The sequence below is a fragment of the Ceratotherium simum genome, chromosome 17 (genome assembly GCF_057802395.1).
Source record: "Ceratotherium simum simum isolate JZ-2026a chromosome 17, ASM5780239v1, whole genome shotgun sequence".
Classification (NCBI taxonomy): Eukaryota; Metazoa; Chordata; class Mammalia; order Perissodactyla; family Rhinocerotidae; genus Ceratotherium; species Ceratotherium simum.
Genome location: NC_141916.1, coordinates 31,890,445 through 32,034,623, shown reverse-complemented (window position 1 = coordinate 32,034,623; position 144,179 = coordinate 31,890,445). Strand labels below are relative to the sequence as shown.

The window sequence follows — 144,179 nt, the reverse complement described above, 5'->3', positions numbered from 1 at the left end:
TTACGAATATAATTTTAGGGATGTAGGAAACTGCAGCAGGTAAAAAGAACAAACGTAAGATGTCCCAAGTGCGGAACTATGGACCTTCACTTCAAAACAAGAGGAGCAGACCAGTGTGGCCCCTGCTGAGAAGAACAGCCCCATTTCCTGATAGGGAAAAAATTCTATTTTAAAAGTAAAGATGGGTAGTAATTAGTATTTGGGTGGTGAACATGATGTAATCTATGCAGAAACAGAAGTATAATGATGTACACCTGAAATTTATACAATGTTATAAACCAATGTTACTGTAATAAACAAAAAATTTAAAAAAAAAGGTAAAGAAAGTTTTTGCAGACCTGAAGAGATTTTAGAAATATCTCTTTGAAAATATACTTATAAATATAACTTTTACCAAACTAATAAATGCTCGTTGAGAAAAAATTACAAATAGAGAAAAACCACCCGAAAATAAAATTATCTGTAGTCTCAAAGCCAAGGAGAAATGCTGTTAATATTTTATTATGTGTCTTTACTGACTTTTTCTGTGTACATACACATTTTTACCACAATAATTATAGTGATGATAATTACTAATAATTATTGAGCATTTAACAATCTCAAGTGTGTTAGATGCATTACCTTAGTTAAACCCCAAACAACGTTATTAGGTAGTTTCTATTATTTGATCTATTTTACATATGGTGGAATTGAGGCACAGAGAGGTAAAGTAATTTGCTTAGAGTACACAGCTGGAAAATGCCAGAACTATGATTTGAACACTGGGAGCCTGACACCAGAGACCACGCTCTCATGGTGTAAATACTATTTGGAAATCTGATTATTCTCTTAAACTTATTTTGAACATCTTCCCATGTCACTAGAAATTATATATGTACGTCATTTTAGAACAACTGTGTAGGATTTATTTACAAGCATGTATCATAATTTATTTTTCCAATGCCCTGCTACAGGATATCCAACTATTTCAACTTGGAAAATATAAATAATTCATCATGTACATCCTGAAGCTAAATCTTTGCTCATCTACTTAATGACTAGGTTAGAACAGGGTTAAATTGCTAGTAGACCTTATATTTACAACTTGTTATTTCTTAGAGACCCATATTTTTCTTAGATTAAGAGAATCTCGATCTTGTTTTTTAGGAGTGTAGACCAGTGTCATGTTGGGGAACGTTTCCCTCCCACGGCTTCTCCCTTTCTCTGATGCTCTGTTTGCCTGTGGGGACCTGTGCGATGCTGGTGAAAGAGACAGGCATCACGGTGTTCAGAGTGTGCTTGGTCATGATCTCTTTTCCCTACCCCAAAGCAAGAGGAACTCTAAGTTATTTTCCTGTTTTGATATCAAGTAGCAGGAAGATGTACAGAGAAATTTTCTTAAAACACTGATTTTCAAATTTTCATTAAAAGTATAATAACAGAACGTTTTTTCAAATGCAATCTCATAGGAGACCCCATCATAATAAATAATATTTATTTTACTAGAATATATTTATTTTATAAACTCAAACTTTTAACATTTACTTATAAAATAGCTTTTTTGGTGAACAAAAAATTTGGAAATGAAAAATACCTATTAGCTGCAAACTAATAGCTGTATCCAGTTTATTTCAGTTTTTGTTTTGGTTGCACAGTACTGAGAAAACCCTTGATTCACATAGGTAAGAATTTGAAGAAGTTTTTTATAGCTTACCCTGAATTTCTGAATAGTCTTCAGTTAAACAGATCCAGACACTTGAAAAAAGATTAAATAAAAAATTTTGGTTTCAGAGACCTGTCCTTAAACATAAATAACAAGCGCTTGCATTACTTATTACAGAAATAATAGTAGAAAGACCCAAACATTTATAATAATCACAACTATTTATAATAAAATATTATCAAAATATATGTTAATTAGCTTGATTGTGGTGATCACTTCACAATGTACATGTATATCTAAACATCAAGTTATTATACCTTAAATATATATAATTATTTGTCAATTGTACCTCAATAAAGCAGAAAAAATATTACCAAAATGCATCATACTAATTTATTTGGTTACTGCAAAACTAACTAGGCTTCTGGTAATATCAGCATTTGCGGAGTAGATGTGTCTAATTTTTGCCTGTCATTTGAGTCTGGCACATGTATGCTGCGGGAGTACACAGCATGTATGTTGTGGAGTATACTTGCCTGATTAACTTTACATGGGCTGACATGGACAAGGCTGAGATGCAAAAAGACAGAGCCAGAACTCTCCCTTCCTCAGCAGGGAAACTTTTTCATTTTGAGTTTACATGAGGACACTGAGGTTCATTGAGTTTAAGTGACTTAAATTAGACAGTGGCACTGTAGGAGTGAACCTCTGTCATTACACTTTGAGTCCTGGGCTCATTATACCTCTTTACGGCTTCTCCATGTTGTTCCTGCCACTTATTGACTGATCATTTGTGGTGGTCGACTCGGGGCCTGTGTGGCCCCCTCTCTGAGTACCCCTTAAACTGCTAGCTCCAGAGTGAGCAGCCTCCTGAGCGTAGTTATCGGGGAGCCTTGCCTGGGTCCGCAGGTGTTGCTAACAGCTGGGTTGCACAAGCCCTAAGTAGAGAGGAGAAAAGAAAGAGGTGACGGGAAAGAGAATTTGGAGCTGGTCGCACTGATGGGAGCAGTGAGCTAGGATCATGTGGACAGGCAAGGATGATGCCCCAGGGCTACCTAGACTGGTGCTGCTGGCTCCCAAGAGATGGATATGGCTCCAAGACTTTTTTTGTGGTAATTCGGTATCAACATTGGGTGTAACCATGTCTTTCAAAGATCCATCCTGTATCCTGTGTGATTTGGCTCCAGAGAAGTGATCACAGAAGGAAAGCTCTCATGTTTGTCACATGCCATAATCACATGGATACATTTTATAGCTGAAGATATACTCATGAGGAGAAGCCACTCATCCTTTGCCCTAAGCTCTTTTTCCTCATTCCCAGACCCTTGCTCCCTCTCCGGGTGCAACATCTGACCTATCTTTTCTTCACGGCCCTCTTAGACCCTCCTACTCCTTTCCGGGGGAGCCCTGGGCAGGTACTTCTGGGATGACTAGAAGGCAGTGAGGCACATTGTTGTTAACATCAAAGACACCAGTCATTAAGCCTGTTACAGCTAATGACACCAGTAATGAAGCCTATTAGCATTCCACAAACCACACAGGAAGATCAGTTGATACTTTTTAGTCACGTGTTATATTCAAATAACCTTTTTTAATAGCCTATTTTCGTTTTTAAAAATTAAGCTTATGCATTTTTACCTGTAGGTTATTAATGATAAGAATAGCTAAGGCACGTTCAAAGTTTAAGCACATCCTGCAATTTTCTTCCTCTATTAAATCCATAAATAGCAGCCATTTGACACACAGACTTTTAAGTTTTTAATGGCAATAATTATAAGGCCTTATCTCTTTTGAACTTTTCCTTTTTTGCAGCTAATTTATTCTCCTGCTTTGTCAGATGAAGAAATTTATCTGAAAAAAAAAATAACTGTTGGTTGGTTTTTTTTTTTTTTAATTTCCTATGTCTTTATTCTCCTTGACATGAAGATGACAGAAGTGCTATTGAGTGGCAACAAGCTGGGACGAGCTGTTCCATTCTCATCACCTTCCTGCCTGGGCATGTGATCCTAGGAGACTAATATCCTGGCGCTCTGTCATCTCTGTGTAAATCCCAGAGGGTGAAACAGGCAAGGAACCCCGTTTTCACTTTGACCCAAGCTCATGCCAACCACACATTTGACTGCAAAGACCTAATGGTGCCCTGAAAGCCACTAGTCAGAGGACCTCCTCTTGGCTTACATGAGAATGCCTTTCCTCTCTTTCCTCTCAACCAATGGGAGTAGTTGCACTGCCCGCCTTGCTTTTTAGAGAGTGACCTATCAACCCCCCTTGCTTCCCACTCTTTCTTGCATCCACCTTGTCTCTACCTGCTAACTCCTTTCCACTTTGCCTCACTGACAGCAAAACGATATGACAACTGACTACAGATGTGTTCTCTCATTTGGTGCAGTCCAGAGCTATTTTAATGTCCCCATTGAAGTCTTGTCTCCTCTGGTCTCAGAATTCTCCAGCCCACTGTTACTCCTTTCTCTCCCCTTCATCCTGTCACTGTGGAGCCAGGTCTTCCTCAAAGGGAGTAATTGTCTTTTTTGTTCTCTGCATGATCCTTCTTGACTTTCTTCATAATAAACTAGCAGAAGTTCTGTGGAAGGAATAATACTACTGATATGCAGCTTAGAAGGCCCATAACTCATAGCTTCAAATTCTATGCTTTTCAAAACATTTAACACTGACACCCAGCAACTCTGCATATGTGGAAGCATTCATTCATTCAATATGTATCTTGTGTGTCTGGTACTCTGTTAGGCATTAGGGATAAAGCCAAATACAAGGCAGATATGATTCTTGCCCTCAAAGAGCTTATAGTCTGATGGGGGAGGCAGGCACCACATAGTAGTTACAGTATAATTGATTACACCTGTGGTAAGTACTACAAAGGGAAAGTTCAGACTACCATGAAAGTATATGACAGGAGACTGGCCAATAACAGTTAATGATTCTTGAGTGCTGACCACCCAAGCTCATGACAACCCTGTGAGGCTGTTACTATTTTCATTTTACAGAGGGGGAAACTGAGGCTTAAAGAATAACCAGCCCAAAGAGAAGCAGCTAATGAGGAGGGATGGAGCCAGGATTTGTACCCACGTTTGTGTGACTCTAAAGACTTTGTTGCTAACCTGTGTGCACTCCCGCCTCCCATGGAAGGTACTCAGGACAAGAGTCAGGAGACCTCCTAGTGCATCTGCTGTCAAGGCCTGGGCTTACATTTGCACCATGAAACAGTTCTGCCAGATCAAGTTTTCTTAGTGTTTGGTGGGTCGTGGGCTCCGGGCATGGGCAGTCACAAACTCTTAGATATTCCTCTCATAGAGAGGTGGGGTCTATGTTTCCTCCCAGTGAATCTAGACCAATAGAACATGACAGGAGTTTCACTGTGTTCGTTTCTATGCCCAGATGTTAAGAGATTGGCAGCTTCCACTTTGTGTCTCTTGGAATGCTCGTTCTGAGGAAAGTCGAACACCAGGTAAGAAGTCAGACCACCCTGAGACCACCATACTGTGAGGAAGTACAGGCTATCTGTGTGGAAAGGCTGTGTTGAGAGAGATACAAGCCAACCTTAGCTGTTACAGCCGTCACGGTCCAGGCACCAAGAAGAGTGGAGCAACCATTTTGGTTATTCCAGGCCCACCAGGTTCAACAAGGAGAAAAGTTGAGGAAACAAGTCAACAGCCAGAACCAAGACCAGGCATGTACAGCATGTACAGCTATTTGAGCCACTCCAGCTGAAGCTCCAGTCATCATGGGATGAACACAAGTCATTCCCTCTGTGCCCTGCCTGAATTCCTGACTCAGAATAGTGGGCCTGATAAAATGGTTGGTGTATTATTCCACTAGCTTTGGGGGTGGTTTGTTACACAGCAGACCGTTTGAGAATCTAATGTAAGCACTAGACCCTCCTCCCAAAATGATGCATGTACATACACAAAATTTTACACAGAATCTTAGTGTCCACACAGCCCCCAATTTATCTGCTGATTCTAGACAAGGTGCCTTGTCACTGGACAATTTCTGAGGCCTTCAGTTTTATGATTCAGCCCATAGGAAAATAAAACAAAAGCAAAAACAAATGCTAACTTCACTTCAACCAGTGAAATTTATTCCTAAACTAAATTCAGGCTGCAAGAACAAAGTGGGATTTCTTTACCAAGCATCTTCTTTCTGGGGGGACATTTTTAATGAAAGTTCGTTTTCTTTTCCTTTTTTAGAAAGTTATGATTTAATGCCTCACACAAGGTAGAAAAAAAAGCTCATAGATACAGAGAATATATTGTTGGTTATCAGAGGTGGGAAGTGGGTGGTGGATGAAATGAGTGAAGGGTGTCAAAAGGTACAAATTTCCAGTTATAAAATAAATGAGTCCTGGGGACGTAATGTATAGCATGGTGACTATAGTTAATAATACTGTATTGAATATTTGAAAGTTGCTAAGGGAGTAGATCTTAAAAGTTCTCATCACAAGGAAAAAACGTTTTTTTGTAACTATGTATGTAGGTGACAGATGTTAATTAGACTTACTATGGTGATCGTTTCACAATATATACAAACACAGGATCATTATGCTGTACAACTGAAACTGACATAATGTTATATGTAAATATATATCAATAATATTATACCTCATTGATAAAATAAAATAAAAAATAAATTATACCTCAATAATGAAATAAAATAAAATAATTTTTTTTAATTACGATATAATGCCTAAAACAAAGTAAAGTACAAAGAAAAACATAGTGAAAGTCTGTGTTCCCACCTCCCAGCTCTGCCAACTCTTGGCAGTGTAATATATCTACCTCATTTTTTAAAAAAATTATAGATATATTTGAAATCTCCTGTAACACTTCCTACATCAGTCTCCTTCCCCTCAGAAGTAATGATGATCCTGAATTTGCTGTTTATCATTCCTATGCATATTTTATTACTATTACTTTGTAAGTATATAACCATAAATAACAAATGGCATTGTTTGACTTATTTTCATGTTAGCACTGTATTTATCATTGTGTAGTTTACTTCTTTTCCTTTTCAACATTAGGTTTTTGAGGTTTACCCTTATTGATACACAGAGTCAAATTTCATTAATTTTAACTGTTGTATAATATTTCATCTCCACAATTTGTTTTTCCATTCTCCCATAAGTTATTTAGGTTATTTCCATGTTTTTCTATTACAAACTATGTTATAACAGTGCACAGTGTCTATGTGCGTGTAGATGAGAGTCTCTCTCAGCTATGTACCTAGAAGTGGATTTGCGTGGAAAACCCATGCCCACTGTACCATATCCAGAGAAACTGCTCTTCAGAATAGATGTGGCAATCCACAGTCATACCAGCAGTAAGGCCACTTTGTTCCACATCCTCACCAAAATTCAATAGCATCAGAGTTTTTAACTTTTGTTAATATGATAGGTATGAAGTTAATGCTTAGATTGACCCAAGAAAAAAATGTATTCATAGTTCAGTGTGTGGTTCTGCTGTAAACAATATTTACAATGATCACAATAATTTAATACTAAATACTGATCTAATCAAAAATTATAAGAGAATTTTAAGTATAGGAAGAAATGTGTGTGTGTGTGTGTGTATGGGTGATGTTGGTAGTGGTGGTGGAAGTGGTGATGGTGGTGATGATGGTGGTGGGGGAAGTGGTGATGGTGGTGGTGGTGGTGGTAATGTCATTTAAGAGCGATTGAGTCATGTTTTCACAGTAGGAAGTAAATACAATAATATATAAAATTTAAAAATCAGAAAACTGTTGTATGATCATGTTATTTAGAAACATGAATGCAAACACCTAAAAAAATGACAGTATGGAGATTTCTCAAAAAATTAAAAATAGAACTACCATATGATCCAGCAATTCCACTTCTGGGTTATATCTGAAGGAAACAGAAACACTGATTCAAAAGGATATGTGCTCCCCCATGTTCATTGCAGCATTATTTATAATAGCCAAGACATGGAAGCAACCTAAGTGTCCATCGATGGATGAATGGATAAAGAAAATGTGATATATATATACATATACAATGGAATAGTATTCAGCCATAAAAAAGAAGGATATCTTATCATTTGTGACAACATGAAAGGAACTTGAGGGCTTATGCTAAGTGGAATAAGTCAGACAGAGAAAGAGAAATACATGATCTCACTTACATGTGGAATCTAAAAAAAAAACTACAACAACAAAAAAACTCATAGATACAGAAAACAGATTGGTGGTTGCCAGAGGCGGGGGGTGGGGGATGGATGAAATGCATGAAGGGAGTCAAAAGGTGCAAACTTTCGGTTATAAAATAAATAAATCATGGGGATATAATGTCCAGCATGGTGACTATGGTTAATAATACTGTATTGTATATTTGAAAGTTTCTGAGAGTAGATCTTAAAAGTTCTCATCATAAGAAAAATAATTCGTAACTGTGTGGTGATGGATGTTAACTAGACTTCTTGTGTTGATCATTTCACAATATATACAAACATCAAACAAATCATTATGTTGTACGCCTGAAACTAGTATAATGTTATATGTCGATTATATCTCAATAACAATTTTTTTAATTTTAAAAAAATGCTAAAAGATGAGAATGGTTGCTTCCAGGAGCAGGACTAGCACGTGGGACAGTGTACTGCTATTCCTTCTTGCAAGCCTTGTCCTTCCATTTGACTTTGCTTTCCTTCAATTCCATGTGTAATCATTGCTGATGGGACCCTCCATCAGCACAGCCCACAGAAGCCTGGGAACCCCCAGCCCTCCTCACTGCCAGCACACCTTCTTTGAGAATCAAGCACAAAAAGACTTGAGACATCTGCCACTTCCCATTGCCCCCAGACCATGCTCATAGATTCTCCGTGTCCCCACGTGCTGTGTGGTCTGTGAAGAGGTACTGGGCTGGGCTCCTCGTCCATGTGTGTTTTCAACTTTCAGCATCACCCAATGGAGAAGCAAAGTGCTGAGATGGTTCTTCGTGACCTCTCCCTCTCTCTCCAATTTTTCCCTCCCTCCTTCCTTCCTTCTTTCCCTCCATCTTTGCCTTATATTCGATCAGATTTGAAAAAGGAGTAGCTGGAGAAGTAAGCAGAAGCCATGCTGTCTGCTAATTTGGAAGCAGGTGGTCAGGTGTGGGTCTGTGAAGCCTCAATTAAGAAGAGCAAACATTTTGTTGCTTCCCTGATGGAAGAGCCTCAGGCTTCAGAGAGCAGGGGCCCTCGGTTTTCTGGGGGAGGAGAGGGCTCTACCCTCCCCCTGCTGTCTCTCTCCGCTCTTTGTGTGTGATAGGAATATATTACAGCACAAGTATGGGAGGAAGCCCAAGGGACTCCGCTCTCAGAAATGTTTTGAAGAGGCAGGAATATGCGTGGGATTTTCCAAAGCCTTGATAATTTTGTTGTCTTCTTTGACCCGAAGACAGCTATGAAGATTGACATAGATTTACAAGCACAGGTGCTCACTAAATTAAGCTGCTTCTAATGGGCAAGTAAGAATTTTAATAAATAAGGAAATTTTACTTACAGCATTAGTACTTTACCACTTCAACTTATATCTTCTGTTCAGTCTCAGAAAACTATCTTTTTTTAGGACCTTTGTTCCTAATCATTCCTCCTTTATTTCCCTCCATTTATTAAAGAATTCGTTGTTTCATCGACAAATATTTACTGAGCATCTACCATGTGCCTGGCATGTTCCAGGCACCAGGGATGTCCTGGTGAATAAGGAAGACAAAGTCATTACTGTTGCGTAGCTTCCCTTCTAGTAGAGTAAGACAAACACTAAATAACCAACAATGAGGGAACAATGTCAGCTCTATGAAGAGTGAAACAGGCTGTGTTGGAGAGGGATGGGTTGTACTCCCTGAGCAGGTGAGGTCTGAGCTGAGACCTGGATGAGGGGAGGACCAGCCCTGCAAGGGTCTGTCACAGGGCCCCAGTGTTGAGGGTAATGAGCAAGTGGGGAACAGTAGGGATGAGTTCAGGGGTTGAGCATGGCTCTGATAATGCAGGGCCATTTTGGCTGTGGAGGCAAGTTTGGGTTTTATTCTGAGTAGAATGGGGAGACTTGGTAGTTTGTATTTTAACAACTTTAAAAAAGTATGGTGACATCACTGAATGTGCTTTAAAGATCACTCTGACTGCCATGTGACAAATTCGCTTTGGGGGGTGGAATGAAGCAGGGAACCCAGTTAGGAGGCTGTTACACTGTCAAGTGAGACATGAAAGGATCTTGAGCTAAGGTGGTAATGATGACAATGAAGGGCTGTGGACAGTTAGGGGTATATTTTGGATATAGAGTCCACAGGACCTGCTAACGGATGGGATGAGGGAGGACAGGGAGAATCAGGAATCCCAAGGTTTCTGACCTGAACAACTGGGTGGATGGGGAAGCTCCTTATTGAGATAGAAAGACTGGAGGAGGGATTTGCTGGGGGTAGGGGCTCTGGGGAGGATATAGTCACAGGAAGGTGTGAGATCCCTGAGGGACAGAGAAAAGGGGTTCATTCCTTTCTTTAGAAGGGTGATGGAGGAGATAAATGAGGAATTAGGAGAGTGTTGGTGGCTGTCAGTGTGGTGATTTCAGCGGAATGGTGGGACAGAAGTCAGACTTCAAGGGGACAGTGAACCCCAAGAGCAGGGACCATGTCAGTGTGTGGTCACAGCTGTATCCCTGGTGCCTGGCACAGGGCCTGGCAAACGGTAGGTGCTCCTCAAATATTTGTGAAATGAATAAACGAATGAGTGGGAGGTAAGGCGGTGTTGGAACTGAGTGAAGAACACTTTCAGTGAGTTTGGCAATGAAGACATGGGGAGAAGGAGGATACAGCTGGAGCAGTGAAAGATTTTATATTTGTTTTTAATGTAATGGACAAAGGATTCCTGAGAGTGGTTATAGTCATAGAGTAGAAAAATCTCGAGAGAGTACTGATGAAAGATGCTGGACCAGGAAGGATGACTGAGGGAAGGAGGTCCTAGAGGAGGCAGGACAGAAAAGGAGGAGGAGGAGGGAGAGGAAGAGGAGGAGCCTTGCTGCAGGATCTCTCATAGCCCACCAGTCAACAATATTTACTGAATACTGGTTACACGTCAGGCATCATTCCAGGCGTCGGGGTATATGACAAGAAACAAAACAAAACTCTGCCCTCATGAGACTTAGTTGTTTGTAATCATGAGCTTTTACTTAAAATAGACTCACTTTCTATCTTTTGCAGATGAAATATTGGTTAGATTTTCACACAATGAATCTAAAAATCTTTCTTGTAATTCCCTTGCAGAGAAGCATGTCAATCAAGTTACTTAGACAGGGTTGGGTTTAGAGCACAGTTTCACGTTTGGCACCAAAGTGAAATCACAAAGTATTTAAAATTCAGGGGATTTAAGGATGCATATAAATATTTTGACCAGCACTGTTAGAATGGGCTACTAAACTCTTGTGTTGTGTTAATATTTTATTTTCGTAGACCTTGTGTTTCGTTATTTTTCTCCAAAGTAGAAAACACTGTATAAATTATCCTTACATTATGTAATCTCTTAAGGTACAATATTAAAGTTTTATTCCACACGTACGGTGCTAGAGAGGCAAAATGTGTTTCAGATCATCATTAAAAACCTCATCCCAGTTTTGAGAAAAACTTGATGAGCCAGTGAAGTGAGGTTTGCAGGTGACAGAAAAAAAGAATCTGTGATTAAATTATGTATTATAAATAAATAACAATGTTCTCTTCAGAACAAAGTTGTTGTTGTTCCCCACTTTCCCCATTTCAAACACCTTTCCTTGGGACTGAATTCAGGTGAGTAGCTCCTAGCTTCATTCAGCTGCTCCCTGTCAAAAATGAAATAACTGAATGAACAAAGTGTGAAGTTATAATGAGTCTACACAGAATATACAGCCACCAGTGAAAGTGATGTTTGTGCAATCATGTTTGCTTAACAGATTAATCTCTTCACTTTAAAGTCTCTTGATGAAGGTTTAAGCCTAGTTAATAAGTGCATGTTCTTAACTCACAGCACAAACAATGTCATGAAATGGGATTTAACTTCAGATTTTTGAAAGAGTTCATTTTTTTTCAGTTTCCCTTTATGACACTTCTAGTTTCTTCCACTTCCTTCCATTCATCCTCATATGAATTTTCTCTCTTTAAAATTGTGCTAGGAGCCAGCGCTGATGGCCTAGTGGTTAAAGTTTGGCACATTCCACTTTGGTGGCCCAGGTTTGGTTCCCAGGCACGGAACCACACCACTCGTCTGTCAGTAGCTGTGCTGTGGCAGCAGCTCACATAGATGGACTAGAAGGACTTACAACTAGAACATGCAACTATGTAATGGGGCTGTGGGGAGGGGAAAAAAACGTGCTGGGACGTTTGCTCATGGAAGGTAGTAATATTCCCGTCTTTAGTTACAGACCTTATGATGAACGTCAAGACCATCATGGTTTAACTTGGTGAAGCAGAAAGATGGCGATGGTGGGCACTAAGGGAGCAGTAACTTTGCCACAGCATTTGGTAACTAGCATAAACCAAACCAACCAACAAAATTATTGTACTATCATTTATTTTTTATGTATTTGAACTCTGCAACTAGGCGTATATGTATTTAGAACCATCATATCTTCTTGATGAATTAATCATTCATCATTATGGCATCCCCTCTTTATCCACCGTAATATCCCTTGTTCAGAAGTCCAATTAGTCTGATATTGATATAGCCACTACAGCTATCTTTTGATTAGTATTTGCATGGTATATTTTCCATACTCTTAATTTATCTATGTCTTTATATTTAAAAAGTGGGTTTCCTTTAATGTGCGAGACCTATGTAACAGGGCCTTGCTTTTCTTCACCCAGTCTGACAAACTTTGTCCTTTCATTGAAGTGTTCAGACCATTAATGTAATTATAAATATGTCAGCATTTAAATCTGCCATCTTGCTAGTTGTTTTCTATTTGTCCCACTTATTCTTTTTCCTTTCTCTCCCCTTTTCTTGCCTCCTTTGGATTTATTGGATTATTTTTTATGATTCTATTTTATCTCTCCTATTGGCTTATTAGTTACACTTTTTATTTATTTGGTTGCTCTAGGGTTTACATTACACATCGTGAACTCACCACCGTTCACTTTCAAATAATATTATGGCACTTCCTATGTTGTGTAAGAATCTACCATAGCGTTCTTCCATTTCCCTCTCTCTTGTCCTTGGTGCTACTGTTCTCATTCATTTTACTTCAACATGTTTTATGAAACACATGATGCCTTTTTGAGGATTTTTACCTCAGACAATCATCCTTTAAGGAGATTAAAATCAACAAAAATGTTTTTCATATTTACCCACATTTTTTCTTTTTCCCATGCTCTTTATTTCTTTGTGGAGATACAAATTTCTATCTTGTATCATATTCCTTCTGCCTGAAGAACTTTCTTAACATTTCTTCTTGTGCAGATCTGCTGGCAATTAATTCTCTCGGCTTTTGTTCGTCTGGAAAAATCTTCATTTCACCCTCATTTTGAAAGGTATTTTCACTGGATACAGAATTCTGACAACTGACGTTTTTCCTTTCAGTTCTTTAAAGATATGACTCCGTTGTCTTCTGTTTGCCTAATTTCTGACAAGAAATATGTTCCACTTTCTATCTCTGTGTCTCTGTAGGAAAGTTTCTTTTTCTTTGGCTACTGTCAACATTTTCCCTTTATCTTTGGGTTCCAGCAATTTGACTATGATGTGCCTCAGTGGATTTTTCTTGGCATTTATACTACTTTGGCTGTCTGAACTTGGATCCGTGGTTTGTTGCCTTTTGTTATTTTGAATATCATTTCTTCAAATAATTCTTCTGTCTTGTTTTATACTTCTTGTCCTTCTGGGACTCTAAGTACACATGTGTGAGGTCACAATAAGCTGTTATTGTCCTACATCTCTCAAATATGTTCTTTTTATTCCACTTCTTTTTTCCCTTTGTGATTGAGTTTGGATCATTTCTATTGACCTATCTTCAAGTTCACTGATTCTTTCCTTTGCTATGTCTAGTCTGCTGATAAGCCTGTAGGAGGAATTCTTCATCTCTAGTATATAAATTTTTAGTTTCTAGAATTTCTATTTGATTCTTTTTTATTATTTCCATCACTCTGCTGAAATTTTCCATTTGTGTATTCACCTTGTCCAGCTTTTCCACTAAAGCCTTTAACACATTAATCAGAGTTATTTTAAAGTCCCTTTGTGATAATGCTGACATGTGGGTCATTTTGGAGTCTGAATCTGGGTCTGCTAACTGATTTATCACTTAATAATGTGTCTTTTTTTTTCTTTTTGGTGTGTCATAATTTTCATTGAATTAACAGATACTATATGTAAAAAACCAGTACAGACAGAGTTAAATACAATCCCATTTTAAAATGGGCAAACTACTTTTTCTATCAGGCTTTAGTGGTTATTAGTAGTTGAGCTGGAGGAGGTTGTTGTTGTTGTGTCATTGTTACTATGGTTACCTTCAGCTCACCACAGTCTTCAAATCAGCCCATTATGGGCTGCTCCTACTTTGTGCTTAGATTGAAGCCTGGATTGCCTGAGGTTTGTTGTTTTTGTTCTCTGTTTTCCCAGTGTTCCTATTCTGCTCTCAGCTATCAACAGGCCCTGCATGCTGGCTTCCGTGACTGCCTGCATGGAGAATGGCTTGTTTCACATTTTGTTCCTCCCCCAGCAGGCGATTGTTATTGCTTGTTATTTGGTGGAGGCTTGTGGTGAGGGTAAGTGGGGTTTCTTGGTTCTCTGGATACAGCCTCGGAATTAGGAAGGCCTTATTTTCCTGAATTTTAGCGACGGGGCTTTCTTAATGTTCCAGACTTCCCCCCATAATATTCCATGCCCATCGTCCCCCCTCCCCTGCAGCCTTGGTCTGAGGGGAGGTTTTTAGGGGGAGCTCTTGAATGGGAATAGGTTCCTGCCCGTCTCCCACTGGTAGCAGACCTCTGCTTTCTGTCAGGCCTCAAGCAGCTGTCCCACCACTCCCTCAGCTGGGGAGAGCTCTTGCTGCTAGCCCTCCTTCTGCTGCAGCAGAAATTGAGGGCTGAAACCTCAGTTGAGAAAAGCAAACATTTTGCTGCTTCCCTGGTAGAAGAGCCCCAGGCATCGGAGAACAGGCGCCCTCAGTTTTCTGGGGGAGGAGAGCGCTCTACCTTCCCCCTGCTGTCTCTCCCTGCTCTTTGTGTGTGACAAGAATTTACTACAGCACAAGTATGGGAAGAAGCCCAGGGGACTTTGCCTCTCAGAAATGTTTGGAAGAGGCAAACAAATGCTTTTGATTACAGAATTTTCTGAAGGCTTTATGGTCATTTTTTTTCCTTTAACCTGACCCAACTGAATATTAACATAGACTTATCAGCAGAGGCACTCCCTAAATGAGGCTGCCTCTAAAAGAGCTCAAGTCACTGGACAAATACAATCTTTAATAGACCTGGAAATTTTGTTTATACTATTGGTACTTTAACACTTCAAGTTACTTCTGTGCAGTCCCAGAAACTCCCTGTTTTCATGGTCTTTGTTTCCAATTATTTTTGCCTTTGCTTGTTTCTTGGATCTTGCCCCATTCATTCATTCAGTCATTCATTTATTCATTCATTCATCAGTAAATATTTATTGAGCATCTACCATGTACCTGCCATGTTCCAGGCACCAGGGATGTCCTGGTGAATAAGGAAGACAAGGTCTTTGCCCCTGTGTAGCTTCCCTTCCAGTAGAGGAAGACAGATACTAAATAACCAACAATGAGGGAACAATGTCAGTGCTATAAAGAGAGTGAAACAGGATGTGATGGAGAGGAATAGGTCAGCCTCCCTGAGCAGGTGACGTCTGAGCTGGGACCTAAATGAGGTGAGGACCAGCCTTGCAAGGACCTATCATAGAGTCCCAGGCTTGGGGGTAATGAGCAGGTGGGGAATAGTAGGGGTGAGTTCAGACGATAAGCAGGGTCCAGGTAATGTAGGGCCATTTTGGTTGTGAAAGCAAGTTTGGGTTTTATTCTGAGTGGAATGGAGAGACTTTGGAATTTTTTGGTTTGTTTGTTTTGTTGTTTTGTTTTTCATGGTGTGGGAGTGACACAATCAAGTTTGCTCTTCTAAATAGTTCAGTTTGGCTTCTGTGAAGCAGGGAACCCAGTTAGGAGGCTGTTACTGTTGAGTGAGATGTGAAAGTATCTTGAGCTAAGGTGGTAATGATGGCAATGAAGGGTTATGGACAGTTAGGGTATATTTTGGATACAGAATCAACAAGACCTGCTAATGGATGGGATGAGGGAAGAGAGGGAGAATCAAAGATTCTTAATTTTCTGGCTTGAATAACTGGGTGGATGGGGAAACTCTTTATTCAGATAGACTAGTGAAGGGATTTGCTGGGAGTAGGAGTTTAGGAAAGGATATAGTCACAGGAAGATGTGAGACCCCTGAGGGAGAGAGGAAAGGTATTCCTTCATTCATTTAGATGGGCAATAGAGGAGATATGTGAGGAATTAGGAGAGTGTTGGTGACTGTCAGTGTGGTGATTTCAGCAGAATGGTGGGACAGAAGTCAGACTTCAAGGGGACAGTGAACCCTGAGAGCAGGGACCATGTCAGTGTGTGGTCACAGCTGTATTTTGGTGCCTGGCACAGTGCCTGGCAAATGGTAGGTGCTCAGATATTTGTGAAACGAATAAATGAATGAGTGGGGGGTAAGATAGTGTTGGAACTGAGTGAAGAACACTTTCAGCAAGTTTGGCGATGAAGACACAGGGAGAAGTAATGTGCTAACTGGCAGAGAGAGCAAATTTTAATTTTTTTATGAACTTAATGGATAAGGGAGACTTGAATTTGTAGTCATAGGAGAGATAACTGTAGAGAAGAGAGATGAAAAAGCTGGTCCATGAAGGGATAATTGATGGCATGAGGTTTTTCCACAGGGGAAAGGAAGTTGACACCTGCGTCGCATCTATTAGGTACCAGGAAGTAGGCTAGCATATTATATCCCTTATCTTACTCAACCATCACAATAGCCCTTTAAGGTAAAGTTGCCAGATAAAATACAGGACACCCAGTTAAATTTTAATCTCAGATAACAAAAAGAAATTTATTATAAGTATGTCGCACGCAGTAATTTTAGTATTAGTATGCCCCATATAATATTTGGGACATATGTATATTTTTTAAAAAGTATTCAATGTTGATCCAAAATTCAAATTTAACTGGGTCTTCTATATTTTTATGTGTTAAATCTGTCAACCCCACTTTGGAGTAGATAATACAATTGCCATTTTTCCTGAAGGAAACTGAGGTTCTGATAGATGGAATAACATTGCTCACCTTCACAAAGTTATTAGTAAGTAGTAGTCAGGGTTGGAACCCAGCCCGTCTGGCTCCTTGAGCCTGTGCTTTTCCCATTTGCCGAGCCATGGCAGATTGGAGTCAAGTCCCCGGCAAAGGCTCAGCTCAGTGAGTTGGCCCTTTCCCACTTGTACGTGTGCCTGGTCTCCCGTTAAACTCTCAAGGGTGGGGAGCCTCTTGAGATCACTTTTGTGTCTGCTAAAATCACCATTTACTAAATGATTCCTGATGGACTTCTAGGTGGGACATTTTTGCTAATACATTGAGATGAATGACAAACATGAATAATTTGTTAATCTCCAAGCGCTGGGCTAATTAGGAGAGTGAGCCTGAGTAGACAGCATGCCGCAGCCCTGCTGAAGTGGGCTAGTGTTTACCCAGCTGACATGTTGGAGTGAGGACAGCATCTTTCCCTCTTTTGAAAAGAAAGTTGAATTTTTTTCTTTTATGTGGAAATGTATTTAGTATTAAAATTATTGGAGAAAACTATGCTTGTATTTTTGGAATAGGACATGGGTTAGATAAGCTGAATAAAACTTCTAAGAGGTGATATAGTCTAGGACTTAAGAACTCTGCTGTCAGAGGGACTGGGGTTTGAATGTTGCTCCACAATATATATGATATTGGGCACGTTATTTAACATTTCCTAGTCTCTTATTTTCTGTTCTCAAAAATGGGGATGTTGAGGGGGACTCCCGGCAGTGTAACAGTTAAGTTCCCGCACTGCACTGCGGCAGCCCAGGGTTCACAGCTTCGGCTCCCGGACATGGACTTACGCACCGCTCACCAAGCCATGCTGTGTTGGTGTCTCATATAAAGTAGAGGAAGATGGGCACAGATGTTAGCCCAGGGCCAATCTTCCTCAGCAAAAAGAGGAAGGTTGGCAACGGATGTTAGCTCAGGGCTGGTCTTCCTCATAAAAAAATAAATGGAGATGATGATGACAATAACACCTTCCCTACAGAGTGTGAGGACTAAATGTGACAGTATGTGTCAAAAACACAGAAGTAACTATCATCTTCATCACTGTCAGCCCAGCACCAGCAGCATGATTACTATTCCTGAGTGTGCTTCTGTTTGTAAATCATGGTGTATCCGCATTTTACAAGCTGGGAATAAGGTTATGTGAGAATTTTGTTGTTATTTAATTTTGAGAGCTGTTTGTGACAAATTACTTCACATGAATTGTACTGCGGGCATTGGTACAAGGCTGAAGCAAATCTGCCAACAAATCTGAAACAAATCACCAAATTTCCTTTTAGTAAGGAAAAAAATCTTTTCCTACTAAATACCACCTCCTTAGTAGCCTGGATTTATATGCCACTCAGTGATTGTCTCAAAGGAGAAAATTCTTAATACCTTAGGGAAATATTGGCCTGAGGATATTATACAGCTCTGTCCTACAATCAGACAAAATTTAAATTGATATTGCCTTTTCACTATATTACTCCACATTATTCACTCTTTCCTCATCCTTCCCAAAACAATAATTCATGCCCATAGCTTTTCCCTCTCACATTAGAAAGCTCAGTGCATTCTACATGAAATATTACTTTCATTTTATATTTCTAATGAATATAATATATATTCATATATAAATATATATAATTATATGATATACAAATTACATTATATATCTTATATTATGTAATTTATATACAATATATGAATATATAATCATTATATATAATATGTTACATATATTATATTCACTATATATATAGACTCTTGACTGATTTCATTTCCACTTGATATTGACTGAAATACTCACTAAGGACAATTTTTGACTCGGAATTTGTGGACATTCCCTCTCTTCTCTTTTCTGCAGTAGCCCACCCTGCAGGGTCTGTCACACTCAGTCACTTATTCAGTAAATATATGTTGAGCATCTACCACATGCTGAGCTCTAGTCTTGGTCCTGGGGGTACCGCAGACCACAGCACAAAACCCTGCCCTCATGGAATGTAGCTGGTGATCACGATGTCTTTGCTCAAAGTTTTCTACATTTAGTGGATGAGGCGTGGCTTAGATCGTCACTCAGTGGATCTTTAAAATCTTTCTTGTAATTGTCTTTGCATAGGCAAGTAGATCAAGAAATTAAGACAGGTTTGGGAGTAGAGAACAGTTCCATGTTGGGCATTAAATTAAACCACGAGGTATTTAAAATTCAGGGTATTTAAGGAGGCGTATAAATATTATGACCTTCACTGCTGGAATGATTAACCAATCTTTTAAGTGTCATTTTAATGTTCCATTTTCAAAGACCTTGCGTTGCACTCTCATCTCACAAAGTAAAAATCACTGCAAAATATTCCCTCTTGTTCAAAGTCCTAAGATGGACTTCGGAGCTTGGCGTTACATACACTCAGCTCTGTGAGTAGACCGAATCATCACAACCAACAACAAATTGGTTTTGAGAGAAACTTGCTGAGCTTTTGCACACCTTTCCTGTTGCTTGATCTCAGGCCATTCTCAGTCTCATTCAGCTGCTGCCTTGGAGGAAGCGAACAAATGAACCAAGTGTGGAGCAAGTGGAACTAGCGATTACAAAATGACGTTTGTGGGTTCATATATGTCTAATGAATACCCGCACCCCCATTTCATCATCTACTGCTAAGTAATAAGCCATCTCAGAACTTAGTGCTGTAAAGCAACCATTTTATTAGACTCATGGGTTCTGTGGGTCAGGAATTCAGAAAGGGCACAGTGAGGAAGGCTCCTCTCTGCTCCATTATCTGTGTGTGACTTGTATGGCTAGAGGAGACCTGAGGAGCTGGACCTAGAGGATCCACTTCCAAGATAGCTTCTTCATTCCCATGTTCAGCACTGGGGCGAGGATGCTGAAGGACAGGCTCAACGGGTTTGTCAAGCTGAATGCCTACATGTGGTCTTTCTGGTGTTGCATTATAGGACAGCCAGACTTCTCTCATAGTGGCTCAAGACTCCAGGAGCCAATATTCCCAGTAAACAAAGTGGCAGCTGCGGCTCAGAAGTCCCACAGCACCACCTCAGCTGTACTGCATTGGTTGAAGTGGCCACAAGCTCACGGAAATTCAAGGGAAATAGACAGATACCTCACCTCTCAATGGAAAGTGCATCAAAGACATTCCAGCCATGTTTTAAAACCTCCACATCCCATCATTTTAAATATCTTGATGAAAATTTAAGCCTAATGAATGAATAGATGTCAAAGGAGGACTTGGCTGATTATTTACATATTTTTCTTAATCAGATCACACATCATGAAAGCGGATGTAATTTAATATTTTATTTTAAAGGTTATTTCCAATTTTTGTAAGAGTTCTTTTCTCCACACTTCCTCCTTGAATTTTCTTTGTTTGGTGATGTGCTAAGCCACATATTATAATGGAATTCTTCCTCTTCTTGGGTGATAGAAATACTTTGTTCTGTTGATGATGGCTACAATAAGACTGTTGCAACTTTACTCAGTGGAGTTAGGAAACTGATGATGCTGGGCCCTGAGGGGACAGTAACTTCCAAGCAGTGTTTGGTACTAAACCAACTATCATAATTCCTGTAAAACCGTTTGTTATTAAAACAATTTCATATCAGTTTACACTAATGATCCCATCAACTGAATACACTTCGAATTTCTTCATGCCCTTTTCTGATTTTCAGTTCCATATGCATCCAAAGCTGTTACATCATTTACAAAATATATATATTTTAAATATAGTGAAATGAAAATAGCTTCTGCTAACAGTTAGTACCCTTGATGTTACTGGATAACAGACATACTTAGTGCATGTTAAGGCCTTGCAGAGGGAGGTGAGTAAACAAAATATTTTACTGGGAAGGGTGTCCAGATGACCCTATTTTGTGATAGATGAGACAGAAATGGTGGGGACTGTTGTAAAAATTTTTTTAACTGTTTGTATTAGTCTAGTGTTGCTAGTTTCCTTAATTATGGTCTGTGCTCCTTGGAGGAGAGCCATGAGGGAACAGGGTTTTTTCCTACAGAGCTCTCCTGGCTTGAATGTTCTTTAAGTCAATTGATTTATCCAAGTTGGATTCTCAATTTCCTGTGTAGAGGCTTCATAGAAATACACAGATTACCAGAAAATTATTCCTTTTTGAAGCTAAAGAGCTTGAGGGAGGTTTTTGGTTTTTGGTTTTTTAAATCATTAGTTTTTCCTAACCATTAGTGGAGATTGTTATTCTTTCTGAACCAGACCCCAGAGTATGCGGTAAAAGAGAAATTACCTTGATGTGTTCATCTGAAAGCTCACTGAAAACTGCTGTGGTGTTTGAACTGAGCTCAACTTTAAAATGGATTGTTAAAATAAAATGCTTCTTGGCCCCTTCTAGAACTTAGCACTAAGAACTTCTTCCAAATAAATCACCTGCTAAGGATGCAACATTTTAATTTTAATTTCTGGATAGCAGTTGGTAGAGTCCCTAGCTGCTGATGTCCCTGGATCATTTTGCTTAATGTTGATTGAGAACAGTGCTTGGCAGTCTTCACTCCCCATATGAATTTCACTTAGTGGATGAGAAGTTCTTTCCTCTCTCAAAATATACCAGAGGTTCTCAAAGTACGCTCCAACCGACCCCCCTTGGGGGGTCTCCAGGATTCTTCCAGTTGGTCCACAGGGTCAAAACTATTTTCATTGTAATACTAAGATGTTATCTGCCTTTTCACTACATTGACATTTGCACTGATTGCGCAAAGGCTGTGGTGGTTAAAACTGCTGTCCCCTTAGCCCAGATCAAGGCAGTGGCACCAAACTGCACCAGCAGTCACTGTATTTCTTCACTGCCAGGTACTCGCAGCCCCTGAGGAAGCAGTAGAAATTGACTTTATTAAATCTTCACCCCTTGAGTAAATTTCTTCTTAACATTCTGTATGATGAAATGGGATGTACACACAAAACACTTCTGCTTCATGCTGTAGGGGAAGAGGGAGAATCCCCCTCTGCCCTTTCCCTTAAGGTTCTTATGGCTGGCCAAATAATTAACAAGACAGGTTAGCAGGAGAAAATATTACCAAGTTTAATAACATGTATACATGGGAGAAACTCAGAAATGAGCAGCTCATCCTTCTCTCTAGGCTGCTTGCTTAAGCATTGTAGCTAAAGGCAAGGAAGGTATTAGGGGTGGGTAGTGGTTTGGGATTTCAGAGGGGAAGAAGACAATTCACATGGAGATAGAAATGCAAATGTTTGTCTGACAACTCTTTTCAGGGCCACCTATAGAGAACGCAGCCAGGGAGAGACAGATTTTTGATAAGAGGAGCTTGGTGTCTTTCCTATTGTAACATCTATTTTACATTATATTACAGCCATCATGATAATAACTCCTTCCTGAAACAGATCTTTTATTTTAAATTCTTTAGGCAGTTTGGGAGGGGAAACTCAAATGTTCTTCCTGAGTTTTCTGAGTCTTTATTGTCTTCAGCTTGAAATAATCCACATACCAGAGTGGTGCATCTTGGGGCGGCCTGCCCTGAGCACCATCAATACCAAAGTAAGATGGTTGTCTTCAAGAAAAGCATTTGTGTGATCAAGTGGGTTACAAGCTGAACTAGCGGCTTTTTTTAGGGACTACCCTTTTCATTCAAAAGAAGGACTGACAGACAAACTACATTTTTTTAGATTTGAGTATTTGGAAGATATTTTCTTGTAAACGAATGAGGTAAGCCATCACTTCAAGGAAAATAACTGGTAGTATTTGTTGCCAAAGGTAAAAATTAATTTCAAGTGAAAGTCAGAGTTTTGGAAAATTTATATCTGTACCTTGAGCTTCCTACTACATACAGTCTTTTCTGATGATATAGGTTGGATATTAATGAATATGATTTTTTATATCCCATAATGAAATGGGTCATTATTTGGAATATCTGCATATCTTAGTGAACCAATAATTTACAAATGACCAATGCATGATGTAACAAAATCATACATTGGTAAGAGATCCATTGAAAGTGTAAGTTAGACCAATTATTTTAATGTAACAGGACACTAAATGTTCATTTGACAAGGTTTCAGAGTCCAAATTGCAACTAACCTTTAAAAAACAACCACTTATCCAGTCTTGGTATAGTATCAAAGAAGAATATCCACAATTGTCCAAAACAGCCAATAAAATACTCCTCCCTTTTTCATCTACATATCTATGTGAGGCTGGGTTTTCTTATATACTTTAACCAAAACAACATATCACAACAGACTGAATGCAGAAACAGCTATGAGAATCCAGTTGTCTTCTCTTAAGCCAGATAGTAAAGAGATTTGCAAAACAATGGCACTTGCTCACTAAATTTTTTTGTTTTGTTCTGGAAAAAACATTTATTATGAAAATATTTATGTTAACGTGTAATGGGTGCATTATTATTTTTAAATGAATTAATAAATATTTTTAATTTCCCTGTTTAAATTTCTAATACAGCAAACATTGATATATATGAGACACAAGAATGAACACTCTTTAGGGCCTCAATAATTTTTAAGAACATAAAGGGGACTGAGCAAAAAGTTTGAGAACTGCTGGTGTAGACTAATCTGATTTCCAATTGGATGCACAGGGGCATATGTTGAAAGAGAAACATATCAGCGTGTGAATATTTCCCATTGGCAGGCAATTCAGCTACTATCATAAGTGACCCTTGACATAGCATCTCATGCCTCATTTTTTGTGTTCTTCCATCCACTAAACAGTCACCATATGGAATTCTCAACCCCTGGCCTGAGTAACTGTGATGTCAAGACCACCAAGCTTCTCTCATTTCTTTTGCAGACTGCAACTAGAGCTCTTAGGCCAAATTTGGGGAATTTACGTTGTAGTTATTTGCTTTGTAGTTAACGCTGCTGATGTTCAGATTTGGATTTCCTTTTCTTTTCTCTTTTTCTCTTCCTTCCGTCTCTTTCTCTTCTTTCCATTTTTTGTTCATGTCTTTATTTTTCTTTTCTTTGTTTTTTAATGTGGTTCTCTGAGAGGTTGTGAAGATTATAATAGAAATAGATCATTTTTATATTGTAAGCACAAAGTGGATATATTAATATTTCTTTCCAGAGAACATCCTTCTATACCAGAGAGTAAACCTTGTGATCTCAAACAAATTGGTGAAAACACCAGTTTGTAGCTCTGAAAATTATATAACCTATGGTTTGAACACTGAGTGGTACTATTCCTTGTACAATGCATGTGACCATAAAATATACGTGCTTGAAAGTTTAAAATAAATCATTAAGAATTTGGAAGACCATTTTGTCCAGCATAGAGAAAACAAGATTGGACAAATATAAATAATTTAGAAATTACTTTACAATCTAGTAGCAAATATCATGATCATAATTATCATCATTATTACCATTATGATCATCATCATAGCTGCCATATATAAAAGGAAATTTTTGAGTCATAGCAGTCCATGCATGGAAGACGGCAAAACTAATGTTCTGTTGCATCTCAGCTGGTTCTAACAAGCTAAAGCTGATGAAGAACCATGAGTTTTGAGTGACTTAGGATGCCACAGCTTTATTGATTCCAACCAAAAATTCTCCTGATCTATGAACATTGGGACTTGTTTTAACCAATCTCATACAGACCTATGAACTCATTCCTGTCTATCCAGATGGCTAGTTTTATTCTTATGTAGAATAACACCATGAATACACACACACACACACCCTCTCCCACTTTCTAGCTCTTGAATATTTATAAGATTGAGTTGATTTCATTTAAAATACCCTTTTTAATATATTTAGAGTTCCGATGATAAATAAGCATCTATTAAATAAACAATTGGGTTAAAAACCAAAAAATGACATAAATGTAATTTATTAAACTTTAGATAGACGAGCTTTATAACCATGTAGGAAGATGTGTTTCTTGTGTGTCAATATTTTTCACATCTGTGCAATTCATGGTCATCATTATTTATACATGTTAGAAAATGTATGTTGTTTTTGAAATCACCCTAAGCAGCAGTTTCCATGAGAGAACTGACATTAGAGATGTCTTTTTAAAGATTTAATCTCCATATATATAGGTGAAGTATTTAAAGGGAATGTAAGTATAGATTTTTAAGAAATGGAGGCATTTAATATCACACACAAACACACACAAAACACCAGTCTTAGCTGGATGGAGGGAAGGATCAATGTTTGGTTCTTACATTAAGGGCTGCACATACCCTTTGTACCTAATGAATAACCAATATATTTCAGTTATTGATCAGTAGAATGTTATGTATCTGACAGTTACATCTTTATCATAGATTTTTATTTTTTGTACTTTGCATTTGACATATTTAGGTAATCTTTCCTCATGACTGACTATGAAAGGATTACAAACTATACTAAAATTATGATGGATAAATATTTTTGGTGAAAGAAAAAGTTGTTTATTTGTCTTGATAACAGTAATTTTGGTTTTCAGTAAAGTCAATAAGATATTATGTATTTTTCCCCAATGAAGATTGTTTCTATCCCATGATACTTTACTAAATCATGTCATTTACAACTCTAGAAGACAGGCAAATGCTTCAGAGAGCTAAGTCCTTGTTTAAGCAGAGGATACAGGTGTCATCACGGTTGATGACTAAAAGAATAGACTATCTTGAAATTAGAGCATGCACCAATGTTTCTTAATTCTGTTTCTGAAAAGTCTGAACATTGTCAAACCACTGATTTGTTTTGTTCTTTTGAAGCTAGTAACGTAGAGGATAGGTATTTCCGAGTGCTAAAGGCAATACAAGGTGGAGAAAAGAGCAGTGGCTTTGTGGTCGGAAAACCTGGGTTCCACGTGATTCCCCCCGGATCCTGGCTCTCTGTGGGACTTTGGGCCAGTTATTATACACTTCTTGATCTCCATGTTTCTCACCTATAAAGTGAAGGTGGGTCACTTGCTGGATACTTTCCACAGTCTGTTCTATCCCCGAAATTCTGTAAAACTGAACTGCCATTTTTCTCCTTTTTTACACACTCTAGTTTCAATGGCACGTGTATAGTTGGAGGTTGTGTGGAGAGCTGGGCCTTGGGAAGGTCTCCTTTCTCTGAGCCAACACATTCCTGGAGCTCTTGGATTGAATACAAGAAGTAATATTTTTACATTGATATTAAATTCAACCAAATTAGACACCATAATGGGAGAGACTCTCGTGGTGCTTAAATAAACTGTGGAGATTGTTTTGCAAATGAGCTTTTTGGCGTTTTCTATTCTCCCTCTACAATCTGAATTCCTGTCTATGTATAAGTCTTTGAAACAAGTCAAATATATTGACTGAAAATTTTGAAACAAAGAAAAAGCAGATTAAATTCCGCACTTTGTATAATTTGCCTTCACTGTCATAGATTTAACAAAGCTGAGCATTTATAAAGTGAGAATCTGTTGACTCTTAAAAAGCAGCTTATGGATTCATTTATTTAATAGACATACATTGATCACTCACCCCGGAAATCTGGGCAATTTCACAAGATTGGCTTCTCCTCCCCAGGCCTCACCTCCTATATTCGACCCATCCCTAGCTGAGCAGCCCCGGGGTGCAGACAGCAGCTCTCTTAGGCCTGCGGGGTTGGCTGGTGTCCTGAGACTGCACTGTGTTTTCCAGAGCTGTGTTAGATGAACCAGAACGCAGTGTATGGTTTCTCTTCCAGTTGGGCCCATACTTGGTAACTCAGTCAGGCCGTGGAGTCCTGGGTCTAGGTAGGTCTGCATATGAAGACTTCTTTGGTCTTGCAAAAAACTAAAGTGATTACGATGGAATTCATCTCCCGCCATAGTCAACCTGTTGTTCTGATTCAGATGTACTTCCTCCAGACATCACTTACATGTTTATACACATGCACACTCTGAGAATGTATTAGTACATAGAGGGAGAGGGATAACATTTTGAGTTTGAATATTAGGTTTTTTAAAATGGGACCTTATAAAGTATGGACTCTGAGAATGATGTGTTAATGTAGGTTTATCAATTGTAACAAATGTACCACTCTGGAGGAGATGTTGATAATGGGGGAGTCTGTACACATGTGGGGGCAGAGGGTATATGGGAAATCTCTGTACCTTCCACTCAATTTTGCTGTAGACTTAAAATTGCTCTAAAAAATTAAGTCTATAAAAAACAATGGGACCTTGTATGTTGTTAACATCACCACAACCCTTTGCGCCTGGAAGTCCTTTCCTGTGTATTTCTGATGACCTTGAAATGTTATGCAAAGAAGACAAAATCTGCTTGCACATAATCGGCTGTTGTGAAATAGCAGATTAAATGAACGTCTTTATAAAAATGACAAAAACCTTTATACTAGAGCATTTGCCTCCACAGGGCATTCACCTAATTATGAACTGGGAATAAATAATATTTTTATAGTATCTTGACATTTACCTGGGTGCATTGTTTTATAAACAACATTACTCACTCACAGTCTTTCAGTTCTGCCTTTATTACATGGTGATCTTATAATTCTAAATGAGAAATTTCCACATTAGGAACTCAGCATATTTACCATCAAGTTTTATAAAGATTCTTAGGTTGTCACTGGATAATAAAAAAATGACATTTTAAATTTTATCTCACACTCTGCGGTTTACCCTGCTATATTCTTTTTTGTTCACTTTTTTACTAAATTTTGTGTTAAATATTAAGTGGACAAGAAAGAATTTTAGTAGAACGTATATGAAGTTTAAAGAACGACAAAAAAATGAACCTTTGTACTGGATGCTGTTCCCCCATCTTATTCCCTTTTCAAACTCTGGACATCTGGACTGCTTCTAGTTCTAGCTATTACGAATAAAGTTGCTAGGAATATTCTTGTACAAGATTTTGATAGATAATAAGTGTTTTAATATCCTTCTCTGCTAATTCTAACATCTGAGTCAGTTCTGGGTTGCTTTTCGTTGACTGATTAGTCTCCTCTTTATGGGTGTGTTTTCTTGCCTCTTTGCAGACCTGCTAATCCTGATTGGATGCCAGATATTATGAATGTTACCTTGTTGGGTGATGGAAATTTTTGTATTCCTATTGCTTTTCTTGAGCTTTGTTCTGCTGTGTAGTTAAGTTACTTGAAACGGTTTTCTCCTTTTGGGTCTTATTTTTATGGTTCGTTGGGTAGGTCTAGAACAGTGCTTTCTTGTTGGTAGCACCTTGAGTCACTACTCCTAGTGACCCTGTGTACAGCAGAGCAGAACCCTGCCCTGTCTTTTTGCACCATCCTCTCACCTTCAGGTGCTCTATCAGACAATGCTCTGCTGCTATTCATAGGGATTTCATGGCCAATTTTTTGGAAGTGGGTGGCCAGGTCCTTCTTCCTAGTCTGGAAGCTCCACTGAAACCTGTTCACCATGGGTGACTTGGCTGGTATTTGAAATACCCGTGGCATAACTTTCAGCATCATAGCAACATTCAGCTGCCACCGTATGACAGCCAACAGACGTGTGGTGTGGGTGCCTGACTGGGAAATGAACCCCAGCCACTGTGGAATCTTAACCGCTAAATCACCAAGGCTGGCTGGATCAGTCCCTAGTCTAAGCTAATTATTCATCTCTACCAAGGCCAGATCTGCCTGAAAACTTTACCCAAGGTCTCGTGATTTGAGTTTTTCCAGTCTGGCTGGTGCGAATGGGCATTATTCCCAGTCCTTCATGAGAACCAGTCACTGTTCCCTCTAATTCTTTGATGGTTTTTTCCTGAATCTCCCAAATCTTGAGTAGTTTCCTCATACACTTGCTGAATATTTGCAAAGGCCCTCCGTAGATCTCCAGGTTCTCTCTCTGTTCAACTCACTCCTCTCTGGTACTCTGCCCTGTAAACTCTAGCTGCCTTGGTCTCCCTGGGTTCTCAGCTCCATCTCCTCAGCTCAGTGAGTTTACCTCAGTTTCCCCTCCCTGCACCACAGCCTAGAAATTCTTGTTTGTTTCCCATCTCTCAAAGGTCACTGCCCTTCATTACCTGATGTCCAATGTCTTCAAAACTCTTGTTTAAGTATTTTGTCTTTGAGGGGGTTGTTTCAGGTGGAAGGTAAATCTGTCCCCTGTTACTCCACTTTGACCAGATAGAACCACTATTTTGTACCTTTGTCTAGCACTCTGGGAGGATTTTACCCTCCTGGGTGTGAGGTCATTGTTAAATTCAGGATACATGAGAAGTTTGCCTTTCTTTAAAAAGTAGGAGAAGTGGCTAATGGGGGGAAGGGGTGGAAAGAGAACCAGAATGACACCTGGATGCCACCACTCCTCAGGCTTGTCAAGGGTGAGGAACATTTCCAAGGGTTCTCTATTCTCTCTGTCTGAATCAGGAAAATATTCTGCCCAACATCTGCCTGCATCAGCTTTTGTTCTGGTCCCCACTGAGGTTTTGAGGGTTTGGCGACGGTCCATTAGTTAAGAAGAAGAAATAAGGTTGGAAAGAAAATAATTCTTGTTAAAGCTAGGCACATGTTGGGAGTTAAACTTTTTCTTGAGAGGTTAACCTGTCTGAATACCTGAATGTTGTAATGAGTGTCTTTATGGAAAAGTGGCTTTCACAGCCCGCAATAGTATTGGCGGTGGTTCCACTTGATGTAAGATGAATGGTCTGAAATGAGCAGGCTGGTTAATTGGGGGATTCTCTTCCAGGTCAGATTTGTTCAAGGAGAAGTTCATGTTCTGTTGGAGAGTGGTGACCTCTCACGAAAAGCCTCCCAGACACAAGCCGGCTGAGACAGGATTGCTTTGTAATGTGACTCTAAGAGCATTTTGCTGAACGCATGCACAATTCCAACAGCTCTTTAAAGTTTTGCCTCCAGGCCCCAAATCCCTGAATATCTCCCACGTCTGCTCCAACTATTCAATCCTCCTCACTTCATTATAGCAATGTTAGAAATATGATGCCATTTGCAGTTTACAGCTTGAGTTAAACCAATGACACTAAGATCCTAGAGCAATGCATTTAAATTCTTGCTATTAGAACATGAAGGATAATGCAGAGTAGTTTTGGTAAGTTTGAGAGAAAAGAAAGCATAGTGCTAATGCAGCATTTAGAATTCATAGAAACTTGTTTTTCTTTAATAAATCCTTTATAATCTCCCCTTCTAACTCATGACATGAAACTAGCTACTTCCTTATTTTGTAAGATATTTACATTTTATATTTCTTCCTCTGAAAATAATCTTCTAGGGGTTCAGGTAGGTTTTGCCAAGGACATTTGAGGTCTAGGTTAATGGCGTACACTGGGCATCAGCATCATTTGGTTTCTCAGTCATGTGGTTCCTGAGACACCCCTGAAACAGGAGTGCGGTCCGAATGGCTGCAGAGAAAGAGCAGCCTGTAGACTAATTGGCGTGCGGCGGGGAGCCTGAGCAGCCAAAGTGACTTACAAGGGATCCTCTGTGTCCTGACAGGCCTGGAGATTTTCTGCAAACTCTGGCCAAGTGGTGCAAGCTGCATTTGGAGTAGCTCACACTAGAAACCAGTTAGCAGTGTGATAGCTGTTTGATTAAAGAATGAACATTGCTCAGTAGAAATGAAGGAAACAAATGAGAAAAATAGAAATCGACTATAAATTCCATTTGCTTCTCTGAAGAGGGGAAAAGAATATCATTGAACACTATACCAGTAAGAGGTCTTTCCTGTTTGCTGCATGCATATCAGAATTACCTCCCTTTGGCTCCTCATATCCTACTATTGACCCTTCTTTTAGCAACTTAATCTTTATATCTGTACAAGGGGACTTGCCCTCGTGCTGTGGGTTATCTATCTTTCTTCACATCATCTCTTCATATACATAATGATGATGCAGCATTTTATACTTTAAATATATTTTATGCTTATGTACATTATATCATTGCCAGCCCTGGAGGTCTAGTGGTTAAGATTCAGCACTATGAATTCAGCATCATGCTACCGGTATTTCAAATACCGCAGGGTCACCAAAGTGACTCCAAAGTCCCTACTCTTAAAATGACATACTAAAATCTGAAACTTTTCTGCAAATATTGAAACTTATTTTATTCCTTCATACCTCCAATTTCTGCTTGTTATAGATGGTGTAGAAATATTTATTCTGTTATGTACTGAAAAAAGAAATAAACGTTAATTTAAAAATCTTTTCTTCCTGTATTCCAACACTTTTATATACTCTTTCCAATTAATTTCTCTCTCAGTTGCAGAAGTAGGCTGAAAGAATATGCTTTTGGCACAAACAGCCATTTGTCTTATTTCCATGTTTCTGTTTACAACAAAAAGAATCTTAGCTCATTCACTCAGGGGAAAATCAAGATGGAGTTTTGTTGGGATGTTACTACTGATTTACAATGCTGATGTGATTGTATCCAAATATCCAAACATCTTGGATCTGACTTTAGAGACAATTTCTCCTATTATGCATCTCCCGGGAAACATGTTAGTCTAAGGCTCAAGAGAGTACATTCTGGATTTTGTTTGACTTTTGAATTTTTTTCACATGAAGCATACCTTGTCTTTGGAAATTATTGAACAAAACTAAGTATTTCAGAGGACTGCCATACTCAGCGAGCAGGAGCTCTGTTTGGGAAGTTCCACTGTAGTTCTAACTCTAAGCAGGCATTATGAGTAAATGCTTTCAGATCAGGGGTCATTGGCTCAAGGTCCATGGCCTTTAGCAAGTCCCGTTTCAATTGTCTACAACATTTGTTTATCAGAATTCCAGAAGGGTTCGTAAAATGTTATGAGCCACTGCTTTCGATGACTTCTAAAGTCACTGCCAACAAGATCATTTGCTTCTATAACTTTCATTCCTTACTAATTTTCTCTATATTTCATATACATCTATTAGTTAAAAAATGAATTAAATTTGTGGGGCCTTTCTTGTAGTTTAAGTCTTCGTCTTTACTCAATTATTTTAAAATCCCTACTGGGCTAGGCACTGTACCAAACAAAGCAAAGACTATGTCCTCTCAGATTAAACAGGTCACTTCATGTACATCGCTCTGGCATCACGTATTTTTCCACTATAACGTGCATCACACTTTGCAGTTATGAACAAGCAAATGCCATGGGTTTCAGATCTCAGCTTGTTTCTAAGTGCAGCAGGGATAGGAGAAGAAATACAACATGATCTCCGCCCTCAGTATAGAAAGAGGATCATTCCTGAAACCACTCAATTAAGAACTGTGAGAGATGAAGAGGAGGAAGGGAGGGTGGGCAGCGGGGAAGGAAGGCTTCTCAGTGGAGACCTGATGTGGGGAAGGATTTGCATGGTACTGGCACAAAAACAGACATGCAGATCAATGGAGTAGAATCGAAAGCCCAGATATAAACCCACACATCTATGGACAGCTAATTTTTGACAATGGAGCCAAGAATATACAATGGAGAAAGGAAAGTCTCTTCAATGAAAGGTGTTGGGAAAACTGGACAACCACATGCAAAAGAATGAAAGTAGACCATTATCTTACACCATACGCAAAAATTGACTCAAAATGGATTAAAGATTTGAACATAAGACCTGAAACCATAAAACTTCTAGAAGAAAACATAGGCAGTATGCTCTTCGACATTGGCCTTAGCAACATATTTTCAAGTACCATGTCTGACCAGACAAGGGAAACAATAGAAAAAATAAAATGGTATTACATTAAACTAAAAAGCTTCTGTACAGCGAAGGAAACCATCAACAAAACGAAAAGACAACCTAACAACTGGGAGAAGGTATTTGCAAACCATATATCTGATAAGGGATTAATATCCAAAATACACAAAGAACTCATACATCTCAACAACAAAGAAACTAACAACCTTATTAAATAATGGGCAAAAGATCTGAACAGACATTTCTCCAAAGATGATATAAATAAGGCGAACAGGCACATGAAAAGATGTTCAACATCATTAACTACCAGGGAAATGTAAATCAAAACTACAATGAGATATCACCTCACTTCTGTCAGAATGGCTATAATTAACAAGACAGGAAACAAGTGTTGGAGAAGATGTAGAGAGAAGGGAACTCTCATACATTTCTGGTGGGAGTGCAAACAGGTGCAGCCACTATGGAAAACAGTGTGGAGATTCCTTGAAAAATTAAGACTAGAACTACTATATGATCCAACTATTTCACTGCTGGGTGTTTATCCAAAGAACATGAAAACATGAATGCATAAAGATACATGCACTATGTATGTTCATTGCAGCATTATTCACAATAGCCAAGACTTGGAAGCAACCTAAGTGCCCAGCGAGGGACGAATGGACAAAGAAAATGCAGTATATATACAATGGGATACTACTCAGCCATGAGAAACGATGAAATCCAGCCATTTCTGAAAACCTGGATGGACCTTGAAGGTATCACGCTAAGTGAAATAAGTCATAGGGAGAAGGTCAAATACCGTACAATCTCACTCATAAGTAGAAGATAAAAACAACAGCAAACAATCACATAGAGACAGAGATTGGATTGGTGGTTACCAGAAGGGAAGGGAGGAAGGAGGAGGGCGAAAGGGATAATTAGGCACATGTGTGGTGATGGATGGTAATTAGTCTTTGGGTGGTGAACATGATGTAATCCATACAGAATCGAAATATAATGATGTACACCTGAAATTTACATAATGTTTTAAACCAATGTTACTGCAATAAAAAAATTAAATTAAAATAAATTCAGACTTACACAATATTGATTTGTATGAAGAGTTAAATCTCTTTGGAAAAATTGTTCTGCCAGAATCATCAGCTGTAGATGTACTAAAATTTGTATTTTGAAATAATTTATTAGAAAATTACCCTAATGATCCCATGGCCTATAAAATACTCTTAATAGTTGCATCAGGAAAATAATCCTTTCAAAATTAAAAATTATCAAAAATTGTGATCTTGAATATTCTAAGAGTGACATCACTTTCAATTATATGAATTCAAAATGAAGTTGTTAATAGTACAACAAATTAATAAGTGAATTTTCAGAAAATCCATCCATAAGAAAACTCTGTGATCAATCAAGATATCATATTAATAAAGTATTATTATATTTGCATTGTATACAAATATAACACCAAAAATAATATTTTTATTTGTTTACTTTTTCCTTTGTGTCACAATTACCCATGTTTATAAGTAATAAAATATTTTTAAAGACAAAACTTTACACTTTAACTGCTCTTTTTCCCTGCATTTTGAACACAGATGCTCGCATTTTTATTTTGCACTGCCTGTTACATAGCTGCCCTACATGTTTCCTCTCTGTTTGCATAACCTCTAATAATGTCACTCACCACTTTTGTTTGACTTGTCTGCTCACTGAGGAGGCCAGATGATCTTTACAGTGTCTCCAAAGTGACTTGAGTTTAATTTTTCCATTTTAACACTAGGATGTTAATTGAGATGATCAGAAGACAAATTTCCAGATCCACCATGTGCTATTAGTACATTTGATCTATCTTCCCAAAACAGGATTGAACAAGAAAGTGATAGTCAATAGATAGAGCATGATTTATGATATGCTGGTGAGTGGGAAGAGGACAGTGGAATTAGGTAGAGGTGGTGCAAACCTCTAATTGACGTAACATGTCCCTACCCAACAAGGGTGCTAGTTATAGAACAGACCCAACCCACCATATCCATATAGAAGGAAAGGATTTTGTAAATGAAAGAAGCATAAAGATCCTTTGGCTCTTAGCAGGTAACTTTCTCATATAAAACAAGCAAGAGCTGCTAATGTTTTTTTGCAGAGCATAAGTTTTCATATGTGCTATCACAGGCATATTTCTGGAACAAGGAAATATTTTAGCTTTCTGCTATTTCTTAGCTGGAAAACAGAGCAATGAGTATATTTTTGCATGTAAAGAATTCTGAATTATTTTTAATTCTCCTGACAAAGATGAAGGTTTGAATTTATAGAGCCACACAATTTCATTAAGTGCCAGTTGATGGATGCCAATTCTCCCATGGTCTTATCTTCCCCCTTCTTTTCCTGTTAGGAAGCCTCTTTACTCTTGCTAGGCTAAACAATGAAAATTCATGACTAACTCATTTAAGCTGAATTTCCAGTTTTCAATGCTATCTATTCTAATTTGTTAGCAAGACATTTCTTCCCATTAGTAGAATTCATAGAAGAAAATTGGTGAATAATTCATTTTGGTTTTGCCGTTGCTTTAAAAAAGAGAGAGAGACCTGGCAGGGCAGGTTTCAACAGATTAATGAGCTTCTGAAATTTTAGCAGAACTAAACAAAATTATTATTTGAAAAGTGATACACAAGTCAATGAGTTAAAAATAAATATTTCAGTTACTGATAAAGCTGGCTGTACTAGCATCTTCCTCCCAAATCAAATGGCTTCCTTTCTGCTTAAAAAAAAAAAAAAAGGTTACAATGCTATGCCAGCTTTCCAAGTAGTCTATAAACAGTTTATTAGCAATATTAATATGAATTCAAATGAACGAGAAAGTAGGGGATGTCTACCAGTTTTTATTTAGGATGGATATATTTTAAAAGGGGACACCACTTTGGGTAATCATGACCCTATAGCATTAAGGAAATCCCTTTTAGTTCTATTTTTATTTTCTTTGTTTTTGAACCTATTTGGTTTGCAAAAGCAGCTGTTTAAAAACTCACAATGGGGCCGGCCCCGTGGCTTAGCGGTTAAGTGCGCACGCTCTGCTGCTGGCGGCCCTGGTTCGGATCCTGGGCGCGCACCGACGTACCGCTTCTCCAGCCGTGCTGAGGCCGCGTCCCACATACAGCAACTAGAAGGATGTGCAGCTATGACATACAACTATCTACTGGGACTCTGGGGGGAAAATAAATAAATAAATAAAATTATTAAATAAATAAATAAAAATAAAATAAAAACTCACAATGCATATATTTTTATTTAAAATATCTATCCAAATAATTCCATTGAGATTGTAACTTTTTAAAAAATATTATTCTTTCTATTCACCTTTTTCAATAAGACAATGCAAATTTAGAATGCAAAAAGAGGCTGAGGACAGCACACAGGCCAAGGCCAAAAAGAGAACTTGAAATTAAAATGAATAATGTTGCACATAGCTGCAAATACTCCATGGTTCAAGCTGCGGCTAGATGGAAAATAAGAAAATGTTTCTGTTCCAATTTTGCTTTCCATTTCCCCGAATTTTTTAAAAGAGTGCTTATTATGGATAACATCCAATCTGTACAGAGGTAGAGAGAACAGCACAATGAACCCCATGTACCCAGCACGCAGCTTCAACAATCATCAACACGTGTCCAGCCCTGTTTCATCTATATTCAACCATCCCACCTCACTCCCACAGGATTATTTTGAAGCAAATGTCAGACGTCATATCATTTTAAAAGTATATATGTTAGTACGTATTTCTAAAAGACAAGAACTTTTTTTAAAAAGTATAACCTAGGGGCCTGCCCTGTGGCCTAGTAGTTAAGTTCAGCAGTCTACGCTTCAGTGGCCTGGGTTTGGTTTCCAGAAGCGGACCTACACCACTTGTCAGCTGTGTGTCATGCTGTGGTGGTGACCCACATACAAAATAGAGGAGGATTGGCACAGATGTTAGTTCAGGGACAATCATCCTCAAGCAAAAAGAGGAAGCTTGGCAGCAGATGTTAGCTCTGGATGAATCTTCCTCAGCAAAAAAAAATATATATATATAACCTCCATACAATTATTACACTTAACAAAATGAACTGATTCCTTAACATCATCATATATCCAATCAATGTTTAAATTGCTCTGATAATCATCTTGTAAATGCTTTTTAATAGTTGTTTTGTTTCAAATCAAGATCTAAACAAAATCAGCACATTTAATTTGCTTAAGATGTCTTTTAAGTCATTTTAAATCTATAGTGCCCCTTGCTTCTTTTTCTTTTTCCTTGTAATGCATCCATTGATGAAGCTGGGTCATTTGTTCTGTAGTTCACCACATTCTGGATTTTGCTGATTGTGTCTCTGGGTTATCAATCTACTTGTACTTTTGTTTTCTGTCTTTTCTGTAAACTGGTAGCTAGACCTAGAGGCTTCATCAGATCAGCCTCTGATCGTTTTTTTGGCATGAATACTTCACAGATGGTTTTTTGTACTTCCATTAGGAGACTGTCTGGTTTTCTGCTGTGTGGTACTAAAATTGATGAGTTGGTTCTGGTGTTGTCAGCCTGATCAATCTCCATCAGCTTTTGACCTAGTATTTTTAGCAGCTGTTGCTGATGGTTGCCCTAGATCCAGTATTTCAAGAGGAGGAGGTTGTAACTTTTCAAAACAAGTTTTAAGAGCCAGGGTGAGGGTGTGATGAGGGACAAAGCTGTGCCATCTTCCTGCAAAATTTGATCAGCACCAGAGTCTTCACTAATTTGGTGGGTACATAGCATCGGCCTGGACACCGTACGCAGGCAAGCCTTACTACTGGAGGATGCAAAGGTAACCCAGGCCCAAGGCCAAAAGGGAAAAAGCAACAGTCAAGCTTTCAGCACACACTGCACTATTTGTACTTTAACATTTGTAGAGGAAAGAATAGTGACACACCACTGAAATATGCGCATCCTCACTTTCACTTCTTTCATCCCACTTACCCACTGAAGCTTAAGATTAGGGGGAATGAATAATCCCTCTCCTTGACCCTCAGTCCCATCACTGCTGAAGATGTTCCATTGCCAACCTTGGGGGGCTAGGAGGAGAGGGCAGAGATCAGGCGGGTGGAGCTGGGAAGGGTGTTCCAGACCGATAGCTACTGGTACATTCTGTTCAACTGGACATTAGTTGCCAAAATCTTTTTTTTTTTTTTTTTTTTGTGAGGAAGACCAGCCCTGAGCTAACATCCAATGCCAATCCTCCCCTTTTTGCTGAAGAAGATTGGCCCTGGACTAACATCTGTGCCCATTTTCCTCTACTTTATATGGGACACTGCCACAGCATGGCTTGACAAGTGGTGCATCGGTGCTCACCTGGGATCTGAACCTGCAAACCCTGGGCTGCCAAAGCAGAGTGCACGCACTTAACTGCTGCGCCACCGGGCCAGCCCACCAAAATCTTTTTTTAACTGACCAATATATAACCTATAAGAGAACCAAACTCAATGGCATCATGAAATCTTGGGGATGGATATGAATTATTAGAATTTAACCTTTGCTCATAGTTTGGCATGACTGCTATATTGTAATTGATCTGTAGGAGCAAACGTAATGGAGCATTAGACTGGTATCACAGTAAGAGTTTTCCTTGACTCTCTCCCAACTAATTAAGGCGAGTGCTACATCCCTACAGGTGGTCATCTCAGTCAGTTAAATATGAACATTCATAATGGCATTAGACCCCACACATAGATGAGCCTTGTCTTTCCCCATAGTGTTCTTGGTAATGTGATGAATGAGTGAAAACTTCCTCCTTGGAAGGTCATTAGCCATTTGTGTGTGTGTGGAATTTGTTTCAAAGACTCTTTGAGGTAGCATGGGAAAACCAAGAAAGCATTCCAGTTGGGTTAATAGAAAGATTTAGCCCCTCTGTGGTAGCTTTCATTTTGAAAATTCCTTGCAAACATTAACTAATCCATCTGGCAATCCTTGGAGGCCAGTTACACTCTCTACATTTTGTTCTTTCAGAGTTTAGAGAAAGAGATTTGGCTTCTATCTCATGTTTGTGTGCCCTGGTCTCTCTCTTTTCCTGCTTTGTTTATACACTGGAAGGCTTCAGAAGTCAGATTTTCCTGCTAATTAGTAACCTCTCAAGGCAGAGAAAACTATTTTTTCTGTGTAGTGATTAGTTACTAAGGACATGATCTTGAGGGCTCTGACTCTGGGACAATAAACAGTGAAAGTAAACATTGATGAAAATAGAAGCCCTGTTCTGTGGGCATTTTTTTTTTCTGTAATAAAAATGAACAATGGATGAGATGTAAGCAAAAATGTCAATACAGTAATTACAACTCTGTTGACTTAGAATGTTTTCCAAGTGACATATGGACTATATTGGTAATAAGAGTTTCTTTGAAGTGATTTTATAGCACCAGCTATGTCCTTAAATTTTTGAAAGAGTATATAAGTACAGTTGATTACTAAGGGCAAAAAACTTTTATTGAATGAGCAAGCATACACACAGAGATATACAGAGTGTTCAAAGGATGATACAAAACATTTCTTTTATTTTCTCCTTGAGTTTACTCTCAGTTGTACCTAATCCACCTCGAATGATAAGCAAGGGGAGTCTGTCCTCTTTTGTCTCCCTTTTCCTTCCTCCCGCATTCGCTCAGTATGGATTGAGTGCTTAAAATGGACTACACACTTTTCCAGTTGACGGGACTAGAGCACTAAACAAAAGAAAGAACCTGCCCTTACTGAGCTTACAGTTGAAATAATAAATAAATATAAATATTTGTGTATATATGTATATTTATATTAGGTACACATATAATATATGCATTTATTTATGTAAATATTAATTTATTTTTTACATATATTTACGTAATGCATGAATCTGTGTCAGGCGGTGATAGTCCTGTGAAGAGGTAAGGGAAGACCTCAAAAATAAGATGATATTTGAGCAGTGAGAGAAAGGAAGTAAAGGAGTGTGTCGTTTGGCTATTTAGGGAAGAATAACTCAGGCAGAGAAAAAGCAAGTGCCAAGGCTCTGAGGCAGGAAAGAGCTGAAATGTTCAAAGAACAGCAAGGAGGCTGGCAGCGTGGGCCAGAGGTAGAGTCACATACAATGACATCAGAAAGATAAGGCAGTGTGTGTGTGTTTATGTGTACAGGATCAAGCCTCCATCTTTTTAAGCCTCACTTACTGTCCCCTCTCCTGCCATGTTTCTTCTTCCACTTGGCCTCTGATTCTGTTGACAATCAAATGGTTGTGTCCAGTTTTCTTCTTGATGGAGCCAGGCCATGGATGGTGAGGGACAAAACTAGAGAGAAAAAATTCAGGTTCTTTAGATGCTTCTGCGTGTGTTTGCAGGGGGTGAGGATTAATGGGAAAAAAATAGACTTCTAGTCAATAAAGAGCATACAAGACATACAAACCTTTCTTTTACTAATATCACCTCCTCTTAATGCCTAGTGTTTGTGCATTTTTATGCTTACAATCTTTGTCTCTTCTCCACCTTACCAAACACCTTCTTCTGCCATCCTACCTTGATATGAGTCAGGGAGGTGATGGGGCGGTGGAATATTCTATCCTGCTACAATTATCATCAATATTTCATTTCTTCACTTATATTAAACTACAACTTATAAAGTTACAGAGTAAGACATATAATAAATAAAACAGCAATTAAAATAAAATATCAGGTGCATTATCTTCCCCTTCTCTAAACTCCACCCTCCAGGTGCCAGAACAGAACATTTGTTCTGGTACATTTTTACACTTGCTGAAAAGAAACACTGTATGTTTGAGAAATAAGTTACATTAGACATTGTTTCAAGTTGCAGAATATTTCGGGCCACTTGAACACCAAGTCGCAGAATAAGCATAGGCAGATGATGCAGAGCATAGACTTTTTCACTTGCCAAAGTTTTGTCCAGAGTTGAGGAGCAGAGTCAAGATTCAGAATTCACTGTTACGTTATGCTATGGAAATAACTACAAGACGAAGTTAGGGATTGATTCTAGTTTTCTATTTTTTCACCACCTCAGAAACTTTGAGTTGAGTGATAGCTTATTATTGGCCAGAAAAAATATCTCAGTTTAGGGGCCTGCCCTGAGACTTAGTGGTTTAGTTTCTCATGCTCCACTTCAGCAGCCCTGGTTCAGTTCCCAGGCACAGACCTACGCCAGTCGTTGGCAGCCATGCTGTGGTGGTGTCCCACATACAAAATAGAGGAAGATGGGCACAGATGTTAGCTCGGGGCAAATCTTCCTTAAGCAAAAAGAGGAAGATTGACAACGGATGTTAGCTCAGGGCAAATCTTCCTCAGCAGAAACAATGTCTCAGTTTGTACTTCAGAGGAATTGTGGCCCTTATTACTTGTGAGAACATGAATACTACAGAATTTGGTCCATCCTGTGCCTTTCCATCATCTCCTACTATCACACCCTGCATGTGCTAAGGCTGGATTTAATCTTACGGGATGCAGAGATCAATTTAGAAATTCAGTACTGAACCAAATCCTTTGTCAATAATGATTTTAAAATGATTTTTAAATGAACTAATTTGCTCTCAACATTTGTGATTAGGATAATCACTCTGTTGGAATGTATGTACAGTAGAGATAAAGGGTATTTAAGCGGTGAAGGCTGATTATTCCATTTTCTTCTATGAATAGTTAAATGTTTATACACCAGGAGGACCATAGACTGAAAATGTACTTGGGTTTTCCTTTGTGACTCTTGCAGATTCAAGCTGGACTAGGTATGTTGGTTTGCAAGAAATAGAGACATAAATCAGAAAAAAACCCAGTCTAATTTGATTGTTTAAGAGAATTAGTGCCATTGGATCTATTTTTTTATAGTTCTCTATTTCCAAAGTCTTCTAATGTGGTTTCCCTGCATAACGAGACACATCACTGAATTTTATTTATGAGCTTTTTTATTTTATTTATTACTCATAAGTAAATTTTATTTATTTATGAGTAATAAATTTTATTTATTTATGAATACCAAATAAATTTTTCCGGTATTATTTAGTTTTTAATTACAATCTCACAGGGTATCTTGAGACTTGGGGTTATTTTTATTATCATTTTACAATCATGTGGGTACTTGTAAATGGAGAACCTTGGGTGGCGTTGAGGGTAGGAGTGACCTGATTCACCTAATAATGACAACAACGAGATATCCTTTGTTCATGGATATGAAGCAGTGGAATCCCCACAGCAGGGCAATTTGAAGGCTTTTTTTTTTCCTAGTGGAGGTGACCACCTGTCCCAATGTATCCACACATCCGTTCATCCTTTCCTACATCAGTCCCTTCATAACCAACACAAATCATAGGCCACAGCTCTAGGACCTGGAAAACAAGCCAAATTTTCAGGTCTACACGAGGACAAATCTGCAGCCTGGCCAATGGAGGTGATCATCAGTGATAACTTGGTGAAAATGGAGAGGTTGGGTGGGGTGAGGTGGGGCTAATGCAACTCCTCACCTTGAGAGGTGGCTGTATTTATCTCAGGGATGAGATACCTGTTCTCAGCCTTGCTCTTGACTAACCTCCATGCTCATTCATATCCTGCCCTCCCCACATCAACCTGCTCACCAAAAGAGCACACAGATATCTGACAGAAAAACAGAGATTGTCAAACAAACCTCTCTCCCAAAACACTTACATCCCAACAAGAAAGGAAAAATAGAATGTGGGCCACTCTTAGTTATTTATTGCTGTATAACAAATTACTACAAACTTAGCAGGTTAAAACAACCCAGGTTTATTATCTGACAGTTTCTATAGCTTAGGAGTCCAGGCACAGCTTAGCTGGGTCCTCTACAAGGCTACAATCAAGATGTTGGCCAGGGCTGGGTTCTCAACTGGAGGCTTGACTGGGGATGGATCCACTTCCAAACTCATTCAGTTCTTGGCAGAATTCATCTTCTTGTAGCTGTAAGGCTGAGCTCCCTGGCTTCTTGCTGCCTATCAGCCAGGGGTTACTTCTAGCTCCTATAGGAACTGTAGTGCACAGTTGCTTGCTAAATGGTCCTCTCGAGAGGCTCCCTCACAACTTGCAGCTTACTTCTTCAAAGCCAGCAAGGGAGAAAGTCTCTAGCATCAGTTTGCTAGCAAAATGAAGACTTATATAACATGTTGTAATCACAGGAGTGATTACATCACCTTTGCCTAATGGCTACAAACATGTTCACCCCCCATCAAGGGGAGGGGATTGCACAAACACATGAACAATAGGAGACAGGAATCATAGGGCCACCTTAAATCCTGTCTACCACATTACTGTGAAATGATTATTTGCTCATTATACCTCATTCCAAATAGGTTATGGATTCAATTACGGATATACAGTGCAATACAGCAGATCATTGCACTGACATAGATATACACAATAAACTGAAGAGTAAACTGGAAGGAATTTTGCATCTATCTGAGCCATATTTAAGGTCAGGTGATTTATGAGGCATATAGATCACTTGGGAATACTTTTGCCAACTCCAGAAAAAAGCAATCATGATATTTAGGGGAATAAGCATCATTAGTTGATCATTATCTTAATAAATAAGTATAGAAGAGATCTGTGAGAATTCATCTTCAGCTTAGTCCAGGATGTCTTGGTAATTTGCAGTACTCATTCCCCTTATGTTTGCATGAACCATAATGAAATTTGCCCCAAAGTCTTTGGATATTTTTAATTGGAAACGATGGTCGTGTGGGTAATGGCCCAGCTGTTTCACTGCCTGGTACAAAGCCATGTCTACAATAGGTGCTCAGTAACAGTTGAATGAAATGAGTGAGAGAAGAAAGAAGTGAGTCCATGAGTTTTGGCTGCTTGTATCTCAGCCTTCCTGCCATTTAGCATAGAAAGCTGTGCAGAGGAGGCTGTGGTGATTGAAACAACTCATCTCCGGTGAGGATTTCATCTGGTTTGTCACTCTGAAGTCTCCAGAGAGGGACCCTCAGAGCCAATTAATACTAATTACCCACCTGGGTGGTGACTGTGACTTCTGCTTCAGTTCCTTTAGAAGTGAGGGTTGGATGGAATTTAGGCAAAAGAAAAACTGGGAGGGGTAATTTTCCAAGGAATGCAAAAGGACATTTTGTGGACAAAGGTGAGGAGTCAGGTGAGAAGGGCAGAAACCCAACCTGAGTATCTGCGAGTCGGGAAGCCAGGCCATCCTTTAAGCTGTGCTGAGTGGAGCTCAGATGCAGAGCTTGGGAAAGTGCCAGCAAAGTTTTCTGCAAGCGCTCCTTAGTTATCTGAAGGCTCCTGGACACATTCATCATGATCTTCCCTCCCATAAACGGCCCCTTACAGTTCTCTGCAGAGTGATTCATGGTCAGGGTGAAAATCATAGGAAATTGCCTTCACACAAAAAATCTGCTCTCTGGCTCCAAACAGTCAATAACTCCCTAGCCCCAGGAGACACACTTTTTTCTCCTACTCTTAGTCATTTTTTTAGTGATTTGTCTGGTCGTATACTGTATATGTTATCTCAGAGACTCTGCTGCAGTCTTCGACTTTGAGACTGTTAAGCAGATTTTCACTCAACATTCCTGTGAGCTTCCTTGCAAATCACTCTCGTTCTCCTTCTAAAGGCTACCTTTGAATGATTAGTAGAATTTAACTGTTTCTTCTTTTTCCTTCTATTTTTTGGGGAGCGAATACATACTTCCTAAGAAAGTTCTAGAAATCTCCCATCCATCTAATTCAAACATTTCTTGATGTTATCACTTCACAGTTGGGTTTCCTCAAGAGGCTCTGCGTGGCCCTGTGGGGGGTATTCAGGTCCTGAGGTCACTCTGGGATGGAAGGATCAGAGGTGAGGAGCAGGGGCAACATCCGGGATGTAGGGGCAGAGTCAGTGGAGTCCACAGGAAGATGATGGAGAAAGAAGGGGATGGAATTGTGGGGTTGGATGTGTCAGGAAGTGGGAGCAATGTGAACAAACCCTGGGAGTGACTCAAGGGAGGAGAATTTGTATGAATCACAAAGAGTTGCACAGTCTCACTTGACATCAGAAGGCATTCTTAAAAATAAAATTTTTAAAAAACTAGAAACTTTAAAGAATCTATGAACTTATAGGAATTTTTTTTAACTTGGCAAAGAAGATTTAACTGATATCCATTCACTTGGGTCTCTGTCCTTCATCCATGCCTCTGTTTGTACCTCCATCTACCACAAGGCCCCCGACTTGTTTCTTCTAGTCTTCTCATCCCAGTGAGATGTTTAACTTTGGGAAAGTCATTTCATCTCTAAAGGTTCCTGTATCCTCAGCTATAAAATGAGGGGATTAGATCATTGCTGGCTAAGGTCACTTCTAGTTCTTCAGTAAATTGATTTTATCATGGCTAGTGTCCCCTGTCAGATCCCCAGAATGATGGTGTGGATTTCACACCTACTCATTCTCTGATGAGCCCGGGAGCCGGTCCACTCTGTGTTGGAGGCAGCCCACGTGTGCACATGGAGGAGCGCTGCCGCAAGTTCCAGATCAAGAGTCTTGAGTCTGGGACAAGTGGAGGCTGTGGAGTGATTAACACTGACCTGAGTGTGAGGCCAGGCTCTGCCATTCACCAGCTCTGAGCTCACCTCGTTCAGCCTTGTTCCTGCACCATAGTGTAGGGTCATTGTGATATTGAACCACGGCAGGCCACAGGAGACACTCAGCACAGTGGCGCATATGCGAAGCATCGAGCATCTGTCAGCTGTTGTCACGGTCTTTGTCATCATCATCGTCATCACCATCATCAAGAAATTGTCACAGCATAAGTCCAGAGGCATAATAAGTCTCCTGTCTCCATTTTGTAGGAATAACCAGACTCTTTAAAAGACTTAAAAAAAGACAAAGAAAAAAATTGACTGCCTTTTTTGAGTCTCTATTTTTCAAGGTCCAGGCGTGTTTCCGTGATCAGAATCTATGTCTGATGCTACTGCCGCTTATGAAAATTAATCATCCCCCCTCCCCACCTCCCTTCATCCTTGACTTCAGGTGATGGGGAGCTTGTTTAAATTCTTGTCATAAGAGCTAATGGTAGTAACATACTTTCAGGTTTTTAACGCATGCACATAGTTTGGGAAGTCAGTATGTTCAAATGTAACAGAAGAGAAGAATCAGAACATAAAACTACTCCATTTGTTAAAACTGAATATTCATTAAAGGAAGCAAAGAATGGGAAAATTCAGTGACTTATAAACAAGCATTACAGTTATCACTAAGCAGGCAAGCTACAGAAGGAAAACATTAGAGATCTTTTTAAAGGAGATTGGAAATTTAGCAAAAATAAGCTGGAAATAAATAAATCACCTTCTTTTGTTGTTGTTCACAAAACCCCTTCCTACTGTTGCTTGATTTCTCCATCCTTCTACACGGTGGTGGTTGGAACAAAATAGACACTAGAAATGCAACTTTTTATGGTGGCCATCTGAAAGTCAAAGGCCCTTGAGCAAAGTCTTTCTCAAGGCATTCCTTTTTGTCAATTATTAATATATAACCTGTGAAGTTATTCTCCTTGTCCCGAGTGGAATTTTACACAAATCCCTCTTCCTGAGATTATGTTTAATACTAAGTCCATTGTACCTGGAACACTGTAACTGGTTGTCTTTTGACATAGGTCTGACAGAGTTTTTCACATCATTTAATAACTTAACTTTTTAAATTTGCCTTCACAAGATAAATATATTTTCAAGAATCAAAGTATTTAATTAACAAAATGACTTACTAAACCTGCTTCTCACATGTTTATTCTTGTCCCTTAAAGAATCTCTAAATTGGAAAAATTGGATAATTGTGTTATGGAAAGAGTAGAGATCACCAACAGCTTTATTTCTTTTTTTTGATTTAAATGTTTTTATTTTTACTCCTTGTGATTCTGACCAAGATTTCATAATCTGTATTATTAGCTCAGTGTGCCAAAAATAATTGCTACTTTTTAAATGGTAAAGTCAGTTTTAACCTGAAAGATACTTAATGCTCCATACTCTTACAAAAGGAACTCATTACCATTTAGTCACCGTATTTCTGAATTTCTGAAAATTGTTATAAAGGTCAAAAGTCATTTTTATATTCTGAATCCATCCTGTCCTTCTTATTTCTGTTCAGAACATGGAATTCTGTTTAAAGGAACACACTCTTTTCTATCCTAAGAAATAATGGAAAACACAATTAAGGATAAAAGCAGCTAAAGCAAGTTCACTACATGCAAAGCCTGTTGGAAATTGCCTAATGCATTGGAGACTGACATGGCTAACGTCAAATTCTTAGTGTGTTTCTATTTAGCCCTAAATGTGCTACCTAAAGCGCCTGTAAAAGTGAGGCAAACATGATGGACACAACATCCTGAGGGAGAAAACACTACCAACAATAAACCAAGTAAAAAGCAGTTGCCTATTATATAGGGGGGAAAATGAGGGCTATGCTTTATCTCTGAATCTTTAGATAAACTATATAATTTTTGTATGTGTTACTTTTCACACTTGGAAATTTTGATGATGACATGGTCTTCTACCTCTCTTTCTGAAATGTTATGAGAAAGAATTAGATGGTATATGTAAGGGACCTGAGGGCGTTCAGAAACAAAGGTGTAATGGAACTGCATCTCTCCCTGAATACCAGCTGCATCTCACTCATCAAAACTGCACTGCGGTCTTCTGCACAGCCTGTCCCCTCACCACAGTCTTCTCCTTCTTGGTGATGGAAAAGCCATACGACCAGTTGCTCAGGACAAAATGTTTGACAGCTGTCTTTCTCTCAACCATTATATCCAATCCATCACTAAATATTTTCCGATCTGCCATGAAAATATATCCACTTCTCACTGTCACCCTGGTCCTAGTCGCCATGCTTTCTACCACCTTACCTCTTTGCTTCTAACCTTGCATTTTCTCCCCACTCTATTCTTAGAACAGCAGCCAGAATAACACATTAGACATGTGTTAGACACATCACTCTTTTGCTCAAAATCTTCCAGCAGCTTCCCATTTTACTCTGAGTAAAAACTTAGGACGGCAATCAAGATCCGACATGGTCTGAGCCCGATTTGCCCAACTGTTACCTCTCCCGCCACCTCTGACCTCCTCCTCGCTTGCTCAGCACCAGCTACGCGGTCCTCCTTGCCTCTCCTTGAAGACAGTGGGCACCGTGCTGCCTAGAACCTTTGCCTGGGCCTCTGAGGCCAGGAACACGCTGCCCCAGGGTTCCTCCCTCAAGTCTTTACTGAATTATCCTCTTCCCACTGAGGCCTCCCCCAGCACTCTGTGTAAAATTGCAGCCAACCCCCACCCACCCTGAAGCCCCGCATTCCTGGCACCCCTTGTCATGCTCTATCCTTCTTTTTTCCTGTAATACTTATACATTTTTAACTACTACATAATTTACTAATTTGTTTGTCATATCTCTTGACCCCACTCCCCATCCCAGTTAGAATGTTAGCTTCATGGAGGTAGGGAAGTCTCCTTTGTTTGGCTCATTGATATATCCCAGGGACCATAGAATAGTGTCTGGCACATACGACACACTGCATCCAAATTTGTGAATGAGAGGATGATGAGTGGCCCTGGTTACTAAGAGAACCACTGCCAGGAATGGGGAAGAGGATTTTTAAGAGTACTCACACAAGGTAATTAAGGGGATTTTGTCTAATTATGATACTTAGCGTGGTCTTACTTGGAATGTAGTTTTATTTGTTCATCTCTACATCAATTTTGAAGTCTTTGGGTGCAGAGTAATATTGTATTCATCTTTTTGCCCAACAGTCCTTTGCATATAGTGGGTGTTTGCTGAATGCTTATTGAAACAAGGTTTATGGAAATGAAACAAAACAAAATTGAACAAACTTACCTTGCCTTGCACTTTGTATACATATTTATACATATATATTTAGTCAAATTTAAAAGATAAATATGTATATGTCTCCTAGATATATTTACACAAATCAATTATACTTGATCAGTAAAAATTTTCAGAAGAAACAAAAACCGAAAAAGAGAAGAGAGAGTAACAACTTATAGAGTAGGTAAATTTCTGGCTATTTCCTTCAATAAGCATAGTCCCAGAAGAGAGCAGAGGATGAGAGGGGTGAATTTGTCCTTCTGTCAGGCAATGGCAGTTCCTATGAGCCCTCATGGTGTGAGAATCTTGCTGTGGTAAATGAGATTCTAGTGTTTCAAGATATGCATTTTTCATACAACGTGACATCCTTACATGAGTCTTACTTTATCTAGTGCTCAATCAAAGAAATAGCCATTCATCCCAGTTCTGAAGAATGGTTTCTCTGGGTTTGGCTTCTTCAAAGATGTATTCTTCAACATGGAGCCTTTCTAAAGGATTTTCAAGAGTAATCTTGACTATGCATGATTTTTGCTTTATTTGCTGACCATAGAACCTAATCCTCATGTGACCCTACAGTAGTCTCTAAGCACCATGGTATTCCAAGTAGAGCCACAAAGATGGTTATTCCTTGTTGGAGATTAAATCCTAAGATATATTTAACAAATTGGACTCACTGGTGTTGCAGCAGAGGAAGTAGATGGACATTGTAATAAGGTTCTCTAAATGAATAATGATTTCTTACGATGAAAATGGTGATCTGCTGCTCTCATCTCTGCTTAGGAGAGAAGAGCAGGAAATGGGTTTAAAATATCGCAAGAAGGATGTATTTCAGACACAAGAAAGATTTGCCAGATACTGAGATGGTTTCTTGAGAGAGGTTTTGTGTGGAAACTTTTCTTTTTAACCTCATTCTGTCTGGGGTAGTTTATCACCAGCATTTTTCAAAGAGTGTTCTAGCATTATGCAGGATGCAAGAGGGTTTACTCAAAATAGGGATTCTGTCATCAAATAAATTTCAGATTATTGGAGAAGTGTTGATTTAGACATATGAAGGTGGGTGGATAAATTGTACAGACCTGTAATGGCCCCTTCAGTGTACTATCTAAAAATTGTCTAACTTATCTTATCCCTTCTCTCAAGAATAACACCAGCCATACAAATCTTCACAGAGTTATCCTTTAATAGTACCACCTAAGCAAGGATTTCTTTGGAATTTTTTACTTTAAAGTTATAGAGAGTTTCTAACCAGGCAACAGTAAGTGTAAGAGATCTTGCAAGGAAAGCCATCTGCTCACCTTATTGACTGTTGATTAAAAAAGAGACACAAAAGTAAAAAGGAAGGACAAAAGCACAGAATGAGGCTTTATATCATCTGTGTGACAGTTTACTTTAAAAATGCATCAGTGTCAACATGTTGCCTGAGTGTAAGGTTAACTTTAATGAACACTCTAGGGGTAGGTAGTTGGCTTTTAAAGGACTCTACTCAGGAGTCCATGCTCTTGAGGGGCCTCCACGTGCTCTTTCAATATTGCTGTCAAAATCCATACCAAAGGCTTATTCTTCAGGATGAGGGCTGTTAGAAAATAGTTTTATGCTGGTGAAATAAGTGGTGGCCAATATAGGCGGTTGGCTAGGAAGGTTGTACAGGTACCATCACCATTAAATGAAAAAGGTCTAAGATTGGCAAGCCCAGCAGACTTAAGGAGCTAGAACCTGGGCTCTGTTTGGTCCCATGTCCCCACACTTCGTGAAGGCTCTGAGCCCAACCTGACTAGGAGGTGGGCTGCCCTGCCTCAGAGTATTCTTACATTGTCCTCGGGGCGAGCTTTCCATGCGAGGTTGTATAGGAGAGCCTCAAGACAGTGGGGACTTCCCTGAGCCTACAAGGGTAGATGGTGGAAAATTCTTTTTATACTTGCATGCTAATAAGTGTTTGTACTTCCAGCTGCATTTTATCCAAGACTTGCTGTAGTGTTACATCCCATCTGGCTCTAAACACCAGGCACCACCAGTGTTTACAGAGGACCTGGCAATCTTTAAGCTGCCAAATTGGCTCTGGTTAATTTCCAACATCAGGACTCTGGTATTTGGTATTAAAAAGTGACCCAATGAGAGGAACATTTTTAATGTCAGCCTTCCTGGAATCACTAGAAAATTCTAGTCATTCAAATCTTCACAATTCCTTTTGACATTAGTAACTTTGGCCAGTGGATTCTAATCATCTATACACAGATACTATATATAGACAGACATAAGACTTTATTTAACAAGGGCTTTTTTGGGTAACAATTTAATGCCAAATGTTGATGGAAAACCAGTTTTACTGCTTGCTTTTAGCCAAACACATTTTTTTCTACATCTTGAAGGAATTTTCTAGAAAAAAGTAACTCCCAATTAGTGATCATTGAGCTGAGTTCTTGCTGTGCCTTTACCACATTTTCAAGCTTCGTGTGGATCATATAAAGTTTCCTCTTTCTTGGATACACTTTAAATATTTGGGGTGATACCATTTGATGGAAAGCAATCCCTTTATGGATGTGTCTTCCATGTCTTGATGCATGTGTATGTGAACGTCTGCTGAGCTCATAGAAGTACAGATATTTGGTGCCATTTTTAAACACAAGGCTTCTTTTTCTACCTATTGATAAATTTTATTAGTCAATTACAATTGCCCTTTTAAATGATGGAGGTAGGCTGTTTGAATATACATTCAATTATGGGGGAAGTGGACTGTATGGGGGAAGTGGAAGTGAGTTATCTGTAAAAGTAGCATTTTATACACCTCTTAAAAAGCAAAATAATCCATCACACTTTTATCACCATATGTCTCAGAAGTAGGAAATTGGGTCCTGTTCAAAGAGATGCAACATATTTTGGTTATAGAAGATACTTAGCACTGCTTAAATGCAGCATGGATAACAGAAATCATATCTACTATTAACAGGAGCTCCTCCAGAAGCTGTTTTGCAAGTAAATCTTTCTCTTCTTTTTAGCTGCTAAAATAGAAGCTTACTGGATTTATTGTTACTTTCATATGTCATAAAGTAAGCCAGAAATTTCTCACCATGTTTGTTTGATAAAGTATGATGAACATTTGATTACCTTCAGGAAATGCAGCTCTAAAATACTTGGATCATTACTAAGTGAGGGAAATTGTACATTATATTCGGTTTCTTTTCCTTATTGATTTCAGATTACAGAGCAAAGGTACCATCTTCCAGGTGACGATCAATAGGAAGTGGTAGAAGAATGAGATATTATGTCTCATAATTTTATAAATACACTGATTTTAATCTGCCTTCATCTGTCTATCATTGGTGCCTCTTGGCGGAGAAAGTTTGGCCTTGGAAAAGCAAGTTTTACTTTGGCTGGGAGAAGACTGAGGTGTATAAATCCACTTTTGTCTCCCAGGTATTTAGTTTCTTCATTTAAATTTTTTGTGTGTGTGAGGAATACTGGCTCTGAGCTAACATCCGTTGCCAATCCTCCTCTTTTCGCTGAGGAAGATTAGCTCTGAGCTAACACCTGTGCCCATTTTCCTCTATTTTGTATATGGGGACGCCACCACAACATGGCTTGATGAGTGGTGCATTTGTCTGCGCCAGGGATTCGAACCTGCAAACTCCAGGCCACCAAACAGAGTGTGCGAACTTAACAACTTCGCCACGGGGCTGGGCCCCTGAGTTTCTTCACTTAAATTTTATCAATGAATTTTAGAGCTTATGAAAGTCATAAAATGAATCACCGGCTGGAGCAGGGTAGAGTGTGGCAGCCATGCCGTTGAGGTCCTGAAACAACTATTTTCTGTCCCAGTCAGCTTTGTCCTGTTGCTTTCAGAGGAAAGAAAAAGCAAAATGAGTCATCTGTTCATGTCTGCATTTGAGATAACAATGTGGCCTGTGCTCGTGTCATGGGAGATTTGTCCTGAACCCCTCTGCAGCATGGCATTGTGCCAGTTTAATCCCAAATCAGAGACACAGCTGAATAGAAAATCATTAGGAAAGACGACAGAAGTGATTCAGCTTCTCAGAAGCAGCTTTTAACTTTTCTTAACTTAAGACGGCCCCCAGACTCTCTTGTCTACGTTGCGGTCTGTCTGTGTACGTGTCTGAGTCTGTCTGTATCTGTGTGGTCTCCCTGTTTCATCAGCTGTGCCCCGTGCTCTGGAAGCTGAGCTAGGAGTGAAGAGCTTCCAGGTTACACTTCGGCCCCAGAGCTGGAATTCATCTGCGGTAATCGACAGCATTGAGGAAAACTGCTGCTGTTCCGTGAGCCGCTTGGGCAGACGCGTGTCTGTGCCAATGGCAGCTGAGAGACTCTCTGGGCCTACATCGGTCACCTTGAAGACACTTACAGTGGTGTTAAGAGAAGGTATTTACCTCTTTACAGCTCAGGAGGAGACTTTTCTGCGTCCTCTCAAGCCAGAAAATGAAAAGCAAGCCCAGTAATAGCTGCCATGGGGAGTATATTAATATCTCACCTCTTGTTTGCACAAGTTTGCTAGGAGATAGGATAGGTCAGCTCTCCACACCTTTATTTTAAACTGATCATCCAGTTAAAGCACAAAAAAGTCATTCTCCTGAAGTCACACAGTTGATCATAGGTAGAATGATGTATGCTGTTAGTAGCTGTATTATTAGGTACTTTAATTCCAATCTCTATTTCCTTTCCTCATGTAATTAGGAATAAGTCAATTTCCATTGGACTCTTTTCCTAAAAACGAACTAGTCCCTTTGGAAATTAAAGCACTTCCTTTGGAAAATGTCCCAAAAGTCCATCTTTTTAGTCTCTTGGTCTTTCTGAGTTTCATCTAAACCTATTGGGCTGAAAAAAGCTATACATTGTTTAGCAAATTTTGTCATATCTGTGATCCCCAAGATCCAAAATTGGGCTGTCCTCCCAGTTTTTCTTGTCCTAGAAAATTTAGCTGTGTCCTAGTGAAAAAATGTTTTTCCAACTTCCCAATTTTCTGCTTGGCATATTCACTTGTATTTTGAAGAAATATCTTCTTAAATATTTTAAATCTGAGCTGATTGAAGAGGAGGAAGGATCAATAGTAGTATGGACAATTAAAGTTTAGCTTAAAGAATCATTTGTGAATTTTGTTTTCAAAACTATCTTCATGGAAATTGGACAGTTTGCCCTATCTTAGGTGGGATATTTTTCAAATAAAGAGAAACACAAGCTTGCTTCTTGCCTTTTCAGATCTGCACTCCCCACTAGAAATAGGGAGCGGTGGCCTCCACTGCTCCCCCACCCCCCATGGCCTCATATCAGAGGGTAACAATTTGGATAACACCAACTTTCCGAGCTAGAGGAACCTTTGGATCCCAGTCCCACTGGGCTGAGCTCTGAGCTCTAAGCCTCACTTGTCTCATTTTATAGTTGAAGCACCTTGAAGATGGAAAGGCAGATGTGCCTGCCCAAGGTGACCAATGGTGTATTAGTGGCAGGGGCGTGACTTGAGTCTGTACGGCTGTTCCTGATCTGAGGCTTTACTTTCCACGCATGAGGAACCTCCTCATTGCCTCTAGGTAAAGGTCAACTGCACAGCATGTCATAGAAGACCTTCATGATCTGTCTCCTGCCCACATGTCTAGTCTTATTTTCTGCCATTCTTCCCTTGCACTTCACACTCTAGAAGGACGGAATGGCTCTTAATTACACTGTGTGGCATTGGACACCTACCTGCCTTATACATTCTGTACCTTCTGCCTGGAAATGTTTCTGGAACATTCTGGAACCCCTCCCTCAATGTTTTCTGCCTTATAAGCATTCACTCATTTTTCACATCCAGATTGTCACCTCCACAGGATGCCCTTTCTACCCATTCCCCTTCTCCCACCCAATTTTCTTTCTTGCTCAGAATATTTATTCATTTATTGATTTATTCAACAAATATTTCTGCGCACCCACTAAGTACCAGGCACTGAGCTAAGCACAAAGTATGCACAGTGAGCACAATTGACCAGCTCCTTGCCTTCATGGAGCTTACAGTCTAGTGGAGACGTTACAGACTGTAAGCACATAGATAAATATGCAATTACAACTGGGATGATTGCCATGGAGGGAATAGAGGCTGTGCTTGGAGCCTGAAGAACCCATCCCCGTGTCCCCAGTAGCAGTGAGTGCCTTGGGGATCCTGCCCACTGCAGGGGCTCAGAGAATGAGGAGGGAGGCAGGCTCAGGAGTTGGGCATCTGCTGTCACCTGACACCTGCTTTCTCCCAACCTAGTGGCTGCTGAAGAGCTCAGCATTCTGTTGAGCAAAGGACATACACGTATGGTCACCATAGTGAGGAAGCAGCCTTTGGTCAGGCAAGAAGGGGTGATATTGGGGGTGTGAAGGCAATGCCTCTTTCAGATCCCCAGCTAGGCTGTTCTCTGATAACCTCGATGAGGGGCAGGGAGGAAGCTCATTGGATAACACATGATCCAGGACTATGATTAATGGCCTGGTGTAAGTGCTGTTAATACCTGCACTCGTCTTAGTTCTTAGGATTAATTAATAGGGTGTATTACATGGAAAGTTCTCTATGGTTTTCTTTTTAAACATTTTTTAAAAGAAAAAACAACATCATGCATTAAATACAGTAAAGTCTATTTTAAATAGGCCTCCCTTCAAATGTATCTTATTACATACACACATTGAAATGCAAACTATTTTTATGGTGTCCATTATAACATATTATTAGTAATAAACAGAATTTTTTCCTGGTATTTATAAATGACAGAAAAACTTCACAAATTAATATATACAATATCAGAGAAAGGCGCTTTCTCAGTTTAACGAATTGTAATGATTTCTGATTCAAAAAAACCTCATGGAACAAACACTTGCTTACTGGTTTAATTTGAGAGGTGCTAAGAAACTCCTTGCTCAAATGATTCCCCTCATTGGTGCTCCAAATTTTACCATTCTCATTTAATTTCCTTCATGCTAAGCTGTGCTTCTCCTGGTAGGCTTTGTGTGTGGGTTTGTTTTTTTTTCCAATGCGTTCTATTTCTGAAAGAACAATAATTCTCCAGGATGCCTTAGTGAGCTTGATTCTCTCCAGCTGCTTTGCTCCCTGGAAACGAGTTCCCTGGGGGGACAGGGATTCTGAAAGGAGCCAGACCAAGAAGCAGTGTTGCTATAGGGCCGCCCGGAACAAAGAGTAATGGTCCCTGATCGTGTTGTACAATTATCAGATGTTTCTGGGTGGCAAACGTGTGTCAGGGGGACGTGTGAATATTTTGATGTGCCAGAGGTTTTAGCCTGAGGGCTTTCTCTGATGAATTCAGCACACTGATCAAAAGGTTTACATTGGTCTAATTTAGTCGTTCTTCAATGAGAACTTAAAAATGAAAGAGATGCTTAAATGCTGCCGGAAGTGGAATTAAACCAAAATTAATTAGTCCTTCATTATTGTATTTTTCAGAGACTGCAGCACAAGGAAGTTTTAGTGGGCTTGTTGTTCCTGGTTTTCCCGTTCATTCCAGCCAGCAATCTCTTCTTCAGGGTGGGTTTTGTGGTGGCCAAGAGAGTCCTTTACATGCCTAGGTAATTATTGCTCACGATTTCCTCTTCACGAGACCTGTCCTCTGTCACCAGCATTGATAGTTCCAGAGGGACAGTCCTTGGCGTGTATAACAGTTAGATCCTTTTGGAGCTAAGGTGTTTATTACCTCAGCTCTAAAGACAGCCACAGAGAAGTCTGGAGGAGATCAAGTTTGCACTTTCACTCTAGTTTGCAATGGCTTACCTCCAGGTGAAAGCTCAACAGTTAAATGTGAAATATTGACTGGAGTATATTCAGGATTTTAGCAGCAGTCATTTACCACAATATCTATGTTTTATTAAACATAATGATAGTAATTTTCTAGAAATATTTAATTTGCATAAATTCATTATGTTAAGTAGCATGATTGTAATTAACTTCTTCCTGTCTCCTTCTTTCTTTCTTTACCTCTTTTTTTTGTATTTAATTTAAAAATGGGAAATATGTTAAATGAGTAGTCTGGGGGATCAGAATTGGGCACCCCAAAATGTGTCTCTTTGGCTTGATCATTTTTAACAAAAGACTCTGAAAGAAACTTGGACCTTCCCCCTAACTGCCTAAAAGAATTTAAGGTAGATAGAAGGCCTGTTCCAGGAAGGAGCTATCACCATAGATAACTATAGTGTAATGTAAAATTGGTGATATTTTAAAATAGGTGATATTCTGTGATAGACAGAAGGGCCTGAGCAGGCCCATTTTTATCAAAGTTCTGTCTCTTGGTTCACATTGCCTACATATGGCCCAGCAAACATTTGTTTAACAAATATTTACATTTCCATCTCCATGTAAATTGCCTTCCTCCCCTTTGAAGCCCCAGACCACTACCCCCAACATTCTCCTCTGTCTTTAGCTGAAAATGGTATTTAAGGTGGCGGCTTCTGACATTCTGGCAAGTTAACTCAGTTTTATTTAGTTTCTCCCATGTATACATGTTATTAAACTTTGTTTGATTTTCTCCTGTTATTCTGTTTCATGTCAATTTAATTCTTAGACCTGAGGGTAGAGGAAAGACCTGAGGGCAGAGGAATTTCCTTCCTCCCCTACAGTTGATTTCAGGTGGAGTACACACTAAAAAAATAGTAAGTATGCAGGGAAATATGTTAATTAGCTTGACTGTACTAACCATTTCACTATGTATATGTATATTAAATCATCATGGTTTATATCTTTAAATATATACAATTTTTATTTAAAAATAGATAAATGAAATTTTTTTGATTTTTAATAATTAAAATAAAAATGGGAATAATCTTAAGAAATCTGCTGCTGAGAAAAAATTAGTTTAAAAATTATAAAGGGCAGGCATTCAGACGTGAGAGATTATATAATGCACTTATCTCTGACTATTTGAACTGTGCTAAATCTTGTGTGTTCTCTTGTCTTATTCAAATGTGAGCATTCCAAGGCCATGTCTCTTTTCATATGCCTGGAAATGACCCTGAATCAAGGAATGGAGTCTTTATTCTGCCAATTATTAGTCATGTGTCCTGAAGCAGGACGCGAATCTTTTTTGGGCCAAGTTTTCTCATTTTTCAGAATCAGGGCATTTTATTAAATAATCTCTGAAGTTATCTCATTTTAGAAATGATATATAAAAATGACTATTTTCTGAAAGTCAGTTATCATAAACCAAACTATTATAAACAAATCATTATTTTTTATGATTTTGAGCTAGCAATGAAAGTGATCAAAATCATATATTTCAGTCAGAAATGAATTTCAAAATTGTGGATCACCTGGGCCGGCCCCGTGGCTTAGCGGTTAAGTGCACGTGCTCCGCTGCTGGCGGCCCGGGCTGGGATCCCGGGCGCACACCGACGCACCGCTTCTCCGGCCATGCTGATGCCGCGTCCCACATACAGCAACTAGAAGGATGTGCAGCTATGACATACAACAATCTACTGGGGCTTTGGAGGGAAAAAATAAATAAATAAAATTTAAAAAAAAAAATTGTGGCTCACCTAAGAACCAAGTACTTAATAGCTTTCCTGAGACATTTCAAGATCTTGTTTTCAATTGACTAGGGGAGCAGTCAGCTCATTACGTGCTTTAGAAGGCTTCAGCACAATTTGAGAAGCAGCTTATCGCTCAGTAAATACTATTTGATAAGAATAAAAATAGGTCAATAATTCTAGGTATTCTATGTGTGCCTTCTGCTCTCCCTCTGTTCTAGTTTCAAAGGTACCCAAATACACCTTCCTCTCAATTGCACTTTGAAATCTGGATAAAGAGAGGGGGACTGGCTATTTAGTATCCACTACCTGCTTAGCACTACGGAGTTCTAGGGTCAGAATTTCATCAGCAAAATATATAGGAATAATATTTTATTCTGATGACAAGTGCCAGTTTTATGGGTGTCCTTTTTGAACTGGCAGGCATGTTTATGGCTTAAATTGATCTATCATAAATTTTTTGCCCTCTTATTTCTATCCAGAAGGAGACATATAATTTTATGGCTCTTTTTTTTTGTGTTTCAGTCACATTTCAAATGACTAAAATTTCTTACAATTAAAGAAGTTGAAATAGTTAATGAGAGATGTCAAAATAAGTAATAGATTCTAATCATTCATGCTCATGCCAGAATAAGATAACTTATTCACTTTAGTACTAAAGAGCAAATCCCAAGCTAGTAGAAAACTTGAATGGGTTGGAATGGGGAAAAAGTAGACAGAATTAGCAAAGGCTGAAATGATATGTGTGATAGAACTTGTTAGAATACCTGAGAATACAGATGGAAAAATTGGATAAATAATCTGGGAAAGAGAGGAAAAACTAAAAATGGCTGTAAATTTTAAAAGAGATGCTCTTTATACTGTACAGTCCCTAAACTTACAGATACTTGAGACATGAGGAATTCGAAAAGAGTGACCTTCTGTTCTTTTCTAATGCAAATAAAAATTTCAAATCATATCTATCAGTATAAAATGAAATTTTTAACCAAACAAGAATCTCAGTAAAAATGAAGCTTTGTATTTATTTCTTGAGATACGATGTGAGGAATATTACATACAATATGTGGGATCTATTCTGATGCAGTATCTCCATGTGAATCTCTGATGCTTCAGAGTCGCTAAAGAAGAGAGATGCTTGAGGCTGAGTCTAGTTGTTGCCAATGTTATTATCATCAACAGGGGAGGCATTTTATGTTATCAGAAACTTAATTTAGGAAATGTAGTCAAAAGAACACTGAACTAGCTGGTAACTTTGGAAAATCATTGAAATTTGCCACATTACCACTTTCTGGTCTGTCAAATGAGAGAGTTGGCTTTCCTCAATGACTTCCAAATGTTGGTTGAAGGAACACTGTGGACTGTTAGTCCATGACAATTTTTACTGATCTGTGGCCACACGGGAAGTAAAAGAAGGCAGTGTGATGAGTTTTTCATAAAGCTAAATCTACTGTTTTTAAATTCTGAGACTACTTCTGTTCTACTTTATTACTGTTAGAATGTCCTTTCATTTATGAAATGATAATAAAGGCAGATGGTAATTTTATTTATTAACATCCCTACTTGGCAAAATTAAAAGTATTAATAATTATTAATTATTAATATTCTTACTTGACAACCCTCTGACAGTCCTCCCAGTGTTTTTCAAAAATCTAAAATTCCAGTGCCACTAGATTGCATGATTTCTAAGATTTCACCTACCTCTAGAGTTCAATTGTTTTGTGATTCGAAGTAATGTTGTAGAGAATATGTGGGGACTGGGTGAGGTTGAACCATCTGATGAGAGACAAGTCACTACAGGTTTTTAGGAGTCTGGACCACAGAAATCGTAGAGAGCCCAGGAACCAGGCACAGCCTTGATGCTCTGTTTGACCATCGGATAGAATTAATACACTAGAGAAGCAGGAAAAGCAAGATGGGCTTGTCAAAGAACCATTCTACTAAAACACTAGTAAATAAATCAGCATACAGCGTTCACAGTTTCTGAGATCAAGGGCACCTGGGCATGCCTGACCATATAGACATCCAGTGGCTCCTGGTCCTGAATCTGTTTGTCAGGCATTCTTGTCACGGCCACCTGAAACACAAGAACAAATCTCTATCTTCATGAGAGGAGAATTGTTTTATAAGAAAGACAAGAGGAAAAGAAAAACAAATTTTTTTTAAGTCAAGTATACAATTTTGCTGTCCGTCAGGATATAGAAAGTCACAAGAGACTGTCAATCATGCTCTAACAACAACAACAAAAACAGACCAGATAAGCCACAAAATCATAGTTTTTCTAAATCAATCAGAGTGCTGAGGATGCAAAGAAACCTAAGTGACCTAAACTCCAGAAAGTGAAAATCCCTTTATAAGCAAGAAAAGGCCCCGGGCCATTCTTGTCCCTGGTGGTGCAGTGGAGGAAGGACAAAGGACCTGCCATAGACTAAGGTTTAGGAGAAATCAGCTAAAATTTTAACAAACACTTAGCAGCTACTTGTAGGCTGGCATTACAGATTATATTTCCAAGGAGCCGAAGCCACAGATGAATCTATACCCATTCCCCAGTTCTTTGTCATGCGTCTTCACCTGATGGTGGAGAAAGTACAGACAGCTGAGAAAAATCGATTGAGGATATTCCATATGGTGCAGGAGAGCTGACAAAACCTCCCTTTCTCCCCCAGGCATTCCAGACTTTCAGAAGGCAAGGACTAAGAGAGAGGCAGGAGAGCCCAGTAAGAACCCTCACAAGGATTTCCTGCAGAATGTGATCTCCCTGGGTGCAGAAAACCTGGGGCTGGCCTGGAGATCAAAGCAAACCCCCCGACTATGTAGAGAGCTGATATCCAGGCTCTAGAGCAGAGAGAGCTCCTACAGTCTGGAAAGCTGGCTGTTTGGACGTAAAGCACAAGGATTAATTCTGGGATTTTGTGCGAGCTCACACCCAAAGTGTGCGGGAACAAAGTCCTGACCCTGCTCTCAAAATATTTGAAACTAGCCATGAACTGAGTAAAACTAAAGCTGCCCGAAAGCCTGGACTCAGGTTAACAACAGATCAGATTGGCTCATCTCCTCAATTAGCAGCCTGATGTAGGAAGGACCCTGCTTTCTATGGAGGCAAATATTATTTACCTCAGTCTCTACTATTCTATTACACAAAATGTCTAACATAAAATTAAAAATCATGGGACACACAAAGAAGAAAGAAATGTAGCCTGTGGTCAAAACAGAAAATAGTCAATAGAAGCAGAAAGAGAGGTGATGGTAGTGTCAGACCAGAATTTTAAAATGATTGTAATAAAAATACCAAAAGATGTAGTGGAAAGAGAGTAAAATAAATGTGAAGAGATGGACAATTTCAGTAAACATAGAAACTGTAAAAAAGAACCAAATTGAAATGGTAGAAATAAGATATACAATAACAGAAAAGAAGAATTTATTGGACAGGTTTTACAGCAGACTGGACTCAGCAGAGGACAGAATGAATAAATTTGAAGACAGGTCAATATGTACTTTCTAAACTGAAACACCAAGAGCAAAAAAGAGTGGGGAAGAAAAAAGTACTGTGATATTTGCACCAATATCAGACAATCTAACATATGTGTAATTGGAGTTCCAGAAAAACAGAAGAGAGAAAGGGACAAAGAAATATTTGTAAAGATAGTGGCAGAGAATTTTCCAAAATGTATTAAATATACTATCTCAAATATTAAAAAGTTCAATAAAAAAAAAATGATGCCAGAACAGCTAAATATCCTTATTGAACAAAATGAACTTTGACCCTCGTCTCACTCCTTACACAAAAATTTATTAAAGATATAGAACTAGATGTAAAACCTAGAACCATAAAGATCCTAAAAGAAAACATCAGAGATATCTTCTCCATCACGAGGTTTCTTGGTCAAGACACAAAAGTACCAACCATAAAGAAAAAAATTTTAAATTGGACCTCATCTGAGCTAAATTTTTCTCACCAAATGTCACCTGAAGAAAATAAACATGTGATCCACAGACTGGGAAAGCTGTGTATATCTGACAAATGATTATAACCATTATGTATAATGAACTACGAATCAATAATAAAAAATGAACTGTTTGTTTGAATAAGTGGGTAAAAGATTTAAATGGACAATTCACAGTAGAAGTTATATGAATGCCCTCTGAGTAAATGAAAAGTTCTGTATTAGTTATCAGAGAAATGGCAATTAAAAAAATTATCATTTCTTACCTACTAGAATGGCTAAAATTTAAAGAGAAAAACTGACATCACCAAATGTTGACAAGAAAGCCGAGCAATGGAATGCTCATACATCACTGGTAGAAATTTAAAATAGTGCAGTCACTCTGGAAAACTGTTTGGCAGTTTTTTAAAAATTAAATGTGCATTTACCCTATGACCCAACAATTCTACCCCTAGCTATTTTACTCAATAAAAATGAAAACACATGTCCATAAAAAGATTTTGTACAAGAAAGTTCATAGCAGTCTTATTCTTAATAGCACAAAAGTGGGAAAAGCCCAGGTATCCATGAATAGGAGAATGGATAAACATTGTAGTACATCCATACAACGAAATACTACTCAGTAATAAAAAGAAGCAAACTGGGGCTGGCCCGTGGCGTAGCGGTTAAGTGTGGGCGCTCGGCTGTTGGCGGCCCAGGTTCGGATCCTGGGCGTGCACTGAGCACCGCTTATCAGGCCATGCTGTGGCGGCATCCCAAGTAAAGGTAGAGGAAGATGGGCATGGATGTTAGCTCAGGGCCAGTCTTCCCCAGCAAAAAGAGGAGGATTGGCATTGATGTTAGATCAGGGCTGATCTTCCTCATAAAATAAAAGACATAACTAAAAAGAAGCAAACTACTGATACATCAGAAATGCAGAAGAATCTCAGAAACATTACACTGAGTTAAAGAAGACAGACACAAATAATACACACTGAATAACCATTTATTGCTTCTAAGAAGAGCTAAAACTGATCTTAAGTAAAAGAAGTCAGAAAGTAGTTGTCTCTGAGGCAAAGAACAAGGGAGAATTGCTTGAAAATTGGTATGATAGAACTTTCTAGGTTTATATTAATGCTTATATTTTGGTTTTGGTGGTACTTACATGGGTATTTCTTTGTTTTGTTTTTGTTTTTGGTAAGGAAGACAGGCCCTGAGCTAACATCTGTGCCAAGCTTCCTCTACATTGTATATGTGACGTCACCACAGCGTGGCTCAGTGAGAGGCATGTAAGTCAGCGCCCACGATCAGAACCCGAGAACCCCAGGCCGCCGAAACAGAGTGTGCCACCTTAACCACTATGCCACCAGGCCAGCCCCTTACATTTTAATTGACAAATTCCATTAAATTGAATTCTTAAGATCTATGTATTTAATTGTATGAAAATAATATCTCAATTAAAAATAATTTTGGGAAAACCAAAAAAAGCTGTCCTTCACTGGACAATACGCTGGACAATGTTTTGCTAGGGAATAGTAAAGTGAGGATCTATGAAATCTGAAGTGAATCAGAGAAGGAAATAATGTAGAAAGATAAAGTTTTTATCAAACACTATCCATGTTTTATTATGCATGTCAGTAGGGGGAAAACAGCAGGAAAATATCAATGTTTGGAAGATGAAAAGAAGGAGACCATTTGGCACAGAAACGTGTTACTCTAGTTACCTATTTCTGTATAAAAAAATTACCACAGAAAGCTTAAAAAGAAAGCTTTAAAAAGAAAACAACATTAATTATGTCAGTTTCTGGAGGTCAGAAATCTGGCTTAGCTGGTGGTTCTGGCTCAGGGTCTCTGATGAGGTTGCAGTCAGGCTGTTTTGTGTAACTCCGTTCAGTTGAAGGCTTGACTGGGGCTGGAGAATCAGCTTCCAAGAAGGCTCACTCACATGGCTATTGGCTGTAGTCATCGGTTCCTTGCAATGTGGGCCTGTCCACGGAGCCTCCAAGACACGGCAGCTGGCTTCCCTCAAGACTAAGTGATCCAAGAGAGCAAGGCAGGAGCCACAATGTTTTTTATATCCTAGCTCAGAAGTGCAATACAAAGGATGAGTTCAAAGCAGAGGTAGAGTCTCTCTGCAAGTTTGTTTACCTACCTTTTGGGCTAAGAAATAGATTAAAATTCTAGTTTAGAACATCATGAGGTAAGGATGGAAATATCTGACTTCAGTGTTTGTCTCTTTGCTCTTGCTGTGCCGGCATGAACTGTTTCATCCAGCCCTTTGAGACCTTAACTCAGAAGAGGGTTTGAGAAGCTAGACCTTGTCCAGTGAGGGCTGCTTTCGAGGGCAGTGCCCAGATAGGGAAGGTTCCGGGGTTGCACTAGACTTGGTGACTGCTGTCAGTCACCAAGACATCATGGAGGTGAGTGCTGTGTGAAGGTCATGACCAGGACGGGAAGCAGAAGGACTTTGCTGGGACTCAACTGAATGTGTTATAAAACTAGAGATTGTAGATCATGGACAAACGTAACACAGAACAGAGCAGTGGAGAGAATGAAGTGAGCTGAGAGGAGGTCGAGGTGCTCATGAGCTGAAGATCAACTGGCCAGTCTGTGACATGGCCCAGGGCATGAGATGAGGACAAATTGTAACATTTGTTTACCGGACTGGAATCAAGATCTTCAAGTTACCAAACCATGTTAGGCATAAAAGATAATTATATATGTCCATTAAGTCCCACATTGTGAATAACAAATGTCATTGTAATTTTTGGAGTTAAAAGAAAAATTTGAAGAGTCTATGATGAATTCGAATGAGCCTAAATGAGAATAACATACGTAACATTTTTAGAACGTGTGCTGTGTATTCTTAAGGTATTGTTTTAGTCTACTCATGCAAATGAGGTGACAGATGAGCCTAAGTTAAAGGAAAGCAAAGCAGAGAAGCGCCTTCCTCTCACTCTCCTTCCTCCTTCTCCTTTGTTTCTACAAAACTCTTCTTTCTTTGCTAACATCTTTTGCTTTCAGCCATTAACAAAGCTGCTTTGGCAGGTTAGAGTTCTGGAACGCTCCAGAGAAGAGCGTCATGAAATGTGCTTCCCTAGATGGATGAGAGAGGCTAAAAAGTAGATAACACACACCCAGCAGTCCTAAAGCTGACTGTGGCTTTAGTCTGAGGCTGTGAATGGATCTCTGAATTGATATTCAGTTTCTCTTCCCTTGCGTTTCCTTGTCACCACTGGTGAATGTCATTTCTTTTTCCATTGGAATCTGCAAAACAGATACATTTCAAACCAGAGATTTCTTACACAAACTAGGAATTTTTAAAACACAAAGACATACAAATTATATATATAAATATATAATAGTATTAATATATATACACATATGTATACCCATATATAGATATACATAGGTATACCCATACATATGTGTGTACATATACTAATAATTGAGCTTACTCTATATGATGCTTTGTTCTTGGGAAAATTATGTGTATATCAAAACTTTTTGAAGTAAATAATATCTCACAGGGGAGTTAGTATTTTAAGAATATTTTCAGAGAATTTTCTTATAAAGCAAATGATTGCCCTCTGAGTTAGACAGTTTCCGTAAATCTGAACTTCCATAAATGGGGTTTGCTTTAAGTGTATTTACAGATCTAATCCCATGTTTCATTGACAACTTAGCTGATCATATCTGAGATGCATATCTACACACCTGACTGTATGCTTGAAGACACTACACCTTACAGTTCACAGAGGGGGTCACGTGAATTATTTCAAGTGTTCAACCGACAGCTCTATAAGATAGGTGCGACTTGAAACGCTATGTCCTTTTAATAAAGAAACAAAGGATCAGAAGAAATTTTTACAATGTTATAAACCAATCTTACTGCAATAAACAAATAAAAATACAAAAAAAAAAAAAAAAAAACAAAGGATCAGAGGGTTTAAATGACCTGCCTGTGGCCACAGAGCTCATAAGAGACAAATAAGAACCCAGGTCACCTAACTCCCTATTCTAAGCTATTTATTCTCCACTGTATTTCATTTTTCTATGTTTAACCTGCAACAGTAAACTCCGACTAGAAGATTTTTTTATTTGAATTGTGGTAAAATATTTGTCACATAAAATTTACACTTTACCACCTTAACCATTTTAAGTGTACACTTCAGTGGCATTAAGTACATTCACATTGTTTTGCTACCATCACCCCTGTCCACAGATCTCTTTTCATCTTGTAAAACTGAAACATTGTACCCACTACAAACAATAACTCCTCATTCTTCCCTTCCCTGGCTCCTGGCAACCACCATTCTACTTTCTGTCTTTATGAGTTTAACTACTCTAGTTACCCCATATAAGTGGAGTCATACAGTATTTGACTTTTTTGTGACTAACATTTCATTTAGCATAATGTCATCTAGATTCATCCATGTTGTAGCATGTGTCAGAATTTCCTTCCCTTTTAAGGATAAATAATATTCTGTTATATGTATATACCACGATTGGTCCGTTTATCTTTCAGTGGACATTTGGGTTGCTTCCACCTTTTGGCTATTGTGAATAATGCTGTTATGAACATCGGTATACAAATGTCTCTTCAAGACCCTGCTTTCAATTCTTTTGGGTATATACCCAGAAATGGAATTGCTGGATCACATGAGAATTCTATTTTTAATTTTTTTAGGAACCATCATAGTTTTCCATAGAGTCTACACTATTTCCCATGCCCATCAACAGTGCATAAGGGTTCCAATTTATGCACATCCTTGCCAACACTTGTTATTTTTTGGTTTTTGATAGTAGCCATCCTAATGGGTATGAGGTGGTAGAAGCTTTCTTTTAATAACAATTTTATTGAGATATAATCCACATGCCATACAATTCACCCATTTAAAGTATACAAAGTGACATAGGTGAAGATAGTCAAAAAGGTACATGCATACGTAAAGTGTACAAAGCCATGACTTTTAGTATATTCACAGAATTATGCAACTATCACCACTGTCTAATTGCAGAACACTTTCATCATCCCACAAAGAAGCTCCATATCCATTAGCAGTCATTCTGCATTTACCCTCCACCACCCCCAGCCCCAGGCAATCACTAATCTACTTTCCATCTCTATAGATTTGCCTATTCTGAACATTTCATATAAAATGCAGTCTCTTATAACTGGCTTCTTTCACTTAGCAGCATGTTTTCAAGGTTCCTTCATGCTATAGCATGTATCAATATTTCATTCCCTTTTGTGCCTGAGTAATATTCCATTGTATGGATATATCACGTTTATTTGATCCATCCATCAGTTGCTGGACATTTGGGTTTTTTCCATTTTGGGGGAATGCTACTATGAACATTCATGTACAAGTTTTTGTATGCACATGCTTTCATTTCTCTTGGATGTTTACCTCACAGCAGAATTCCACGGGGTTTTATGCTAACTCTGTTTAACGTTTTGAGAAACTGAACTGGAACATTTTTGATCCACTGCGCTTTATAGTACCCTAGTGTCCTTAAAAAATTAATACACTTCCAGTAGACTGGATTGCAGACAATCATCTACCCCCTACCTATAATACATAAATACTTTAATAATTCTCTGCTTCAGAAAATAAACATCCAACAGCAAAATTATGATAGCTTTGTGATGGTTAATTTTATACGTCAACTTGACTGGCTCAAGAGATGCCCAGATATCTGGTTAAACATTATTTCTGGGTGAGTCTGTTAGGGTGTTTCCAGACAAGATTAGCATTTGAATTGGTAGACTGAGCAAAGCAGATGCCTGTCCCAGTGTGGGTGGAGATCATCCAATCCGTTGAGGGCCTGAAGGAAACAAAAAGTGGAGGAAGGTTGAATTCTCACTCTGCCTGACTGTAGAGCTGGGACATCAGTCTTCTGCACTGGGACTGAGACTTACGCCATCAGCTTCCCTGATTCTCAGGCCTTCAGGCTTAGACTAGAACTGCACCACCAGCTTTCCTGGGTCTCCAGCTTGCAAATAGTACATAACGGGACTTCTCAGCCTCTATAATCATGTGAGCCAATTCCTTATAATAAATATCTCTCTCTCTCTCTCTCTATATATATATATATAAACATATATATATTTATTTATATATGCTATCTTTATATATGTATCTTGTTGGCTCTGTTTCTCTGGAGTGACTAAACAAGTATTATTTTATATTTTACATTATCGTTGTTTATTGAGCATTATCAATACTCCAGATGTTGTCATCAATGCAACAATTACACTAGATAATTACTATTATTATCTCCACCCACTAGATGAGAAAATTAAGATCTAAAACAATAGAGAACCAATAGAGATATAATGTGAGCCACACTCACAATTACTCATCATATCATGTAGATCATTTTAAATTTTCTAGTAATCAAAAATAAAAAGAAACAAGTGAAATTAATTTTAATATGTATTTTATTTAACCTAAAGTTCCAAAATAATCATTTCAGCATGGAGTCAATATTTTTGCAAAACTACTAATGAGATGTTTTATATTATTTTGTTCATACTTTATCTTTAAAATGTAATGTTGCAGGAGCTGGCCTGGTGGCATAGTGGTTAAGTGCGCGGGCTCCAATGTGGTGGCCCAGAGTTTGCAGGTTTGGATCCCAGGTGCACACTGAAGCATCATTTGTCAAGCCATGCTGTGGCGGCGTCCCATATAAAGTAGAGGAAGATGGGCATGGATGTTAACCCAGGGCCAGTCTTCCTCAGCAAAAAAAAGAGGAGGATTGGCAACAGATGTTAGCTCAGGGCTAATTTTCCTCACACAGACAAAAAACGTAATGTTGCATTTTATAGTTAGAACATGTCTTAATTCAGAACGACAGTTCAAGTGCTCAATAGTCACAGGTGGCTAGTGACTGATGTGTTAGACAACACAGATATAGATACTTAAATAATTTGTCTTTCTCACACAAAAGCCTGAACTCTTGCTCATAACTAGGCTATATTGCTTCTCATACCTAGAGATATCATATAATTTTTAGAGCTGATGGGAAATCAATGAGATGAGAGGAGTTACCTCATATTAAAAGGTAAATTAGAACCTAGATAGTTTCTCAGAAGGTAAAATGAATGACCTTGCTCTCCAGGTTGCTTCATGAATATGCTAAGGATAGTTCAGGAAAAAATACATAGCTATATGGGTCTGCCTGTGTTGGCGGTGGCACAAGTGGTTAAGTGCTCGTGCTCCGCTGTGGTGGCCCGGGGTTCGCTGGTTCGGATCCCAGGCGGGCATCGACGCACTGCTTGTTAAGCCGTGCTGTGGTGGCGTCCCATATAAAGTGGAGCAAGATGGGCATGGATGTTAGCTCAGGGCCAATCTTCCTCAGCAAAAAGAGGAGGACTGATATCAGATGATAGCTCAGTGCTCAACTTCCTCAGAAAAAAAAAAAAATGCACAGCTATATATCTATATCTCTCTATACTGAATTTAAAGAAGCTCTTGAGACCCAGCCTACAGCATAGGGAGCTAGAAAAATGCTTGATAGATGATTTTAGAAATTTTTGGAATATGAAGAAGCTCTGAATTGCAGTTATACACAATCTTCTGGAAATGTTTCTATCCATCAGATCTTTGGATAAAGAAATCACAAGGGTCTGCTTTGTCTTGGCTCACAGAAGCCAGCAGCTTCCAGGTTGGGTCTGACCCAAGGAGTCTCCACTGCACAGAAGTCACTGTTCCCCTGATCCTTCCATGCTGCAGCCTTGAACACCTGCCTGGTTCAGCATTCTAGAGCTTTACTCTTTAACTATTTCAGACCAACTCCATGAGGCCCAAATAAGAGCTTATCATCCAGTGATTTGTCAAGTGCATGTAAATGTAGGAGCTCAACAGATCAGAATCAAGTAAGTTAGAGATGTTTTTGGTCTAGACTCTTTAAATTTAAGTAAATTTAAAGTAGATTTCAGTAAATCTGAAACTTGCTTTTAAAATTTTAGGTTGCTTAGTCCAACTTTTTAAAACAAGTTTCAAGTGATGGAGTGTCAGGTCAGCCCTTCAATAGAAGCCTCGAAACTTGCAGATAAATTGAAGCATGGTTTTGATGATTGAGAAGAAGGAGGAGGAGAAGGAGGAGGAACAGCTTGCTCTTTTCTTTCTTTTTCCTCCTTCCTTCTTTCCTTCCTTCTTTCCTTCCTTCCTGCCTTTCTTTCACCAGCAAACTTGGTACATACAGTTCTTGGTAAAATATATGGAGGCTTTGGGGCCAGTACTAGGTCAACTGGTTCAAATGCAAGAAATAGTCAATCAGGCGCGTCCTTGCAGGTGCTGCTGTACCAGAGCCCTCAAAACTGCAGCCTTAAGAAACTCGGTCAAAAATCTTCTATGCCCTTATCCTTATACTAAATTGTTGCTACTTTTTATAAGAACTTTAGAGACTTGGAGGAAAAAACTATTTCCTCAGAGCACAGTTACTTTGTGAATAGTTAATATCTATTACACTGTATCTTATTTGTTTCCTTGTCTTTAGCCCTTGTATTAGTTTCCTAGGGTTACTGCAACAAAGTATCACAAATTGGGCAGCTTAAAACAACAGAAATTTATTCTTTCTGTTGTTCTGGAGGCCAGAATTCTGAAATCAAGGTGTCAGCAGGGCGGTGCTCCCTCCAAAGGCTCTAGGGGAGAATCCTTCCCTACTTCTTCCAGCTTCTGGTGGCTCCAGGGGTTCCTTGGTTTGTGGCTACATAGCACCAACCTCTGCCTCTATATTGACATGACCTTCGCCTCTTCTCTCCATTTCTCTACTCTGTATGTTTCTTATAAGGACACTTGTCATTGGATTTAGAACTCACCTAGATAATCCAGGATGATCTCAGCTCGAGATCCTTACCTTAATTACATCTGCAAAGACCCTTTTTCCAAATAAGTTCACAGTCACAGGATACATGGATGCATTTTTTGGGTGCCACCCTTCATCCCCCCAGCAAATCCCAATTCCTTGAGGCATAGAGTCACATGGGTTCACTGGTACCTGACATATAACTTGACACTTTATTTCTAAATGCAGTGGCATTTTATTATAATATGAGAAACCTTGGTTCTGTTCATAGGGGAGGAAAAATTTTCTTTTTCCTCTACCCATCTTAGGTTCATTGGCTGGGGCTCTGAAAATTAGATTGACAAAAGACAGATGAACAAGAGAAAAACAAACAAGTTTTTTAATACATGCATCACATGTATGTATGGGGACACTCAGTGATGAGTAACTCAAAGGAGTGGTTAGAACTTGAGCTTATATAGCATCTTAGCAAATGACAGTAAGTTTATAGAGAAGTGACAAGACAAAGGAAAAGGACTTCAAGCTTCTAGAGGCAGCAGATTGTGGGAAGGCAAATATATGGGTCAATATCTACTAATGGTAGATAAAGGTGGTAAGGTTTGTATGTAGATCCTTCCAGTGCGATCTCCAGGCTGATAAGGGTCTAGAGTTGTCTCCGTGATTAACTTCTGTCCTTCCTGGTTGAGAAAGGAGGGGGGACACCCTTACAAATTTATGTCCTGCTTTTAGGCACATAGGGTGAAGGCAGAGAGCTGTCTTTGTATCTGCTTCTTCTCAATTGGCTTCTCCTGAAAATACTCTTTATGCCACAGTGGCATATTTTGGGATGGCATATTCTGCTACCCTTCATGTTGATAACAAAACTATAAAAATTTGCAAAACACGTCAGTCACACTTTTCTCTGATGAACGGTTTTGGAATAACACCGTGAATACATTTGCCCAGGCCCCCATAGGAGCTACAGGTGTGAACCCTTCTGCCCAGAGGCTGAATTTCTTTCTAGCTTCTCACTCTGCTTTGAAAACAGTTGTGACCTGCGCATATCGAAAAGTCACTTCATAGAACTCTTCTATTTCAGAATTTTAGCCTACCCTACCCAAACCAAATCAGTTACTTTTGGTTTTTTAGAATGTTATTATTCAAAGCACAAAAGATACAAGTTTACCTAAAATTTTGAATTTTTTTACAAAAACAATGGTAAGATTGTGTCTCTCACCTATCATTATTGTTATTTATGTGTACGCACAGCAAGTTGCTATGAACTTATTTACATGTTAAAAAGGCACAATTTCATTCTTTGTAATAGAAAAGAGGTTCTCTTTGCTGTATGTAATTAAAATAAAAAGTGAATTCATAGTAAACACAGTAAAATAGTTGTCTCAAAATTTGAAAATTGTCATCTTTGTAAATTGATGTGAATTAGAATGGGAAATACTGTCTTGTCACATCACTTAAAAGCTACCGAGAGTGGTTAGCAAAAGTATACTCTTTACGTATAGACTAAACAAAGTTTTAAAAGTTTAAAAAGCAGTTTTCAAGCTTTGCTAAAGTGTGTTGATTTGCATTTCCTGATAAATTCCCTTCGATCATGCATCATAAAAGTGGAAGGGAAAGATGTCTTTGGTTGTTATCGGCACTGCGTGCTGTGCAGCCTGTGAAAAAAAATCACATTCATAATTGGAGATATCAACAACCTGGGAATGAGAGATTGTTTCAGTGTGAGAGGGATTACTCCATCCTCTGAGACAGCCGTGGTGCTCCTCAAATATGCCTTGAGAACACATCTTAAGTGTGTCTTCTTCATACTGAGCTAAACTTGAGTTTGGCTTTTGATTCTCCAGGTTATAGTTTTGTCAGGTATCAGTAGTTTGCACTGGCTCCTTTGTAAAGGTCTCTGGTCGGCAGCCCAGATTTTTCAGCAGAACCGGAGCAAGCTGGCCTCTACTTTCATCTTCGAGAAGGCCAGAAAAACACATGGTCTCTCATTCGCTTGATTTACCACTTTCAGAAAGAGGACTTACCCTGCCCCGGTCAATGGAGTGAGGGCACTTCTCAGAACACCCTGGCACAGCCCTGGCTGTTGCAGTCTGCATTAAAGCAGATGTAGAAAATGAACTCTTGTAGTGGAGAAGATCTTAATCTCTGAGATATTTGTATCAGATTTTTAAGTAATGTGATACTTGCCAAGAAATTTTCAAACCTTTGTAGGGTCATTTTATACAGGCTATCACTAATTTAAACTATATCTCAATACAGTGGCTTTTGAAAAAATTACCTGGATTTTATTTTATTCAGATGCCTGTGTGGACACATTAATTGGAAGGGAATGGTGTTCTCTTTCCTTTGGGTTTTAGCATCGCTTTAGGGGCAGGACTCAAGTCAGATCACCCCATCAGACTCCACTGGCAGGCAAGTTATTTCACCCTCATCTGCAAAAGGGGATGATACTGGTACTTACTTCATAGAGTTTTGATGAGGACTCTAATTCTAAATTAGATAATATGTGCATGTCCTGAGGCCTATGCGTTTGAGGTTCTCTGGCCCTCCTCCATCAATACTTTTCCCGTTGGAGTGAGAAATCTGAGACAGGCGAGGGGCCGAGGGATGTGGTCATTTGAAGCCCATGTTCCCACTTCCTAGACCAAGTTCTGTTCACTCAGCACGCCAGAACTCTGGCCCATGTGGCCCTGAGCCCACCTCCAGAGCCTATGCAAGCCTTGTTCCTGCATTCTTCCTCCTGGGAGCTGACCAGTGAACGTGTCTACACCTGAGAAAGGACCAAGGAGCAGCTGTTGGCCAGCGTGTGGAGGAAGCTTGGACATGTGGCAGTGTGGACCCTGCTGGTGCTGCATAGAGCAGTGAGTGGGCTGGGGCTACCCTCTCCTGCAACGCCAGCCACAGCCCTACACAGGACTCCAAGAAATCTGAGGATTCAAAATTCAAGCATGGCCTTCTGAGTTATTTTGAAGATACAGTTTTCAAGATTGGAGGATAAAATGTGTTATTTAATAGTATTTAATAATTTGTTCACTTGATTTATAACTTGTAAATATTTAGACATAGGGTATGTGGCCTCCATTCATACTCTTGCCCCAGGTCCTGCAAATATCAGGGACAGGCTCATATGAAGAACATGCTGGGCACTTAGTCGGGATTCAGTAAACATGACCTATCATCTTCATCGTTATTATTATTATATGTCATCATTATTCTTGTCTTCTGCCTCTTAAGGCAACATGGCCATTCCTCTGGAATGACTGGAAGATCAGCTGTCTCGTTTCCCCCTGCTCTTCTGGGTGCTGGCTGTATTTCCTGCAAGAAGGCGGTAAGCTACTCTTGAGAGTTAATGAACAGAGTATTTAGAAGGAAGCAAGGGAAACAGTGTGAGGATTCCTGGGCTCAGTCAAACCCCCAAATCAAGAGAGCATAATGACTAAGTCCTTTATGGGCTCCAAAGCCTGAAATTCCTGGATGCAAATCTTTACTCTGCCCTTTATTAGCAGTGTGACCTTGGCCGAGTTACTTCATGTTTCTTCTCTTCAATGTCTTCACCAGTAAAAATAATAGCATTAAAAATATTGACTTTAAATATATTTTATGTCACGTGTATTTTAATACAATAAAAGAAGAAAAAAACATTGACTTACATTGTTGAGGATGAACCAAAATAATATACTGAAAGTCCTTGGTGCTTGGTGTGTGCTGGGTAAAGATTAGCTCTTAGTGATATTACTTTATATAGAAGGGAATGAACTGGCATTGATGCCAAATGGGTAACTGCATGGCTCGCTCCCCTCCTATTTCAGGGCTTTGGCCGAATGCCACCTTTCCCATGAGTTCTTCTCTGACCACCCTATTTAAAATTTTAATCTCTTCCCCATCCCCACATTCTCTAAATCTCTCCTTGCTTTCTTTTTCTCCAGAGCATTTTATCACCTTGCAATATACTGTATGCTTTCCTTCTTTTTTTATGTCTTCTCCCAAAAATATGTATTAGAATGTAAGTTCTATAAGAGTGTAGGGGGTTAAATGATGCCCCCCTAAAATATTTGTCCACTGGAACCTGTGAATGTGACCTCCAGACTTTTGTCCTCCAGACCTGTGAGAGAATAAATTTCTGGGGTTTTTTTGTTTTTTTGGCTTGATTATTTTTCTTTCCTGTTTTCTATTTTCTTTCTTTTTCCTTTTTAATTGTGGTAACATTGGTTTATAACATTGTATAAATTTCAAGTGAACATCATTATACTTCTATTTCTGCACAGATTACATTACGTTCACCACCCAAATACTAATTATAATCCATCACCACACACATGTGCCTAATCATCTCTTTCGCCCTCCTCCCTTCCCTCTCCCCCTCTGGTAACCACCAATCCAACCTCTGTCTCTATGTGTTTGTTTGCTGTTGTTTTTATCTTCTGCTTATGAGTGAGATCATACAGTATTTGACCTCTTCCCTCTGACTTAGTTCACTTAGCATAATACCCGCAATGTCCATCCATGTTGTCACAAATGGCTGGATTTCATTGTTTCTTATGGCTGAGCAGTATTTCATTGTGTGTATATACCACATCTTCTTTATCCATTCGTCCCTTGATGGGCACTTAGGTTGCTTCCAAGTCTTGGCTATTGTGAATAATGCTGCAATGAACACAGGGGTGCATTATCTTTATGCATTGGTGTTTTCATGTTCTTTGGATAAACACCCAGCAGTGGAATAGCTGGATCATATGGTAGTTCTATCCTTAATTTTTTGAGGAATCTCCATACTGTTTTCCATAGTGACTGCACCAGTTTGCACTCCCCCCAGCAGTGTATGAGTGTTCCCTTCTCTCCACATCCTCTCCAACACTTGTTGTTTCCTGTCTTGTTAATTATAGCCATTCTGACAGGCGTGAGGTGATATCTCATTATAGTTTTGATTTGCATTTCCCTGGTAGTTAATGATGTTGAACATCTTTTCCTGTCCCTCTTGGCCATCTGTATATCTTCTCTGGAGAAATGTCTGTTCAGGCCTTTGGCCCATTTTTTAATTGGGTTGTTAGTTTTTTTGTTGTTGAGATGTATAAATTTCTGGGGTTTTTTGTTTTTGTTTTTGTTTTTGTTTTTGTGAGGAAGATCAGCCCTGAGCTAACATCCATGCTAATCCTCCTCTTTTTGCTGAGGAAGACCGGCTCTGAGCTAACATCTATTGCCAATCCTCCTCCTTTTTTTTCTCCAAAGCCCCAGTAGATAGTTGTATGTCATAGCTGCACATCCTTCTAGTTGCTGTATGTGGGACGCAGCCTCAGCATGGCTGGAGAAGCAGTGCATCAGTGCATGCCCAGGATCCAAACCCGGGCTGCCAGTAGCGGAGCACGTGCACTTAACAGCTAAGCCACAGGGCCGGCCCTAAATTTCTGTTTTTAAGCCACCCAGCTTACAGTGTTTGCTGTTGGCAACATATGTCAGGAATCTAGTATAGAAAGTATGAATTTTTGTCTGTTTTTGTTCTCTTATGTAACCTCAGCACCTAGAAGAGTGCCAGATTCATAATAGGTATTCAGTAATTATTTGTTGAATGAAAACCCAGGACCCAGAATTTCTCAATATGGCCGTGGAAGCATCTTATCCAGCCTAGCACGTGTCAACAAACTTTTTACGTTAAGAACCAGATAGTAAACATTTTCAGCCTTGTAAGCCATATAATCTCTGTTGCAACTATTCAACTCTGCTGTAGAAGTGGAAAAGCAGCCATAGACAACACATAAATGGATGAGCATGACTGTGTTCCATAAAATTTATTCCAAAAATTGGTAACAAGCCAGATTTGCTGACTTCTAGGCATTGGAGAGCAACCTCTGAATGTCAAGATCAACTTCTTCTCTGCCCAAGAACCATTTGGCAGCCATCTCAGTTGGGCACATTTGCATGGTCTGTTCGGCAACAAAAAGTTGTTTTTAGGAAATCTTGATGCTTTACAGTGGAACACAAAAAGTTGTGGAAGTAGGAAGTGTTTCTCAGTTCTTAATTTTATGCTAGAGACTGTGTTCTGCTGTGTGCAAGACTTAATTCAAGGTATTTTTGACATCAGTGGATGGTACAGGGTGGGGTGAGGGGCAGGCAAACTCCTCAGTGAAGCTGTCATTGCCCAGTGGTAAGTAGGATGGTGACTCCCTCAGGTCAGCAGTGAACCCTGAAGCCTCAGGGTGCTGGACCACCCAGCTTACAAACAGGACTTGAAGCCTGGAGTTGGAGGTCACTCAGATTGACTTCCCAGTTCTCCAAAGCCAGAAGACTCAAATGCTTCTTTCTTTCCTTTCTACTTTGATACCAAAGCTCAGACATTTAGATAGGAGAACAGAAGGAAAGTAGAAAGATGCATTTTAAAAGAAGGTATGTATGCCTAGGAATGAGCATATTTAGGTGTCCTCTTTAGCCACACCAACCTCGCTCAGTAGACTGCAGTTCTTTGAGAACAGGGACTTTGTTTTACTTATCATTGTGTCCTTAGGGTTTAGCATGTGGATGAACTCATAATAGAGAATGAATGAATGACTGAATGAATCATTGAATAGGCTATATTCAGATAGAAAGATAGATAGATAAATAGAAAAATAGATAGATGTGCATATTCACACATATACACACAAATTCCCAAATACACAGTGACTTTTTTATATAAGATTCTTTTACTATAGCTTGCTTCATCCTTAAACTATTCTATAATTATTTGTAGTTTTCATCTTTGCAGAATCAGATTGTTGCTAAACTGTACACAGTAACAAGAAAAACCATTCTCATGTTCTTCTGAGCCCAGTCAGCAAGCAAGAAGTATCTCTGTGGGTACAGAGATGATATGAGGGACCACATTCCATCCATGAAGCCAAAGGTGTTTAGAGGCGTGATATCAACATGCCCGAGTCCCACTCAGATAACACGTGAACTCTTGTGTCTGTCAGGAAAGCTGGGCCAGAGTCGGGAAGAAAATCGTATCAGTGCAGCCTATCTGTGATGATCTCCAAGCTGTGCTACTCAGGCGTCGGCCTGTGGGTGGATTTTCCTTCAGCATAAGGCTTTGACTGTCCAGAGTGGGGGCATAGTGGGCAGTACATCCCGAGAGAGAGAGAGAGAGAGCAATGGCCCTTGGTGACCAGCAGCCCTCCCAGCACCAGCCAGGGAGCTCTCAGGGACCGTCTGCTCCACAAAGCTGTGATGTGACCTGCTGCAGCACTGAGTCCAAATTTGGACCCATGGTGCCAGCAGGGTGATACAATGCCAGTGACATGCGGGAGCGAGGGTCAGGGGCTCAGTCAGGATCTGAACATGCCGGGGGGACTTGTCATGATGCCTGAGCTGCTGAAATCCAGGGCAGTTAGAGTGTGTGAGACAAAACTCATATGCTGCTCTGTGATAATGAAGAACCAGCAAACATGTTAGTGTAGCCCTTTAGAGAACTAACAAGTGAATGTTTCTCAAGGGAAGAATGAGCTCTTTATGAAAGTCAGGTATACGGGATAGAATGCTCAGGGGGCCTCCATTGCACGCCCCAAGTAATCCTGCTTTGCCCACCCTGTTTTCCAGCATGGGCCACTGCATCCTTTTTGTGCACGGACTGAGCAAGCTCTGCACTTGGCTGCGTCAATGTGGGGCCACCACCCTGACTGCGTCCACCGTGCTGCTGCTGCTGCTTTTCTCTTGGAAAACTGTGAAACAGAACGAAATTTGGCTGTCAAGAGAGTCCCTGTTCAGGTATGATTAGATGGATACAAGTGATCTCTTCCCATTGATTTCTTTGCTTACATATTTGTTTCCAAACGAATGAGGTAACGTGGCTCTGGTAATATTTATTAATCAAGAAAATTTGGTAGTGCTCTGAATGGAAAATGTAATTTATTTGTGGTCTTAACTTTAGTATTTTCAAATGATATTATATGCAATATGACATGGGCTGGTTGTAAAGTGAATTTATGAAGAGAAGGCTCGTGGGAAGGTTTTTGGTCTGTGAATTTAGATGGAAACAGTATTAATGATGAGCTGGGCTGTAAAATCAGCTATAAACAAAATGAAACCGATAAGCCTAATTTCATTCTTCAGTCAAGCGATTAGCAAAGGTGTTCACACAGAAAGAAGAAAGAGAAATGCAGTACATTTGTTTTAGAATATTCCAGTATGTTAAGTTGTGATCTGTAGTCTAGTTGCTATACAAGGAAATGAAAAACTTTTTCATGTCCTGATAGGTTTTTATGTGGTACAAGCTGTTTCTAAATATAATCACGTTAATTCATAACCCTATACTTATAGTAAAGTATAAACATTCTTTGAGCCTGTCACTCATCATGCTGTGCCCAGGGTTTCTCCTTCACCACTTCTCCAGCAACAGGGACCTTCACTTGGCTTCTGCTTGTATCTCAGCACCATTTTTACCGGCCTCAGCTCCAACAGACTGCCAGTCTATACTCTATTCCAGTTATTTATTCCTGCTAAATTAGCTGTCTGTCCTCATTAAGACCAAATTGGCCAATTCTATCAGCCTGGTTTCTCTTGCATCACTTCTCAGCTGGTACTCATGGTTGGTCATTTTAGATGTGTATCAATTATCCCACCTGTTACCCCTTACCTCCCTCTCTTGATTTTCCTTGTGCTTTGTTTGTTAATCCCCAATCTTGAAAAGAATCCTCTCCCCACTCCTTAGGTGCAGGCTGCACATAGTGACTTCCTTCTAAAGAGTACATGATGGAAAGGGGGTAAAAAGAGGAACTTGACAATGGAGAAACCTGCCAAACACTACCTCAGCCAGGTGACCCAGGTCAACATCAATATTCATAAATCATTTGCTGATAGTATGTACTCTTGATACGATGGGAGGTTACATGCACAGAGGAAAGACCATGTGAGAACCCATGTAGAAGGCGGCCACTTGCAAGCCTAGGAGAGAGACCTCAGGCGAATGTGATAAAAACACCACTTTACCTATGTGGTCTTCCTCCCAAAACCCATAACCCCAGTCTTATCATGACAAAAACATAAGACAGATTCCAGTAGTGGGGCATCCTGAAAAAACAGAATCCTCTCGTCTAGGTTCCTTCTCCGAGTAAAAAGCCACAAGGTTTGCTGGCTGTCTTCAAAATGGGCTGCTGCCCCACAAATTTGTTCTCTTTGTCCTCAGCTGTGTTGTGATGGAAACTTGCTCATCTCTAGTTGATGGCTCATAATATGTCCCCGTTTCCCAGTTCTCATTGCTCGTTCCTCATTCGCCATCGCCTCACTCTATGGGTGACCTTGATTCCTCCCACGGTTTGGTTGTGAGCATTGAGTGAACTGAGGTATGCGAGGTGCCTAATGTCTGTGAATAGAATTCACAGGTGCCATCTTCAGTCTGCTGAGAAGACAGAGGTCAAGCGGAATGAGTGCCCTCTGCATGCTCTCTATTTCACAAGCTCTATTTTCATCTTCCTCTTTCCTACTGTCTCAGAGAAAGAGTTGTGTCTATTATGAAGTGTATAAAATATCATTGGATTATTTCTGAAAAGGCAGCTTTTATCACTTGCACAGATAAGTGGCTAAATTAATTCAGAAGTGTAAATTTTGAAGAATAAAATATTATTGGTAATTCCAGTCACAAGTGTCTTATTGGCTCATCCCAGTCATTCCAGTCTCATCAGTGTCTCTCCCACCAGCTGCCGTTGAAAGGAGATTTTGATTTAACAAAACTTTAGACAAGAAAATGAAAGTCCTTAAAGACTGAGGCGTTCTGTGTCAAACTGCTCCACCGTGTCAGGGTTTACATAATCCCCGGGGACTGTTTGTCAGTCTACACTACACTGGGTTTGCATTAGTGGCAAGTAACAAAAACTGACTTTGGGTAACTTAAATTGAAAGAATACATTAAAAGGGTGAGGGAATCTCACAGAATTGAAGGGAACATTCAGGAATCTGGCTTGTAACAAATAAGAAATGGGAGATGCTGTGGGCTGAACTGTGTCCCCACAAATTCATATGTTGAAGCCCTAATTTCCAGTACCTCACAATGTGACTGTATTTGTGCCTTTATTAAAAGGTGAATAAGTTAAAACGAGGCCACTGTGGGGGGGGCCTTAATCCAATTTGGCTGGTGTCCTTATAAAGAGAAGAAATTAGGACACACAGAGAGACACCAGGGATGCGTGCACAGAAGAAAGACCATGTGAGAACCCAGAGAGAAGGTGGACATCTGCAAGCCTAGGAGAGAGACCTCAGAGGAAACCAAACCTGCTGACACCTAGCTCATGAACTTCTAGCTTCCAGAACTATGAAAAAATAAATTTCTGTTGTTTAAACCACCTAGTCTGTGGTATTTTGTTATGGCAACCCTAGCAAACCCTAGCAATACAGGAGCTTGACAGTAAGCTCTGAGAATCGTCAATGGAACAAACGCGTAAACTCCCACCATTTTTGTCTCTCCTCACATAAGTCCTGGTAGAGAGAATCCCATTAGCAGAGCTTGAATTCAGGTCATATACCCTCACTTCCACCAGGTTAATGAGATGACTGGCTTGTCCAAAGGAGCCTCCAAAGGGGACTTCTTTGTATTCCATGAGGGAGGGAGTAGAGAACCTTGAGTCTCACTAAGAATGCACACAGTAGGCAGAGAGGGAATCTCCCCATAGGAAATCCAGGTGTGGCTAAGGAGGAATAGATTCTGGGATGCCCCCCAAAAATGATGAATATTCCCTATGTTCTGCTTCTGATAAACCATTATAAGTAAACTCATCTGATTTTGAAACTTGACAATTTTACTTTCTTGATAGAAAATCAAAATTCAGTTTGGCATGCATGCCTTCTATTTTTTAATACGCAAAGTAGTGCTGTGTAGGGGCGTGTGAAATTAACCTTCGCCTGTGGGTTTCATTCTGTCTCTATCATACCAATCTACCTTCAGCATCATTATCACAGTTCGTGTTGGACCTGTTCTCTCTGACTGCCCAGGGCCAAATCTTTCTGTAGAGACAAAATTTAGCATCCAGTAATGTAACATCCCTTTAGTCTCTTTTTTTTCTTAAAATATTCTTTTCACTTTTAAGCTGTCAAAACTTTTATAAGGAACTTCAAAAGAGTTAAACCCTTGCCTGAACAGCAGTGGTGTCTTGATCTAGGCAACCTTGGGGAGTGGGTCTTTGGAAAGACAGCAGCTTATTTCAAGGATAACAAGTTGGGGTTCAAACCCTCACAACTGGCACCAGCAATTCAAAGAGAGCTCCTTCATCTTGTATCTAGAAGGATGCTGTTCTTTTTGAGAAAGTATGTAGTCAGTCAAGATTTGATTATTTAAACACACCATTACACCTGTGTGATGAAAAGACTTTGTAATCTGAGAGACCAGTGGAGAGCATCTGAAAGAATTTCGTTAATATGCAAAGAAAAGTTGTCATTTTCTTTAGAAACCATTCCTATCATCGTTTTTTATTCTTTATACTGAAATAACACTTAGGAATCTAAGACCTTAAATGTATACTTATTCCCTCAAGGCCAGAAGTCTTTATAAATGTATCTATGCTGAGTAATGTTTGGATGAATTTAACACACATTCACTGCTATGAGGCAAAATAGTGAAATATAGTGTTTGGGTTTATGTAGGATCTGCATAGAACTGCACTTCTCCAGTTCTCCTCCTGGGTTTATCATTTACTAAGTACGTGACTTTGGGCAAGTTACCTGTGATTTTGTGATTTATAACAAGAAATATCTATATTTGGTCTTAGTCTCAGCTCCTGGAACAGAGCTCCTAAAACTCTCGGAATTTCGTAAGTGATGAGAGGCATAGAGGTGTCTTCTGTTATGTCAATGAAGTGACAGTCTGAAAAGCCCATAGGTAACCTAAGGATGGAGCTGGTTGCCAGGGAAACCAACCATGTGATTGGAGGGTTGCAACTTTCAATTCCACCCACTCCCCACTGCCTCCAGGGTGGGAAGAGGGGCTAGAGATTGAGTTCAATCCCCAATGACCAATGAATTAATCAATCATGCCTGTGTAATGAAACCTCCATAAAAACCCAAAAGGACAGGGTGTCAATGCAAATAATCCATAATCAACCTATAAATCAAAATTGGGGTGGGTTTATTATATGAACCAGGTCTGAGGACTAGAGACTGGGAGCTTCCTTTCCCAAGGGAGGAAGCACTCTGAAGAAGCAGAGAGTACAGAGTGGTTATATACTGTCTTGGAGCAAGGAACATCCATCACATATGACAGGAATATCTCTTTTACTACAGTCACAAGATACTTTGCTAGCACAGCAGGTCAGTTGTCCCAAGGTGAGCCCAGCAAGTTGGTGGTCAGCCCATCAGTGATCACAAGATGAGCACAGTGGGTAAATAATTAATCCTTAGCTTCTAGGAAGAAATGCTTATCATTAAAGAAACACTGATTTGGGGGAAGCAACATCCCTGTCTATAATGGCATCATTCTTGACTTTGGGACATTGTCAGTGTTTAAAGCAGATGCATGCTCAACAGGCCACTCAGGCCTTTCTGGAAAAACAAGGTCAGGCTGAGTTAGTTTTAAACCAAATGGCTTCCTCACGTACTCCAATATATCCTATTGCTTTTCATTTATTCATCAAGGGTTTGAAGAACTTCCAGGTTAGTGAACACGTGGAGATTGAGGGAGAATGGCACCTCTGGAGAAGGCACACCATTTCCCCATATCTCACCCTATGCATCTCTTCCAGCCCCCTGTCTGCTGCATTTTCAGTCTGACGGGTCCCCCCGCAGTTTCCCCTGGCAGGAACTTTACACACAAGAAACACAAGAACCCAGCACTGTGTTTCATAACACCACTAATGAGGGCTTCCATTTATTGGGATGCTGTGCTTCAATGGTTGACACATTTTAAATCAGTCTTTATAATCCCATTTTACAGCGAGAGTGACTAATCTGCACAAATTGACACAGTTAGTAAGAGGAGAGCCAGGATTTGAGCATGCATCTGATTTAAAAGTCAAAGAATACACAAACTTTTGTTTTTATGTTTTCCAAACTAAACTAGACCCAGCATAAGCAAAAAGAAATATTCACGATCATGCTGCAAGGAATTCTCTTTTTTTTTTTTTTAATAATTTTATTTATTTATTTTCCCCCAAAGCCCCAATAGATAGTGGTATGTCATAGTTGCACATCCTTCTAGTTGCTGTATGTGGGATGTGGCCTCAGCATGGCCGGAGAAGTGGTGCGTCGGTGTGCACCCGGGATCTGAACCCAGGCCCCCAGCAGCGGAGCGCGTGCACTTAACCGCTAAGCCACGAGGCCGGCCCGTGCAAGGAATTTTCTTTAATTCCTGTTAACAAGAAACCATCTGATGTCCTAACCTGGGGACAGTGATGACTACACATCTTCACCTGGCTATAGTTACACCCCATGCTACCTTACACCTGTTTGGATTAAAACTATTACTGAGATAACTTCCAAACTGATCAATTTTTCCTCCAAAGTCTTCAAAATATTAAGAAAGACCTAAAATAAAATATCTTTTCTTTGAGATCCAATTCATAGACTCTCTGAAACTTGCTTAGGAGTGTCCACAGACCACAGGTTAAGAATCCATGGCCCATGCTGTGGTGGCCCGGAGTTCACCAGTTCGGATCCCGGGCGTGCACTGACGCACCACTTGTCAAGCCATGCTGTGGTGGCGTCCCATATAAAGTAGAGGAAGATGGGCATGGACATTAGCCCGGGGCCAGTCTTCCTCAGCAAAAAAAGAGGAGGATTGGCAGATGTTAGCTCAGGACCAATCTTCCTCACAAAAAAAAAAAAAAAAAGAATCCGTGGCCTTGGGCCAGCCCTGGTGGCCTAGTGGTTAAGTTCTGCCTGCTCCACTTCAGCAGCCTGTGTTCAGTTCCCAGGTGTGGACCTACACCACTCATCTGTCAGTGGCCATGCTGTGGTGGCAGCTCACATACAAAAAGGAGGAAGATTGGCAATGGATGTTAGCTCCAGGCGAATCTTCCTCAGCAAAAAGAAGAAAGAATCCACAGTGTTGATCAGGAGGAGAGACTAGGATTGGGACAATATTCCCTGGCCACAGAGGACTCCCAATTGTCCGTTCACTGGGAGAAAGGTGATGGGCTCCTGAGGGAGTAGATCTCACCATAATTTAAGGACAAATATTAACACTTTACACCAGGAGTCAGCAAACTACAGCCTTTGGGTCAAATCCAGTCGGCCACCAATTTTTGTAAGTTTTATGGGAACCCAGCCACGCCCATTTGTTTATGTCTTCTCGATACTGCCTTCCTGCTACAATGGCAGAATTGAGCAACACAGATCCTACGGCCCACAGAGCCAAAAATATTTACTCTCTGGCGCCCTACAGAAAGTTTTCCAGTCCCTGACCAAAATGATCCTCTCTCTGCAAGAAGCACATTCCTCTTTGCTGTTCTCTGAATTCCTGAGCCAGAGCGCAGCAGATCTCCTCCTGCGGTGAGTATAAGCCTTGTGGGGGTGACGTCCTAAGGCTGCTGGTTTCCCTGCAGTGATTTTTGGTGTCGACTCACACATGGGCTCAACCTAGCGACTGATTTTGATCGTGTACAGGAGACAGTTAAACAGAATGGCTAAGAGCTTGAAGCTTTGTTCAAATTCCCACTCAGTTGCTTCCTAGCTTTGTGACCCTAGAAAAAAATTTAACCTCTCTGCTTCAGATTCCTCATCTTTAAAATGGAAATATCAATAATACCACCCACCTGATAGGGTCATTGACACAATTAAATGAGTGAATCCATGGAAGTGTTCTGTCTAGTCCGGAGCTTTGTTTATAATAAGTATTCTGTAAGAGCTAGCCCCTGTAAGTGCAGACATTGTCAAAACTAGGAGTCAGATCAAAGGAGGGTCCAAAATTTAGAGAGAAACAAGTTATCCCTTTCCCATCCTCTGGACCTCTTGCTGAACGCTACTTTTTTTTTTAATTCTGTTTGCTTTCTCACCTGGGATTCAGACATGTCTTCCTGCTCTGTTGTCCAGTAATGTCAAAAGAACAAGTTACTATTTTTAAAACTTGAAGATACAATTGACAGAACTTGTTTTTCTACCACTTTTACAGTTCTACAACAAAATGGTATGCATAAGAAACAGGAAGTAAGATTCTAAATTGAAAGGAAGGGCTTTCATTATAATCTTAACTTGCTATAATTATAATAATGATTTTGGATCTACCAAAATAATTTATGACCTTTAAATTTCCTTGTGGAGAAAATATGCCAATAATTGCAATATTTCAATTAAAACCCTTAGAAGTTGTGGGGGAAGAGGGAGAAACTCCCTCTGCCCTTTCCCTTAAGGTTCTTCTGGCTGGCCAAATAATTAACAAGACAGGTTAGCAGGAGAAAATAATACGAAGTTTAATAACCTGTATACATGTGAGAAACCAGGGACACAGTTTCTCCACACAATAGCAGAGATTCTCGTCTTAAATACTATCTTCAGCTAAAGACAAAGGAGGATGTTGGGGATGGGTAGTGGTTTGGGATTTCAGAGGAGAAGAAGACAACTTACATGGAGAGGGAAACGTAGATGTTTGTCAGACAATGCTTTGCAGGACCACCTATAGAGAATGTGGCCGGAGAGACAGGAATTATAGTAATCAAGAGTATGTAGATTTAAGTCTTCTTCCGTCCTGATAAGAGTTTCCACAGATAAGGTCATCCCCCACACTCTTCCCACTACATAGAGGGAGATACCTTACAAAGGTAAATATTTGGTAAACAGAACTTTGTTAAGAATGGGCTTAGCAAGGACCCTGCCAGTCTGTCTACACCCAGAGTTAAATTCCTTGAGGCAGCTTGGGGGAGGTCAAATGTCCATCAGAGAAAATAATCAAGGTAAGGAGATATATTTTAGGGTGGACAATTTTGATCTCCCACAAAGTACTAACCTGGGACATCAAGAAAGCGAACACAGAAGCCTGACTCTGGAGACAGAAGTAACCTCGGAAGTTACAAAGAATCGTTTGTTTTTTTTTATCCCATTTTTATTTTCTTTTTGCTCATTGTAAAATGAAAGGCAGGAAAAGAGAAGTGGAAAAATGTTACAGGAAGATTTACAGTAGAATACAATGGGAAAAAGTAGTGTGTTCTTTGGATTGACTTACTCCACCCGTGTCTGCTTGGCTATTATGAATATTACAGCTTCCTCTTGCCATCACAGAATGATGCTCTGATCTTTTCACACTTCCGCAGGGCCATTTGTGTAAACCTCATTTGAAACATAAATTAGAGAAACTATGCTAAATGAGCAAGAAGCAAAGTATCAATTCCAATAAAAATGCATCCATATCAGCACAGTAATAGAAATGCTTAAGTACATTAAGAAGATGATGATCTTTTAGCCTACAATGTCTCTGCAACCTCCATCTTACCAAGCACTCTTATATTTAGATGGATAGAATTTTTTCTGGATAGAAATCAGAAGTTTTTTAAACCATTACTACCACCATCATGCAGATCCTGCTCCCGTGAGTAAACTCTTAATTCATTTTGGGAACCATATTATTTTTAAGTTATATTAGCAGTACTAGCTAACTCATGTACATCGAAAATCGATGAAGCAGCCATTTGTAAGTTTGGGATCTGCTGCTCTCGGATGCTCTGTTTTCCTGGCTTCGGTCTCTTCCTTCCACACTCCCTGCCATTTTCTCACTTCTTTGAGATTTCCTCAAGCTCCCAGTTTGTGTGTTCTAACTGGAGCAGCCTTGGCCAGGACTGAAGGTGCAAACAGTCCCCTATATGCAAAAATTTCAACCAAATTTTAATAAAAGTTTACATTATCCAAATACATTTCCCCAATAGACTCCAACACTTGGTACAAAATTTCCTTGTTAATCTCACCTTTAAATCAAGTAATGTGTTAGTTTCCCAGGGCTGCAGTAACAAATTACCCTAAACTTGGTATCTAAAAACAACAGAAATTTTTTCTCTAACAGTTCTGGAGGCCAGAATTCTGAAATCAAGGAGTCAGCAGGATTAATTCCTTCTGGAGGGACAATCTATTCCACGCCTTTTCACTAGCCTCTGGTGGCTGCTGACAATCCTTGGCGTTTGTTGGTTGTAGCTACATATCTCCAAACTTGCCTGCATCTTCATATGCCTTCTCCTCTGTATCTTCTCTTCTTCTTATAAGGACACTTGTCATTGGATTAGGACTCACTCAGACTATCCAGGTTGATCTCATCTCAAGATAATTTAATTACATCAACAAAGACTTTTTTCCAAACAATGTCACATTCACAGTGAACATATCTTTGGGGTGGAGGGTACCATTCAACCCACTACAAATATTAAATTAAAATATGTTATCTTGGAGAAATATAACTACTCAGAAACCAGAATCTCATCAGTAACTTCTTCCTCTAGCCATTCTCAGCTTCCCACTTGGTCTCTCACTTCCAATCTAATCATCAAGAGGTCCAGGAAATTTTCTCCCAAACAGATCTCAGCCCATCTTTTTAAATTTTTTTCCATTGTGACATCCTTCGTTAAAGTGAGGGAGCAGGGACTGAACAAAAGTGCTGGGTTGAAATCACAGCTTTGCTATTTATCAGCTGTGTGACCTTGGGCAAATTACTCAACTTCTAAGCTCATCAGTTTCCATCCGCAATTTGGGCATGATAAAATTATAAGGACCAAAGGAATTAATATATTTAAAGTGCTTAGAACAGGGCTGGCCCTGTGGCTTGGTGGTTAAGTGCGCGCGCTGCGATGCTGGTGGCCCGGGTTCGGATCCCGGGTGCGCATTGAGGCACCACTTCTCCCTCCATCCTGAGGCCGAGTCCCACACACAGCAACTAGAAGGATGTGCAGCTATGACGTACAACTATCTACTGGGGCTTTGGGGGGAAAAAAATAAAATAAATAAAATCTTTAAAAAAATAAATAAATAAATAAAAATAAAGTGCTTAGAACAGCATCTGAAACCTAGTAGGCATTCATGAATGCTAGCTGCTATTCTTATTCTAAGTCAAAGACCTATAATCTCTTTAAATGAACAACCTAGTCCTAGTCATTTTTATTTTAAAATTGCTGTGTTACCAACTATAAAGTCCAAACTTAAGTTTGATAAAAAATAACAAAACAAATATTGATATGACCCTTTTGGGAAAAAAATCAAAAAAATCATTTTCAGAATTCAAAAACTGTCTACAGAATTAACTATTGTGTTTTGCTCCAAAACTATAAAGTGAGCTAACAGATCAAACTTCCAAATTGAGTGGTGCAAAAAAGACATTTAGGGGGCCGGCCTGGTGGCACAGCAGCTAAGTGGGCGCGCTCCACTTCGGCGGCCCAGGGTTCTTAGGTTCAGATTCCAGGCGCGCACCAACGCACCGCTTCTCAAGCCACGCTGTGGCAGCTTCCCATATAAAGCAGAGGAAGATGGGCATGCACGTTAGCCCAGGGCCAATCTTAGCAAAAAAAGAGGAGGCTTGGCATCGAATGTTAGCTCAGGGCTGGTCTACCTCACCAAAAAAAAAAGACATTTAGAAGATGGAAAATTCATTTCCTTATTAAAGTATGTTACATCTTATTATTAACAAATATGGACTTTAAAAATAATAGCGTTCATTTTTCTATTGCGTCTTTCATACGTGAAAATTAACACAAAGAACAAGGTTCTATCAGTGCCAGGAAAGGTAGAAGTAAACAAGAATACCAATTAGTTGAGAGTACTCTTCATGAAAAACAGTCCTTAGGCAAAAATCGAGGCCTTTCGGAGACACAGTAATACTCTTCCATTCTTGGGAAGTTGTGTTAAAAAAGGAACTGGAAGGGAGGGAGGGAACTGACTGAGCATACAAGGTTGTTCTGTAAGGAATCATCTCTCACCAAGTCTTGTCACTTCTGCTTCCCAAATATTTCCTGAATCCCCGCCCTTCTCTTTGTACCCACTGCTGCGGTTCTGGCTTTTAGCTCCCCCTCCTCCCTCACTGCAACAATTCGCAGAGAAGTTGTTCTAAAGTGTTCAACTGTTGGTTTCACTTTTCTCTTTAAAACATTCCACTGACTCTTCCTGTGCCTCAGATAAAGCCCAGAATCTCTAATGTCACTCCCAAGGCCCCTCAGGGTCTCTCCACTCCCAAACTCAGCCTTCTAAGATCCAGCCACCCTGAATTTCCTGCAGTCCCTCAAAAGCCCCACACTGTCTTTTCTCTAGGTCCTCTGCTTAGGACATTCTGCCCCTTTCCAGACCCCCAATCTAGATCCTAATTTCTATCATTCTTAGGGTCTCAGCTTAGCTGTCACTGCCTCCTGGAAGCTTTCCCTGGTCCCCATGTCTGGGATGAGGCTCCTCTTCTCTGCTCCCATGGCACCTTAATCATCTCTGTAACAAACCGTATTGTACTTGCCCAGATTCCCCACCCTCCTGTGAGCTCGTTGAGGGCAGGAACTCTGACCGTCCGCAGCACCCAGCACGGTGCTTGGCACATAGCAGGCCCTGCCTATCTATTGAATTACTCAGATTTTCAAATGCTTGAAAATTAGTTTGTCCAGAACCTTCTCACTTCTGGAATTCCCCCCTATTAATGATTCTGCTATGGTCTGCACAGAACTTTACCTTTTCCTTTCCTTCTGTGCATTTGGAACTCCACTGTTCGCATTGTCAGCCGGGCCAGGCATGTGATAATTCTCTCAAAAGGACCGACTTTACTACCCACCATCATTGAGTAATTAAGGAACTTTCCTAATCCCTGTGCACACTCCTAGGTCTGGAATGTGTTTTCCTTCCGACAGGCACCCCTGAGAACTGTGCATACAAAGGAGGGAGCAGTGACTTTGCAGGCTAGGAGGGAGGTGGGAGAGAGTTTGCACACAAACCGATAGCATGGTTTTCCCCACTGAAGGAAACCAGAAGATGGGAGAGAATAAAGGGAAAGAAGGCAGAGAATGAAAGGGTGTCACACGTTGTATCTCATCTCTTGCTTTGTAGAGGTGGTTGTGGCTATGGGTTATCCTCCTTTTTATGAAAACCATTTAATCTTTTCTTTCTTTGGTTCTTTATCCTGCTCACACAGATCAACTTAGGCTATTTCCTCAAATCTCCGTGATTAAAAAGCCTGCCCCTTGTAGATGGAGACACATGAAAGGAAGAAAGGGTTTGCCTAATGCCAGGCTTCCCCTCACAGGATGACTGTCTGTAATTATCCTCTGCAGGGTCTCGCTTTGCTGCAGCGCAGCCTCCATGTCCTCACATCTTCTGCCCACTGCATCCTAAATTAGGAAAGCCAGTCTGGCCTGACAATGGAGAGTTACGTGTTTCCCTGGTTGTGTGATGTGCCCTCGGGTCTATAACTGGGCCCAGCTGTGCTCCCAGAGATGCCTCAGGTGAGATGACAGAGCCCTACGAGGCTCCAGGTGTGTCTCTAGCACATACAAACTCTTATGTCTACATGCTAAGGGCATTTTGTTCATATGTGGATAGCATGTTTGTTCGAATGTGCACACCTGCCTTCTGCATCATTTTCCACATGGGTATGTTTTGTATCTCATATAATTCTCACATTTTGAAGGTCCTAACTTAGAGAAAACCATTCCAAATACAGATTCATGAAACTATGAGTAAAATGCGAAGAAAATTGACAACATTCCTAAGCACTACTCTTTACTGCTTTTTAAAAAATATATTAATTTTAAGTCTAGAATTCAAACTCTGCCCCACAATGCCAAAGTTCACTACAACTACGCCAATTTTCTGAAGGACCAGGGTCAAATAGGGTAGCCATCTAGCACTACAGAACAGCCCTCAAGTAAGCACCAGAGGGGTGTTGGCTATTGTGCTTTTCAGGCCCTTGTCTCTTTCACTCACCTCTCCCAGTGTGGGGCAAAGGGCTGGAGGGGGAGTAGTGGGTGCAGTGGTGGTATGTGTGTTTGTTTGTTCCTCTTGACAATGAACATCTCCTTGGAGGTGATGATATAGGTCTTGGACTCTCTGAGTCTTTTGGCCCAATATTTGAGTCTGTTATAAATAACGGTAATTCCACCTTGCTTCTAACTCTTGGTGTTTTCCTGTAAATTTCCATTGCTACGCATTATGCAATGAAGTGACCCTCAGTTGAATACACACACGCCCATACATAGGAGTTAGTTGTCAAAAATACACTGGTGAGTTCTCAGGACATGTATTCCAATCAATTATTAATGTTGTGTATATGGAAAATCTAGGTCTTTCACTGCTTGAGGGAGATTCCTATGGAAACATTTGAAAGCAATTAAGATGCCCTACCATGTCATGTTAGATTAAGAATAAAATGAGGAGGCACTTTTTTGCCATGTTTGGAATTTAAGGCTTTTTAGAACATGTATGTATTTATATTTTTCCCAGGTAAAGAGTTCTGATGCTCTCCTCACACCTTTCATCGGGATGCAGTATATCAAAAATGCTTATGACTTATGCTTCATTCTTAGGCAGAGACCATTACCATAGTGCTCTCAGGCACTCTTTTCATATCTCAATGCTGAGCTCTCATGGTGGCCATCTCCCAAGATTCCAGACAAGAAATATGTTTGACCTTAAACATGTGGAGACTTGACAAATAAAATATATGAGAGTATAATAAAGCAAGGTGAATTCTCTCCTCTATTGAATACTATGATGTTCATAGAAGCCCTTTCAGCAGGACTCTGTACGCCACAAATTGGCCCACATTTGGTTCCAATACTCAACCAATTGTAGATGCTTGAAACACATATACCGATAGGTATATATAATAGACTAATATGTTTCACTTAAGATATTTACGCTCTGTTTTCTAAAGTTCCTACCGGGATGTTCTTAAAGATTGGTTTTAAAAATTATCATTCTTACAGTCACTAGAATTTTTTTTTTATTTATGTTTTGGAACAGTATTCTTCACCAGTGAATTATTCATCAATTACTTAATATTCAGCATAACCAACGACTTAAAGCAGTACACGAAAAACTAGCAACCAAAAACTTTCCTAAGGATCGCAAGACAAATTCCGAAGGGAAAGTCAGAGCAAAGCCTCCTGTTTTTATTGAGGAGTAGAAGACATGTTTAAGGATGTAAGTACTCATATTCCTTTGTTGGGAGGCAGTTTACCAAAAGGTCACAACTCTATCTTAGATTGCTGGAATTATGTTGATTTTTACCTTCTTAAAATGCTGTACTTCAGCAATCAGAAAATATCATTTAAACTTTAAGGGTATATTTTGGCTTGAACAATGAATTTACATTTAACAATTTTACATGGCATTCAGAAGGGGAGACAACGATTACTAAGTTTACCCTAAAAAGATGTAGGGAGAAAGGAAATGTTTTAGTACAGTCACGTGCCACGGAACAATGGACCACATATACGACGGTGGTCCCATAAGATTGGTATCACAGAGCCTAGGTGTGTAGCAGGCTATACCATCTAGGTTTGTGTAAGTACACTCCATGATGTTCGCACAACGACAAAGTCACCTCACAACACCACCTTTCTCAGAACGTGTCCCATCATTAAGCACCACATGACTGCATTTTATTTTTCATTCTTAAAGTCTATTTTCTGGTTCAAACAGAAAAACAAGGCAGACTTCAAGTCACTTGGGATAAAGACGTAAAGTGAGCATGATTCACTGGTGGTCGATTTTAAAGGATTTCAGTAGTCAGTTGGACACTTGGAGCTTCTCTTCAGTGAAACGATAAAATATTGTTTTATTAACTGTGCTTTGGTGAGAAACATGTCTCTTGAGAGATGAAAAACAAAACAGTTAAAGCTACAAATATACCACACAGTGATTGATGAAATGCTTTATCCTCTCAGACCAGGCTCAAAAATCTGGCTGGTTCCAAAGTGTCCTCCTTATTGTCTGGAGGCCCTTGTTGTGAATATTCAACAGATGTTAGCGTCTCTTGAAGTAAATTGTCGTTCTTTATCAACGTTGGAGAGAAAGGAAAAAATACTAGATTATTATTTTGGTGATTATCATAGGTAATTGAAAAATTGCCTTTATTTCGATATTGCTACTTTTACATAAAAGTTGCTGAGGGAGGAATTTCTTTCCTTTCCAAGTACACTAGCCATCTCTCCACTTCAGCAAGACTTTCTAATTTTCTCCATATTTGCAGACAGCAAAAATGAGAATAATAGGTAAATGCAGGATTAAAGTATCCGCAGTCACTTCCAACAATCATCGTTACAGCTCTAAGGACTACAGATTCCAAAAGCAATAGTGAAGTTATTCATTCAAATTGTATTTATTGCCAGCCAATCACTTTTTGGCTGGCTGTTATTTTTCAAACTAGCCTAATAGTAAACTGGTAATCATATATGACATGACTATTCTGTGTCTTTTAAATTTTTATTTTATTCTTACAGTATTGCAGAATTACCTCTGCCCTCTTCTCTCTGGGTATGGCCCATTTCAATATATTTGTATAGTGTGGGAAAACTTCCTCTGGAAAAATACTTCATTTAAGGTTACAGTTTCAGTTTAAAACCTGAATCATCCATAAAAAAAAAGCAAAAACACTTCCCTTAAATCTTCAGCAAACAAGAATGTTAGCTTTGCTTTGCTGTGAGGGGCAGCTCTCATATTTATACCTATTCCAGGTTCTATAAAGTTTGGGATTATATATGATGGGGGATCAGAAAACCACTGGTGGATCTGCCATATGCCTCCAAAGCTTTCTGACCATTGAGTTACCCTGGGGAAGGGTTCTACCATTCCACCTCATGTGATGGGAGTAGAAAGTGCAGAGACCACCCAATATTTCAGCTCTACCTGCACAGACACTCCCATGAAGTGTCTCATCCAGTAAATCCAAAAGGAGACACAGTAACCCTGTCTGGATAAAGTGCAGAAGATGCCCCTTAGTGAACTCCTAATTGGCCAATAGTTGGTTGATTAATTTAAAAGGTTAGTCTAAAGTGAAGAATCATAAAGCAAATAATATTTAACCCTAAACGTTTTATTGTAACCTAAAACATACAAATGTACATTCACCCATATTTTAAAGTCAGGCCAAAATCTTTTAATAAGAGCCCATTGATAGAAAACCAAATCCTCATTCTCATACCCAAAATGCATTATCTCTGATTATCATCAGTTTTCACAGCTTTAAAGTGGAATGAAAATTTAAAGACACTTGCAAGTAAACTAGGTATAGAATCCACGATTTTCAGGATTTTTTTCCTTCCAGTCTTTTACAGTTGTCTCATCGAACTGAATTTTATTTTTTAGCAACTTCACTTTTTCAGTTTTTCCAAAGTACTTACTTGGTTTTCATTGATTTGACAACTCTTTTCTCACTCCAATTTTATCCGTTTATAGAATATTTTACCAAATTATGCAACTACAGTAAAAAGTACAACTGAACAAACTTGGGAATAAACATTAAATGACTCTTGGCAGTCAGAAAACCCAGCCAGTGGGAGCAGAGGAGCACAGGCTTACCAAAGAGCAGTAAGAAAGAGCAGTGCACTTCCTCAGTGTTTATTAGGGTGCAACTCAACAGATTTCACAAAGGGATTGGAGGATGTCTGCTAACCCAGTGACTTTCGTAGGTGGAGATTACTTAAAAGAGTTTCTATTATAGTGAAATATATCTACTACAGGTAAAAGAGTAAAAGCTATGGTTTCTACTATTGTTCAGACTCACTGGATGACAATTATTGGTTATTTTCAACTGGTCATCAAGAACTCTGTATCTGAGAATGCAAAATAAGGTTTGCTACTGCTAGTGAGTCAGGCTGGTCTCTCCAGTGTCGCCAGAATATTACCCCAGGTTCCACTGATCATTTGTCAGCCTAGAGGTCCTTCCTACCACTCTACTCCCGTAACACCCCTGTGACACCCAGTGCTCTGAGACTTGCTGATGTGCCCCAGGTGTCTGGATGTCAGCCATATGCAGGATTTAATCCCGATGAGAGGGCTGAGATCCTCAGTCACCCAGACATCCATTTTCTTCTTCATGTGTACGATTTTAGCACAAAATAAACAGTAAATCACTTAGATTGATGTTCTCCTGCAATATTTTGGTCCAACAGGAGATATGTTACCCTGCTCTGTGGGGGACTCAAGTGGGCTTGGGCAGCTGTGGGACCTTTGGAATGGCCTTATCCACTGCTAATATGTCTGTTATTGGTGTTTTAAGCAGAACCTCTGAAAGGAAAGAAAACTGTGCAAATAGGATTGAAGTTCCTGATCGTGTTGTTTTCTACTCATATAACGAAAAAGGAAGGACTATGTTCTTAATGATTATATACCAGAGAAACTCTATGCCACTTCTTAATTTGCCAACACATGGTAAAGGAATGGACTGACAATGTTTTTATTAAAATTCATGTAATGTGTAGGGACTTGTTATGATGATACTGCCCATTCATATAGTACTTAATTGTTCTTCCTGCGGGGACAACTGGGACTCCTCAAGAAAATTCCATAAGACCTGGATGTTTATTTTTTCAATAAGAAAAAAAATATTTATTTCAAAAAGAAATAAATGGGTGAAGAGTAAAGAAACATCATTAGAGCTGCAATGAAATATAACAAAAGACGATTGCAGGTGCAAATTAATCCACTTTCTCATGATATCCTAAGTGCATTAAATAAGATTATTATATTACATTTCTTAGGAAAAGTTTGCTCAATAAAATGTGTATGGTTTGAACATTGTAAAAACTAGGACCCACTGAGTAGGAGAAAACACCACCTTATTTACATAGCTTATTTTGAATGAACTTTTAAATAACTCTTATAACTACAGATGGCCTCAGATGCTGGCTGGCATGTGTTTCTCAAAGGAATTAAAATTCCAACACCACTTGTTGCCCAGGTTTAACACGGGAGAAGTTTCCTCTGCTCGACTGGAGTTATTAACATATGGGTGCTCACGTTTAGAGACCTGAATTTCGTTTATGATATCTCATTTGGAAATGTGACATTATTTTTGTGCCTTCTTGTTAACGAAATTACATTCTCACTGTGTGTTAAGTCTGGCGGTCTTGATCATTAAATCCAAGAAGCATTGTTTTATTTTAAAAAATAAACTAGAATTCTTTTAGGCACATAGTGGTCACATGTGTGGGTGCTTCTTAAAATCAAAGCACTATAATTTTCATTCACAACGACTTTTTTTGCCTCAAACCACTCTTGCACATCAAAAACCAGCTTAATGGATGATCTACTGTGAGTCGATGAGAAATTTTGTAAGGGTGTTGTTTAGATTCTCTGTAAAAATGGGGACAGTGGTATTAGCTATCTCACCAAGTTTGTGAGAATTAAATGAGTTAATTCATGTTAAGCACTTAGAACAGTGTTTGGTGCTAACTGCTAAGTTCTCTGTTAGCTCTCATTACATTTGATTCTGACCCACCTCTCTGCACTCCACTGCTACCCCACCCCGGTCCCCCTTGGAGCCGCCGTTATCTCTAACCTGGATTCTGCCATAACTTCCACTGGCTTTCTGCCTCCACTTTTGTCTCCGCCCCATCTATTCTCACCTGGGCAACCTCGGGATTCGTGGATTCTCTGTTCAAGTCACTCCTCTGCTCAGACGTCGGCATGGGCCCCACCTCACCCGGAGTGAAAGTCACAGCCCTCACACGGTCCGCACAGTCGGGCCCGTTCCTCTCTGTCCCCATCGCCTACTGCTGCTTCTTGCTCCATCAGCTCCAGCCCCATCGGGCTCCTCGCTGCTCCTGGAGCTCAGCAGGCACAGCCCTGCATCTGGGCTTTCGCACTTGTGGTTCTCACTGCCCAGAGTGCTTTTCCCCTCATACATTCATGGCTCACCTCCCCTCTCCCTTCCAGTCATCTGTCACCTTCTCCATGAGGCCTGCCCTGACCATCCTACATAAAATCGCAACACCCCCACCTCTAGCACTTCCTCTCCCTCGCCCCTGATTTGTTTTGCTCCATAGCTCTCATCACCCTCTGACAGATTTACTTAATGTTTTGTTAATTGCCTGTCTCCCTCCACTAGAAAAGTGGATCATTTTGTTTATAGCCCAGCACACAGGGTGGTATCAGGCACATGGCAGGCCTACAGTGAATATTTGTTGAATGAATGAATGAATGTATACACACATTACTAGTACTAATTTTTTAACATATGAATTGTCTGAAATAAAAAAAGATATTTCTTGATTAATTTCTTTTTTATTTTTAAATTTTTCTTCTTCTATACCTCCATTTCTCCTAAGGCATTATCTGTTGTGTTTACTCGCTCTTGTGTTCCTTCTAGTTAGTCTTCATTTATAAACTGATTTTTTTTTCTTTTATTTCTAATTCTTCTCTGAACTGTCACCTCATTTCTTTTTGTAATTCAGATTTATTTTTCAGATGTTGTATCATGTTTAGCCCATTTTGAAATAGAAGTTTACAGATTTTATCTGGGTTGTGGGTACATCTTCTGGCGTGCTTTCGTTGTCTCCATAGATGTTATTCTACTCGTAATTTTTATTTTTTCTCAGGAAGATTTGCCCTGAGCTAACATCCACTGCCAATCTTCCTCTTTTGGTATGTGAGCCACCGCCACAGCACGCTCACTGGCAGTCCAGTGGTCTAGGTCCACACCCGGGAATCAAACTCAGGCCACTGAAGCAGAGCATGCCAAACTTAACCACTAGGCCACTGGGGCTGGCCCTCATAAGTTTTTTTATAATAGCTTTATGTGTGATTTGCCCTTGATACTATCATGCTGCTCATGTTTGTGTGAAACTCATTTTCCCTGAACTTTCGGAATAAGGTGCAGTTGAGGGTAGGTTTTCTAACTGCACAGACATCCCTGTCTGTGGCTTTTTTGTGGGATCCTAACATTTCCTGCCTCCTCTACTTTGGTCTAGATCTTTCTTCCCATGGCCTTGTTGTGCACGTCCTGATGAGCTTCGACTCCACTGTCAGCATTCTCTCCTCAGTGTGGGGCCCTGTCCTGGGAGGGTGGGTTGTGAGGGTTCATGGGCCATCACTGCTGCATCCCTTTTTCTACTTGCCTGGAATTCCACTTAACATTGAGTCCAACCAAGAGGCACGGAAAAAAATTTGGTTTGGTGTCCGTGAGGATCATCTGCTTTGGCTGATCAAGGATCAGTATGCTTTAGGAGGCACCCCCCACAAAGAACATTCCTGCGTTCATCCTTCACACCCAAGAACACACAGTGTGGTGGAAACAGATGGATACAAGATGACTCGAGTCTTCACTCTGTTAACGTTGAAGAAATAATGGATGATAGTTTTACTGAAGGGAGCAAGCCAAAGGCTTTTTCAGAAGATGGGATATCTACAGGAAAGACAGACAGCTAGAAGTTTCAGCCTGGCCTGGGCTCATGAGGCCTGTGGTGATAACTGAGTCAACTCTGAGGTCCTGCAGGGGCGTGTGCTCCCCTCCATCTCTACGTGAAAGACTCAAGGACCCTAAAGTACACCTGTTGTAGGAAAGAGTAGGTTCAGAAGAGAAACAATCACATTTTTTACACAGAATGTAGTAGGCATGGCCATTACAACTTCTACACAAATCATTTCAGTGGTTCCTCAGCCACCTAGTGAGATGTCCTATTGGCTCAGCTTTTGCAGGGAAAGAAACTAAGGCACAGACACAAATCCAATCCACACGGCGAGAAAGTGTCATAGGTGTGAAGGAGCCTACGGCTTCTGACTCTCAATCCAGTTCTCATTCCACTTCACCAGAGCAGCTTCCCATCCCTCCTGCCACCAAAACAAGAAAAGGTTAGATTATATTCACAATATTCCGTGAATAGCATTTTTAAACAAGAATTTCATTGGATAAATTCCCTACTTTCTGGTGCTTACAGGGTTAAGTCTCAAGTATCAGAACAGTCAGCTGTTTAGAGGACTCACTCCCTGACTCTTCATCCCTGGTTTTCCTTTAAATCCTGTTGGCAAATAAATAGCAGAGGTTTTCTGGATCACCCTTGAGATGAGTTCAGGTTAGGTTGGTTGATCATTACTTCCTGGGGATAAGAAAGGAACCCTGCACAGAGCAGGAGAAAGAATGACACAGTGAAAGTACAGCACCACATCCTGAAATTGAGTTTATCTAGGGTAGTTTTTATTCCTGAAAAACCAAGGGTTTATGGGTGATTTTTTTTTTCTTGGCAGTTATATTTTTCTGTTTGATTTCTTTTCTCAACAGGAAATAGAAAATAAATATCTGACCCTAAGCATAGTTAACCTCCAATAAATAAAATCTGGGAATGAAAATCAGGCAAGTAAATCTGGGTGTGTACATGCACAAAGGAAATTACAAACTAGAGTACTTGATGAAGTTTTACCTAAACGTGGAAGTACTACAAATCACATAAACAATAAAAAATGATGACATCCATAACTTTTTAACAGATATTGCAAACTCTAAAGGAAATTCTTGAAATGAAAAATAAATCTAAGCTTTAGTTGTATAAATTTCACCAATCGCTAATTTCTGTATGGCCTGTATATAATCCTTTCTCTTTTTTTGAGACTCAAGCCTGTAGAACTTTGGTCAACGATAGAGCTTAAAAATAGTAGAACCAAAAGCATGTTGTATTTTAACTTAATTTTTATACAACACCTGGGAAGTCCAGTTTTGTTCATTTACTGAGTGTTATTGATTTTAAAAGGCTTTCAATTATGCAATATTTTTCAGAAATGTGTTCATTTTGTGTGATAGGAAACAAATTTTTCCAGTTAAAGAAGTAATCTTGTTGGCCCAGTTTCTTTAGAAATATTTCCCTTCTGTTTAAGTACTCTTCACTGAAATATTAGAGTTAAATGGATTGGCCAAGGGAAAAAAAGCAGCAGTTCTTCCACATTGAAGATCAATTGGTGGTCACATATTTACATATAGCCTATGCTATATGACTGTTGAGCTATATGACTGTAGCTCAAAGGGCTGTAGTCACTGTGGTACTGAAGGCTGAGTCACTGCTCACGTTGTGTAGGTCAACAAACAAACTTACCAGAATCGTCTGCTCTTAACACTTTTAAGAACACAAGTGCTTCTGAGGTACTAGTTATTTTGTTTGTTTGCATGTTTATTATAACTTTCTTAGTTTCTCCTATATTTGGTTTCCTCAACTGTAAAGTAGGCAAAATAATAGTTTTTCCTGAAAAAAATGGGAAAATTAAATGACATAATATATGTAAAAGTACTCTATAAGCTTCAAAGTACAAAACAAATGTAAAATGTCATTACCACTATTTGGGATCATTTGGTCTTATTTTCTTTTATTCCTGAATTCCATTTTTCCCTTAAGCAAATACAATGGCTAAGAGGGAAGGAAATAATTTTCTTGCCTACCTGCTTAACTACTTCTGCTTAATGAAATTCTGTTAGATGCAATGTAAGAACCCCTAAATATATATTGTGTTTATCAAACGTTTAAGCTTTCCAATATCTGAATAAAAATTCTCAATAGATTAGAGATTTTTCCATGACAACTAATTTCTTCCCTGTGTGTTCCTTTTCTGTGAGGCTCATTAAACTATACATCTCTGTACCTATATTTTTCTTTTAAAATGAAACAATGAGGTTTACTACTTGAGTATACTGTATATGCTCTTATAATAAAATTTTGAAATTCATCTCATAGAAAAAATGATTTTAAAAAATGGTGAGAGCAACCAAACACAGTGGCTATTCACAATAGGACTAAAAATCATCAATCTTTTCCAGTTCAGTGAAGTATTTGTTTTTTATACCAGTGGGACTCTGTGAGTTTCTTTCAACGGGGTAAGGAATAACTATGAACAGAACTTTTGTATGGTATATCTGTAGAAATCAGGGTCAAGATATGTTTGAGTTTATTCTGACAATTGGTGTGGAAATACGGACATCTCGTAAATTATTCATCTTTCCAGTAGAAATAATCCCTACTTGACTTTTCTGAAGATCTCAAGCTCCAATGTAATTCAAACATGTATTTAATTAAAGAGAAAAACACAAAGTAGGTTTCATCCTCACATGGGTCTGTGGTAAACAGGAGGAAAATATATGTTTTTTAAAACTAAATTCATAAAAAATAAAAAGTGATATCTTTTACTTGGTTGTTGAAGAATAAATTCATAAAAAATCAAAAGTGATATCTTGGGTCCAGCCAAGTGGCATAGTGGTTAAGTTTGCACACTCTGCTCCAGTGGCCCAGGGTTCTTGGGTTCGGATCCTGGGCACGGAACTATGCACTGCTCATCAAGCCGTGCTGTGGCAGGTATCCCACATATAAAGCAGAGGAAGATGGGCGTGGGTGTTAGCCCAGGGCCAATCTTCCTCAGCAAAAAGAGAAGGATTGGCAGGGGATGTTAGCTCAGGGCTAATCTTCCTCACACACACACAAAAAAGTGATATCTTTTACTTGGTTGTTGAAGAACATTTTTAATAAAATTCAGCTTTGTTTCATAAATAAAGTAGTGCTCACCTGAGGTTGGGTGAAGCTGCAGAAATTTTTACCAATCAGATACCTATAGAGAGAGGATATTACTTGCAGACCTTTGTCATTACCAGGAAAAAAGATGTCTACACATTATCCAGATGGAGGGCTGCAGCTTGGTAATAGAATCAGTAAATTACAATAAATGCCGACAAGCCAACTCTAGCGTGGGGCTATCTGTTAAAACAAAGTCTCTACTCTGAGCACAAAGGCCTCTGCTCACGGAGCTCATATTTTTTTCTTTCTCCTTCTTGATGTTTGTTTCTGGTTTTGAGAGCTCACAGATGAACTTATTTTCTGTTTCAGATCAAAAAGAAAAAGAAGAAAAAAACAATTCCGTAGTCAGTGAACATGACTGTTTAAATGACAGTGGGATCCTGAGTGAATATAAAGTCCGAGAAGGTGGGCTGAGAACCAGCTGGAAAGGGCAGCTGCATGGCAGTGTGGACGGGCATCTTAGCACACAGGGGACCCCACTGTGGAAGCTCTTGTTGAATTTGGTCTGACCTTTCCCATAGTAAGTACTTTCACCTGAGATATTCATTTCAAGGGCCCCCAAACCCAGACAAATAAGGAAAAGGTCAAGTTTTAAGAAATTACCTCTTCTGTGATAAAAGAAGGAAAAGGTTCCAGGTAGGCTTCCCATGATGGCTTCCTTCATCCCGGAAACATTGAGTGTGGGAATTATCCACACCGTGTTCACTGGACACCCCCAAATCTATTAGAGGTTATGGAGCTTTTCTTAAATTAATAAATCCTGACTGAGATATACTCTTTGTAATCACTTCCAAGGAGCAACAAAGTAGTTCCTTTGTCTAAGATACCCAGGATCTTTCACAGGCGTGGAACACAAGAGTACTTTTTTTTCAACACAAGGGTATTTTTTGCCTCCCATCATAACAATATCCTCCAGCCTCTCTAAGAGACAGCACCTAGGATTTGCTGTCCCTCAGTTACTGCTCAGAGTGTGCTTGAGGATACGGGAGGCCCTAGAATAGCCTGCGAATGAAAGCTGTACACAAGAATTAGCCAGACTGTTCCAGCTCAGAGTTGTTTTCTCTCTCTGTCCAGCTGCCTCTAATACTGTGTCTCGCCATACAACTTCCTTAGCTGTTGTGTGGGCCATTTAAGCTATTACAACGTGTCTTCCTTGGCCTTTCAATAGGAATTCCTTCTGCTCTAAAATTAAACTGATCTTCTTAGACCAGACAGAACAGGGGGCAAGCACGGCATTTGATTGTCAAGGGATTTGACGAGCAGAGATCCTGTTTTTATTCCTTGGACATTTTCTCAGCTTTTCTACGTTAAAAACCAGCTTCCCAGTTTTGTTCTTTGGGTGACAGAGATGGAGAGAACCTCTTAAATTGCCAAATATGTTCACTCTAAATATAGCAGAAATTTCTAAATCACATAGCTGTGATCATTTAGCTTCTTCATTGTTTAGGAAGCAAGTGGAATCCCCATACTTCCTACGTCGGCACAAATTTTCTTTATTTGCTCTTGAATTTTGAGAGTGCTGGCCTAGTTTTTTTTTTTTACATAATTGTGCATTATTTAATATTTTTATTTTTGTAGATTTTGCCAGGATTTTTGTGCTGTGAACTACATCAGACAAAGTAGAATCTCATAGCAGAAGGAGGGGGAAATGAGACAAAATGATGAATCTAGATGAAGAAACATTTTAGGGATATCATTTATTTTTATGTGCTTAAGTTTTTATACCTTTCCTTCTTTGTAATGCTAGCTTTACAGATGCCCTGATTGAAAGACATTTATGTAAGCCCCTCACATACAAACCAAAGAATTCCCACCATCTTGTGTAGACAGCATTATGCGAGCAGGTTGTCAGCAATCCCCCCAGGCCAGAAACTCAGCACCTCATGAGAATTTTCTACCAAAAGAATTTGCAAGTAGCTCTATACGCCATAAAAGGTTAGAATTTATTTAATCATGCTAACTTTGTGTAATATTTCTAAATTTTGCATTACTTAGAGGTTATATTTATACTGCTATGTGTCAAATCTATGCTCTCCTGCCAAACTTGTATACCTACAGCAGCAAAATTTATAAACAACGTTAAATTGCCTTTTTCTTTTTTTTTTTTTTTTTTACAAAAAAGAAGTTGACTGTAAAGATTGGCACAGTCTTACCCTTTCTGAAGAGAAAGTAAAGGAAGATTTCAGTGTTTTATTTTGGTTGTGGTATACCTGGATTAACAAAAAAAAGAACAAGCAAACTGTGCCAAACTTAGAGATGTTTGACAATCATGGCTTAGCATTTGCACTATTTTAGGTTGTATCCACACTATGCAAGTGCCCTGAACAACCTTGAAACACTGACCAGAGATACAGCAGAGGCAAAGATGTACTATCAGAGGGCTCTCCAGCTACATCCACAGCACAACTTGGCTCTTTTAAACCTCAGAAATCTCCTTCAGCAAGTGGAGTCTGCCACTGATCAAGTGGCCTTGTGATTCCCAGAAATCTTTTCCTTCTAGATTCATTGAGTTGTAGTGCCATGGCCTCTTCCTAGGGCTTATTAGGGCTTTCAAGCTTTGGGAGGATGTAACATTCATCTGATTGATTCTATCCCTTGTCAGTCAAAAGAAGTATTTACCAGAGTGTCTTCCTGGAAATACAAGTTCTGAGGGATGTTCACGGCTGCTTGCTAAGTATGGGCAGGGGAGAGTCCAATGGTCAAATAAACTTAGGAAATGCTGAGTAAAACAAAGACAAGTAGGTTCCCTTGTTACGAGAGTGAGTAAAACAAAGACAAGTAGGTTCCTTTGTTACGAGAGTCATTAATGTGCTAACTCATCTTGTGAATCTTCAAGAAGGGGATTTCTTCAGAATTTCCCAAGAAATTCTTTTTTGGTAAAATTTTCCCAAGACAAAGCACTCCATGGATATACTTTTGGGAAAAGATTGGCCTAGGAAAAGGAAAAGGTACTTTAAAGTGTTGTAACCAAAATAACATGACTACAACTCATGATTACAACAATTTTTACTAGAAATAGGAAACAAAGTGAGATTTACCTCTGGTTAGTAGTGGTAACATTTGCCCTTATGAATAATTCCTAGACATAATCAATGGTGTTTGCTTTTCACTCACTGCTCTCTTAAGGGTTGATAATACAATCAGAGTCATTGAAGACTGGGTGACAAGTGGAGTTCTGCATCTTGTATTCCGTTAATATTAATACCAAGCGTGATGGTAAAGGTGACAATGGCCATAGTGGAAGTGATTTTGGAGAAGTAGTGGTGGGAATAGAGGTTGAACTTCTGAACTTAAAAGTCATGTTGATGGCAAAATAAAGGTAAAAATAGTTGGAATAAGGGAAAGTAGTGATATGTTTATCTCTACTTGTTAGGATATTAACCACACACATACTGAAACTGTTTTCATTTTATAAACTTCTGGAGGCCAAGATATATACTTGTCCATTTTTGTACATCTTAATGTACCTACAATGGTTCCTTGTTTAAATAAATCAAAATAACTCATCAAAAGTTTGGCCATCCCACATCATACTATCGTAACACCCCATTTTATCTACAAAAATGAAAAACTAAAATGAATGTTAAACTTTTCTTTAAAAATAATCTAAAGGTTTCTCTTTTAAAACTCAAAATTTAATAAACTATTTTGAATATAGTAATAAAGCTAGGTTTGCTTTTTTATGTATAAATGTTTATGTTTCATCTCTATTAATAGTTATTCTAGAATTCCAAATTTGTCTAAGGATACATCATTTTCTTGTGTGTGTACATAAGCTTCTTTAGGAAGCTGTTTTGCTGGCTCAATCCATTCCTAGGAAAGTCACAGTTGCCCAGATGAGCAGATGTATATACACCTTGGTTAACATGGTTACATTCATTTCTGTCTTTTATGAATACCTTGTCAAGGGCTTCACATACAGCCTATTACCTGCTCCCTTACCATCCCCTTTAAGGTTAGTATGTAGCTTATGCTCTTTTCTCTTCACCCTAATAGAATTGACTTAATTACCTCAATATTTCAGTGGAATGCATCTCTTTCTCCTACCTTTTTATTCACTTTTAGAGGCATATTCACATAGAGGTTCTTCCCTTTTACTAATTTGTGTGTGAATGTTTGTGTGTGCATGTTTATCTTCAGCCCTATGTTAAGAGAAGCATCGATTTGAGTTAATCATGGAATGATCTTAAGCTAGTACAGAGTGATAGGTTGTATCATTTATGTTTAAGAATGGCTTCATCTGTCTTGTTGGAACAAAAAACCAGGGGGATACACTACGGAAAATAGATGCCAATAAATTACTGTTTTTAAAAAAGTGAAGGAAAAAATATAATTCAGTACAAGCTAAGTTTGAAAATTTAATGATTTATTGCTATAATTTGGCATAAACTAAAAATGATGAAATTGAACAACGATGTACGTGCTCTGAAAGCTCTATCATTTTTGCACCAAGAAATTCCTTAAGAAAATAAAAGGAAATCAAAGAATAGGAGAAAATGAGTGCTAGTTATTTTTTTTCCCCAACTTTATTGAGGTATAATTGACAAATGAAATTGTAACTAGTTATTGTTATATTATTTAGTTTTAGGACCATTTGATGATTATTATTTTACTCTGGTATTTTTAAGTTATTATTGCCACTTATTTATTTTTTAAAAACCATTGCCATATTTCAATATGTCCTGCTTAGGGATCAAATAACAGAAAAACTGGGAAAATTCCTTTCAATGCGTTTTTGGGTCCCTGGACCATACAGTATCATTAAAATCTTTTTCAAGACTCATGTGGATGTGTGTGTGATTTTGGGAGGGGGAGGTTGGACAATTCTTTCTAAAGGAACCAGCTTTAATGGCCTAGCTACAAATGTCATTTCATTGTATCGGAAGATTTCCTTCCATTAATGGTTATAACACTGTGCTAAGGTGGCTCGAAATGAAAACAATAGTAGAAGTCTCTTAAATTTCATTTTGCCAAGTCCTAGGTAAGAGAATAACATTGTGAACTTTCCTTTTAAATTTACACATTATCTTTAGTATGTGTGAATTAAATTTAGTAAATAATTGATTTTTTTTGAGCATAGAAATCGTTATTTTTGACAACAAAAGTTATTTATAGGTAACCAATAAAAGAAAAATTTCTCTAATTCCCTCAGCTCCTGATGTTTAGCCAAGCTAATGACAATAGCTTACATTTATATAGTACATAGTAGATTTCTGAGTGCCAATCATTATTTCATTAGAACTTCACAATTAGTCTGTGAAATAAAAAGAGACAAAGAAACAATGGAAGCCCTGAAGGTCAATGACTTGTTCAAGGTCACACAGCAAATTAGTTTCAGGGCTGGGGTTGCCAACTTGCCTCTCCACTTACAGATTGTATTATCTGTAGATAACTCAATCCAGTAGATTAGAATTGTGACAATAACTAACATTTGAATAATACTTTACACTTTATAGAGTTCTTCCATACTCATTACTTAATTTCATCCTTCCAACAATGTTTTGAGATTGGTATTATTATAATCATTCCATGTAAATATAAGGAAATCGAACTTCAGCAAAATTATGCAACTTTGATTTTGGTTGTAGAAGATTCAGGCTTGAATTCATGCCATTTGATTCCTTGTCCACTTCATTATCCATTCCTCATGCTACTCAAATACCTCTCCCTTGCAGAAATATATATTTAACTTTATAATGATGTGTGTTTGCACCTTCAGGGAAAAGCATCTTCCTAACTATTTCTTACAGAGACAATAAAATTAGTCCCTGAGTGACAGAGATGACCCAGAAAACAGCAGAGATCATCCAAATTTAGATAACTCTGAACTTTAGTACACTTCCCTAAAGATATATGTGCTACTAAAGTATAGCAATGGGCCAAAGGCAGAAAGAAAGAGAGTATTTTCAATTTGATTTTTACTTACTCAATTGTACTAATTATTTAAAGATTTTATTTACTTCTCTCTGAGCAGCTGTTTTTTTATTTTTACCCTTTAAAAGCGTTATTCTTTACGTAATTTGTAACAAGAAAAATTGTGAAAAACTTGTAAAGAACTTATGTAATGCAAATGATTCTCATCCATAGAAACGCAAATTGTTCCCAGTAGAATGCAATTGATTATTGATTGCCCTGCAGATACTGACCAGTTTTGTTTCTATTCGTAAATTAATCTCAGCATTCTTCTGAATTCTTCTTTGAACTACTTACAACATGGTACTGGTTCTCTCATTAATTGAGTTAAATAAAATCTTTAGCATATATTTAGTTTATGTTTATATAACAGCCATGATTTCCCCTTTAAAAAATCCTTTAATTCTAGAACTCAATATTCATTCTAAGAACCCATGCTAGCTCTTTAGAGGTGATCAGTTTAGACTAGATTTGAGTGGCCCTGTGAGGCAGGTACTATCATATACATATCATGAATATAAGAATATAAGGAAACTAAGATTGGGAGATCAATAATGTGCTCAAAGCCCAAGGGCAAGCCATGAGTGTAACCATCACACTCTCTTGCCTCCCTGCGGCACCTCAGGGCTGGGATACTGCTGGGAGTTCTTTATTAATGACAAGGACTTCCACAGAAATGTGAGTCTTTGTCCATCCAAAAACTCTAATAAAACATTGTTCTTCCAAATCATCCCATTCCCAAGGGAACATCTTATAGCATTTGGAACAGATTTTATGTGGATCCTTGGAACCATATGACAGGTCAGCTTTGGGCCTTTTCACAGCAGGAGACCACATTGAGTATTCTCTAAATACTTAAGGCTTCTTCCATGACATTTCACTGAGCCTTGAAACTAATCCATTAAGATTCTGTGCAGCACAGTTCCAGTGTGAGGGGTTGATAAGGAACAGCTTTCCAAGCTGGCATCCTTAATTTATATCAATTACTGCTGGTTAAGCTTGGGAACTAAAATGTAAGAAAAATTATATGTTCCAAAAGTAGGTAAGATTAGCATAAATTTTTTATGGATGAACAGAAGTCCCTAAAGGATCAGAATATTGTAATAGAATATTTTATTTTGGGGTATTGTAACACTATTCTGCAACTGCTTGCAGAATAAATTACAGGTAAAATATTTGTTGATATTTACTACTGAAACTGAAGATAAAAAGAATTTCTCATACATGTCATACCTACCCCATCCCTAATACTACCCTCAGTCACAGGCTAAATGGATGTCAGAATGAACTCTGTAAGCACTACTCATGAACTATATGCAAGATTATTTTGATAACAGCACATGTTTAATGGGTTTTTTACTCTGATTCTTTAGAAAATTGAATTTCAAGAAAATAGACAAGTAGACATGTAATCATTTGTTTTAAAAATAATAATTTTCAAAATACATTCAAGTATTGGGGATAAATTTTTTTTTTTTTACGGCTTTTCAACCAGATGTACTGCTGCTCAGTTCATTCCTGGAGCTTCAAGACTGCAAGTCCAACCTTTCCTACTTTCTACCAGAAGCTCCATAGAATCCATAATGCCAGGATCACTTGTCAATGAATGGGAAATACAATTCTACCCAAATACATTTTATAGTGTTGAGAAAGAGCTAATATCTTCATGTTCCGCACAGTCAGGGTTTCTTGAACAAAAATTACTGGCAAATGGGGTTAAAGGATGACCGACCAGTAACCATGCCTTGGAAGTTAGAAATAGTGAATTTCTTCTGAGAGATTTATGGGTTTCTCTCTCCTGGAGCCATTTATTTATATTTCAAAGGGTAATAAAATCCTGAGCCATTCCAAAGAGCTGTAACACCTGGGGACCTTCTGCTTTTCTTCCAACAGAGGGTTTGTTTACATTTAAAAGATAAGCTTTCTCTCCTTCTTTCTGGAGAGGAGGGGCACTTGTGCAGCAGTTCCTATATAAGTTCCCGGTTTCATAATGTCAGTGGTCCTCTCCTGTATTATGGATGCTATCTGTATATGCAGGGTGACACCTGCCCTCATCACACTGCCCCTAAGAGAAACTAGGGCATGGGAACCAATACTAAGATGTTCTCTAAGTAAATAACCATTCTCCCTTTGATCCAGAAACCTCATGTTTGCTGTCAGGAGAAATATAAATGTAGATATTAAAAACTTATCAAATAGAATGTTACAGTGAAATTCATTGAAGGGATTTTTGAAAAGTGAGAACTCTTTCAGTTCATTTAGAATGTGCTTTTATTTGCATTTTATTTACTTATACTCTACTTTTTATATAGAACTGAGTTATCTGTAAAATGGTGATAAAAATGCTTACCTACTTCTCAAGATTTGGGAGTTATTTCTATATAAACAGATTCTAATTGTTAAAACGGTTTTGTGAGTGTTTCTATAACCCCTCCCCACCAAAATCTGTCCATTCAAATTGTGATTTCTGTTGAACCTAGAATGAGAATGTTGTTAAGAAATTCATAGCGGGCAGGCCCCGTGGCTTAGCGGTTAAGTGCGCGCGCTCCGCAGCTGGTGGCCCGGGTTCGGATCCCAGGCGCTCACCGACACACCGCTTCTCTGGCCATGCTGAGGCTGCGTCCCACATACAGCAACTAGAAGGATGTGCAACTATGATGTACAACTATCTACTGGGGCTATGGGGGGAAAAAAATAAATAAATAAAATCTTTAAAAAAAAAAAGAAATCCATAGCATGGAATCTCCTGATTTGCAAGGGAATATCTTTTTCATGATCCTTGCTTTTGCCCTGATGGCTGGAATAGACACTGTTGAAGCCAGAAGACAATTTTGCATACGAAGCCCTGTGGGTGAGAGCAAATTTAGGAAACCCTGCTTTTGTTTTCATTCTCCTAGAAAACATGGAATGTCATTTCTGTCTTCCCTTGCATAAATATTTCTTACAGAGGATAGACTACTTTATCAATGATCAGAACTGTCACTAGTCTCCCCTATCAGAGAAACTATTTTCCCAAGCCTTATAGGCTCATAAACTTTTCTGGGTGCTTTTGAAATCTGTCCCTTTAAGCCTTTATCTTGAGTGATGACTTGAAACAACACATGAATCAGGATGTGGGTTGAGAAAGGAATGATTCAACTAAAAAGATAAGAGAAATGAGACGTACTCATTGGAAATCACCTTTTGCACACATTACTTTTGCACTGAGATGCTCAAAAGACTTTTTAATCTAAAAGTGTTCTATGTAGGCCAGGAAAGGAAACATGAATAATTTTAGAGTAAAGCAAAGAGGGAAAAAAAAAAAAAACAAGGAAGTGCTACACCCTGTATGTTCTCTCTGGATCACACCAGCCCTTGTGGGGAGCTGCTTGCCTATAAGTCTCCCTCCTTTTGTGATGACTCCCCATCCATTTTTGGCAGCTATCTGGGGCAGGTTCTACCAACCTCCTGTTTTCACCACCCTCAAACAGCGTCCAACCTCCCTAGCTTGGTGCCTTCATGCTGTGCCATCTGACGGCTGGGCAGTGTTGCAGTGCTGTCTATCCCTCACCTTTCCTGTTACCCTCCTTCTCCAAAGAACAACAGCAGTTGACATAGCACTTCCCCTTCTCTTGTGAACCAAACCACTCAGAGTGGTTAGTAGGACAGGCATCATCAATCTCATTTTTCAGAAAAGAAACAAAGTAGAGACAGTCATGCTCCAGGAATCTGGGGAGCTGATGTTTCAGACTCTAAAACCAGAGCTCTTTCTATTCTATCACACTGTCCTACTTACCAGTCTTCCATTTCCTTTCCTCAGGAACAGTGACTGGGAGAGCTTAGCTATTAGCCAGACTGGAGATTAAATCTCAACTCTGCCAATTAGCAGGGTATGAACTAGGGTACTTTATATTACCTCTCAAAGTTTCAGATTGCTTATTTATAAAATCAAAATAATATTGACACCAACCAGCAAGAAAGGAAGAAAAAGTAAAATAAGACTAGCTTGTCAATTAGGAAAAAATAAATAAATCCAAATATATCAGCAATTATATTAAGCATAAATAGACTAAACGCACATATTAAAAAATTAAGATTGTCTGGAAAAGTCAAGATGGCGGCGTAGGCAGACTCTGACCTCACCTCCTCCCGCAGACATAGCCAAATTACAACTACTCGTGGAAAAATTACCCCTGAGACAGAACTGAAAACTGGATAAGAGGAACTCCTGCAACAACGGACAATCCTAACTGAGGTGGAAGAGGCAGAGACTCGCTTCTGGAGAGAAAAAACACCGCCTTCACAAGCCACCAGCTTCACGGCCGCCTGGGAACAGCCCACAGGTATGCAGCCTCCCTGGAGGCGCGGGGCCCTGAGCCGGGGAGTGCCCCCGCTGTGGGCATTTTGTGGACCCAGCACAATCGAGATGAGTGGCGTAATATCTGACTTTGCCTGCTACTAAAACATTGGGGAGTACCCCCAGAAAAGCTGGTTCACAAAGAAACTAAAACCGGTTCTTAAAGGGCCCATGCGCAAACTTACCCGTTTCAGAAAGCAACCTAAAATCACCAGAAAGAAAGGGTCACAGTGCTTTGGTGAAAAGAGACTCACCTGATAGGCCTTGAGTGCATCTTGGTGAGAGGTGAGACCTCTCCAGGGACTGGGACATTGGCGGCAGCCATTGTTGTGGCCTGGTGTGGGCGTGCTGACACACATTGGAGTTCTCCCTGAGGCCAGATAGCCCAGGTCTGCCCCACCAGCTAGAGCACCGATTTAATCCAGCTCAGCCAGGGCAGGCAGCCCACCCTAGAGACCGGCCCCACCCAACAACAAGCCCTCAGGCAACTTGTGGGCCTGCATAGATTGGTGACTGGATTGTCTGCAGCCTGGCAACTGAGCTGACTTCAGTGGGGCAGGGCATGCACAAGGAGTGGGTGGAGAGTGTGGGGCGGTGGTGGAGTGTGTGGGGCTCCTGCCGAGGAGAGACTGGGACCGCTTCGGGAGGTTGGGGTGTGCACATGGGGCAGGACTGTGTGGACTGTGTGTGTGGACCTGTGGGCAACAGGGCTTCTCAGCTGCAGAAGACTTGTGCTTCTCAAAGACCCACATAAGGGGTTTGCCCCACCTTCCAAAGCCTGAAACAATTGGGTGCTCCCATCCCTGAGGCCAACCCCTCCCAGCTGCAATCCTCAGAGAGCTGACAAGAGACGTAAAGGCTGGAGGCTTATAGCAATTGTAAGGCCCTGAGCCTAACAACCTGCCATGCTGGGGGCCTACTCACTTAAAAGAAATACTGCAACACAAATGTGGTATTAGAACTTGCAGCCAACTGTGCTGGGGATCCCCACACCTGATAAAGAGACTGAAGGGCCCACAACAACTACAAGCAGCTGAGCATGACAACAGCTGGCCAGGAGCATAACTCGGCCTCCCTGGGCGCCTACAGGGAGAGCAAACAAGCCACAACAGAAGGACACACGTAGCCCACATAGGGGTCACCACTGGAACATTGAGAACTGAGGGAAGCACACGACAGGCCTCCTAAGGCATCACTTACATAAGGTCACCTATCCAAGAACAGGAGATGTAGCTGACCTACCTAATACATAGACACAAGCACAGGGAAAGAGGCAAAATGAGGAGGCAAAGGAATACATTCCAAGTAAGGGAACAGGACAAAACCCCAGAAAAGGAACTAAGAGAAACAGAAATGAAGAACCTACCCAATAGAGAGTTCAAACAAAGAGTGTTAAGGATGCTCACTGATCTGGGGAGAAGAATAGATGAACTCAGTGAGAATGTCAACAAAGAAATGGAAGATATAAAAAAGAACCAATCAGAAATGAAGAATACAATACTGGAAATGAAAAATTCACCAGATGGACTCAAAAGCAGAATAGAGGATACAGAAGAACGGATCTGCGAGCTGGATGAAAGAGTAGAAGAAATTACCCAAGCTGAGCAGGTAAAAGAGAAAAGAATTAAAAAGAGTGAGGACAGTCTAAGGGACCTCTGGGACAACATCAAGCACACTAACATCCGTGTTATAGGTGTTCCAGACGGAGAAGAGGGAGACGGAGGGGTAGAGAATCTATTTCAAGAAATAATAGATGAAAACTTCCCTAACCTAAGGAAGGAAACAGACATCCAGGTAGAGGAAGCACAGAGAGCCCCAAACAAGATAAACCCAAAGAGGCCCACACCAAGACACATCATAATCAAAATGTCCAGAATTAAAGATAAAGAGAGAATCCTAAAAGCTGCAAGAGAAAGTCAAGTTACATAAAAAGGAAACCCCATAAGGCTATCAGCTGACTTCTCAGCAGAAACCTTATAGGCTAGAAGAGAGTGGCACGATATATTTAAAGTGCTAAAGGGAAAAAACTTACAGCCAAGAATACTCTACCCAGCAAGGTTATCATTCAAAATGGAAGGAGAGATCAAAAATTTCCCAGACAAGCAAAAATTAAAGGAGTTTGTCACCAAGAAACCAGTGCTACAAGAAATGTTAAAGGGACTGATTTAAGGGGAAAAAAGCAGAACAAAAAGAGGAAAAATTATCTATTAACATGATAAGAGGGTAATGGATACAAATGCACAAAAAAAGAGGTTAGATATGATATAAAAAACATAAAAAGAGGGAGGAGGAGAGTTAAAGAGTAGAGCTTTCAGACAGAGGTCAAACTAAAGAGACCATCAATTCTGTATAGAAGAAGAAAGGAACAGAGAAGGACTACTAAAACACTGAGAAAAAAAAGGTTAAAAAATAGCAGTAAGTACATACTTATCAATAGCTACTTTAAATGTCAATGGACTAAATGCTCCAATTAAAAGGCATAGGGTGGCTGATTGGATAAAAAAATAAGACCCATTGGGCCGGCCCGTGGCTTAGCAGTTAAGTGCACGTGCTCCGCTGCTGGCGGCCCGGGTTCAGATCCCAGGCGCGCACCAGTGCACCGCTTCTCTGGCCATGCTGAGGCCGCGTCACATGTACAGCAACTAGAAGGATCTGCAGCTATGATATACAACTATCTACTGGGGCTTTGGGGGAAAAATAAATAAATAAATAATTAAAAAAAAAAAAAACAAGACCCATATATATGCTGCATACAAGAGACACACTTCAGACCTAAAGACACTCACAAACTGAAAGTGAAGGGATGAAAAATGATACTCCATGCAAATGGCAATGAAAAGAAAGCTGGGGTAGCAGTACTCATATCAGACAAAATAGACTTTAAAAAAACTGTAAAAGAGACAAAGAAGGGCGTTACATAACGATCAAGGGAACAATCCAACAAGAGGATATAACACTTGTAAATATCTACGCACCCAATGTAGGTGCACCTAAATATATAAAGCAATTATTAACAGACATAAAAACAGAAATAGACAGTAACACAATAATAGTAGGGGCCTTTAACACTCCACTTACACCAACGGATAGGTCATCCAAACAGAAGATCAATAAGGAAACATTGGCCTTAAATGACACACCAGAACAGGTGGACCTAGTAGATATATACAGAGCATTCCATCCAAAAACCGAGGAATACACGTTCTTTTCAAATGCACATGGAACATTCTCCAGGATTGATCACATATTAGGCCACAAAACAAGTCTCCGTAAATTTAAGAAGATTGAAATAATACCAAGCATCTTTTCTGACCACAACGGTATGAAACTAGAAATCAACTATAGGAAGAAAATCAGAAAAGCCACAAATACGTGGAGATTAAACAAAATGCTACTGAACAACGACTGGGTTAATGAAGAAATCAAAGAAGAAATCAAAAAATACCTGGAGACAAATGAAAATGAAAATACGACATGCCAGAATTTATGGGATACAGCAAAAGCGGTTCTAAGAGGGAAGTTTATAGCGATACAGGCCTATCTCAACAAACAAGAAAAATCTCAAATAAACAATCTAACAATGCACCTAAAGGAATTGGAAAAAGAAGAACAAACAAAGCCCAAAATCAGTAGAAGAAGGGATATAATAAAAATCAGAGCAGAAATAAATGAAATAGAGACCAAAAAAAAAATAGAAAACATTAATAAAACCAAGAGCTGGTTCTTTGAAAAGATCAACAAAGTTGACAAACCTTTAGCTAGACTCACCACGAAAAAAAGAGAGAAGGCTCAAATAAGTAAAATCAGAAATGAAAGAGGAAAAATTACAACAGACACCTCAGAAATACAAAAGATTATAAGAGAATACTATGAAAAGCTATATGCCAACCAATTCGACAATCTGGAAGAAATGGATAAATTCTTAGAATCATACAACTTTCCAAAACTGGATCCAGAAGAAGTAGAGAATTTGAATAGACCAATCACCAGTAAGGAGATCGAAACAGTAATCACAAACCTCCCCAAAAATAAAAGTCCAGGACCAGACGGCTTCCCTGGTGAATTCTACCAAACATTCAAAGAAGACTTAATACCTATCCTTCTCAAATTCTTCCAAAAAATTGACGAGGGGGGGAAGCTCCCTAACTCATTCTACGAAGCCGACATTACCCTGATACCAAAACCAGACAAGGACAACACAAAAAAAGAAAATTACAGGCCAATATAACTGATGAACATCAATGCAAAAATCCTCAACAAAATACTAGCAAATCGCATACAACAATACGTTAAAAAGATTATACAACATGATCAAGTGGGATTTATTCCAGGTATGCAGGGATGGTATAACATTCGCAAATCAGTCAACGTAATACACCACATGATTAAAATGAAGAATAAAAATCACATGATCTTCTCAATAGGTGCAGAGACAACATTTAACAAGATACAGCATCCATTTATGATAAAAACTCTGAATAAAATGGGTATAGAAGGAAAGTACCTCAACATAATAAAGGCCATATATGAGAAACCCACACCTAATATCATCCTCAATGGTGAAAAACTGAAAGCTGTCCCTCTAAGAACAGGAACCAGACAAGGATGCCCACTCTCACTACTCCTATTTAACATAGTACTGGAAGTCCTAGCCAGAGCAATCAGGCAAGAGAAAGAAATAAAAGGGATCCAAATTGGAAAGGAAGAAGTGAAACTGTCACTATTATTTGCAGATGACATGATTTTATATATAGAAAACCCCAAAGAATCCACCAGAAAACTTTTAGAAGTAATAAACGAATATGGTAAAGTTGCAGGATACAAAATCAACATACAAAAATCAGTTGCATTTCTATACACTAACAACAAAGTAGCAGAAAGAGAAATTAAGAATACCATCCCATTTGCAATTGCAACAAAAAGAATGTAATACCTAGGAATAAACTTAACCAAAGAGGTGAAAGAGCTGTACACAGAAAACTATAAAACATTGCTGAAAGAAATTGAAGAAGACACAAAGAAATGGAAAGATATTCCGTGCTCTTGGATTGGAAGAATTAACATAGTTAAGATGTCCATAGTTCCTAAAGCAATCTATAGATTCAATGCAATCCCTATCAAAGTTCCAACAACATTTTTCACAGAAATAGGACAAAGAATCCTAAAATTTATATGGAGCAACAAAAGACCCCATATAGCTAAAGGAATCCTGAGAAAAAAGAACAAAGCTGGAGGTATCACACTCCCTGACTTCAAAATAGACTACAAAGCTCTAGTAACCAAAACGGCATGGTACTGGCACAAAAACAGACACACAGATCAATGGAATAGAATCGAAAGCCCAGAAATAAACCCACACATCTATGGACAGCTAATCTTCGACAAAGGAGCCAAGAACATACAATGGAGAAAAGAAAGTCTCTTCAACAAATGGTGTTGGGAAAACTGGATAGCCACATGCAAAAAAATGAAAGTGGACCCTTACCTTACACCATACACAAAAATTAACTCCCAATGGATTAAAGAGTTGAATGTAAGACCTGAAACTATGAAACTTCTAGAAGAAAACATAGGCAGTACTCTCTTCGACATCAGTCTTAGCTACATATTTTCAAGCACCATGCTGACTGGGCAAGAGAAACAGTAGAAAAAATAAACAACTGGGACTACATCAAACTAAAAAGCTTCTGCACAGCAAAGGAAACCATCAACAAAACGAAAAGACAACCTAACAATTGGGAGAAGATATTTGCAAACCATACAGCTGATAAGGGGTTAATCTCCAAAATATATAAAGAACTCATGCATCTCAACAACAAAAAACTACCAACCCAATTAAAAAATGGGCAAAAGACCTGAACAGACATTTCTCCAAAGAAGATATACAGATAGCCAACAGACACATGAAAAGATGTTCCAAATCATTAACTATCAGGGAAATGCAAACCAAATCTACAATGAGATATCACCTCATGCCCATCAGAATGGCTATAATTAACAAGACAGGAAACAACATATGTTGGAGAGGATGTGGAGAGAAGAGAACTCTCGTACACTGCTGGTGGGAGTGCAAACTGGTGCAGCCACTATGGAAAACAGTATGGAGATTCCTCAAAAAATCAAGGATAGAACTACCATATGATCCAGCTATTCCATTGCTGGGTATTTATCCAAAGAACTTGAAAACACCAATGCGTAAAGATACATGCACTCGTGTTCATTGCAGCGTTATTCACAATAGCCAAGACTTGGAAGCAACCTAAGTTCCCATCAAGGGATGAATGGATAATGAAGATGTGGTATATATACACAATGGAATACTACTCAGCCATAAGAAACGATGAAATCCAGCCATTTGTGACAATATGGATGGACATTGAGGGTATTATGCAAAGTGAAAAAAGTCAGAGGGAGAAGGTTAAATACCGTATGATTTCCTTCATTAAGTAGTAGTAGATAACAACAATAAACAAACATATAGAGACAGAAAAAAAGAAAAACTATGATTGTTAGTCTGGATTAAAAAGAAAAAACTAAACATATGTTCCTCAGAAGAGACATACCTTAAATAAAAGGACCTAGAATAGTTAAAAGTGAAAGGATAGAAAATGATAAACCATGCAAACATTAACCAAAAGATGGCTGATAGAACAAATATCAAGCAAAGTGGACTTTCAGGCAAGAAGCATTTTTTGAGATCACAAGAGACATTTATAATGATAAGGAGTTGACCCACCAGGAAGGTAAATAATTCACATCTACATGTAACCAATAATATAGCTTCAAAATATATAAAGCAAGAATTGACAAAAAATTAAAAGAGAGGTAGACAAATTCACAGAGTGAAAAATTTTTGAATCTCTCTTAATAGCTGACAGAACAACCTTAATCAGTACAGATATAGACAATCAAAATAACCTAATTACCTAATTTGACCTAATCGACGTACATAGAAAACTACAGTCAACAATGACAAATTCACATTTTTTTCAAGTGCACAGGGAACATTTATAAAAATTGATTGTGATACTGAATCTCTTAATCTCAAATTCATGTGCCTGATGAGTGATAAGTCAATCACTGAGACATCAGTGCTTGGAGACAGAGAAAGGTTTATTTGAATTGGCCAAAATGAGAAGGCAGGATAGGTTCTCTCAAATCTGCTAGAACAAAAGAAGAAAGCAGGGGATTTTATAGAACTAAGGGCTTGGGAGGAGGAGTTTCAGAGAAACAAAGGGAAAATACCTGTTTCTTTTACTCCAGATAAGCCCTTGGGCAATCAGACTTCTGGGGGCTGGTTATCCAGTGATTATAACTTTCTTGAAGGCATTCTTTTTCTTCTGCAAAACAAGCTCATAAATCCTTGTGACCCTTGAGTCACCCCTCAGGTTAAACAAGAAAACAGCAAATTAACAAGACTAACTTCTTTTCATCTGTGTCTGTGTTGGGAACAAGGTCAAGAGTAATCATGTTCTCATTGAATATTTACGGTAACCATCAGGTACCTGGCTTCAATCCTCACTGTTTTTTTTCTCCTCCTCATTCTTGTAGGAAGCAAAGCATTAATCATTCTTCCTGCTGAAAGGGGGTGAAGATGGGGAAACTGAGGAATGGAAATTTTCAACCTGAGATTGAAAATACTCTCGAGTACTGGGTTTATATTTTGCATTTTAAATTATCATTATTTGGGTGCCTTTATCTATAGTCTTAGAAGAGCACTTTATTCCACATTTGATAACAACATTAATCAGGATATGGCCTACAACAATAATAAGCATGATGGATAACCCAAATTTAAAGATATCAATATCCTTCCAGGTAAAAGAGAGGGTTCAAAAGTGTGACCAGAACCCAAAATGCAAGAACCCAATTCATTTTACTTATCTGACTGTTTGGTGTCAGATGTCTTAACCTGGAATAGCAGCTTAAGGTCTTTCAGAGGCTCACAAGACCAGTTTTTTCCCTTTTCAGCTTCTGGGTGCTCTGGTCATGGCGGGGAGGCAGGCGGGGGGCAGGGAGTGAGCCTCACTTGGGTGTGATGAATCCACAGCTTGACTCCAGCCAATTTGACTCATGAATGGGTGGTCAGGAGGACTTCATAAGGCCTGGTCCACTTGGGGGTTTGTTGATCCTCTGGGCCACACTCCTTTCAAGACTTAAGGAAAACGTCTGATGGGAATGGGGACCTATGAGAGGCAAACTCAAAAACAGAAGTTAGAATCTCATTTAAAAATTTTAAGTGCTGCCTAATTACTACTTTCTTCTGTTGTACATAATCTCCCTCTGTTGGTGAAGCCAACAATGGTCTCCCATACATCATTTCAAAGGGACTCAATTGAAGCCTACTTCGGGGGGCTACACAGATGCTCAACAGGGCAGAGGGTAACATCTTGTCCCAGGTTAAATTAGTTTCCTGACGAATTTTGGCAACTATCTTCTGCAATGTATGGTTCATCTTTTCAGCCTTTCTCGTCAACTGGGCCCACCATGACGCATGGAGTTTCTAAGTGATCCCCAAAGTTCTTGATACTTCCTGGGTTATGTGGGAGATAAATGTGGCTCCGCTGTCACTCTGGATTGATGTTGGGAGTCTGTACCTGGGAATGATCTCCTGTAGCAAAGCTTTGGTCACTTCAGCGGCCTTCTCAGTTCTGAAAGGGAAACCTTCAACCATCCTGTAAAGGTATCTATGAATACTAGGAGATACTTGACATTCCCAGAGGCTTGAGGTCTCCTCTCTTTAAGGCCTCATATAGAGGTTTTACAATTAGTCCAAAGTTGGGTATCCAAATCTGACAGAAGCCTACCATCCTTAAAAGTCCCCACAATTGTTGGCAAGTAGTGGGAGTTGCAACTCAAGCGATTGCTTCCCTCCTACCTGGGAGCAGGCTTCTCTGTCCTTCTGACAGTTCAAACGCCAAGTATTTAACAATTTTTTTACAAATTTGGACCTTTCTCTTTGAAATATCTGTTAACATCAGAGTAGGTAGCCCCCATATTGATGAGAAAGTCAATTAACTTGTTCCCCACTGTCATTTGAACCCAGGGGTCCTGTGGGGATATAACAACAGGTTGCTTCAGTCTAAGCAGAGCCCCTGGGTCTCTTCATTCTTCGTCCATATCTCTCCCCTCTATTTCCATCAGCTGGGTTGAGGGAGTCTTACCTTCTTTCACCATCTTCCCATTAGCTCATCCATGGAGCACTGCTGCCAGCAGAGAGGGCTGCTGCTTCATTTTCCATTGTTCCTTCACATCCTGGACCTGATCTCTACTGTCGTAAACCTTAAAAGCAAGCTCAACCAAGTGAGAGATGGGCAGCCAAGGGCCCCACCCACCTTCTGTAGTTTCCTCCTGATGTCCAGGGCACTCTGACTGAGGAAGGTCATGTTGACCATTTCTGATTCTCCAGGGCCTCAGGATTAGCATCTGTATGCTTCCTACATGCCTGATATACCCATTCTAAAAACTGGGAAGGATGCTCCTGCAGTTTTGGTTGAACTTCCTAAACTTTGTTTAAACTTTTAAGTTATGGGACTCCTTTTCTTAATCCTTCCAGAATACAATTCCTGTAGTGTTCTGGGCAGGGCATTACCCCCTCATTTATATCCCAATTTGGTTTAATTGTGGGGATGGCCTCAGTGGAATCAGGCCGATTGTTCCTATCCTGGAAATGGAGCCAATAGGCTTCCTCCTGTGCCTTTTCAATAACCATATGGCGTTCCTCAGCCGTGAGTAAAATATTCATTAAGGCTTGGATGCCAGCCCAAGTGGGGTGGTATGTCAAAAAGTTATTCTCTGAGGAGGATTGGGGTCCTCTCTATAGGAGGGATTATTGTTCTTCCCATTTAAAAGATCTGAAGTAGAAAAGGGGGGATGCACCCACATCATGCCTGCTGGTTAGCCGTTAGCATTCAGATTGGGAACTGGCGGAGGGGAAACTGCCCTGCTTGAGGGGCCCCTGCTCCCTGGCCTAATTGCATGCCCTGCCAGGTACCGGAAGGAGAGATCTTATCTTGGCTTCCCTCAACTATTGGGGGTTGTGCGGCTCCTGCGCCCTGCCCCCCATACAGGGGTGGGTCGGAGGTTGCCTTGGGCAAGAGGTCCACTGATCATGGAGCAGCAATCGACGGAGGCGGTGCTGGCTGAAAAGGGGGTGGCACAGGGACCAGCAGGGGGGCCGGGGGCTCTTGGGAGGATTTAAAGCACTGATCAAAATTTTGTCATCCTCCATCGTGCCCTTGGAGTCTGGAAGAACTGGCTTGGGCTTCTCAGTCTTTTACACCCTCAGATTGCACCTCCTTTGTGCCGACTCATTTTGGTGCAACAGCATAAAAGCCTGCTCGTGTGGAATTTCATCCCATTTCCCTTCTCTGTTACAGAATGACTCCAATTGCAAGATGGTAACGTGACTTAGAGAGCCATTAACAGGCCACGTTTCTCCAGAGCCTAAGGAGTACTGTGGCCAGGCAACATTAAAAAGGAAAATCATCTTTTTACATTTCATATGCTCATAACTAAAAGCAATCCAGTTTTGGAGTATGCATCCCAGGAGGCTGCATTCAGAGATCAAATTAGTGTTCCCCATAGCTGACTCACACACAAGACAAAAGCACCAACACAAAGACGAAATCCCACTCCTTCAGGACAGTAGCAGAAGGTGAAGTCCAACAATCCCCTAGATCTCTCCCAAACGAGAGTCCCTCCTTTCCAATCACACAAAATGCAAATAGACAGAGAATTCACAACTGCACATGTCATGGCAACTCACCTGGCAAATGCAAAACCAAAAGTAGACCAAGGTCCAATGCATTTCTCCACTCCAAAGGGGAGGGTGGCTGCTAGAGCAGCTGACACTGGCAGGAAGCGGGGAGTGGCAGAGGAAGTCCCCCAGGCAAAGACACCAGGGCAGTTGCTGGGGACTGCTGACCGCTCAGACCCTCACCAGGGCCTTCCAGCCACGAGCACAAGACTCCCGGCTGGCTCACCAAAATTGATACCGAAACTCTTAATCTCAAATTCGTGCACCCAATGTGCAATAAGCCAAGCACTGAGACATTGGTGCTTGGAAATGGAGAAAGCTTTATTGGAATTGGCCAAAATGAGAATTTGAGATTAAGAGGTTTGGTATTAATTGTATGCTGAATCATAAAGCAAGCATCAGTAAATTCCAAAACATTGAAATCATTAAAACTATGCTCTCTGACCTCAATAGAAGTAAGTTAGAAATCAGTAACAAAATAACTAGAAAATCTCTAAGTCCTTGGAAATTAAGCAATATTCACTAAAAAAGAGTCGCAATAGAAATCTTAAAATATTTTTAATTGAATGTAATACATCATATCAAATCCTGTGGGATGCAACTAAAGCAGTGCTTAGAGAGAAATTTATAACCGTAAATGTGCATATTAGAAAAAAAGAAAGGCTGAAAACCATTGAACAAAGCCTCCATCTCAAGAAGCTAGAAAAAGATTGGCAAACAAAATTCGAAGAAAGTAGAAGGAAGTAAATAGTTCCTATCTTTAATCTTGTGAATATTAAATATGTATTAGCATTTAATATGATTATCATAATGCATATTCAGTGCTCAGCTTAATGCCTAGAACACAGTCTAGATGCTTTAACTTTTAGTTATTATTGGTTATTATTAGCCCAGGGACAAAAATCTCTCTTACTTCCCATATTAGCTTGCTAGGGCTGCCATAACAAAGTACCACAAGCTGGGTGGCTTGAATGGTAGAAATTTATTGTCTCACAGTTCTGGAGGCTAGAGGTCTGAAATCAAGGTGTCAGCAGGGTTGGTTCCTTCTAAGGGCTGTGAGAGAAGGATCTGTCCCAGCCCTCTCACCTTGGGTTGTAGATGGCTGCCTTCATTTTCACATGGCATTCTCCATGTATTTTCACATCATCTTTCCTTTGTAAGTCTCTGGGTCTAAATTTTCTCTTCTTAATAGGACGTCAATCATATTTGATTTGGGCCCACCCTAATGACCTACTTTTATCTTGATTACCTCTGTAAAAACTGAAACAAGGTCACATTCTGAGGTACTGGGGGTTAAGACATAAACCCATAAATTTGGGGGAAACACAGTTTAACCCATAACACTGTCCAATTTTTTAAAAATTGAGACAATTCACATACAGTAAATTTCACAGATCTTAAATGTATGGTCAAGGAACTTTGAGAAATGTATAAAACCATGTAACCCACATCACTCTCAAGACAGAGAACATTTCCATCACACTAGAAGTTTTCCTCATGTCCCTTTTCAGTGAATCTTGCTTCTAATTTGAAAAACACCTCCTTATAGTAAAATGAATTTACATCAGAATTTGGAAATGTGAATAATCCATGTTCTCTCCCTACAGTTGATTAGTTTTGGGTAATCAACAACGTCTTTGACACTCAGTTTTCACATTTGAAAAAGGAATTATTAGCTGGGTGTTCTTATAGACCGCTCTAGTTCTAAGACTCGGTGGTTGACAATGACTCTAAGATTCTCAACTCTTAAACCCAAGTGTCAACTAAAGAAGCCCAGAGAAGAAACCACAGGTCCCTTTTCTCTTCAGAGGCAATATTTCTCTTCAGAGGCAGTGTTTAATGAATCCTTCTGGAGACAATTCCCCCAACCTTTGTAGGAATCTGTTAGTGATCTTTTAGCTAGAAATTTTAGGTCAGGTCAGAAGCTGGCTGATTAGCGGGGAAGGAGCAATGGTTTTAACATTTGTTGAGTCTTATCATCTGCAGATGCTCTGCCAAGCACAGTACCCATGCTAGCTTCTTAAATGCTTTCAGATACTGGAGAGGCAGAGGTTAACCTTCATTTCACAGACTAGGGCCCTACGGCTCACAGAGGTAATGCAGCCAACCCAAGTCACACAGCTGGTGCGTGGAAGACCCAGGATTGAAGTAGCAGTTGTTCTGACCCTCTAATCAGTGACACACATTAAACTGCATGGTCAAAACTGCCCTTTATCAGTAGGGCTCCAGCCTCCCTACTTTGCTTCAGCCAGAGCAGCTTGCTTTTATCTGTTTATCTACCAGGCTTCTGCGTATGATTCCTTAGAAGAATGGCTTCCACAGCTGAAATGTTTTTAATATCACTGGCCCACACCATTCAAGGACACCTCTGCACTTCCCAGCCCTCCTGGCAGGCTCAGTCCCACAGGCTCTTCCCTGAGGCCCAATAACCCTCTCCACCCTGAACCCTTCCCCAAGGGACTTGTCCTCGTATAAATGCCAAGGAACGAGAAAGTTTGAAAAGGACTTTCCTGACCTCAAAACCTAGATTAATTTCTACTGGCTTCTCAAAGGATTTCCACAAATGAAATCTAGAAAAATGAAATAAAATTTGTCACATCCTAGCATGAGAATATTACTTTGAAAAATGGTTTTTCAATGTCTTAGAAAACAACGTGTGCCTTGCTTTAAAAGGTCCTCATTGATACAATTCCAAACTGAGACAGTGATTAATTAGGGATTGATTCTTCTTTTTTTTTTAAGGATTCCCCAGAGGTTTTATTTAGATGGTCATGTCCCCGGATGCACTTGAAATAGTTTCAAATTTCCCATTTATATACAGCTTTTCAGAAGCATATCTAATAGTTTATACAATGAGTATTTATTTGTACAATTTTCCTGTTTCTCAGACAAATTCCAAGGGGGAAGGGATCATAGATTTTTTGTGTGCAAAATCATTCTAGCAAGTACTTAGTGCCCTTCTGATATGCAAACTTCAGTCTACCCAAAAGCAGGATTTAGAAAAGACTTCTTCCCTGGCTATACCAGGGGAAGAACAGGGCTGACCATGCTCCAGAGATCTGAGATTCTGAATGTGGACCTGAGTGCAAAGCGATGGGAGGAAAAATAAGGCACTTCTTCTCTATGGTGTTGTGATGTGAACTGGGCATTTATAGCCGTATTTGGAAATCAGAAGGTACTTCTGTAATGAAAAGGAAAGCAATATGTTAAATAAAAAATAGAAAACTGTAGAAGAGAAAAACAGCAAATTGGCCTCCATTAAAATTAAAAACTTCTCTGTGAAGGACAATATCAAGAGAATAAGAAGACAAAGACTGGGAGAAGATATTTGCAAAAGACACATCTGATAAAGGACTGTTATCCAAAATGTATACAAAGAACACTTAAAACTCAACAATAAGAAAACCAACAATCCAATTAAAAAATGGGCCAAAGACCTTAACAGACACTTCACCAAAGAAGATGCATGGACGGTAAATAAGCATATGAAAAGATGCTGCTCATCATATGTTATCAGGGAAATGCAAATTAAAACAATGAAATACCACTACACACCTATCAGAGTGGCCAAAGTCCAGAACACTAACAACAGCAATTGCTGGCGAGAATGTAGAGCTCTCGCCATGAGAGCTCTCTCGTATGAGAGAAACTCTCATACGTTGCTGGTGGGAATGCAAAATGGTAGTCACTTTGGAAGACAGTTTGGCTGTTTCTTACAAAACTAAACATTCTCTTACCATTCAATCCAGCAGTTGTGCTCTTTGGTATTTAAGGAGTTGAAAACTTATGTCCACACAAAAACTTGCACACAGTTGTTTATAGCAGCTTTATTCATATTTGCCAAAACTTGGAAGCAACCAAGATGTCCTTCAGTAGGTGAATGGATAAACTGTGGTAGATCCAGACGGTGGAATATTATCTGGCACTAAAAATAAATGAGCTATGAAGCCATGAAAAGACGTGGAGGAAACTTAAATGCATATCACTAAGTGAAAGAAGCTAATCTGAGAAGGCTACATACCATATGATTCCAACTATATGACATTCTGGAAAAGGCAAAACTATGGAGACAGTAAAAAGATCAGTGGTTGCTAGGGGTGCCAGGGGGGAGATAAATAGAGCACAGAGGATTTTTAGGGCAGTGAAACCCCTCTGTATGATATTATAATGTTGTATGTATGTTATTAAACACTTATCCAAACTCATGCACTACCGAGAGTGAACCTTAAGGTAAATTACGGACTTTGGATGATAATGATGTGTCAATGTAGGTTCATCTTTGGTAAAAAATGTACCATTTTGGTGAGTGATGTTGATAAAGGGGAAGGCTATTTATGTGTGGGGACAATGAGTATACAGGAAATCTCTGTACCTTCCTCTCAATATTGTTGTTAACCTAAAGCTGTTCTAAAAAAATAGTCTTTAACAAAAAAGACAAAGGAAATTCATAAAACAGTGTCCTAATTAATCTAAAGGACTTAAATAACTATCATGATCATTATGCAGTTCATATGTGCCAAGAATACATGCTATTTCTATGCTTTTGTGTGTGTGTGTGAGGAAGATCAGCCCTGAGCAAACATCTGCTGCCAATCCTCCTCTTTTTTGCTGAGGAAGATTGGCCCTTGTCTAACATCCACGCCCATCTTCCTCTACTTTATATGGGATGCCGCCACAGCATGGCTTGACAAGCAGTGCGTCAGTGCGCACCTGGGATCCGAACATGCAAACCCTCTGGCCGCCGAAGCAGAACGCACACACTTAACCGCTGCACCACCAGGCCGGCCCTGCTATTTCTACGCTTTTATTAGAGATATTCATAAATACTTAAAAATATTATGGTGCCCAGATAGTCGCCGATCATTAAAAGTGAAATACAGGCATATCTCACACACATTGCACGTTGGGTTCCAGACCACCACAATAAAGCTAATCTCACAAAGCTAATATCATGAGCCACACAAATGTTTTGATTTCTCAGAGCATATAAAAGTTATATTTGCACTACACTGTAGTCTATTAAGTGTACAGTAGTATTATGTCTAAAAAAACAGTGTACCTACCTTAATTACAAAATACTTTATTGCTAAAAAATGCTAACCATCATCTGAGCCTTCAGTGAGTCATAGCCTTGTTGCTGGTGGAGGGTCTTGCCTTGATGTTGATGGCTGCTGACTGATCAGGATGGTGGTCCTGAAGGCTCGGGGGGCTGTGCCTATTTCTTCAAATACAGCAATGATAAAGTTTGCAGCATCAACTGACTCTTCCTTTCATGAACGATTTCTCTGTAGCATGCAATGCTGTTTGATAGCATTTTACCCACAGTAGAACTTTTTTCAAAATTGGGGTCAATTCTCTCAAATCCTGCTGCTGTTTTATCAACTAAGTTTATGTGGTAATCTAAATCATTTGTTGTCATTTCAACAATCTTCGCAGCATCTTCACCAGGAGTAGATTTCATCTCAAGAATCCACTTTCTTTACTCATTTATAAGAAGCAATTCCTCATCTGTTAAAGTTTCATCATGAGATTGCGACAATTCAGTCACTTCTTCAGGCTCCACTTCTAATTCTAGTTCTTGTGCTGCGTCCACCACACCTGCAGTCACTTCCTCCACTGAAGTCTGAACCCCTCAAAGTCATCCATGAGGGTTGGAATCAAATTCTTCCAAACTCCTGTTAATGTTGATATTTTGACCTCTTCCCATGAATCACAAATGTTTTTAATGGCTTCTAGAATGGTGAATTCTTTCCAGAAAGTTTTCAATTTACTTTGCCCAGATCCATCAATAGAATCACTATCTATGGCACTTATAGCCTTACAAAATGTATTTCTTAAATAACAAGACTTGAAAATCGAAATTACTCCTTGATCCATGGGCTGCAGAATGGACGTTGTGTTAACAGGCTTGAAAACAACATTAATCTCATTGTGTATCTCCATCAGAGCTCTTGGGTGACCAGGTGCATTGTCAATGAGCAGCAATAGTTTGAAAATAATCTTTTTTCCTGAGCAGTAGTTCTCAACAGTGGGCTTAAAATATTCAGTAAACCATGTTATAAACAATTGTGCTGTCTTCTAGGCTTTGATGTTCCATTTATAGAGCACAGGCAGAGTAGATTTAGTGTAATTCTTAAGGTCCCTAGGATTTTCGAAGTGGTAAATGAGCATTGGCTTCAACTTAAAGTCACCAGCTGCATTAGCCCCTAACAAGAGAGTCAGCCTGTCCTCTGAAGCCTTGAAGCCAGGCATTGACTTCTCCTCTCTAGATATGAAAGTCCTAGATGGCATCTTCTTAGAAATTAAGGCTATTTTGTCTACATTGAAAATCTGTTGTTTAGTGTAGCCACCTTCATTGATTACGTTAGCCAGATCTTCTGTATAACTTGCTGCAGCTTCTACATCAGCGTTTGCTGCTTCACTTTGCAGCATAATCTTTTATGTTATGAAGATGGCTTCTTTCCTTAAATGTCATGAACCAACCTCTGCTAGCTTCAAATTTTCATTCTGCAAATTTTTATTTACTCACCTCTCTCAGCCTTCACAGGGTTGAAGAGAGTTAGGGCCTTGCTTTGGATTAGGCTTTGGCTTAAGGAAATGTTGTGGTTGTTTGATCTTCTATCCAGACCACTAAAACTTTTTCCATATCAGCAATAAGGCTGTTTAACTTTCTTATCATTGGTGTGTTCACTGGAGTAGCCCTTTTAATTTCCTTCAAGAACTTTTCCTTTGCATTCACAGCTTGGCTACCTGTTTGGTGCAAGAGGCCTTGTTTTCAGCCTAGCTCAGCTTTTTTTTTTTTTTTTTTTTTTTGGTGAGGAAGATTTTCCCTGAGCTGACATCTGTTGCCAATCTTCCTCTTTTTGCTTGAAGAAGATTGTCCCTGAGCTAACATCTGTGCCAGTCTTCCTCTATTTTGCATGTGGGAGGCCGCCACAGCATGGCCTGATGAGCGGCGTGTAGGTCCACCCCTGGATCTGAACCTGTGAACCGTGGGCCACCGAAGTGGAGCATGCGACCTAACCACTACACCACCAGGCCAGCAACCATCTTGGCTTTTGACATGCCTTCCTCAATAAGCTTGATCATTTCTAGCTTTCGATTTAAAGTGAGACGTGCAACTCTTCCTTTCACTTGAACACTTAGAGGACATTGTAGGGTTATTAATAGGCCTAATTTCAATATTGTTGTGTCTCAGGGAATAAGGAGGCCCTAGGCGACAGAGAAAGACAGGGGAATGGCTGGTCACTGCAGCACTCAAAACACATACATTTATGACTAAGTTCATCATCTTATATGAGCATAGGTCGTGGTGCCCCAAAACAACTACAATAGTAACATCAAAGGTCGCTGATCACAGATCACCATAACAAATATACTAGTAATGAAAAAGTTCGAAATATTGCAAAAATCACCAAAATTACCAACACAGAGACACAAAGTGAGCAAATGCTGTTGGAAAAACAGCACCAATAGACTTGCTCAACACAGGGTTGCCAAAAACCTTCAGTTTGTAAAAAACAAAATATCTGTGACACACAATAAAGCAAAGCACAATAATATGAGTCATACCTGTACAAAGTCAGTTGAAATCAGAATGAAAGTCCAGTGTTGTAACTGAAATAAACTACCCTCTTTTTAATAATATTAGAAGGATTAGATTTATTCTGATATTGAATTTACTTTTAAACAGACACAGAAGAAACGTATATTCCCAGATAAATGTCTATGATGTCCTCTCCAGCAGGGGCTTTAGATATTCAGAGAGCTGCTACAGTGAGACGTAATGGTATTCACCGCCTCACAAAGAACATTAGAGGGAGAACTGAAATAATAGAATCACCACTGATATACAGCAGAAATTACAAACACAGGCAACTCTCAGAAAAACTACTTAGAATGTATACAGCAAACATTGCATGATACCATAATACCACCTCCAATGCTTGAGGTGAATATCAGAGAGCAAGTATTATGTACCCAGAATAGAAGCTCTTTTTTTTTTTTTTAAAGATTTTATTTATTCATTTTTTCGCCCCGAAAGCCCCAGTAGATAGTTGTATGTCATAGGTTCACATCCTTCTAGTTGCTGTACGTGGGACTCGGCCTCGCGTTGGACGGAGAAGTGGTGCCTTGGGGCGTGTCCGGGATCTGAACCCGGGCCGCCAGCATCAGAGCGCGCACACTTAACCGCCAAGCCACGGAGCCTGCCCAGAAGCTCTTTTAATAGTTAGCTTCTGGGTTTGAACACAAGCCTCTAGTTTTTTACTGGCAAATGATTATATTCAAGCCTAACACTGGACAGATTTTAAGGCAGCTTCTAATGTCAAAGAAATCAATACCTTTATATGTGAATAGGAAAATAATATGCAAAGTTCATCCATCTCTGAAACTCTGCCTACATACACTTGAGCAATATTTATGCACATACCTTATATGTACTAAACTGAGAAATAACCAACAAATGGATGAGTACATGACTTAATAAAAAACAAATTAAGGGAGTTTGCTCACATGAAGAGTAACACCGGCATTTTATGAAAAAATGGTAGAGAGTTAAAATAAATATAGAACCACAGGCATCTCAATACATTTTTTTTAAACATTGCACTTAGTAAAAAAATAACTCTTTCTTTTGGTTTACAGTTCTATAATTTTAGCATATGTATGGATTTGTAAAACCACCATAGCAATCAGGATACAGAACAATTCCACGAGTGGACAAAAGACTCCTTTCTGCCCTTTCGTCGTTAATATCTGCTCCCACCCTTAACCCTTAGCAACACTGGTCTATTCTCTGTCTCCATAGTTTTTGAGGTTTTTTTTTTTTCTGTTCCTGTTTTATTTTTCCCCTTTACCGCAAGGGCACTCATAATATGTTTAAGTGTATCCTTAGATATGTATGTATCCTTGAAAGCTATATAGTGTTATTGTGCATGTGTGATTTTTATTAGTTCATGTTATTTTTTTAAAGGGTACAATTCAGTGGGTTTTAGTATATTCATAAAGTTGTGCGGCTATCACTGATATCTAATTCTGGAACATTTTTATCACCCCTTCCAAGAAAAAAACCTGTACCCATTAACAGTCACTCTCCATTTTCCCATCCACCCAGCCCCTGTCATCCATTAATCTACTTTCTGTCTCTATGCATTGGTCTATTTCGAACATTTTGTATACATAGAGTCATACAATTTGTGTCTGGCTTCTTTCGCTCAGCACAATGTTTTCTAAGTTCATCCATGTTGCAGCATGTATTAGTATTTCATTCCTTGTTATGAACAAATACTTTTCCTTTGTATCCATATACCATATTTTTTTATCCATTCATCTGTTAATGGACATTGTGTTGTTTCCACTTTTTGGCTATTATAAATAATGCTGCTATGAAAATTCATGTACAAGTTTTTGTGTGGACATATGTTGTCATTTCTCCTGGGTAAGTAACTAGGAATGGAATTGCTGGGTCATATGGTAACTTTATGTTTAACTTTCTGAGGAGCTACCAAACTATTTTCCAAAGTGACTGCACCATTTTGTATTTTCACCAGTATTGTGTGAGGGTCTCAATCTCTCCATATCCTCTCCAACACTTGTTTATTGTCCATTTTTTTCCTTTTTTTTTTTTTTTTTTTTGCTAAGGAAGATTTGCCCTGAGCTAGCATCTGTCGCCAATCTTCCTCTTTTTGCTTGAGGAAGATTCACCCTGAGGTAATGTAATGTCTGTGGCCAGTCTTCTTCTATTTTGTATGTGGGTCGCCACCACAGCATGGCTGGCAAGTGATGTAGGTCCGCTCCCAGGAACCGAACCTGTGCCGCCGAAGTGGAGCGTGCCAAACTTAACCACTAGGCCACCGGGCCAGCCCCATCCATTTTTTTATTACAGCCATCCTAGAAGATGTGAATTGGTATAGCATGGTGCCTTCGATTGGCATTTCCATAATGAGTAATGATGTTGAGCATCTTTTCACGTGCTTATTGGTCATCCATATTTCTTCTTTGGTGAAGTGTCGGTTCACGTTCTTTGCCTCTTTTTTAATTGGCTTATTTGTCTTTTTATTGTTGCATTGTAGGAGTCTTTTATGTGTTCTGGATACAAGTCTGTTATCAGATATATGATTTGCAAATATTTTCTCCCACAGCACATATCTGAAGGTTGTCTTTTCACTTTCTTGATGGAGTCCTTTGAAACATGAAAATTTTAAATTTTGATAAAGTCCAAGTTTTCAAAATTTTCTCTTATGGATTGTACTTTTGATGTCATATCAGAATTCTTTGCTTAACCCCTGATAAGGAAGATTTTTCCATATATTTTCTTTTAAATCTTTTATAGTTTTACATTTTATATTTAGATCTATGATCTATTTTCAGTTAATTTTTGCGTGTGTGTGTGAGGAAGATCAGCCCTGAGCTAACATCCATGCCAATCCTCCTCTTTTTGCTGAGGAAGACCGGCCCTGAGCTAACATCTATTGCCGATCCTCCTCCTTTTTTTCCCCAAAGCCCCAGGTGATAGTTGTATGTCATAGTTGCACATCCTTCTAGTTGCTGTATGTGGGGCACCACCTCAGCGTGGCCTGACAAGCGGTGCATCGGTGCGTGCCTGGGATCTGAACCCAGGCTGCCAGTAGTGGAGCGCATGCACTTAACCACTAAGCCACAGGGCCTGCCCCTATTTTCAGTTAATTTTTATCTAAGGTATGTGGTTTTAGTTACCTTTTTAGTCTCTTGCATATTGATATTCAATTTTTCCAAAACCATTTGTTGAATTACTCTACTGAATTGCCTTTGCACTTTTGTCAAAAATCAGTTGGTCATATTTGTGTGAGTCTGTTTCTGGAAGCTATTCTGTTCATTGATCTAAATATTTATCTTTAAAACAATATCACACTGTCTTGATTACTATAGCTTTATATTAAGTCTCAAAATCAGGTAGTTAAGTTTTTCAAGATTTTTTTGGCCATTCTATGTACTTTGCATTTCCATATATATTTTAGAGTTAATTTGTCAATTTCTACAAAAAGCATCCTGAGATTTTGATTGGAATTTTATTGAATCTGCACATCAATTTGGGGATAATAACGTCTTAATTATATGAGTTTTCCAATTCATGAACATGGTTTATCTTTTCAATTATTTTGTGCTTCTTTCATTTCTCTCAGTAATGCTTTGTCATTTCAACATAGAAACCTTTTAACATAGAAAAAAACATATTTTTGTTAAAATTTCCCCTAAATGGTTTTATGCTTTTGTTATGCTTCTACATGTGCCATCTTTCAAATTTCATTTTCTAATTGTTTATTGCTAGTATATAGGGAGATAATCTTTGTAGGCTGATCTTTTATCTGTCAAGCTTGCTAAACTGACTTGCTAGGTATAGTAGGTTTTATTACTTTTTTGGAAGAGTACTTGAGATTTTATACATATTCAATTATGTCATCTGTGAATAAAGACCATTTACTTCTTCTTTTTCAATCTGTGTACTTTTAATTTTTTTCTTGCCTTATTCTACTGACTAGGACCTTCAGTACAGTGTTGAGTTGAAGTGATAAGAATAGACATCCTTGCCTTGTTCCCAATTTTAGTCTTTGACCATTAAGTATAATTTTAGTTGTATGTTTTTTGATGATGCTCATTATTTTTAATGCTTTCCTTCCAATCATGGAATGGTTTAGCAAAAATATTTGCATACATTTTGAAATAATTTAGACTTGGGACTAACTTCCCACCTTGCCATATCAAGTCACTCTTAATACAGAACTGGCTCCACGTATGCAGAAGCCAACCCATAAGGTGGCAAGCGACTGCCTACCGGGGTTCAGAAGCAGTTGCCTCAAAGAGCTAGTGAGTATGAGCTATTTCAAAGGAGCAAAGAAGGAGAGGGTGGGATCTAAAATTACTGAGTCCCTACACTCTGTCAGACCCTGTGTGAGGCATCTCCATTTCTGCTCTTCTTAGCTACACAGAGTCAGAACTTTTGAATAATTCTGTTCCTCCATCTTCAGCAGGGAAAAGTGAAATGACCTGAGGCAACCAAAGCTTCCCTAATCACACTATGCAGGATGGGCTCCCAGGCTGAATGACCCAACATGATACTGCAGACTGATGACCCCAGCCAGGCACAACTGATTTCCTCTTTCTGTGATTTTTGACCTGAAAAAAGTTTAATTTGTTACCACTAAGAATTTATATTTTCCCAAAAGTTCCTTTATTTGACTTGTGTATATTCAGAAGAATCCCCCTAAATTAGGTGTTATATTTCCATTGTATTTCCCAAGGATGCACTTAGAAAACTTAGCATTTTATATAATTATTTTAAGGTCTAGAGGGAAGAAAAAAGGCCCTACCTAATCATTTTCAGATGAGGAACTGAGGCTCAGGGAGATTAAGTGGGCTACTCAAGCTTGCACAGCCAGTGGGTGACAAACCCTGGACTGGAATGGAATGTTCTAAAAACTCATATGACTGTCATTTTCCCCAGGACCAGCATAAGTACTAAATCCACTTACATCCTAATTAACCAGACTATCATGGTTTTTCACTGACCAAACTCAAATTTCTCAGTTCCAAATTTGATGTCTAATCTAGTTACTCATAATTATCGTTAAATTAAACAATTTTAGACACATCCCCCTTCCCTTAAATGGATACAAGATGAAGAAGATACTGTGACAAATTTTGTAGAGAAAATTGAAAAGTATTGATGTAGAACAATAGATGTTTTTTGCAAAGTAATTGTGACATTTTGAACATAAGGCCTACACAGAATATAATCCGATTTTCCTCTCTCTGTACATAAGTATTTATTCAGACTGGATGATGTAGCCATAGAAAAATGGGTGTTCTAAAAAGATTCTCTCATTCAGACTTTTTACAATTTAACTCACAAAATTCAATTTTTTTAGAAGAGGTCACAACATCTAATCTTCATGTATAATTCAGTCTGTTAGGGAAAAAAAGAAGAAGGAACTATACTCAAAATTTTCATTTGAGAGCAACATTGAGAATTTAAAAATTAAAAGAAAAAAAAGACTCCCACAAAGGAATAGAAATTAAGAAGCCCTCCCAGTAGTTCAGATTCATACTGTGGTTAATAGGGAGTATACTGCCACCAAGTGGTTTGCTAAAATCTACTTAATTCTGTAACTGCTGTGTCTTAAATTCTCCCCAAATATCGGTGCTTTTTCGAAGCATCTGTTATAAGTTTAAACGAAAATATCATGAAACCTCAGACAGGGAAAGCTGAAGACTCTTCTTAAATTGACAAACTAACAAGTCCTTAATTGTCAAAAGAAAACATGGTGAATCTTTATTTGCTTTTTCCAAATTCTGTCATTGAAACTGCCGGGAAACCGAGGTGATACAAATACTTTTACTGAACACATGGGAAGGCTGATATGTGCCACTGCTAATAACCAAAGGGAAAATCCCTGTCAAATGACAGATGCTTAATGAGAAAATTTGCGTCCTTTGAATAGGGTCTAACTTTAAGTAAATGTTGCTCTTACAAAACATATGATGAAGTTGGTACTGGTCCCATGCCCCCACCACAAGGCTCCACTTTTTGGAGATTCCTGGGGAATATTTAGAGAGTGGGTCTTGCAAAATAGTAGGAGATTTTATTCATGTCATGCTGCCTATTTGGATACCACAGGAACCAGCCCAAAAGTGGACATTCAAAACAGAGCTCTTATGAAACAAAACTTCCTCTTCTCATCGCAGTAGTTCCCATCGCTGCACCCAAAGTCAACAAATAGCTGATGCTAGGGCCAAGTACAGGAGTGGGTGTGCATTTTGAAGAGTAAATACTAAAGGTGAATATTTAGGTAAGAAATAACTCCAGCCTCCACATGTTACCTTGGCAACCAGAGGTATCTTGTTAGAGCAAGTCAGCCAGTCACTGTGACCTTTGGCCTTGGCTCACATTGTCCTAGGGATTCTTCTTTAATCTCTTTTTTAGCTTTTAGCATCTGGTTCCATCCAGCCTGATATCAAGCAGTAATTGATGGGCCGAAACTCTGCGTGCTTACTAAGGCAGTGTTTCTCAAAGACCACCTACATCAAAATCACAGGGGTGCTTACTAAGAGTGTTAATTCTAGGGCCCTACCTCAAGCCTACTAAAATTTTTTGGGACTCTGTGTTTAAGCAAGCACTCCACATGCCCTCAAATTTGGGGATTACTGACCTTGGGGAAAGATCACAGAGCAATGGTTCCCAAATTTAGCTACAAAATAAGATAATCTAGGGATCCCTTTAAGAATACTGATACCTGGCTCCTACTCCCAGATATTCTGATTAATTGGTATGGGGTGTCACCCAGTCATTAGGATTTGTAAAAGCTCCCTAGTATGTAACAAAATCTGGGAACCCATCACAGAAGATTCTAGATCATCACCCGATGACTATTTAACAGATATGAAAATAGAAGATGTCAAAAGGTAATGATATTGCCTAATCCTGGAGCTGTTTTTACCCTAAACTGCTCGTGCCATTTAACCAGGAGCCCCTAACAGTTCCATCAGTATCAACTACCCCCCCAACAGAAGTTTTAAGACTTTTAGTGTGTTGCTCTCAGTTTCACTTGATTTTCAAAAGGGATCCAGGGCGTTCTTCTCTGGGACTCCTGTGGACCCACGGTTGGCTGAACAGGGTGTGAACTGAGATGATATTTATTTGTACAGCTTTTCGACAATCTTAATTTTAGCCATTCATTCAACAAATGTTGGCTAATTAATTCAGGCTTTCTTCATTAATATGGAAAAACAACCTGTGGACTTATTAACCTATATCACATGATCGTCAACTCAGAGGAAAATGTTATTTTACCAATTTTTCGCCTTCCAAATTAATTTGTCAATTCAACCAAAATGTTTAACAGAATAATCCTATATAGATGGAATTTAGATCCATAATTGGCTTCTGGTTTCCCAAAATATCTTATTACACGGTCAAAATAAATGCACTGGGGTGTTTTAATAGTGCCTCATGCCATCTCAGGGAGAGGGGATCTGTATTATCAAAGCAGACAGGCTGTTTGCGTTAAGAAATTACGTTAATACTCATCTGAAATTTCCTACACATCTTCACCCTTTTAATATTTAACTCCAGAAAAACTACTCTGCCAGGAAGCTTGGCTAGTCTCCCTAAAACGGAGATTTTAGTCTCCCTAATAGGTTTCAAATTGTTCCTACTATTTCTTACCTGAATATTCACCTTCAGTAATTACTCTATAAAATGCACACTCATTCCTGTGCTTGGTCTTGATTCTGAACGAATGGTCTGCCTTTTAGGCCTCCTCACCTCTATGTTGGCCTTTGAATGAGACTTCCAGGGAGAATGACTCTATTTGTTACTGGTGTTACCTTACATTTAGTGCAATGCTATTATTATGTGTGTTTATTATATAATTTTATTTATATTATTTAATTATATATTAATGATGATCATTATATTAAAAATCTATTGTGCTATCAGACATGAGGAAAAATCATTCTGCTGTCTAACCTAAATTTTCTGTAGAACAGTTTGAACTGTGGAAGGATATTACCTATTTGGGTTTTCAAAACACATTATATTCTCCTTAATTTTAGAAAATAAACAAAAGGAGAAGATAAATACTTTATGGTAATTTTAAAAAATTAAATGAGATAATAATTGTCAAACAAAAATAATGCCTTCTGCATGCCTGGCACTTATCTAATCACTTAAAATCATCTAATTCTCACAATAACTCTATTATATTATTGTAATATTATGTTATTACAATAGGGTCAAAGTAATAAGATCCACACTCTGCCCTCAGTGCAGATTATTAACTAGCATTGATCACAGCCAAGTGCATAAAAGCATAAGAGAGTAACCGGAGGGAGAGAGAGCTGAGTGGGGCCTGGCAGTCGGACTGGCTAGAGTCACAGCTGCAATTTGGAATCCTGGTGTTTGGGTGCCTGGGTAATCAGTGCATGCAGTGGATAAGAACGTGGAATGGGAGTCTAGACACACCCGGAATCCAGTCCCTGCCCAGTGACTGGAGGAGCCGGGTGACTGTGGGCAAATTATATGGCATCCCTAAGCCCTGTTTTTGTTTTTGTTTTTGTTTTTTATTGTTAAAAAGGAAAGCTAGGGCCGGCCCCATGGCTTAGCGGTTAAGTGCTTGCTCCGCTACTGGCGGCCCAGGTTCGGATCCCGGGTGTGCACCGACGCACCATTTCTCCGGCCATGCTGAGGACGCGTCCCACATACAGCAACTAGAAGGATGTGCAGCTATGACATACAACTATCTACTGGGGCTTTGGGGGAAAAAAAGGAGGAGGATTGGCAATAGATGTTAGCTCAGAGCTGGTGATCCTCAGCAAAAAGAGGAGGATTAGCACAGATGTTAGCTCAGGGCTGATCTTCCTCACAAAAAAAAAACGAAAGCTAATGCCTGTGTATGCATTTCTTGGGGCTGCCATAACAAAACACTGTTACAGCACAAAATTGGGGTTTTCCTACCTGAGGCGCATAAAAAGCCAATTAATTACAGCCTCAGCTTTTGGGAAAACAAAACAGCTTCATTGCTAAATGGATCTGCAAGGAGATGGGTGGTGTGCCCTCAGGCCTGTCTCCTTGATCCAGGGCTTAGGGTAAGGCAGTCTGAAGTGTGGAGATGGCTGATTGGAAGTAAGGAGAAGTGAGGTAATTGATGATCTGCGCAAGTGTAGTCAAGCTTCATGCCTCTTCAGAGGAGGCATGTTCACAAAATGGTGGTGTTACCATGATCTGAGGGTGGAGTTTTTAGCTCCTTGATGTCAAAAATGTCACTTATCAAGCATTTGTGCAGGGCCAGTTGATGGGTTGGTGGTCCCAACCGGCCTGAACTGGACAAGCAGTCTCAGTTTCTGAAAAACCACTCTTAATTACTCTGTTGATAAGATGACGTCAGTTGAACTGGAGAGCCCGTGGTTACAACACCACAGACTGTGTGGCTTAAACAACAGAAATTTATCTTCTTGCAGTTCTGGAGGCTAGAAGTTCGAGATCAAGATGTCTTCTGAGTTGGTTTCTTCTGAGGCCAATCTCCTTGGCTTGCAGATGGCCACCTTCTCAGTGTATCCTCATGTGGTCTTTCCTCTGTGCTTGTGCATCCTTGGTGTCTCTGTTTGTGTCCAAGTTTCCTCTTATAATAACACCAGTCATGTTGGATTAGGGCCCACCCTAACGGGCTTATTTAATTTAATCACCTCTTTAAAGGTCCTTTCTCCAAATATAGTAACAATCTGAGGTACTGGGGGAGGGCTAAATTTAGGGGGGACACAATTCAGCCTGTAACAGACTGTTTCATAATATTAATGAGAATTAAAATAAATAATGCAAATAAATCACTTAGCAAGGTACCTGGCAATAAATGAGGAAACTTCCTGGGATAATGGAAATGTTCTATATCTTCATTTTGGTGGTGTTACATGGGTCAAAACTCATTGAACTGTGCGCTTAAAATGTACATTTGATTGTATGTATATTAAACCTCAATAAAGCTGATTAAATAATATTATATTACTACCAATCAACTTCTCCACCTCAATGACTTCCTTTAAAAACATTTTGAAACATCTTTCAAGGTATAGCAAACTTGTTAGCCTGAACCCTTGATGACTAATTACCCCCAAAAGATTCCCAATCAAAAGCAGAATTATTCTAGAGTGTGGAGCTAAGAAGTCTTACACTGGAAGTCTTGGCATCTTCCAATACTTTCATATAAAACTAAATTACCCAACAATGTGTTTTTCCTGGGAATATGTCATCCCCTCAAGGAATTTTTAGAGCTATAGTTTTCCATAAGGAAGCTGAGTTCCCAGCGTGTAACTTTGATGTTAATGGAAGAGCCCAAGTATTTAAATTCACCGACTTATTCATTCATCTTAGGTGCCACTCTACCAGAGTTGGTGTAAAGACTCTTAAGAAGCTCCATTTGAAATGAAAATTAAAAATATTGAAACATTTTTTCCTCTGCAGATTTTGAATGGCATCCAAGTTAAATTATTATGGAAACAACCACAACACATCCTGAGGGACTTAATTTTCAGCCTTGGTTTCCTAAGTCTACATCCGTCCTTGGGACATTGGGAGAATTTCCAAGTTAACGTTGATAAAGACTTATGAAACCTCAGAAGTGGAGTTCTCCTAACCATAAAATCAGTAGTAAAATGACCAAGATTTTTCAAAATCTTCCTTTAAAAAACATGTCCCCATTCAAGAATTGCTTCAGGATATAATTTTGTGTGCAAACACAAATACATATATAAACACGATAGACTTCTACAGTGCTTTGCACAAGACCTAAAGGTATTTGTTGTCTAAATGAATAAATATGTTATTTGACTAAATGAATAAATCACAAAAAAGCAGTATTAAGAGAAGTACAGGTGCAATTTTATTATAAATATGCAACTTTAATAAATCAGGAATTGACTGAATCACAGTTAGCAGGAAGTAGCACAGATGACCACCTCCCTCCGGAAATCGCTAAGACTGCACCTCACTCAGGGCCTGGCAAATAGCAAACAATGATAAATGTTTGCTAAACTGAATCGTTGAACATAAGGTCTGCGTGGGAAATATATATTTTTCAACGCCTGTGAAGGAAACTGCCTTCTAGGTGAAATCGCCCTGTGATGAACTGCTTCTGGCACTAAAGAACTAAAACTTACAGAGTCAAAATTAATTTTCCCTCTACAGAACTTCATCCTGCAGAGATGGAGCCAGAGGGGCTCTGTAGCAGGGGCTGCTCTCAGCTGCCTTTGATGATTCACGGAGCAGTTCTGCTGAGATCTCAGTGTGCAGACGGACTGTCCAAGGGGCTTGTTAAAATGCAGAGTCTGACTCAGTAGGTCTGAGTGGGGCCTGAGACTCTGTATTTCTAACAAGCTCCCAGATGACGCTGAGATGGGGTCCATGGGCCACACTTAGGGCAGCAAGGTCATAGAGGAAGAGGGGATTCCTGAAAAGCTGGGCAGAATAAGCAGATACAGGGTGACGAAAGGCACTAGACTTGGAGTGAGAGGACAGGTCATGTGACCACAGACCAGTTGCTTAACTGTTCTGAATCCAAATTATCTCATGCGGAAAATGGGTATAATAGTAATAATAGGGCAATAACACCCACCTCACAGGATCCTTATGGGGATTAATGAATAACTTAATATAAAAATTCAGGAATGTGCTCCACATACAGCCACTGCTCAGTGAATGCTCGCTGACCCTGAATGGTAGGCACAGGTTACATGCTCTTTGTGGTTCCCAGGGCTCCACTCCTCATCCCGCTTCGTACCAAGGACCCTGCCCAGCACCGAGCAGGGGCTCGGGTAGCGTTTGTTCAGGTCAGTTAGTAGCAGAGCAGATCGACACCTGTAAAGACAGTAACACCCGGACAACAGCTCTCTGTGGCACCAACAAGAGAGAGTCTTCACCAAGAAAGCTGTAACTTTGAGGGCTTGGGTAACTCCCAGGGCCCTCTGACCCGGCAGTGGGAGACAGAACCAGCTCCTTCCAATAAAAATACGGTGTTAGGCTAGCTGAACTTTTTTGCTGATCTTTCACATCCTTCAACATAAATTGTGTATAAAATCACCTGCCCTTTTATATATGGCCGGGCCTGTCCCAGGCAGGTGGCTCAGCCGCCCTGGGGCACAGCCTGCAGTGGTGTGATCAGTACCTTAGAGACCCAAGTCATCCTCCAAATCACTGTGACTCCAGCCCTGAGCCACGGGTATTGCCCTGGACCATGCTCTGCTGAAGGTCAAGTGGAGGTTTTGTGAACAACTTAGAGAGTACAGACCAAAACTCCCAAGCAGTGTAGCAGGAATGCAGATAGAAAACCTGAGAATTACCTGCAGCTCCACTTAAATCTTAACAGATCTTTCTAGTGAGGATTTAGAGACACAGAATCTGTTAGCACCTTGAGAAAGTCTGGTTTAACCCACTTTCAGTAAAAATTCAGAATAAATCTTTTCTAAAACAAATGATATTTTTAAAATCTTCTGAAAGTATTTAAACAAAGCGTGAATAAAGATGCTGTTCCCTCTCCCCTTCCCCTACTTCCCTCACCCCATAATTTATAGGTCCCAGGAGAGAAATGAAGAAGCTATCATCTTACTGAAGGATTCCATTGTTGACTGAGACAACCAGTTTCCATTCAATTTCACACAATATTTTTTAATTTAACTCAATTTTATAAATTAATATTTGCCAGTCTTTCATACCTTAAATGTGACTGAAAAATGCTATGAGATCTGTGAATGCTGTTGAAAGATTGATAAGTTCTCACTCCACCTCCACAGGCATCAAAGCCACAGAGCAGTCCTCCCCCTCTCTGACTTTTGTTATTTCATCTTCACGTGTTGACTTCTGTAGAATGCTCTAGATACACACACCAGGCACAGGGAAGCTATTAAAAAAGCATGGATTTGACTCATTCTTTGGCAGCCAAGAAATTCATTTCATGATGACACCACTTTCCTCAGCATCCCAGCTTTCCAAGCACCTACAGTGCATTAAAGCCTTGTTTTCAAACCTTGGCTGTCTGTTGGACCTTAATCCCTCTTTCACCTGAAAGTTCGCTATGTATACGAGCATAGCTGTCGTGGCACTTCTTGTATGATCTCTTTGTTAAGCTGAACACACCGTTTCTTTTTACCTCTTCCTGATTTGCTCTAGTTTCCTCACATTTCTCTTCCTGCTCACAGTGTTTGTATTACCTCTGGATTGTCCATTTTCTCCATGAAAATAAGGCACCCAGAATTAAACGGTTTTCTCGAACTCTGGTTCAGTAAGTTCAGGGTAAAGTAAGAATATTTACTTCCCTGGCTCTAGACCCTATATGGATTAGTCTACTCCAAAGTGGCTTTTTTGTTTTTGCCTCTCTATGACTTTGTGGCGCATATTGGAGATACAGCCAACCGAAGCCTCTGGTGACTTTTTTTCTTACACGAAGTTTTGTTAAGCCAAGTCCCACCCATCCGGCATTTGTGTAGCCAATTTCTTAAACCTGAGTTGAAGGATTCATATTTATCTGAACTTTATTTCATCTTCTTGACATTAGTCTGAAATTTTAGGCTTTGGGGGACTTTTTTTCCCTTTTTTTTCTGACATTCATAGCACAAACCATCCTTTCTAGCTATTTAATTGGGCAAATCTGATATAAATATTTTCTGATTATTTATTTAAGTCTTTGATAAAAATGCTGAAGAGATCAGTAACAGAATGATTAGTATCCTCTTTCTAAGTGGATCTCTATCTT

General features: G+C 39.4%; 1 pseudogene; it reads left to right on the top strand.

The window, feature by feature from the left end:
* The first annotated feature begins 45,147 nt into the window (after positions 1-45,147).
* LOC101387259 (protein O-mannosyl-transferase TMTC1-like) lies at positions 45,148-143,059 on the top strand (annotated as a pseudogene).
* The last annotated feature ends 1,120 nt before the right edge of the window (positions 143,060-144,179 follow it).